Source organism: Mobula birostris, chromosome 13, assembly GCF_030028105.1.
Source record: "Mobula birostris isolate sMobBir1 chromosome 13, sMobBir1.hap1, whole genome shotgun sequence".
In the NCBI taxonomy this organism is placed as follows: domain Eukaryota; kingdom Metazoa; phylum Chordata; class Chondrichthyes; order Myliobatiformes; family Myliobatidae; genus Mobula; species Mobula birostris.
The window spans coordinates 40,324,304-40,468,482 of NC_092382.1; the positions used below are offsets into that span (position 1 = coordinate 40,324,304).

At 47.0% G+C, this 144,179-nt stretch overlaps 2 protein-coding genes across 6 annotated transcripts in view; both read right to left on the reverse strand.

The window, feature by feature from the left end:
- Nucleotides 1-55,476: 55,476 nt before the first annotated feature.
- LOC140207555 (uncharacterized) lies at nt 55,477-93,942 on the reverse strand. 2 transcript variants are annotated; one of them, XM_072276093.1, is made up of 3 exons: nt 93,601-93,942; nt 92,722-92,937; nt 55,477-57,529 (listed from the first exon to the last, which is right to left on the reverse strand). In XM_072276093.1, exon 3 carries the CDS (start codon nt 57,110-57,112, stop codon nt 55,559-55,561), a length of 1,554 nt encoding a protein of 517 aa, XP_072132194.1. In that variant the 5' UTR covers nt 57,113-57,529; nt 92,722-92,937; nt 93,601-93,942; the 3' UTR covers nt 55,477-55,558. The 2 variants fall into 2 exon arrangements, with proteins under 2 accessions (XP_072132194.1, XP_072132193.1); XM_072276092.1 differs by having other exon boundaries at nt 92,722-92,940.
- A 40,700-nt stretch (nt 93,943-134,642) lies between these two features.
- The window catches only part of LOC140207556 (uncharacterized), a 10,438-nt gene continuing 901 nt past the window's right edge, over nt 134,643-144,179 (reverse strand). Inside the window, exons 2-4 of one of the 4 annotated variants that reach the window (XM_072276096.1) lie at nt 142,650-142,822; nt 141,744-141,906; nt 134,643-137,396 (exon numbers count right to left, since the gene is read on the reverse strand). In XM_072276096.1, the coding sequence (XP_072132197.1) occupies nt 135,516-136,988 (1,473 nt within the window). In that variant the 5' untranslated portion in view covers nt 136,989-137,396; nt 141,744-141,906; nt 142,650-142,822 and the 3' untranslated portion in view covers nt 134,643-135,515. Of the gene's footprint in view, nt 137,397-141,743; nt 141,911-142,649; nt 142,823-144,179 lie in introns of all 4 variants that reach the window. The other 3 variants (XM_072276095.1, XM_072276097.1, XM_072276094.1) reach the window with 3 other exon arrangements.

Sequence of the window (144,179 nt, forward strand, 5' to 3'; positions counted from 1 at the left end):
CCCTCCACACCACCCTACCTCACACTCCCCGGATCGGACACAGGGTGAATCTCCTTCCACAACACTATAGGGGCCAGAAACAAAGCGTAGATCGCTCCACAACGTCCCATCGCAAACTGTTGGGATCAGAAACAGAATGAAGCTCGCTCAATGCAGTCCCATTACACGCTCCTCGGATCAGACACAGAGTGAAGCTCCCTCCACAGCGTCCAATCATACACCTCCCAGATCGGACACAGACTGAAGGTCCATCGCATCGCCCTATCACACACTCCCCGGATCGGCCAGAGATTGTAGCTCCGTCCACTCCATCCCATTACACAGTCCACGGATCGAGCACAGAGCGAAGCTCCCTTTAACACGTCCCATCACAGACACACAGTGTCAGACACATAGAGTGAAGCTCCCTCTCCATCGTCTCATCACCCACTCCAAGGATCAGACACAACTTGCAGCTCCTTCCACATTGTCGGATCACACATTCACAGGGTCAGACGCAGAGAATTCCCTCCACACCAACCTATGATACACTCTCAGGGTCAGACACAGAGAATATCTCACTCCGGCCAGTGCCATTACAAAATTCCTGTGTCAGACACAGAGCGAGCCTTCTTCCACAACGTCACATCACACAGTCGCAGGGTCAGACACTGAGCGAATCTCACTCCGGCCTGACCCATTACAAAATGTCTGTGTCAGACATAGACTGTAGCTCCATCCACATCATCCTATTACAGAGTCCCCCGATTATACACGGAGAGAATCTCCTTTCACACCACCCAAACTCCACTCCCCGGATCAGACACAATATTAAGCTCCCTCGGCACCATCCCATCAAACACTCCCTGGATCAGACACAGAGTGAAGAACCCTACACACCGTCCCATCACGACTTTACTGTGTCGGAAACAGAGTGAGTTTCCCTCCACATCGTCAGATTACACACTCACAGGGTCATACCGTCTCATGCAGTTCCCTTCACACACAACTGATCACACAATCACAGGGTCAAATGTTGAGGAAATCTGCTTCCTCACCACACTACCTCGCACTCTCCGGATCAGACGCAGATAAAGCTCCCTCCACGCGGTTCGATTACACAAACCCAGGATCAGACACAGAGTGAATCTCCCTCTACACCGTCCCATCACACACTCCCAATGGCAAACACACAGTGCAGCTCCCTCTGCACCATTGCATCACCCACACTTAGGGGCAGACACAGTGCGAAGCTCCTTCCACACTATGCCATCACTCAAATGGTCAGACACAGAGTGAAGCTTCCTCCACACCATCCTTTCACACAATCATTCTCCGCATCACCCTACCTTATACTCCCCGGAGCAGATAGAGGATAATGCCCCCTCCTCATCTTCCCATTAAGCACTACAGGTGTCAGACACAGAGTTAATATCCCTCCAGGACAACCCATTACACATTCCCTGGATCAGACCCAGAATGTAGCTTTCTCCAAACCTTGTCATCACACACAGCCCGACTCAAACGCAAAGCGTAGCACCTTCCACAGCATCCCATCACATAATTCCTAGATCAGACAAATAAATCTCCCTCCACACCGTCACATCACACAGTCCAGGGATCAGACATAGTCAATCTCCCTCCACACCGTCCCATCACACACTCCAGGGATCAGACACAGAGTGAATATCCCTCCACACTATCTCATCAATCACTCCCGTGTTCAGACAGAGTGAATCTCCCTCCACACTATCCCATCACACACTCCCTGGGTCATACACAAAGTGAAGCACCCTCCACCCCATCCCATCACACACTCCCGGGTTCAGCAACAGAGTGAATTTCTCTCTACTCTCTCCCATTACACAATCGTCGGATCAGACACAATGATGCCCCCTCGACACCGTCCCATCACTGAATCCCTGGATCGGACACAGAATGAAGCTCCCTCCACACCGTCTCATCACACATTTCCAGGGTCAAACACACAGTGAAGCTCCCTGTGCACCATCCCGTCACTCACTCACAGGGTCAGACACAGAGCGAAGCTCCCTCCACAGTGTCCCATCACACAGTCCCCAGATCTGATATATAATGTAGCTCCCTCCACACCATCCCATCACACACTGCCGGATCAGACATAGAGTGGAGTTCCCATCACACTATCCCATCAATCCCTCCCCTGGTCAGATACAGTGTGAAGATCTGTTCACACCGTCGCATCACCCACTGCCCGGATAAGACACAGAGTGGAGCTCCATCGCATCGTCCCATCGCACACTTTCCAGATCAGACACAGAGTGAGGCTCCCTCCACACCGTCCCATCACTCACTCACAGCGGCAAACAGAAAACGAAACTCCTTCCACACTGTCTCATCACACACTTCCCAGATATGACAGAAAATGTAGTTCAGATATAGATTGAAGCTCTCCACACCATCCCATCACACACTCACAGGGAAAAGAAATAGAGTGAAGCTCCCTTCACACTGTCGGAACACACAGTCACAGGGTCAGATACAGAAAATTCCCTCCAAACCATCCGATGATACACTCCCAGGTTCAGACATTGAGAATATCTCACTCCGGTCACAGAACTAATCCCGATGGAGCATCACTAATCATAGAGCTCCAGCTACAAATGGTCCCTTTAACCACTACCCTCTGTCTCCAATGGGCAAGCCAGTTCTGATTTCAAACTGCCAATTCACAATTGATCCTAATATTCATGGGATCTTGTGAAATGCCTTTCTGAAATGTGTTAAAATGGCAGCCATAGCTCTGCCTGCATCAATCATCCTCGTCACGTTATTAATAAAATCAATCAATGTAGTAAGGCACAATTTACCCCACAGAAGGCCATGCTGGCTATGATTTTCCAAATACTCATAAATCCTGTCTCTCAGAATTCTCCTCAGTACCTTTCGTGCCGCTGACGTGAGACTTACCAGTTTGTGGTTTCCAGGATTATCCCGGGTTTCCTTCTTGAACAATGGAGCAACATGAGCTTCTTACCAATCCTCCAGGACCTCGCCTGTGGTTATGGAGGTCACAAAAATACTGGTCAAGACCTCAGCAATCTCTTCACTTCCCCCTCAATTACCTGGGGTATATCCCATCAGGCACGAGGGACTTATCCAAATTTTGCTATTTAAGATACCCGGCACTACCTCCTCCTACACTTCAAAATCCCTGAGCACATTAATACTTTTGGTACGGATCTCCACATCTTCCACGTCCTTCTCCTTGGTAAATATTGATGCAAAGTACTCGTTATGGACCTCACCCACGTACTTCACAACCAGGCAAATGCGCCCCCCCACACCTTATCCTTGTGTGGTCCCACCCTCACCTTCTTATCCTCTTGCCCATGATGTATGCACATAATACCTTGGGGTCCTCTTTAATCCTACTTACGAAGCGCTTTTCGTGGCCTCTCCTGACTTTCTTAATTACGCTCCTAAATTATTTTCTGGCTTCTTTATAATCCACCAAGACCCCATTTTATTCTAACTTCCAAAGCCTTACCTATTTTTTCCTTTATATTCGGGACTACAGCAGAACCTCCCTCGACATCCACGATTCTCTTTGTCCTTCCTTCTGACTGGAACATACCTGTTCTGTACTCTGTGAAGTTAAAGTTTAAGCACTTTACACATGTTGGATGTGGACTTGCCCAAAAGAGCTGTTCCCAATTATCTCCCCCTAAGTCCTGCACGATGCTCTCGTAATGTTACCTGCTCCATTTTAATAGCCTTTCACAAGCTCGATGCTTGTCCTTCTCTGTAGCTACTTTAAACCTTAAGGAATTGTGGTTAGCTACTTTAAACCTTAAGGAATTGTGGTAACTGTTTGCTCTAAAGAATCGGTCAGCTGGCCAGGTTCATTACCCAACGCCAGGTCCAGTACAGCTTCTGCTCTTGGACAACATGCATATTAATTTAAGAAACCCACCTGGATGTCCCATCTAACAAATTTGCACTGAAACGGTCCCAGGTTATATTCCTTTGTTTGCTCTGTGCCGGGTCGCATGATATGGTGATCATGATCTTCCAATGACCATGATTGTTCGGCATTTTTTTCTACAGAAGTACTTTTTTATTGCCTTCTTCCAGACAGTGTCTGTACAAGACAGCTGACTACAGCCATTATCAATACTCTTTAGCGATTGGCTGCCTGGTGTCAGTGGTCAAATAAGGAGAACATGTGACCGGCATCGGCTGCTCATACGACAATCCACCACCTGCTCCCATGGCTTCAGGTGACCCCGATTTCTGGGTTGGAAATGCATTTGCTACATCTTGCCCTAGGTTGACGGGCAGGCTAGTGAAGGGAAGACACGCTTCAGGTCGGAGGAGGCGCGGTAGGTGAAGCTAATTAAACAAATTATCAGCTAATATAAGCAAAGTTTTCTGTAAGGGAGAGGCCTGTCGGGGAGCGGCCTTGCCGAGGGAAGTGCCTTGTGAGAAAACTGCGAGTCTTTGACTCGAGAGTCTTCGGCGAGGAGGCTGAACGAGGAGACTACGCCACAGTTGGAGAGGGTAAGAAGAGGTGAAGAGATGACCGCTACGCTGAGTCAGTGTGCTGCGTGCATGGTGTGGGAGGTCAGGGACACTGATAGTGCCTCTGGATCCTACAGCTGCGGAAAATGTGTCCAGATTCAACTTCTGAAGGACCGTGTTGCTGCACTGGAGAGGAAACTGGAAGACCTTAGGTTCGTCCGGGAAAACGAGAGTTTTCTGGACAGGACCTACAGTGAGGTCGTTACACCCAGGATACAGGAAGAGAAAAGGAGGACGACGATGAGCAAGGAAAAGATGCTTGAAGTACAGGAGACCCCGGGAGATGTGCCTCTCGTAAACAGGTTCTCCCTCTTGGAAGCTGTCGGGACAGAAGACAGTGCCAGTCTGAGAGGCGGACGGGTCCGCGAGTCAACAATTGGCGCTGAGGCAAACCCGAGGAGACAGACGTCAGGTAGAGCCGCGGTAGTATGGGACTCCATAGTGAGACGTACAGAAAGGGTTTCTGTGGCAGCAGGTGAGATTTAAGGATGGTGTGTTGCCTCCCTGGAGCCGGGATATAAGAATTAAAGTGGATGTGCTTGAGGCACAGTTGGAAATTGGTAAGTATGATGTGGGAATAACAGAGACATGGTTTCAAGTGGGCAGGCCCTGGGAAATGAATATTCAAGGGTATACGTCCTATTGAAAGGACAGACTGATGGGAAGAGGGGGTGGGGTGGCAATAATGGTGAGGAATGATATTCAGTCCCTTGCGAGGGGGGGTGGGGGCATAGAATCAGGAGACGTAGAGTCAGTATGGATAGAACTGAGAAATTCTAAGGGTAGAAAGACCCTAATAAGAGTTGTCTACAGGCCCCCAAACAGTCTGGATGCAGGGTGTACGTTGAATCAATAGTTAAAATTGGCATGTCCCAAAGGTAATGTTACAGTTGTTATGGGGGATTTCAACATGCAGGTAGACTGGAAGAATCAGGTTGGTACTGGACCCCAAGAAAGGGAGCTTGTGGAGTCCCTCCGAGATAGATTCTTAGAACAGCTTGTACTGGAGCTTAACAGAGAGAAGGCAATTGTAGATTTAGTGTTGTGCAATGAACCGGATTTGATCAGGGATCTCGAGGTAAAGGAGCCATTAGGAGGTAGTGACCATAATATGATGTTTTAATCTACAAATTGAGAGGGAGAAGGGAAAATTAGAAGTATCAGTATTACAGTTGAACAAAGGGAAATATGGTTCTATGAGGGAGGAGCTGGCCAAAGTTCAATGGAACAATACCCTAGCAGGGATGACAGTGGAACAGCAATGGCAAGTGTTTCTGGGAATAATGCAGAAGGTGCAGGATCAGTTCATTCTAAAGAGGAAGAAAGATCCTAAGGGGAGTAAGGGGAGGCCGTGGGTGCCAAGGGTAGTAAAGGACAGTATAAAAATAAAAGAGAAGAGGTAAAACATAGCAAAGATGAGTGGGAAGCAGGAGGATTGGGAAACTTTTAAAGAGTAACAGAAGGTAACTTAAAAGGCAATACACGGAGAAAAAAAAATGAGGTTCGAAGGTAAACTAGCCAAGAATATATAAGAGGAGAGTAAAAACATCTTTAGGTATGTGAAAAGAAAAAAACTGGTTAAGACCAAAATTGGGCCCTTCAAGACAGAAGCGGGTGAATTTATTATGGGGAATAAGGAAATGGCAAACGGGTTGGACAGGTACTTTGGATCTGTCTTCACTAGGGAAGACACAAACAATCTCCCAGATATAATTGTGGCCAAAGGATCTAGAGTAATGGATGAACAGAACGAAATTTATATTAGGCAAGAAATGCTGTTGGATAGACTGCAGGGTATGAAGGCTGATAAGTCCCCGGGTCCTGATCGTCTGAATCCCAAGGTACTGATGGAGGTGGCTTTAGAAATCGTGGACGCATTGGTAATCATTTTCCAATGTTCTCTAGATTCAGGATCAGCTCCTGTGGATAGGAGGGTGGCTAATGTTGTCCCACTTTTCAAGAAAGGAGGGAGAGAGAAAACAGGGAATTATAGAACGGTTAGCCTGACGACAGTGGTGGAATAGATGCTCGAGTCAATTATAAAAGATGAAATTACGACACATTTGGATAGCAGTAACAGGATCGGTCCGAGTCAGCATGGATTTACGAAGGGGAAATCGTGCTTGACTAGTCTTCTGGAATTTTTTTGAGGATGTAACTATGAAAATGGACAAGGGAGAGCCAGTGGATGTAGAGTACCTGGACTTACAGAAAGCCTTTGATAATAGGAGATTAGTGGGCTTAATTAGGGCACATGCTATTGAGGACAGAGTACTGACACGGATTGAAAATTGGCTGACTGACATGAAGCAAAGAGTAGCGATTAACGGGTCCCTTTCGGAATGGCTGGCGGTGACCACTGGGGTACCGCAGGGTTCAGTGCTGGACGCAGCTGTTTACAATATACATTAATGATTTAGATGAAGGGACTAAAAGTAACGTTAGCAAATTTGCTGGTGACACAAAGCTGGGTGGCAGTGTGAAAAGTGAGGAGCATGTTATGAGAATGCAGGGTGACTTGGACAGGCTGGGTGAGTGACGGACGCATGGCAGATGCAGTTTAATGTGGATAAATGTGAGGATATCCACTTTGGTGGTCAGAACAGGAAGGCAGATTATTATTATCTAAATGGAGTCAAGTTAGGGAACGGGGAAGTACAACGAGATCTAGGTGTTCTTGTACATCAGTCACTGAAAGCAAGCATGCAGATACAGCAGGCAATGAAGAAAGCTAATGGCATGCTGGCCTTCATAACAAAGGGAATTGAGTATAGGAGCAAAGAGGTCCTTCTGCAGTTGTACGGGGCCCTGTTGAGACCACACCTGGCGTATTGTGTGCAGTTTTGGTCTCCAAATTTGAGGAAGGACATTCTTGCTATTGAGGGAGTGCAGCGTAGGTTCACAAGGTTAATTCCCGGGATGGGGGGACTGTCATATGTTGAAAGATTGGAGAGACTGGGCTTGTTTCCACTGGAATTTGGAAGGACAAGAGGGGATCTGATTGAAATATATAAGATTATTAAGGGATTGGACACGCTGGAGGCAGGAAGCATGTTCCCGCTGATGGGTGAGTCCAGAAACAGAGGCCAAAGTTTGAGAATAAGTAGTAGGCCATTTAGAACAGAGTTGTCGAAAAGCTTTTTTCTCCCAGGGAGTGGTGGATATGTGGAATGCACTGCCCCAGAAGCCAGTGGTGGACAAGTCTCTGGATGCTTTCAAGAAAGAGATGGGTACAGCTCTTCAAGATAGCGGAATCAAAGGTTATGGGGATAAGGGAGGAACTGGATACTGATTGTGGGTGATCAGCCATGATCACAGTGAATGGCGGTGCTGGCTCGAAGGGCTGAAAGGCCTACTCTTGCACCTATTGTCTGTTGTCTATTGTCTATAGAGTAACCCTTGTGAATGAACCTATTAGCAACAGGCACGATGCTGGCGGAACTTTTCATGTCAAGCAGCATCTGCGGACGAATAGGGACAGTTTTTTTTTTTCTGGTCGAGACAGCTTATGTTGATCCTTCATGGAATACAGATGCTCGACACAATTAACCATATTAAACATTGTGTTCTCATGAGCACACAATGTCGGGAATTAGTGCCAAAATGCTCCCTGATATGCTATTAATCCCCTTTCCCCGAGAGGCAGATATTTGAGCAGCTGTAATTTTAAGCCACTGCACAGCCAAAAGCTCAGTTATTGATGCTGGTTTCAGAATGCTGCGTTCTTCCAAATGTGTCTCTCTTCGGACCTTCACTGTGTTCCCAGTGTCTGGAATTGACGAAGAATTCCTGTTGTAATCTGATGTTTCATGAAATGTCAAACAACCCAGGTCCCCTACTCCTGCATGTTTCCCTATCTAAACCCGAGAACAGCGAGTTTCAGGAGCAGCTCGCTTTATATATCCTGATGCTTCGCTGTGCACGTGTAGTGATGTTCCACAGCGCAGTTCATCTCTGTTTAATAAGCACCTTTTCTCTGAATCAATTTATTTCTGAAATCCAACTTTGAAAATCCTCTGGTGACTCTGTAATATCGTTACTAGTACTTATTTTCATTTAAACTGGTGTTGATACAATGCTTTCTATTTTACTCTGTCTCTGGTGCAGCAGCCGATAAAGGGAAGGTTATCCCTGTGGCGCGAGGGAGCGAGGGTCAGGTCGGAGGGAAGAGAAGGTGTCGTGGAGAGGGAAAGAAGTGCAGGGGAAGGATGTGAACGGCTTTGTCAGACCAATTGCGACAATGTGGCAGGTGCGCATGCGGCTGTTTGACAGCGCGGTGTGTATCGATTGGACCTCTCGCGCGTATGAGGCGCTGTCTCCGCGCGGTCTTTCCAGTGTCCATGTTTTTTTTGTCTCAGTGGGTTGGGTTCGGTCCCACACTGTAAATTTCACTGAGTGTCCCATTAGTAACATGACTCAGTATAAGTCTTTCATCATACTATGTTTGTACTTTGCGTGCTCTCAACAGGAGCCAACGATGTGGTCACAGAGACAAGGAGGAAAGGTGAAGATCGCGAAGACCGGTTGAGGAATGGGAGATCGCGGATACGGTGTGGGAAGGACTGCGTCAAACAGGCGGGGTGGGAGAGGTCAGCGAGGTGGCACGGGTTGCTCGTCTCAGAGGGACTTTGGAATGGAACCGCTGTAATCCCAGAATGCCCTACTGGAAGGGAATTCCTCTAATCGCTCAGTGCATTCCTGGGCAGTGTTCCATGACTCACTCTTCCCTACCTCATCCCTCTCTCTCTCTCTCTCTCTCTCTCTCTCTCTGTCTCTCTCTCTCTCTCTCTCTCTCTCTCTCTCTCTCAACCCACAGTTTCTATTTCCCTCCCTAAGTCACTTACTCCCGTCTCTCTGTATCCACCCGTCTCCCCAATCCCTCCGGCCACAGTGTATCTGAACCTGCCTCTCTCTCCCTTGTTTCACTCCCCAATCCCGGTCTCTCCCTCCCACCTCTTCCTCACACGAGTTTCTCTCCCTACCCTCTGTCACTCCAACCCTAACCCCCACAACCCCAACCCCCGTCCCGGGGTCTCTCCTTCCGAGTTCTCTTCCAATCTCCCTCTTCACACCGATCTCTCTCCCGTTCCCTCCTCACCCCAGATCTCTCACTAACCCTCGGTCTCTCTCTACTTCACGGGTCTCTCGTCCAAGTCTCTTCTCCACCTCTATACCCTAACTCTGTCATACAATTCTCCCTCTACCCTGCCCCACTCTGCCTCCCTCCGTTTCCCTCTCCCTCTGCCGTTTATCCTCTCCTAGAATCTCGGCTGCGTCTCTCTCTCCTTTCTCAGACTCCCGCCGCTCTCTCTCTTCATTTCCCAATCTCTTTCTCCTCTCACCCGTCTCTCACAGTCTCTCTACCCCATCTCTCCGTAACCCCGGCCTCTCTTTCCTTGTCTCTCTCTCTACCTACCCCAACTTCTCGCACTCCTCCGGACTTACCCTCCGCGATTCTGTTTCTCAGCCAGTCACTCTCTCGGCCCCCGGTCTCCGCATAGTCTCCTTCTCTCTCCGCGTTTCTCTCTCTCCCGTCTATCCCTCTCCGGCTTTCCACAGACACCAAACTCCCGACTCTGCTCTCTCTACCCATCTAAAATCTTTCCCCAAACCCCGATCTCTCTCCGCACCAGATCTCTCAAATTCCTGGGCCTCCCTTCCCATGGTCTTTCTCTGCCCTCCTCTTCTCTAGCTACCTCACCAGTCTCTGTCCCCGTTCCTTTATCCCTAGCGCCTCTCTCCCGTCTCTCTGGCCAGAGTCGACTCCTTTCCCGGGTAATAACTTTTCTCTTCACTGACTGTTCATGGAGCGTCATGGAGTGAAGATGGCGTGTGAACCTACGTGCTTTTTGAGCTGAAATAATAAAAGTTACTTCTTGTTAAATACAGATTCACTGTTCCTCACTGACCTTTATTAGAAGGCGTGATTCTTGTAAAGTTCCCACCAACGGGGCACGCCCTCTGCACAGTGTTACCATCGGGAAGCCTGAAAGCTCACGCTCGGTGATTCAGGAACAGCTTCTTTCCCTCCGCCACCTGTAACTCAGCTTTTTTTTCTCTATATTTATTTATCCTGTATTTCATTACACTGTTACGGGTTAACACATTTCACGTCGTACGCCTGTAATATTAAATCTGGGTCTGATTCTGATTCAGATGCCGGAGGGCTGTGTTAATTTGAGTTTAAATTAGTTGAAAGGCTAACAGAACCACATGAGATGATGGGTTGTACTGTGCTGTAATATTCCATGCTCTATGCTATATCTAGGCGACTGTATCTTACTATTTAAGTCCAATCGATTAACTATTTAAATCTTCGACGCCTTCCTTTCCCAGATTACTCTCAATGCGTCTGAAATTACTGCAGGAGAGTTTAACAACAATAGGCCATAAATGTGAGTGCCGGCTGCTGTATGATATCGATAGTTTTGCTTGGAAAGGACTCGTCAAAAATTACGTAATGAGGAATTGACCTCGGTGTTCAGACAACGCTAGTCATGGAGTATGAAGGGAGGAATATGGACAAGCAGGAACATTAGCGATAGTCAGTCTGGGCCAGACCGTAGTAGGTCATGTCTAACCAATCTCACAGAGCTTTCTGAGTAGTTACCAGGAATGGTGTGGAAGGAAGGGCAGTGGACGCCGTCTACAGGGACTAAATCAAGGAGTTTGCAAGTTCCTGTATGGGAGCATGCCCGGGAAGGTTCAGTCGCTTGGCTTTCACGATGAGGTAGTGAACTGGATTTGAGATTGGCTATGTTGGGGAACCTAGAGCGTGATAATGGATGATTGTCTCTCTGACCAGGACCTGTGACGAGTGGAGTGCCGCAGGGATCGTTGCTGTGTCCGTTGTTGTTTGTCATTTACATCAACGATCTGGATAATAATGTCGTTAACCTGATCAGCAAATTTGCCGATTACAACAGCATTACGGGTGTAGTTAACAGCAAGGAAAAATACCAGAGCACGGTACCAGAAACGGGATCTGGACCAGCTAGCAAAATGGGCTGAAAGATAACGGATCAGAATTAACGCAGATAAGTGTTAGATGTTGCACTTTGGCAGGACCGCCAGGGTTGGTCTGGCACAATGAGAAATAGGGCATTGAGGAGTACGATAGAGCAAACGAATCTGGGAATGCAGATTCAGAATTCAATGGAAGTTGTAGCTGAGTTAGACAGGGTCGTAAAAAAAAAAAGCTTTTCGCACGTTGGCCTTCATAGAGACCAAAGTACTGAGTTCAGGAGTTGGGATGTTATCTTGATCTTGCTTAAGACTTTGTTGAAGCCTAATTTCAAATTTTGTTGCAGTTTAGCTCAACTACCTGCAGGACAGATGTAACAAAGTTTGAAAGAACTCAGAAAAAAATTACACGGCTGTTGCCGGGTCTGAATGTTTTGAATTAAAAGGAAAGATTACGCATGTTAGCTCTTGATTCCCGAGCAGGTAGAAGACTGAGGGGAGATTTGACTGAGGTATACAACATTATGAGGCCTATAGAGAATGTACATGCAAGCGGACTTTCTCCACTGATATCGGGCGAGAATACAACTAGAGATCATGGGTGAAGGGTGAAATGTGAGATGTTTAAGGGAAACATGAGGGGAAACCTCTTCATCCAGAAGGTCATCAGAGCGTAGACAGTGCTGCCGACGCAACCGGTAATTGAGATTCCGATTTCAACGTTTAAGAGATGATTGGATAAGTACTGGGATATGGATGGCCACGGTCCGTGTGCAGTCGATGGGAATAGGCAGCTTAAATAATTCCTCACCAACCTGACGGGCTGAAGACCGCTGCTACTGTGCAGTGGTTCCCTGTGGATGTCTCACTGTATGTCTGGGTTAGAACTTCAGTGTCTCACAGCACCGACCAATCTAGAAAGTCGGTGATACTGTTCTGTCTCTCTGTCCTTGCACACACTGAAGCATGGAAACTCAGTGAAATGGATGGTTACAGCATGAGAAGATGGTAGCTTTGGAAATAGTTTATTCTGCATTCTCCACTTGCCTGCGATAGTTTTGAAGGAAGACAAGTGTGAGCCCGGATATTTGCTTTGCCTTCGCTGCGTTTTTAGTTTGTGTAGTTTCGTATGTTTCATTTATTATTTATTTCAGAGGGAGACACGGATTCCACACCGGCCATGTGGATTCAGGGTTAAAGGGATCGAAATATGAGCGTATCTACACCTGATACGATAAAACTACAATTCAGAGGTAAGTTGGCATTGGGATTAATTGGTGTGTACTTGAATTGGGAATTTGGAATTGGCATTTTGGAAGGCTGGTTCTTTTAATAAGCGCCAGAAGCTGCTGCTGAACACTTTGACGTGCTGGTTTTAAGTTGTGGGGCTCTTTTGGAAAAGATGTTTCAAAGTCATTGTAGCATTTGCGCTGTAACATGTAAATGACAGGTCAGTTTAGAAAACGCGCTGGTGCAGCCAATCGCTCAGTGATTTGTTGACATCGTCAGCCCTAATTCCATCAATTATCCAAGTGCTGCTGTGTGGTCAGATTAAATCTGTCATTTCCAGAGCCCTATCTCTCGGAGCACTGTAACTGCAGACTCGAAATAGAGTTATAAAGTGCACCGAAATTTCGACTGTCCATGCGGAACACAACTGTCCGCAGTCTTCCAGTCAGAAATTCACTGTAATCATCTGCCTTCTGTTAGGAAGCCAACTCTGAATCAACGCAGCCAGGATTCCCCAGATCCCATGCCTCCTGACTTTCTGAATGAGTCTACTATGGGGAACTGATCAAGCGCCTGACCAAAATTAACATACCCACATCGACTGCTCTGATTCTTATTTTTATTTTATTTTCACTTTTTCAAATAATTCAATCTGGCTCAGAAAGGACAGTATGTCATGTTGTCTCTCCGTAGTCAGACTACGTTCCTCAAAATACTCATTAATTCCTTCTTCAATAATCCTCTCCAGTAGTTTACCCACTACTGATGTAAGACTCCCTGGTCTATAATTCCAAGAAATCTCCTTATTATCTTTAGTCAACAAATAAATAGCATTTTCCACCCTCCAGTCACCTAGTTCTACTTCCGTGGCCAGCGAAGACACAAATATCCTGTACAAAAGCTCTGCAGTAACTTCCCTCGCCTTGCAAAATTACCTGGACTATATCCCTTCCAAGTTTCCAGCGCATCCTCTTTCTCAGCGTCGGCATGATCTGGCGTATTTGCCTTTTTATGCTGTGTTCACATTCAGCAATGTATTCAGTGTGGAGCGTCACTGCCTCCTTGAACTCCAGACACAAGTTTTCCTCTGATCTGCCCACACTATCTCCAGTCTCCTCCTGTTCTTCACAGTGCATCTCGCCAAGGCCGTCTCAAGCCCCCTTCTAACTCTTTTAAGTCCATTGTTAAATTCTTTCCTGTCTACATTGTATATCGCCATAACCCTACCAGATCCTTTCTCCCTAAATCTTAAGTACTTTTTTTTTTCTTCCTCTTGACGAGTTGTTCCAACTTTCTTGTTATCCAGGGTTACTTTACGCTATCATCCTTGCCCTGCGTCAATGAGAGAAGCCTATACTGAACTCCATGTCAGTGCTCCCTAAACAATCTCAACATTTATGTTGCGCATTTCCCTGAGTACATCATTTCCCTATTTACGTTCCCAAGCTCAGGCCAGGCAGCACCGTACATCGCATACACCCAATTAAAGGCATTCCATGCTCCCTGGTCCTATCCCTGTGCAAGGTAAATTTCGGGGAGTTCTGCCCTATCGTTCTGACATGCTGACCCGCAGAGAGATCCGTCACCTGACCCGTTTCCTTTTCTAATATTAGATCCGGTGTGGACTGTTCGCTAGTCCACCTTTCTTCTTATAGTGACATGAATCCTTCCTGGTCACAACTGAGAAATTATGTCATTCCTAAATCTTTTACCCTGGAGAGATGCCAAAGAATATTGTGGAAGTTTCAGTTGCTCGTGCCAATAACATGACACAGGTTCCGGTTCCGCTCCCAATTGGTTCCCCAATGTTCATGTTGCGTTTTTTTTTTTTTTTGTTAATCTGGTGGGCGGCTGCATGGAATACAGTATTCCAAATGAGAATACAACACTCGAAATGGGGAGATCGCGCCCTCCATGTTTCATGTTTCTGTGTTCGACTCACAGTCAATTAACAAACGAACGCTCCACGTTGTCCTCCCTTTCTGCATCTGCGATTCTATCGCTGGTTTGCCTGACACTCTGTTACCCGACCCTCTCCATCTTTCAACATCTAAAACACGGCAAGTCCTGAAGCCATTCCTGCCCTTTTGACAGTTGAGTGTCTGTGATAGTTTGGAACATAACTCAACCATTGTAACAATCACGCCAGCAGCATTGAGCGTTTGTATTGCTACCTATCTGAACTGTATGAAGTCAGCAATCTTCCGCCAATTCTACAATTTCAGTATGACCAGGCATATGATTGTTTGAGTTTATGACATATTTGCCAATCCTGTTCATTGTAAAACGGCTTTATTTGAAAATTCGCTGAATTGCCATTGGATGCGGGCCTTACCTACACAGATGGCTATTTAATGTAAACACATACATCATTCCATTCCTCAGCCCTTCTCTGAATTTCCTCTGTGTCAGTGTATAGATACAAGTATTGGTGCACATGCTGAGTACTTGCAAAATTAACCCGAATTGCTGCAGGATGTATACCGGAGAACTCAAATATCTGTCCTGGTAAAAATAGTTTTGAGTTGCCATTTCAGGGAATGGGCTACATAGGGCATCCAAAATAATATGAAATTATCTGAAATAGAAAACAGCAAAATCATCGATTTTCTGCGGTTTTCCACCTCGGCATCTTTCTGATTTTCGCTGCTGTGCCGAAGCCTTCTGCGGACTCTATTTGCCACAACGATAATTCTTACGGTTAACCCGTTAAACACCAGGATTAAGCCGATTGGTAGCAATGGTTTTAAAATACTGTTCAGTAATTCGTATCCTCTCCACACGGGTGAAGTAACGAATTCGTATCTGCCGGTGCACCGCCACGGCGTGTTGTCAATGATGACGTAAGGTTCAATGACAAAGTAAACCGGAGCACATCTCCCGCAGCTCACTATAACCACGGTCACGATAACCACCGTTGCTGTTCTCTCAGTGCAGTATCGTTCCGCAGCTTTCGACAACATATTGCGATGAAGCGATCGAAAGTAAAACTGACTGTAAACCAAACAGAACAGTCCGTCGTTACAGTCCGAAATACAAGTGTCAGAGCGCATACAGGAGTGATGAGCAGGGATCTGGAATAAATGTAGACATTGTTGGTCTGTTCCACTAAAGCAACAACGATAACCACCATCAGATCCGCTGTTGCCATTCCAACCAGGTAACGGGTGATGCATTTGGAGAGTCCGCATTTTCCCCGAGAAAGGATCACAATCGCCGTTAAGTTAACTACAAAATTTGGAAACAAAATCGAAATATGGTCAGCTGCCTGAATGCCCCGATTCTACCGATGCTATGGAGGATATGGTCTGTTTGGAAGTGGAAAGCGGGAATCCAGTGTGTGCGGTCTCGGTCGCTGCGCTCCGGCTGGAGGACAATGACGGATGTGAGTGTCAGCGGATTGGCGACATTCCCACAGTTTAGACCGCGGCATCCGAGTTCCACGACTCACGTACCGGTGAGCAGTCGATCACTCCTGTAAAAAAACAGCATTTCCATTATTAGAGGTGAAATAGCTGAAGGGATTGTTGCGGTGACAAAGTGGAGTCAAGGAGATATAAAGGACACGTTCTGATTCACTAACATACAGAAGAACAGACCTGCGTGTGGAAAATAGACTGGGAAATCATTTAAATAAGCTGCCACGTTGTTATCAGGTCGAACTGTCTGCACTGATAGAAACTGGAACCTAGAAAAGGAGAGTCCAGCATCACTTCAGAAAGCCGAGCGAGGTGAAAGTACGAAACAACGACAACATCGACACCAACTTCATTGACCAAAGAAGAAAACACTGCGATCTAAGTACGGAAAATGAAAATAAAACAATCAGACAATATCCCATATTCCGTCAGAAGCAGCGTTCAGTTGTACGGAACGTTTCAGCTGCTCAGATGGACTGGTGATCGGTTTAGCAGATTGAGGAGAGAGCAATTCCACTGAGGCAATTAGCGTGGCTGTCACGTCAGGGACATTAGTGACGACCAACTACACATATACCTACGTTAAACTATGTTTTCAAACCCTGTCCCCGTGTCATGAATTTGACTCCTCATGGGAGTCTATTACTTTAAAACAAAATATGATGTGCTTTTTTCAACGTTATTTTCCATGATACTCTACCTGCTTTCAGCTATTTACAAAGAATGTTTTTATATCTGTGTTGCTCTCAAACAGGCATTCATCTTGAAGTCGGTTAATTTTGTAATATTTGACCGAGCATATTTGCTTCTAAAATTGAGGGATGGAGTTTGTTCTGGCAAGTGAAATGGAGAACACTTCTTTATTAAAGGGGAACATTCGCTCATTCTTTTCTTTCTTTCGTTCCAGTAATTTCTGTGGTTTGAGTTATGGAATTGACAGTGACAGCTGACATGTGCTACAATAAAATACACTGCACTGAAGTTCCTCCAAACAGTTTTAAAGATCCACAGCGTTATTCCAGAAACCTGTGGCCATAAAAGGAACGTGTCTTCGGGAGATTAGCAAGGGCTGTGGACAGTTTGAAGAACAATGTTTTCCAGCACACATGGGCCGTTTGGCAGGAACCTGACCTCTACCGGTCAATTACATGACCACCCCATTCCAGTGACGTGCGATGCAGTCCATTTAACTTTAAAGTTATTCTCAAAATTGCCACAATTCTACCGCTATTTCTCCATCCATTCTCTGTTTGGACAAAAGTAGGAAGCGAAATCTGTGAACTATTCCAGGCTGTTCTCTTATTTGCTATTAAGTTTTTTTTTTTTCTCTCCTGATTTACTTTCAGGTATTTTACCTTTCGAGCGTCACTATAAGTATGTGCAGAACAGCGAATGGGTTCAATCTCACCGGTCAATCACACTTCTTCCTGCTCCTGCAGTCCACCGCTTCCGTGCCTATTGTGATTATCGTAGGGATGAGCGGCCCTTGCTTTATTGGAGAGAGTCTCATCACTCTGTTTCCATTGCGAAACTCGTACTATTGTGCGGCCCTCGGTTGACTCGAGAAAGTATCACCTCTGCCTTCAAGTTCACCCTTCCAAAGCGAATCACTCCGTAACGTTCCGGGTTGAACTCCATCTGTAACTTCTCAGCGCTGCTCTGCGTCCTGTCACCGTCCTGTTGTAATCTGTGACAACCTTCTACACTATCCATAATTTCACCAACCTCCACATCATTGCAAATACAATAAACCACCCTTCCACCTCCTTATCCAAATCATTCACAAAAACACAAAAAGCCGGGGGTCTCAGAACAGATCTCTGCAGGACTCCACTGTTCACCGACATCCAGGGAGAAAACACTCCATCCACAACTATCCTCTCCCTTCTGTGAGCGTCAGTTCTGAATCCAGCAGCCAACTTTCCCTGGATAACAAGCTTTCTGACGTTATGAATGGTCCTACCATGGATAACAATAAGGCCTGATAAAAATCCATTTGTATCAGATCAATTATCCGCCACTTTATTTCCAGAGGACCACATAATAAACACGTTCTCTCATCTGTTTCTCTCTTCCATTGTCTCCGCATTGGTTCGGGCGAGTGCAAAGATATGAACTATCCTTATCCTCCGGGAACAAACGGGATGTGTTTGCCCAACTCACTGAGGGACCAACTGCTCCTTCATCCTCATCACCGTCGATTGCCTGAAACATAAACCTAAGAGGATCATCTCATTTCGGTCCACAGCATCCCATTGACAATATGTTTTCTGGAACTCAGCTACTAGAGGATATTCACTATCTCCAAGGGGTATGAGTTGGTTAATATGATATCAACCCAACTTATATGGAGTAGTCTGGATTTGATATACTGATGGACTGGCTCGGTCTCGACAAATCGCGAAGGTGTAAAGGGTCTCGGCTGATGTAGTAACATCATAACCATCTGTCCTATTTCAAACGCCCGCGGTTTTGCTCGCACCTCGAAACAAGCTTCGCTCTGCCGTTTCTTCCGTCACGTATTATGGACGGCATCGTAATGGGACTCCTTAATAGAGTCAATTAATTGCTGCTTGCCATTGCCCTTTCCAATGATATCATACTCGGTCTATGATAAATCTAGCCAAGCAGGAATGCTAACCCTTTCATTTTCCTCCCGATCGTCAACTTAAAACGTTTAAATGCAGGAGAGGATGCTTCTGTGGTGAGGACCATCATAAGAACATTGGGTAAGACAGTGACCCATGAGCCACTTGTCATTTTAGCCAACATTGTCTTTAACGTCCAGTTCATCAGTTCAAAAATCGCACTATCGTGGTAGGTAAAGGATGTAGAACCTTTGTTTCACCCTAAACAGTTTCATTGGATTTTGTGTCACCTGTGCCGTGTAGCGGGATTCTGTTTCTAGATTCCTTGGCAATCCTTAAAGGGTAAAGACTCTCTCGGACAAAACCCTGGCTGTAACGTCAGCGGTTTCCATTATCTATCCACTTGGTGAACACATTCACTATCTGGAGGATTTATTTCAGTCCTCCAGGGGATAGAGGTGAAGATCCAACAAAATAAACCTGCAAGTTAACACATGGTCCTTCTACTGGGCGGATCTTAAAACTGATTCTCTAGCCGATTTATCTGGGTTATTACTGGGCACAAATCAAGTAATTATGACCATAATGTGATACATCTCCTCGCAATTTCGGCCACCAACACAGATTCTTCAACTTTTCCATTGTTCTATCTGATCCTTGATGTCTACAAATGTCATAGAAACCATAGAAACCATAGAAACGACAGCACAGAAACAGGCCTGTTGGCCCTTCTTGGCTGTGCCGAACCATTTTCTGCCTAATCCCACTGACCTGCAGACGGACCATATCCCTCCATACACCTCCCATCCATGCATCTGTCCAATTTATTCTTAAATGTTAAAAAAAAGAACCCGCATTTACCACCTCATCTAGCAGCTCATTCCATACTCCCACCACTCTCTGTGTAAAGAAGCCCCCCCCCAATGTTCCCTTTAAACTTTTCCCCCCTCACCCTTAACCCATGTCCTCTGGTATTTTTCTCCCCTTGCCTCAGTGGAAAAAGCCTGCTTGCATTCACTCTATCTATACCCATCATAATTTTATATACCTCTATCAAATCTCCCCTCATTCTTCTACGCTCCAGGGAATAAAGTCCTAACCCTATTCAACCTTTCTCTGTAACTGAGTTTCTCAAGTCCTGGCAACATGCTTGTAGACCTTCTCTGCACTCTTTCAACCTTATTTATATCCTTCCTGTAATTTGGTGACCAAAACTGAACACAATACTCAAAATTCGACCTCACCAATGCCTTATACAATCTCATCATAACATTCCAGCTCTTATACTCAACACTTTGACTAATAAAGGCCAATGTACCAAAAGCTGTCTTTACGACCCTATCTACCTGTGACGCCACTTTTAGGGAATTTTGTATCTGTATTCCCTGATCCCTCTGTTCCACTGCACTCCTCAGTGCCTTACCATTAACCCTGTATTTTCTAACTTGGTTTGTCCTTCCAACATGCAATACCTCACACTTGTCTGAGTTAAACTCCATCTGCCAATTTTCAGCCCATTTTTTCCAGCTGGTCCAAATCCCTCTGCAGGCTCTGAAAACCTTCCTCACTGTCTACTACACCTCCAATCTTTGTATCATCAGCAAATTTGCTGATCCAATTTACCACATTATCATCCAGATCATTGATATAGATGACAAACAACAATGGACCCAGCACTGATCCCTGTGGCACACCACTAGTCACAGGCCTTCATTCGGAGAAGCAATTCTCTACTACCACTCTTTGGTTTCTTCCCTTGAGCCAATGTCTAATCCAATTTACCACCTCTCCATATATACCTAGCGACTGAATTTTCCTAACTAACCTCCCATGCGGGACCTTGTCAAAGGCCTTACTGAAGTCCACGTAGACAACATCCTATGCCTTTCCTTCATCCATTTTCCTGGTAACCACCTCGAAAAACTCCAATAGATTTGTCAAACTTGACCTACCACGCACAAAGTCATGTTGACTCTCCCTAATAAGTCCCTGTCTATTCAAAGGCTTGTGGATTCTGTCTCTTAGTACTCCCTCCAATAACTTACCTACTACCGACGTTAAACTCACCGGCCTATAATTTCCCGGATTACTTTTCGATCCTTTTTTAAACAACAGAACAACATGAGCCACTCTCCAATTCTCCGGCACCTCACCTGTAGACAGCGACATTTTAAATATTTCTGCCAGGGCCCCTGCAATTTCAACAGTAGTCTCCTTCAAGGTCCGAGGGAACACCCTGTCAGGTCCCGGGGATTTATCCACTTTAATTTTCCTCAAGTCAGCAAGCACCTCCTCCTTTTCAATTTGTACAGTTTCCATGATCTCACTACTTGTTTCCCTTAATTCCATAGATTTCATGCCAGTTTCCTTAGTAAATACAGACGCAAAAAAAAACATTTAAGATCTCCCCCATTTCTTTTGGTTCCGCACATAGCCGACCACCCTGATCTTCAAGAGGACCAATTTTATCTCTTACAATCCTTTTACTCTTAATATACCTGTAAAATCTCTTTGGATTACCCTTCACTTTGACTGCTAAGGCAACCTCATGGCTTCTTTTAGCCCTCCTGATTTCCTTCTTAAGTATGTTCTTGCACTTTTTATAATCCTCAAGCACCTTATTTACTCCCTGTTTCCTATACATGTCAGACAACTCCCTCTTCTTCTTTATCAGAGTTGCAATATCCCTTGAGAACCAAGGTTCCTTATCGCTATTCACTTTGCCTTTAATCCTGACAGGAACATACAAACTCTGCACTCTCAAAATTTCTCCTTTGAAGGTTTCCCACCTACCAATCATATCTTTGCCAGAGAACAACCTGTCCCAATCCACGCTTTTTAGATCCTTTCTCATTTCTTCAAATTTGGCCTTCTTCCAGTTCAGAACCTCAACCCTAGGACCAGATCTATCCTTGTCCATGATCAAGTTGAAACTAATGGAGTTATGATCACTGGAACCAAAGTACTTCCCTACACACACTTCCGTCACTTGTCCTAACTCGTTTCCTAATAGGAGATCCAATATTGCATCCCCTCTAGTTGGTCCCTGTATATATTGATTTAGGAAACTTTCCTGAACACATTTTACAAACTCTAAACCATCTAGACCCCTAACAGCATGGGAGTCCCAATCAATATGTGGAAAATTAAAATCCCCTAACACCACAACTTTATGTTTCCTGCAGTTGCCTGCTATCTCTCTGCAGATTTACTCCTCCAATTCTCGCTGATTATTGGGTGGTCTATAATACAACCCACTAATATCGGTTTATAGTCCTCAAATCCATTCATCTATCCGTGTCTCCTAAATATTGCAATTAAATCTGCATCCACCACTTGCTCTGGCAACTCTTTCCACACTCTTACTGCCCCCTGAGAGAAGAAGTTCCCTCCGATGCACCCTTAAATATTCCAAATTTTACCTTTAAATAGTACTCTGCTCAATTCTTATCCATCCTGAGGGATGAAAGCCTCAGTTGGGCTGAGATGAATCTTTCCCTTTAAAGAAGTCCTGGAAGCATCAAGCAACATTTTCCCTGTAATGTTTCAAACACTCCGAATGTGTTTGCACAGGGGGATCCATTAGTATCTATGGCGGAGGTCCACCTTTTCGTTAGTAGTCTAGGCACTGAGTTGCAGTCTCTGGTAGTTATGCTGCATTTTATAATTTTATAATATTAGTGTAATCTCATCTGAAGTTAAAATTCTATTAAGGGAAAATGTAGAATTTTGGTCTGTGAGTAGCAAAGATTTACTATGATGCTGCCTGGACAAGTAGAAGTTGGGTAAACTGTGGATTTTATTTTTTTCCGGAATGGCAGCTGCCAAAGGAAGGCTGACAGGTGTTTATCAGAATATAAGAGGCTCACAGTGGACAACCGGTAGTTTTTGCTCAAAGAAAGAAATGGCTAACACCACAGAGTATCCATTTAAGGTGAAAAGGGGGAACTTTACCTCATTGTTTTTTTTCCCCTCACAATATATGCACTTTGTAATTTAGTATAATTTTGTATCATTGCCCTACACGCCAGCTGTTTTTAAAAAAAAAACAACTTATAGAAGAATATGGTGTTAAACCTGACTCAGAGGGTTTAACAGACATGTGCGCTCTTTGTTTTTTTTCTCTCATTCTATTAGTTGTGGGTGTCCGGCATGATTGTCTCCGGAAGTGGTGGAGGCTGATGCGATGGAGACTATCAGACACCACATTAACCTGGAGCTTCTGCAGGCAGAAGGTTGCGGTTTAGTTTGGTAAGCAACGACCTGTTCAATTGGTTCAGAACAACACACTGAGCATAAGGGCTGTTTTCCTTATTTAATGTTCTATGATCCTGGGACAACTGAATTACAGTGTACATCTCTCATCGGCCGTTTGAAGAAGTTCTTGGTTAAGCTATAACGGCGCAGTAAGGATTCATGGTTTTCCTTGACGGAACTGGAAGACCCGAGTCAGAAAGAGAATGGATAGTGCCTGTGCACTGATCCCAAAACTGAGGGAGATGCAACTCTGATTCTCACCTCCGCCACGGTGGGCCCTCACAGCCACGATGCAATTGTAGAATAATATAAAGGATGACAAATGACACAAATTGTTCATAAACTGTTGGGCATAATTCATAAGCTCCCGCTTTGCATAGGAACAACAACTCCCATCAGAACCACGCTCAGTCAGCGGCAGCTAGCAAACATTCGGGGATGCGGGGACATTCAAAATGCTCGCCTCTTTGCTCGACCTGTGCTTCAACGCTTCCTCAGGCACCACAAGCATCACCGCAATGGAATCACCGAGACCTGGAAGAAAAACATTGTGCCGGTCGAGGTCGGCTAGCGGTAACTGGCTAAGCTCCGCCATGGCGATGGTGCAGAAGCGGTGGAGCTGAGCATATGACGTAGTTCCATCCGGCCTGCCGTAGCTCAGAGACACCTCTGTCACTGGCTGCTCAAAGGAGAATTTATGCGACGATTAGTTAATAGGACTGTCAGTCAGCCTTGTAAAAAGTTACGCGAATGTTGACAAAGTGCACCCCGTCATAGAACTCAGCTAATATATGTCGGCATCACAGTTCATTTACAGAAGATAACGTAATGGTGGATAAAATGAAGTTATGTGATGTTCATAACGTATCTGCTGAATAGTACTGCTCAGAGGTCTTCATCTAACTGGTGTTACGTGGGAAGCTACAAAAGAAGCTCTATGGGATGAGTTCTCTGTATCACAGTCTACTTGGGATTAAAAAGTATTTAAGTAGAATGCGAAAAGCCTGATTCCTCATGTACATGCCTATAAAATGTTATATATGATTTGTAAGATCCTCCCGATGTTACATGTACTCAGGAAACCTGGTTGTGAGCACTTTAATAGGACATTAATAGGAGAAAGAAACATAAAAACATAGAAACATAGAAAATAGGTGCAGGAGTAGGCCATTCGGACCTTCGAGCCTGCACCGCCATTCAGTATGATCATGGCTGCTCATTCAACTCAGAACCCTGTACCTGCCTTCCCTCCATACCCCCTGACCCCCGTAGCCACAAGGGCCATATCTAACTCCCTCTTAAATATAGCCAATAAACTGGCCTCAAATGTTTCCTGTGGCAGAGAATTCCACAGATTCACCACTCTCGGTCCTAAAAGGCTTCTCCTGCATCCTCAAACTGTGACTCCTCGTTCTGGACTTCCCCAACATCGGGAACAATCTTCCTGCATCTAGCCTGTCTAATCCCTTTAGAATTTTATACGTTTCAATCATACGAAAGTCCTGTCATCCCAGGAATCAATCTGGTGAAACTTCTTTGTACTCCCTTTATCGCAAGAATGTCTTTCCTCAGATTAGGGGACCAAAACTGCACACAATCCTCCAGGTGTGGTCTCACCAAGGCCTTGTACAACTGCAGTAGTACCTCCCAGCTCCTGTACTCGAATCCTCTTGCTATGAATGCCAGCATACCATTCGCCTTTTTCACAGCCTCCGGTACTTGCATGCCCAGTTTCAATGACTAGTGTATATTGACACCCAGGTCTCGTTGTACCTCCCCTTTTCCTAATCGGCCACCATTCAGATAATAATCGGCTTTCCTGTTCTTGCCACCAAAGTGGATCACCTCACATTTATCCACATTAAATTGCATCTGCCATGAATTTGCCCACTCACGTAACCTATCCAAGTCATCCTGCATCCTGTTAGCATCCTTCTCACAGCTAACACTGCCGCCGAGCTTCGTGTCATCCGCAAACTTGGAGATGCTGCATTTAATTCCCTCAACCAAGTCATTAATATATATTGTAAACAACTGGGGTCCCAGCAATGAGCCTTGCGGTACCCCACTAGTCACTGCCTGCCATTCTGAAATGTCCCGTTTATTCCCACTCTTTGCTTCCTGTCTGCCAACCAATTCTCTATCCACAACAATACCTTACCCCCAATACCGTGTGCTTTAAGTTTGCACACTAATCTCCTGTGTGGGACCTTGTCAAAAGCTTTTTGAAAATCCAAATATACCACATCCACTGGTTCTCCCCTATCCACTCTACTAGTTACATCCTCAGAAAATTCTACGAGATTCGTCAGACATGATTTTCCTTTCACAAATCCATGCTGACTTTGTCCGATCATTTCACCGCTTTCCAAATGTGCTGTTATCACATCTTTGATAACTGACTCTAGCATTTTCCTCACCACCGATGTCAGGCTTACCGGTCTATAATTCCCCGGTTTCTTTCTCCCTCCTTTTTTTAAAAAGCGCGGTTACATTAGCCACCCTCCAATCCTCAGGAGCTTATCAAGAAAGGCTCTACCATAGTGGACTGAGGAGTGCGCAGGGACAATCAGGAAGAGAAATGAAGTGTTTAGGAAAGTGAAGAAGCATCAGTCTCCCAGTGACCTTATTAAGTAAGCAAAGAGCACAGGACCTGGTGAGGAAAGTGCTGAAGGTTGAGAAAAAGGGTTAACTGGAGATCATGTTTGACAATATTGTAAGGGATATTAAACTTAAGTATGGTTGTGGAATGATTGAGGAAACGGGTGTTCGTAGGGATCATAATATTCTAGAATTGATTGATGAGTGTGAAATTATGTTATTGAAACGCAGAAGGTTCGTTTTCTGGCTGGGTAACTTGCTGCGATTCATAATCAAGATAATTCAAATGAAGAGGTTAAACAGTGTTGCAATGAGGTTCCTCAGTGAATAAGCTGATATGTTTGATGTTAGCTGCAGCAATGATAGTATCATGGAGAGAGAAGATACCAAAACGTAGAGGTCGTAGACACCAGGAAGGAGTGGACATGGAGCGGGACCGGTAGTCGACGAAGCCCCGGGAAATCCATGGAGGATCACCGGAGGGGGAACCGCGCACATTAGGCCGTTTCATTAAAATGGGCCGAAAAGACACAGAACCCCTTTTCCACTTCTGCAGCAACATGCAAGCACCAGTGAAGGCGTCTGGTGTGACGGGAATCTCAATGGAGCTCATGCCGGGGTTTCGGAACTCGTGTCAGGATAAGGGTGAGAAGCTTTTATCCTACATCTTTCGGCAAGAGAGGCAGCTAAATTGCCTGTGGCGCAGAGGGGCCATTCAGGTGGCTGAGGTGGATCAGTTAAGGAAGGACCAAATAGTGAAAAGCGCCCAGTCGCAGAATCCGATCCCTTGCGGTCTCCGAGTGTCTCATAACGCACGACCCTCTTGGCCGTTTGTTGAGCTGACCAGAGAAGTACTAAAGGGATGAATACTTCAGAGGCGCGAGTGGCCTCCGTCAGCAGGGTACAGTCATCGGTATAGGTCCCCTGCGGTGATGTGACCACCGATAGCCTGCCCCGGGGAGTGATAGAGGAGATTGTGGTAGAGTTCAGTACTAAGGTGTCCTGGTTGTTATCAGTCGGTGTGCCCCCCCCCCCCCACATATGATGGAGCTGATGGACCTTCTGAGGCAACGGACTAGGCGGAGGACTGCTAGCAGCCTGTGTCATGCGAGAAAGGATCCGTCCGGGGGTGTCTGTTATAGCAATAATGAAGAGGGCCACTTCAGGGGAGTATGATCGACGATACCCACGGATCGTGAACCCCCTGGTCTCTCAGTCCCTAAGCAGCGAGTCGTTGGAAAAACCTAAGGGAGACCCAGTGAGCGTATGGCCTGGAGCATCGAGGGGAACATATTCTCAGCAATAGATCAGAAATTCCTGAAGGCTTAGTGAACAAGCTCCAGTGTATCGCCATAGATAGAGGGTACTTATGCTAGGGCCATACTTGACGAGTTCCGGGCTCAGTTGGCTCCGGCTGACAGTACCCGTTATGGGCCCCTATCCACTGTTACTGATTCTTCTGCCCTGTGGGCATCTTTGGGAGAAGAGACGGTTAAGGAGGAAACCCTACACAAATCCGGAGTGGAGCCCCTAAATCGGTTGGATGACGTATCACGTCACCTACCGGCAGCTCCTGCAGCCGAGCTGATGCATTCCTTTGGACCACATCCGCAAGGCCGAGAGGGGGATCTTGATGTCTGGGCAGCCCAGAATCTCCATATTCATCGCCCAGGTCTGCGCCCCGGAGAACCGGGAGCATCCATTGTCTACTTAGACAGACGGAGCCATTATTATATTATTATTATACTTGACCACAGGTCACTTTGTTGCACCTTACATTTTACAACCAGTATTTGACGCATTTATCATTGGCGCCGTTCAGTACACTAGAGATCTGGGGCCTAAGTGCTGGTGCTTATCGGTATGATGATTAGTTTTCGGCAAAGCTCGTGTTTTCGGAGTGTCTGCGGTCCTTGACACATTAACGCTGGTTTGTCTGGATCCCGTTGAGAAAGGAGGCTCTTCAATTCTTGTGGTGACCAACACCCCTTATTGACATGAGAGAGACTAATGGGAGCCTGCCAGGAGAAAGCTGGAGAGGGCTTCCTGAGAACATTAGATTATGAAGACACGCAGTCCTCTTTCGTTGTCATTTAGTAAGGCATGCATTAAGAGATGATACAATATTCCTCCGGTGTGGTATCACAAAACACAGGACAGACCAAGACTGAAAATACTACCAAAACCACATAATTATAACATATAGTTAAAACAGTGCAACAATACTGTAACTTAATGACGAACAGTCCATGAGCACAGTCCATGAGCACAGTCCATGAACAGTCCATGAGCACGGTAAAACGTTCAAGGTCTCTCAAATGTTCCACATCTCACCCAGACGAGAGAAGGAAGAAAAACTCTCCCTGCCATGCCCGACCACAATCAAACTCTGAGTAGTCCGAAAACTTCGAACCTTCAATCAGCTCTCCGTCACCGAATACCGAGCACCATCTCTATCCGAGCGATTCGACCTCAATGTCGGTCGCCAACAGCAGGAAAAGCTGGGGATTTTGAGGCCTTCCCTCCGGAAGATTCACGAACGCGCAGTAACGACAGCAGCGAACGAGAGTTTCAGAAATTTCTCCAGATATTCCTCTGTGCTTTCACGTCTGTCTCTATCAAATCAAAATTATCCACGGCCCCTATTTAACGGACACGATATCATTTTTCACCGGAGGGCTGCGCACGCGCGGCGCGCTGCACTCTCTCCTCCCGCATTCCACATTGTCCGTTCACCCGGTGTTTAGAGCTGGTTTGCGGGAGTGCGTGGCTGCATTGGTGCCGGATAACGAGTTTAGACAAAGGACTGTGTGGTTCACCCAGACCAACCCCAATCCTGTTAAGGCCGGGGAAGTAAAGAGAATGATGGGAAACTCCAAATTTCCGGGAATGCCCGAGGACGAGGACCCCTTGTTGGATGCTCCCGAAGACAACGAAGAGCATTCCAGAATGCCTGCAGAAGCTGTCGGTTGTAGAGGCGAACAGGATGGTAGTGATTGTCAGGAACACTACGAAGAGGGAGGTCACCTTCAAGCGGGGGTTACCCCTGGAGCATCTTTTCCAGTTGACGGTAATGTCTAGTGTCCCTGTGATACGTGCCGGAGAGAAACTAGTGGAAAATGGGGTAAAGTTGACTGCTGTGTGTTTGAACTTCGGGAAATCCGACTCCCCGATACCTGCAGGTTGGAGGAGGAGGTTGATAGAGAATATGTTGAAGGTGGAAGGTATCATTTCCACTGCCGAGTTTGATGCGGATGCTTCCAAACCACGCGTCACACTATTTGGGTGACCGACGATACCCCGTTCAGAGAAAGGTCGCGGCGACTGGCCCCTGCAGACATGGATGACGTTCGGCAGCAATATGTATAAGTTGACGGAAACTGGAATAATCACCGAGCCCCGAAGCCCCTTTGCGTCTCAAATATTAGTGGCCCGAAAGAAGAATGGGGAGATACTGATGTGTGTGCATTATAGGACTCTGAACAGGCGCACCGTCCCCGACCAGTATACGGTATCAAAGATCGAAGACGCGCTGGCCTATCAGCGTGGTGCGAAGTGGTTCAGTGTACTGGACTTGAGAAGTGGATATTACCAGATCCCCATGAGTGAGGCTTACAAACAAAAGACGGCATTTATCTGTCCACTGGGTTTCTTCCAATTCGAAGGGGTGCCCCAGGGCATATCGGGAGCCCCTGCAAACTTCCAGCGTGTCATGGAGAAAATGGTGGGGGATATGAACTTGATTGAGGTATTGGTGTGTCTGGATGACCTCATAGTGTTTGGGTCCACCTTAGAAGAACGTGAAGCGAGGTTACTGAAGGTGTTGGGCCACCTGAAAGCTGAAGGGTTGGAACTTTCCTTGGACAAGTGCCATTTCTGCAAGACGTCTGCCAGCTACGTTGGGCACATCGTCTCGTGGAATTGGAGTGCCTATCGCTCCGTCTAAAATAAAGACTGTGAACAGCTGACCAGGGCCTCGGACTGTGAGCGCATTGTGGTCGTTCCTTGTGTTCTCTGTTTACTATCGGAAGTTCGTTAGGGGCTACGCAAAAGTGAGTCACCCGTTGAATTAGCTTCAGTGTGGTTACCCTCCTTTGGGGAAGAAAGAGAGGAGGACGCCATATGTGATGAGGAGTCAGTTGGCAAACATACCAGTTTTCCGGCTGAAACCAAAGGATGGGATTGCGCCTGTAAAGATTCTCCATCATAACCTCCTTCTGCCTCTGGGGCAAGAGATGCAGGCTGACCCAGAGACAGACCTGGCGCTTACACCTCGTAAGTGTATAGGACGCTGCGGCGACGCGGGCGATTCTGTGGCCAACAGCAGGAGAGATTAGACCGGCCCCCACCCCTGAGTGAGATACTGATTCGGAGGATAAGGACATGGCAGTGTGATGTACGCTGCCTTTCGCTAACTCCCCACTGATTGAGGAACAGACTCCCAACCCTTCTCACGTTGAATCAGGTGACATCTGGTGGGGCGGGGGGAGTACGATATATCTGGACAGCCTGGGTTGCAGCGGGACCCTGCAGGAGATGAGGCGGAGCTTAGCCAAGGGATAGAGGGGTCCGAGTTGCAGGTGGGCACGTGGTAAGCCGGGGGAGGCCTCGCCTGTAGATCAGGGTATCTCCAGTAGTGTCGAAGCATTAAGAGGCAGATGAAGGGGTACGGACGTCTCACAGAATCAGGACACCACCTGATAGGCCGGTATGTTTAACTGAGTGTGGCTCCTACCGCTTTGGGGAGCTATATCACTGCCTTTTACACCTGAGTTGGACTTTATTGTTTTACAGGAAGTGTCGGTAAATTATCTCAAAGACATGAGCACACGAATAACTTTGGTGGGGGTAGAGTGAAACACCCTAGGAAATGTTTCACTGCTAATGCAATGATTTCTCTGTAGCAGCAGTGTTTGGGTGATGACTACAGATAAGTGTGCTTTGGAACGTGCGGTGTCCAATGAGGAGAGTGTTTTCTTTGTTGTGTGCCCGACAGCGAGGATACACGGCCTTTTGTTCGGCGGAACATGGAAAGAAAATATGCCAGACCGAAGAGTTCGTAGACTGCAGGACGGAGTGGACGTGGAATGGGGTTTGCAATCGACGCCCGGGGGAAATCAATGGAGAACGAACTGACTGGAAGATCGTGAGCTCCAACGTGCACATTAGACTGCTTAATTAAAAAGAGCCTTTTTTTTCTGTTTGTTTTCTCTCCGAACCCTATAGTCAAATTAAGAAATATAAAGCTCAATCTTTTAATTGCATATTTCATACTGTCGGTTAGTTCATGGTACTGGTTTGTACAGGGGGAAATCACACAGCATCCGCACAAACGAGATTTCACAAGCTTGGCGAGGCTTGAGACTGTTTTCCCCTAGTATAACGCCGCCGTCCGAACCTGAGGGTTACTATGATATCAAAATATACAACCACTAAATTTTTCTATATGGTATTCCACCTGGTACTTCTTTGTCCATAGTCCAAACCTGTCCAAGTACTTCTGCAGAATCCAGTCTTCCTCAGCCCTACCTGCCCTTTCAACTTGTGTCAGCAAACTTGGCCACCAAATCCCTCACCCAAATCATTGACATAAAACTTGGAAATAAAGCCGTCCCATTCGACCCCTATGGAACAACGAGTAACCAACGGACGCCAAACAGAAATGGTTTAATTTATTCTCATTTTTTTTTGCCCTCCTGCTATGATCTTTCATATGTAATCACAGGCCATCATCGAGTTTAGCAGCCTTATACGCTCACCATGCAAATGCCTTCTGAATATCCAAGTAATCAACTACCAATGACTGTCTTCTGTCTCTCCTGTCTGCGTTTTCCTCAAAAGCTGCAAGTAGCTATTCTCTTAAAGGACCCTGTTGTATCCGCCTCCACGGCGGTCGCCGGCAGCCAATTCCACCTACTCACCATTCTCTGTGTAAAATACTTACCTCTGATATCTCTGTATCTACTTACAAGCACCTGAAAACTGTGCCCTCTCGTGATAGCCATTTCAGCTTTGGGAGAAAGCCTCTGACGATCCATGCAATCATTGTCTCTCATCATCTTGTACACCTGCATCAGTTCACCTCTCATCCTCCATCGCTCCAAGGAGAAAACGGCAAGTTCACTGAATCTATTCTCATAAGGCTTTCTCTACAATCCAGGAAACAAACATGTAAATCTCTTCTGCATCCTTTCTATGGTTTCCACATCCTTCCTGTAGTGAGGTAACCAGAACAAACCCTATGGAGAAAAATGTCACCAGTACTGAACACATGTATGTCGCTAATAATTTTTAAACTTCTGTATGAAACACCTCTTCTTCCTCAGTTTCAAGAAGGGAATGATAGACTATCCGCTGATATCTGAAATGCTTCTTGTTCGGCAAGTTGCTGGTGAAACCTTTTGCATCGGCTCCACTGTAATCACATCCCAACGTTGAGGTATTCTAATCAGACCATAATTATATGCCATTGCTCATGACCTTCCCCGTCAATGAAGGCGGTAATCGGAACATATTGAACTGCACACTATCCACCCTTCATTCATGTCTGAAACCCTATTTCCTTGGCCGTCTCTACATCAGCACTCGAGAACCCCGTCACCCTTTGTAAGTTTCCCGATACTACTCGTCCAAGGAAGGTATCACCCAAAATTGACTCCTGTCGGCCCTTCGATGAATGTTGACAGGTTGATAAATTTATCTCATAACCGAAGATCCATTGGCTTATTACCGCCAGCAGAATCTGGTACTTGAAAGTTTTTTTTCTTGTCTTTTAAGCAGTTTACAAAAATGCATCGAAGTAGCATGTCACGGCAAAAAAAAAACAAGAATATGCAATGTCGTATTATATGCAGAGCGAAAGCGCAGTTGAGATCTGTCAAATAGGTAAATCTGACTATCTACTTGACTATCAGCAACGCAACCAACTTAGTCCATGTACAGACAGTCATTGTTGGTACAAACGTAAGGAATGCCGATGCTCTGTGGTTTAAATATTTGCAGCAATTCGTTGGTGATGTATACGCTAATTGAAATACTGGTGCGAACTTTGAAGGGAGCTGGTTTACTATGAGAGAGACTGCACCAATTTGATGCGCCCACAAAATGCAGGGTGAACTCAGCAAGTTAAGTAGCATCTATGGAAATGAAAAAAAAACAACAGTTGACCTTTCGGGTCGTGACCTTTCGAGTGGAAAGGGAAGGGGAAGATACCCGTGTAAGAAGGTTGGGGGAGGAGAGGAGGATAATCTACAAGGTGTTACATGGAGCCAGGTGGATGCAGTAGGGGAACCAAATAAATGTCTGGGGTGATGTGAAAACGCAAAGCGATGTAGAAGAAAGAGTCCAATAGGAGAGAGGCTCATGGGAGAAAGGGGAGGAGGATGGGCAGCAAATAGAGGTGATAGATAGGTAAGGAGAAGAGAATAAGGCCAGAGTGGGGGAATGAAGAAGAGGGAAAGCAGAGGGGAAAAATTCCGGAAGATAACCCATGTTCATGCCTTAATATTCGATGTTACCAAGACGGAAGGTATTTTACCTCCAGCGACATGTCAGGTCTAGACTGGGGATCGAAATTGAAATGACTGGCTCCTGGCAAGTTCCGTTTTTTTGTTGATAGAGCTGAGGTGATCGATGAAGCGTTAATTTTGAAGATGTCTCGGACAGAAACGTCGACAGTTTGTTCATATTCATATATGTTGCTTGATCTGTTGAGTTCTTACAGCATTTTGTTCGTGTTACAATTAATTTGATTAACATTTTGCATGCCTTCAATATCTTCGTCAGCCTGGACGCTATCTTAGTTTAAGGCTCCCCTGTAGGTTACTGTAGCGTACAAACCACATTTATATATATATACAATCGTATATACACATACTTCTATTGCAAGATCTACAACCGACACAATTTTGAAAGAAACAGAGCGGCCCAATGACAGTATGACAACGGTCTATGATGACAAAGTCCATGGAGCTGAGGAATGGACAAGAAATCAGTAACGATCATGAAACCGAGAGGTGAGCGTGAGTGTTTCGCAACAACATTCATTGAGTTCTCAAATTGTCATTTCTTTGCCTTTGAGTTTTTGCAATTTCGTGTCAAGCTGGGAATTTACAGTCATTACATCATGTTTATTTTTAAACCAGCTGCGGGAAGACACGTCAGCTGTGTGTACTAATGGATATTCAATGCGCTGGAGCGAGTATAAACGAATAACCGTGGAGACTCATCAGCTCAGAGTTTCTTCAGAGAGATCGCGGCAGCCGAAAGACCGGCTGAATCTCACACAGCATGCTTGAAACATTCTACATTGTGAGAAAGATATATTACATGATCATTGCCGTTATTGGTGTTCCTGGTAAGAACACAGGAGATCCAGCATTTACAATTCTGCGTCCGCGGTCTTTGGAATCATTCAGTTGGCGACAGCGAATGCGGTACAGAGGTTGTGACAGAAATCTGTGTTCGTTCAGACGAACGAACAAACCTGTGTTCCCTGTAGTTTAGTCCGTGATTTCGGCTGAAAGTACTCCGGAAGTTTAAACAGAAGTTGAGTGTGAGATCGCGGAGATGGAATCATTTTGTGGATTCTTGGCAGGCAGTTTCAAAGTAAACACTGATAATCCAGTGCTCTCGGCATCTTTACCGGTTGCTTGGCGTTATTCCGTATCAACAGTGGAAAATGTTTTAAATTCAAATATCAAGGTATTGTGCTGTGTTTAAGAAATTTATCCAAGTTTGAAGAGAATGCGGGAAGCGAAACCCCGGTGAGATTCAAACGGGAGTGGTGGACATCACTCGTGAGTTAGACTCCAAACCATCGGTAATTTTGAAACGTCAAATAGATGTCTGTTTTTTTTTTTTTTTAGCGTACTAGTGTTTGTTTCCACGTCCCTGTTTTCTGTGAAGTGAAGTGCGAGTTGAGAACCCAGCTATTGGTGTCCGCTGGAGGTCAGATGGGGCGAGGTTCATGCAATTCTCCTCTTTGGAACAATCAGCATCGAAGCATTTAGAATTATGCTGCAGTAATTTGGAGCAATCCCTAAAAGATTCAGATATTTCGAAGTACCTAAATTGTCTTTCCTTTGGAATTTGGATGCTTTTAGCTCCAACGTACACAATACCTGAAACATTCAGTGAGTCAGACAGAACCTTTAACACCGAAAGTAAGATCTTTCTGATCGGAGACCTTGACATAGTGTAAAACAAATCGTCGAAAAGTATTTGGAAAATTTAAAAGAAGCCAGCCAGCGGGGCCTGTGTGGTCGGCTGACATAAGGGGAGTCGAGGAGGAGACGAGGACAAGTGAGCGGGGAAAATAACTTTGTTTTGAAATTGGAACTTTGTTAATGGATGGGGCGGAGGGAGCGGGTCCTCGCTGTATGCGGAGAGTGCCAGAACGTAGATGACGGGGGACGCGGCAATCACTATTGCTGAGGAGGTTGCCGAGATATCTAAGCTTTACACATCAGTGAAAATCCTGACAGTGGGAGATTTATATTCATTTCTCCCAAGCGCCCTCGCTGACCAGTTGACACTGCTTCCTTCCCAAACACTGTTCCGTTTTCAGTCCTGTGTGTCGTACAATTTCACTCAACATGCACACATTTAGCGCTTTGCGACTCGCGCTTTACACATTTTAAATCTCCAGAAATGAGTTGTCCGCACAGTTTCATAGTGCTCCATTTATTCAGCCCTGAGACATAGAGAGGGGCGAGTCAGTACTTAACATTTTTTTTTTTGCTGTTCCCCCAGTGGATTTAGTGGCAATTGTGATCCTGTCCAGGGGAAAGTGCGGCCTCTCTGTCTGTACCACTCGCTACCTGGTGGTGATGGCAACGGCGGATCTACTAACCATCATATTTCAGGTCGTACTGTGGCGGATCCGTTATAACATCTTCCCCGGAACATTCTTGGACATTACATCCGTATGCAGTGCGATCAATGCCGTGGGATTAGCAGCTATGGAGTGTTCTGTCTGGTTCACTGTCACTTTTACCTTTGATCGGTTTGTCGCCATCTGTTGCCAAAAGCTAAAAGCAAAATATTGCACCGGGAAAACTGCGGCTGTGGTTCTGACAACAACCGGCGTGCTCCAATGCTTTAGAAGTTTGCCCTACTTCTTTATATTTCATCCAGTGAGAGTGATTGACGATGTACCCATGGACTGTATAATAAAGTCTGCTTACTATACAGACCCCGGATGGGTGGGATTTAGATGGTTTTCTGCCGTTCTAACTCCATTACTCCCGTACGTGTTAATACTACTGTTCAATGGTCTGACAGTCAGACACGTTTTAGTGACCAGTCGCGTCCGTAAAGGGCTGAGGGGTCAGAGCAAGGCGGAGAACCGCAGTGACCCGGAGATGGAGAGCAGGAGGAGGTCTGTGATCTTACTTCTCACCATCTCCGGCAGCTTCATCATCCTGTGGTCGGTGATGGTCGCCGAATTCCTTTATAACGTCACTGTTGGATTTGATATAATTGATTACAACGATTCGGAATACATAGCTGATCAATCCGGATTCATGCTGATGATATTAAGTTGCTGCACAAACACGTTTATTTATGCGATAACTCAGTCCAGGTTCAGAGAGCAGTTCATCAGCGCAGCGAAATATCCGCTCATATCAATTATTAAACTGGTTAAAAAAAAACGAAATAGCTAAGTTCTTCTCAGAGCTGGTCGCAGTGTTATTATTTTTGACACTACAGAACTGGCGGTCCTCAGGTAACGTAGCAGCGGGGGAATTAAAAACACGTCACAGCACAGGAACAGACTGTTCGGTGCCCACTAAACGCGACACCCACCTCCTACCGATTATTAACCTGACTGTTGCTTGTTTTCACCATATTTCCGCTCTCGTCACCGCCACGGCCGTTTCGACTATGATAGAGCGGATCCGAATCTGAGGAGGTTCGAGACCAAATCGGCGGAGATGCCTATCATTCGTTACTTAATATTTGCATAAGAATGACATGAAATGAAAAAGAAATCAGCAGTCTGCCGTACTTTCAGTAAACCTTGCATTTGTCTTTCACATTAGATAAACCTGTTATGGAGAAATGCTTAACACTACAGAACGCATACATTCTGTTCATGAATGAGCAAATTTCTATGACCCACCGTCCACCACCGGGATGTTTACTGTTCTCTATGGGAGGAATGTCATCTCACTTACTGATTGCTAATAATTTCCCATCTGAATAATCTGCCTATTGAAGCTCTTGCATTCACTCTAGGACAATCGCATGATTGTTATGCAAGCAACAGGAATTCTGCAGATGCTGGAAATTCAAGCAAGACACATCAAATTTGCTGGTGAACGCAGCAGGCCAGGCAGCATCTCTAGGAAGAGGTGCAGTCGACGTTTCAGGCCGAGACCCTTCGTCAGGACTTCTCTAGGAAGCGGTACAGTCGACGTTTCAGGCTGAGACCCTGACCCTCTCGGCCTGAAACGTCGACTGTACCTCTTCCTAGAGATGCTGCCTGGCCTGCTGCGTTCACCAGCAACTTTGATGTGTGTCACATGATTGTTATTATTTTTTTTTATTTCTCAGTTAAAACTGGTCAAACTTGCCGTGTGGAGATAGACAAGCCGACACTTTTCTCATTGCAAGGCGTTTTCAGACAGTTCTAGTGCTGTTTCGTTTAGTGGCATTCTGGAGATTAAAATGAATACTGTCGTGCAGATCTAATTGTTTAATGTTATTGTGTCGTCACTTTGGAATGAAACACATTATAGATATTAAAAATGGGACAATTTATACGCTGTTCATGTACCACAGCCTTTTAATTTCCTTTCACACGTCAGCATATTTTCGATGTTTTTCAGGGAATGATTGCAGAATGTTGTGTGTGTTTGGAATGGCGAGATCTATTAAGTAATTTGTTCTTTCTTGTTCACCCTGTAATATTATATCGGAACAGGTGTTATTTATTGCACAAGCTGTAATATTAGATCAGTCAGTTAGGAATCCGACTCTACAAATGGATCAGGTCTGCATTTATGGTAATATACGTTCTGGATGAGCTCATGATTTAGAGCAAGATTTTAATGAATGATGCCTCTCACTTGAATCTGCCCGTGTAAGTCATCAGATTGAGTTAAACTGTTGCAGGATCCAGTAATAAGTTGCATTGTTACTTGCTTCTGATGGAATTTTCTGCATTTATCATCATTAATCGTTTATCTTTATTATGAATTTTTGACTTTTTTTGTTTGCGTTAACCACGTGGTCATGTATTACCAACAGAAAGCCCGCTAGTTTTGTGATGTGGTGTTCAACCTTCAGCCAGGCTTCAAAGCTTCATTGGGAACATCGCTTTTGCTCAGTTAGTGGGATGTCTTCCATGAAGTCTCTCTAGGAAGAGGTGCAGTCGACGTTTCGGGCCAGAGTCTCGGCCCGAAACGTCGACTGTACCTCTTCCCAGAGATGCTGCCTGGCCTGCTGCGTTCACCAGCAACTTTCATGTGTGTTGCGTGAATTTCCAGCATCTGCAGAATTCCTGTTGTTTATGTCTTCCATGAAGATTCATTTTCTTTCATCGGTTAATGTTTTCTCCTGCAGTTATAATTTCTTCATAGTTCTGGATTGTATATTCCTTCAAGTTGGTGGTGTGGACTTCTTACAGGATTCGCATATTCTCGCATCGAGTGTTGTACCCTGTTTTCGCCGATCGAATTATATCTGCAGATGGTTTACTGTGAGTGGGGCAGAGGAATGGAATTACCCAACACCCTGTCTGTGTGTGAATCTCCCTCACTATCTTTATCCTCTTCTCTCCACCTTGCGCTCACCGTTCCCCGTCGGCCCCTTCATTCCCACCACTCATCACCTTCTCAGCCCTCTCCAACTCCTCAGCTCAACACTCTCTCTCAGCCTCGTTCCTCCGTGTTCCTTTACTCTCCCATCCCTATGCTTCTTCTTCATTCTCTACCCACCCTCTCACCCCACCCCCTTCCTGAAATCCGTCTCTCACACACCTCACCTTCACTTTATCTCACTCATCCCTCTCGTGACAGCGCGGGGAATAAAATTGGTTTGGAGCTCATGAGAGACTCAGCCCAAGAACAGACGCTTCGCACCCGCAGCCTGCGACCTCCAACTCCCACCAATTAGTGAACTCATCCCAACTTTTTAGTCAAGATATTCTCTTTACAGCCACACCCCTTTCGGTAATTAATCCCGCACCCCAGTGTAAATACTTATCGGCCAAGTGACCTTCAAAGTCGTTGCTTCGCTGTTACGGAGAGAAAAACGGAGCACCGAGCGAGGCTACTGCCGTTTCACGGTGAACGGGAATAATTCTCAGGGAGCGCAGCGGAAATCAGATCGGACCTGGTCAATGCTCGAGTAGGTGCAGCCGCAGCGAGATTTAGGTGTTTGCAGCCAACGTCCCTCATAACGTCTCTCGAGGGGGTGGACATAACTTCAGAGGGCAGAAATGTAGTTGGATTCCGAGCGACGTTTTATCACACAGAAGTTGGTCTGTGCATTGAAGTGGTTGATATAAGGTCATTGACAATATTTGAAATGCACTTTGACAGTTTCATTAATGTGAAAGGTTTAGAGAGATGTGATCCAAACGCGGACAAACGGGACCAGCTCAGACGGCCATGTCGGTCGGCATGAAGATATTGGGCCGAAGGACCCGTTTCTGTGCTCTATCATTCTCGGACTCTACTCATAGCTGCTGCATCCGTGAACGTGAAGAGTTTAATGTGAGCATGTGCTGCTGCGAAGCGCTTTATGTTGCGGTCAGGTATTCAATGAAACCGCATAAACCCATGTATAAGTTTTCTTTCACTGATAAAGTCCAGTAGAGATGAACGATGGAATTTAATTCAAGTGATCAAAAGATGGTTGTGTTTCTGCACAAAATGCGCTTTGATTTTTTTTTTTAATGTTTGCTTTTGGTCTTTTTTGTCACACTGCAGTTAACCTTGTGACAATCCTCATTCTCTGCCGATGAAACTACGGTATTAATAAATGTTTCACGCGCTACCTGCTGGCGATGGCTAAGGCGGATCTAATGGTGGTGATTATCGAAGTCCTGTTCTACCAGATGGGTCAAGCAAACGGACTTCACAGATTCCTGGACAACGCTCCGTTCTGCCTTGTCCACTACGTCATGTGTCACGTGGTCGTTGATTGCTCCGTGTGGTTTACTGTCGCTTTCACTTTCGACCGCTTTGTGGTCATTTGCTCCACTAAGTTTAAAACAAAGTACTGCATCCTCAAGATTGCGACTTTGGGAATTGGTATCGGTTTCTTTTAAAACAAAAATCCCATTTTATTTCCTGCATATGGAAAAAGCAACGTTTTTCGTGAGGGGTAATTGGGTCTGTTTCAGTAGACCCGTACTTCCTTTCTCGCCATCGTTTGAGGGGTTTTATTGGGTGGACCGTCTGTTGAATCCGCTACTTCCTTTCTTCCTCATTTTGACCTGCAATGCTCTGACCGTCGGACAGATACTGGCGGCGAGCAGAGTCCGCAGGGAGCTGAAGGGACAGTGAAATTGCGGGAAACAGCGAGATCCGGAGATGGAGAGTCGGAGACAATCCATCATTCTGCTCTTCAGCCTGTCGGCGAGTTTCCTTCTCTGTTGGGCGCCAAGCACTCTGGTCTTCATTCTCATGCGATGCCTCTATACAGACCTGGAAATATCTATTCGGCTTTTTCAGATCCAATTTTGAGGTTCTGTGATTCAGAATTTCAGCAGCTACACGAATACATTTATCTACGGAATGACCCTGACTAGATTCAGATAACAGTTAAAAGTTGTTCTGCTCTCCCCGGCTACTATAGTATTGAAATGTTTTATAACTCTGCACTGCTCAGATGAAAGGGTTAAATAATTCTCCAATTTCGAAAATAAATCCATACCTGCTGAACAAACATATTAATGAATTGAACTTGCTGAAAACGTTGCTGTTTCCGGCACTGTTGCCTTTCCGTTATTTCAGAAAAAAATATCTATTATTGATGAGATTGCTTCATGTATTTTACCTTGCACATTATATCACCCTAATATCCGGTATTGAAATCACACAGATCCATTGTCGAGGTGCCCGTTATCTAAACCTTCGGAGTGACCCGGCCATGTCTGCCAATCCCGACATCCATTCTCTTTCTCTGCTGTTCGGAGTTTTCCCTTTAGTTAAAGTTCCGGTTTGACGACTATGCCAGCATGTTGCTGGGAGATTTATTGCCTTCTCCCTGTGTAATGGTCTTTGCCCCCACTGACTCCCGTGGCCTAGGGCGAATGGCCGTCGACCCGGCCAAGCAGTGCAAATGTTTTGGTGCGGATACGGTGTGAGGCGCCCAATGATCAGCCACGCCACAAATATGAAACAATATACCAAGGGCGAGTAAAGAATTATACATTTTAGCAAATTTTGGTGATGGGTTAGTGGCAACAACTGAAAGAAAAGGCGCCACATAAGTTACTTATCAGTCTTGTGCACATAATATTTTAATACTTTGGAGCTCACGCCTCCGATTCCATCCACAACATCCTTCCGAGACTCCGGCCACCATCCGAACTCTCGAGGTCCGGTATCTGCCGCCCTGGAACAGCTGTCCATTCCCTGACACGTCTGTCCTCTCTGCACGCCTCCTGAAAACGCCCGCGCTCCTCAACTCAGCATACATATGCAAGATAACAGAACATGACTTCCATTGGCTAACAAAAGAATACAATTTATTTTATCACATGGTATAACCCAAACATCGCTGTTACAGAGAACCCCTTGCTCAGCAGTTAACCGTAGGAGAAGCCATTTTAATATAACACCTCAGAGAAGCCATTTTGGTAAGAAGAGATTAACAGTTATCAGTCCGTCTATTATTTCTGAGAGCCCTACATTCGTCCCCTACCGAAATAAGTCATGCCCTCATGACGTTTAGATGATTCGCCATCCCTTCCTTCAGAACACACAGCCCAATCCACGTGCAGAAAGCAGTGTCATAACTCCCTAAAACAGTAGTGATTACACCTTGTTCCCCGGTGCTACATAGGCCAACCTCTCTCGGGGTTTCCGACTTCTCCGAGGCCTACGCACCACCTCGTCTAACCCTTCTACTTCTGACACTACAGGGGACCCTTTGAAAATACGAGACGAGCCCTCCCCTGAGCGGTCACCCAAGCCTCTCTGCACCTCGGAACGCTCTATCTCTGTTTCAGGCCCTACACTCTCTCCCTCAGCGCCCTGTGGTACCACGGACTTCCCCTTACTAGCCCCCTCTAACCCAGTGGGTGAAAGGACAGGTGTCTCTTCCTCCATTCCGTGAGCATCAGCGAACGGCAGAATGTACCAATCATCCCAGTCATCACCTTCCGAATCGGTATCCCTCACAGGGGCTAAACCCGGTCCCGTCCCTCCCTGCGGGGACGCAGAGTCCTGGCACGGAGTGCAGCCACCGTTTCAGGCGCCTGCTCCACCTGCACATCTTGCCCCAGGGGCAACAGGTGATTCCGATGGAGAATCTTTACAGGCCCCTTTCCATCCTCGGGCCGCACCCGGAAAACAGGAAGGTTTGGCATCTGACGCTCTACCACATAGGGCGTGGCTGCACAGCGATCAGCCAATTTGTATATTCCCGGTAATCCCAGATTCCTGATGAGGACTCGGTCTCCCGGTAGGAGTTGAGAGAACTTTATTTTCTGGTCATACTTCCTCCTATTTCCCCGATTCTGCCCGGCGGCCGCATCCCCGGCCCTCTCCTACGCTCTTTTGAGCTCTTTCCTCATATCAGACACATACTTCAGATCAGGCTTCAGCGAAACTTCACCCGCATCAGTCCCAAAACTAAGGTCAATGGGCAACTTTGCCTCGCGCCCAAACATCAGATAATAGGGCGAGTAACCAGTAGCTTCATTGCGTGTGCAGTTGTAACAGTGAAACAGATGTCCAATATGTCAACTCCAACGATTCTTTTTGCTGATCTCCAGAGTCCCGAGCATGTCTAGTAGTGTCCGATTGAACCTTCCCGGCTGGGGATCACCTTGTGGATAATAGGGCGTGGTCCTCGATTTCTCAACCCCCAGCATGCCCAGTAACTCATAGATGAGCGTACTCTCAAAGTACCGTCCTTGGCCACTATGTATCCGCCGAGGAAGACCATAATGCAGAAAATACTTCCACATAGCACTTTCACCACTGTAGTCGCCCTCTGATTCTTAGTAGGAAAAGGTTGCACATACCTGGCGTAGTGGTCCGTGATGACCAGGACATTTGCCGTGTTGCTGGCATCGGGTCCTATGGACAGGAAATCCATACACACCAGGTCCAAAGGCCCCGCACTCTGCAGGTGGGACAAAGGGGCAGCCTGCCCGGGCAGCGTCTTCCCTCGTATGCAGCGAATGCAGGACTTGCAGTACTCTTCAACCTCCGTCCTCATTCGGGGGCAGTAAAACCGATTCTTGAGTTATCCATAAGTCTTTCCACCCCCAATTGTCCAGAGTCATCATGCAGGGACTGCAAAACAACCTTCCGATACTTCTCTGGCAGGACCAGCTGCCAACACCGAGCTCGGTCGGGGCTGACGTTACCCAGTATAACGTTTGATTCTTCAACCTCAACCGAAGCCATTTTCTCAGTAACAGGGACACGATGTAGCACGATCAGGAATATTAATGAGTAGCTGAGTGTGTTGCCACCCATGTGCCAGCGTACGAAATGTCTCGGACTGGGTGCAGAGTATTCTGAAAGGAGAGGAAACTAAGAAGGTCGTTAGGAAGGAAAAGATGAATTATGAAAGTAACCTCGCGACTAATATCAAAGAAGATACTAAAACCTTTTTAATTATATAAAGAGGAAAAGAGAATTGAGGGTAGACAGAGGACGAATAGAAAATGACGCTGGTGGCGCAATGACATGGGCGCCGGACCCGGGAGCGGAGGTTCCCGGGTTCGAAACCAGTGGGGTCCGCCCCCAAGTACGCTTTCCATCCGTGCTGGGTTCAGTGTCGAGATCGCAGCTCGACCTAGTAAAATCAAGGGAAAATACTGCGAAAATGTCTGTGTGAGGAGTGGTGCACCACACAGTCTCTCTCTCGCTCAGCGCCTTGTAAAAGCCATGAAAAAGAGATCATCACGGAAGCACGCACGGACACGCAGACGCACACGCACAGACGCGCACGCACAGACTCGCACACACGCAGGCACACGCCAGAAAAACACAAAACAAATAAAAAATGACGCTGGAGATATTGTAATGCGAGACGCAGAGATGGCAGAGGAAGTGAATGCGAATTTTGCATCAGGAAACACAGTGGAAGCCATCTGCAGTACATCGGGCATTCAAGAGTATCATGGAAATGAAGTGTGTGCAGTGGAAATTACGACTGAGAAGGTGCTCAGGGAGCATAATGGTCTGACGCTGGATAAATCTCCTGGGTCTGATGGAATGCACCCTCGGGTTCCGATGGGAATAGCTGGAGAGATTTCGGAGGCAGTAGCAATGATCTTTCAAAAATCGGATAACTGGAAAATTGCAAATGTTACTCCGCTATTGACGAATGGTGGGAGGGAGCAAAAATGAAACTATAGACCTGTTAGCCTGACATCAGTGGTTGGGAAATTGTTAAGGATGAGATTATGTAGTACCTGGGGGCACATGACAAGACAGGCCAAAGCCCGCTTGGTTTCCAGAAAGAAAAATTCTGCCTGACAAACCAACTGCAATTCTTTGAGTAAATTGCAAAAGGTGATGCAGTAAACGTGGTGTACTTGGATTTTCACAAGACCTTTGACAAGGTGCCGCACATGAGGCTGCTTAGCAAGATAAGAGCTCATGGAATTACAGGGGAGTTAGTAGCATGGGTGGAGCATTGGCTGGTTGACAGAAAGCAGAGAGTGGGAATAAAGGGATCCTATTCTGGCTGGCAGCCAGTTACCAGTGGTGCTCCGCAGGGGTTGGTGTTGGGACAGTTACTTTTTACTATATATGTCAATGATTTGGACCACGTTAGTAATGGATTTGTGGCTAAATTTGCCGATGATACAAAGATAGGTAGAGGTGCGTGCAGTGTTGAGGAAACAGAGAGACTGCAGAGAGACTTAAATAATTTAGGGGAATGGGCAAAGAAGTGGCAAATGAAATACAATGTTGGAAAATGTATGGTCAAGCACTTTGGTGGAAGAAATAAATGGTCAGACTATTATTTAGGTGGGGAAAGAATTCAAAATGCAGAGATGCAAAGAGACTTGGGAGTACTTGTGCAAGATACACTAAAGGTTCACCTCCAGGTTGAGTCGGTTGTGAAGCAGGCGAATACAATGTATGAAGAAAGTCTGGCAGCTCTTGGGCTGTATTCCCTGGAGTTCAGGAGAATGATAGAGGATCTCATCGACACATTCCAAATCTTAAAAGGTCTGAAGAGATTAGATGTGGCAAAGTTTTCCCATGGTAAGGGAGTCTAGGAGAAGAGGGAACAACTTCAGGATGGAAGGGCGTCCATTTTGAACTGAGGCGCGGAAAAATTACTTTAGTCAGCGCGTGGTAAATCTACGGAATTTGTTGCCACGAGCGGCTGTGGAGTCCATGTCACTGTGTGTATTTAAGATGCAGGAGGAATTCACCAGGTCAGGTAGCATGCATCAAAATGAATAAAGAGTTGACTTTTCGGGCTGCAACCCAGTTTCGGGATGGAGTAAAACGGGAAAGATGCCAAAATAAGGAAGTTCCGAGGAGCTGGAGAGAGCACAAGCTGGAAGGCAGTAGGTGAAGCCAGATGCATTAGATAGGGGGACGAAATGTGGCTGGCGTGATAATGGGAAAAAGCGAAGAGCTAGAGAAGAGGGAATCTCATAGGAGAGAGTGGAGCATGGGAGAAAGGGAAGTAGGAGAGGACCGGAGAGAGGTGACTGGTAGGTGAGGAGAAGAGTACGAGGCCAGAGTGGTGAAATGAAGAAGAGGATAAACACCGGAAGTTTCAGATATCTGTGTTCATGTCATATGATTGGAGGCTCCATAAAGAGAATATGTTTGCAGGTTACTCCTCCAACCTGAGAGTGGGCTCATGTTGCAGAAAAGGGGACAATAGGCCGAACATTTCGGACTGGGAATGGGGATTAGAGTTGAGATAGTTGGCCACTGGGAAATTCTGTTTTTGTTGTTGCTGCTAAGGTGCTCGTCGAATTGTGAATTAATTTGAAGAAGACGTCTCGGCATGAAACGTCGACTCTTTATTCATCTCCAAAGACGCTGCCGTGTTGAGTTCTTCCAGTTTTTTGTATGTGTTGTGATTATTGTGATTAACGGATTGTGTGCGTTCCCTACCTCGTAAGCCTGGATACGATATCAGCTTATGGCTGCTCACTATATTACAGGAACGTACAAACAACATATGCTTTTTCTTATATTTCTATTGAAAGATCTATAACAGAGTCAGCTTTCAGAGTGAAACAGAGTAGCCCAGTGACAGTATCGAATTGGTCTATGATGACAAAACCTATGGAGTCTGGGAATGGACAAGATCAACAATAAGATTCATGAAACGGAGAGCTGACCTTGAGAGTGTTTCAAAACAACATTTACTGACTTCTCGAATCGTCATTTCTTCATCTGTGAGATTCTTCAATTTGAAGCTGTGAAGCTCTCCATACCTCATCACATTTGGGATTTTATTTGAATGAAGTCATGTTTATTTTTATCCCAGCTGTTGGAAGACACGTCAGCCTTGTGTAGTAATGGATATTCAGTGTGCTGGAGCGAGTATAAATGAATGACCGTGGAGATTCATCAGCTCAGAATTTCTTCAGCGAGATCGCGGGAAGCTGGAAGACAGGCTGAATCTCACACAGAATGCTGAAACTATTTACCGCGTGAGAAAGATATATTACTTGATCATTAGCTTTATGTGTGCCCCTGGTAAGAACAGACGCGAACTAACATTTCCTGTTCAATATGCGCGGGTTTTGGACTCGTTCAGTGACCGACAGCGTTGTCATGCCGGTGTATCAGTGAGGGCAGTGCGAATATTGTGACAAAAATCTTGTGTTCGGTCAGAAGTTTCCTTGCAGTTTAATCAGTAGATTCGGCTGAAAAGAAAAAAAGAACGAATTGAAACAGATGCAGAGTGGAAGATGGGGGAGATGGATTATATTGTGGATCCATGGCAAGCAGTTTTGATTTATCAATACATAGACGATGTCAAAGTGAACTCCGATAATACAGCGCGTTCGCCACCTTTATGGGCTACTTAGTGGGTTTTTTTCTGCATTAATAGATCAAGATGCTTTAATTTCAAATTTAAGGGAATTGTTTGAAAAAAATACTGCGAGTTTGAAGGGAAATCCCGATGAGATTAATTTGCGTGTTCGATCTCGGACCATTGTGAGTTTCAGATAAGTGTCGGTGTACGTTTTGGTTCACAAGGGTTTGTTTCCACGTCATATTATCCGTGGAGAAGGGGTTATCCAACCCACAGGTGTCCGTTAGATGCCTGACGGTGTAAAGTACAGGGGGTACTCCTCTCTGGAACAATAAACATCGATCCATTTGGAATAATACTTTTGTAAATTGGAGCAGGTCAGGAAGAATGTACAAGACAAAAATTGTAAATGGGAACTTCCAGATCCGATCCCATCACATAATGTGAAGGAACCACGGCCAAGGGTAGCTGCAGATTTTAAAAGCAGCGAGCCCAACTGAGCCCGTGTGAACGGGTGACGAACGGGAAGTCGAGGAGGAGATGAATACTTGCGAACAGGGGAAGTAAATCTGCTTCGAACTTTGAACATAAAAATGGACAAAGTCAGAGGCAGCGGGGCTGGGCGACATGCGAAGAGAGACAGAAGATAGGTGATGGGATCGCGGGAATCACTATAGCAGTGAAACTTGCCGAGGTATTCAAACTTTGCACATCGGCCGAAAGGTGTCCTTTGCGATCAGTTCACAACGCCTCCTTCCCAAATCCCGCTCCCCTTTTAGTATCGAGTGCCGTAACCTTCCTCCCTGCTTGTGCACCTTTGAGGCGTCTGCGAACCCCGATTTACACGTTTTAAACCTCCAGTAATGAGAGCCCGCAAAGTTTGATTGTTCGCTCTTTACAGCTGATCTTGGCACAGAGACCCACAGAGAGGTGAGAGAGTAATTCATTCATTCATTCTGCCGTCCCCCCCCCCCCCCCAAGTGAACTTAGTGGCGATGGTGATCCTGTCCCGGAAAGTGCGGCCTCTCCATCCGCACCACTCGCTACCTGGTGGGCACGGCAGCGGCGGATCGACTGACCATCGTGTTTGCGCTGATATTGTGGCAGGTCAGTTATTATTACTTCCCCGGGACTTTCCTGGACATCACCCCCGTGTGTACTGTGATCTCTGCCCTGGGAGAGGCAGCCACAGACTGCTCTGTTTGATTCACTTTCAGCTTTATGTTTGATCTGTTTGTCTCCTTATGTTGTCAGAAATGGAGAGCAAATATTACACCGGGAAAACTGCGTCTGTGGTTCTGACAACAACCGGCGTTGTGTTCTGTTTCAATAATGTGTCTTACTGCTTCATATTGCACTTGTGAAAGTGGTTGACAATATACCCCGGGACTGTATTGAAATTCCGGGCTACTATACGGATCCCGGGTGGGTGGGATATGACTGTCTTACTACCGTCCTAACGCCATTATTCCCGTTCGTGTTAATACTACTATTCAACGCTCTGACAGTCAGACGCATTTTGGTGACTAGTCGCGTCCGTAAGGGGCTGAGGGGTCAGAGCAAGGCGGAGAACCGCAGTGACCCGGAGATGGAGAGCAGGAGGAGGTCTGTGATCTTACTTCTCACCATCTCCGGAAGCTTCATCGTCCTGCGGTCGGTGGATGTTGCCGAATTCCTTTATAACACCATTGCCGGACTGAATCAGAATTATTAGAACGATTCGGCTTACATTTTTCAACACACTGGATACATGCTGATGATATTAAGTTGCTGCACAATCACGATTATTAATGGTAACTCGGGCCAGGTTCAGAGAGCAGTTCGTCAGCGCAGTGAAATATCCGCTCACGACAATTATTCAACTAATTAACAAACAAAATATCTAACCTCTTCTCAGAGGCGGTTTTAGTGATTTCCATCCGGACACTGCAGAACGGACAGTAATCGGAGAACATGGTAGCGGGGAGAATAAAACTGGTTTAGACCCCGAGAGAGACACAACACAGGCAAACACGCATTGCCACCCTCAGCCCGCGACATCCACCTCCTATCAATTATTAAACTCGCCCTACATTTTCTGTTTATTTCCCACCATATTCCAGCCCCTGTCAACGCCACAACCCTTTCGGTAATGATAAAGGGGGAGAGGATCCGCGGACATTCAAGTCCTAATCAGCAAAATTGCATCTTATTTGTTACTTTAGTCTTTTTCATCAGAATGAAATGAAAAAGCGAGTCAACAGTCTACACGAACTCACAGTAAACCACGCACTTATCGTCGGTATTAGATAAACCTGATATGGAGAAATGATTAGCACTAGAGAGCTCCTGGATTTGGTTCGGAATTGTGCAAATTTCCATGGAACACCAAAATTCCTACTCTGCTTCAAGGACAAATGTCATTTCGCTTCCTGATTTATCAAAAATTTCCTTCCGAGCAAACTGCACGATGAATCTCCCCTGTATTTACCGCAGTACAATCGCGTGTTTAATATTACTTGCTTTTTTCTCAGGTAAAACCGGTAAAACTTGAGGAACAGACATGGACAAAGAACTGATTTCTGAACTACGACGAATTTTCGGGCTATTGCAGTGATCTTAATTATTGCCCTGCAGGTTTAACTGTTTAATGTTATCGTGTAGTCACTTTGGGATGATAGCAGCCGTATATATTACAATTGGGACAATGTATACCCAGTTCATGTATCGCAGACTTTTATTTTCCTCTTCCACGTCAGTATATTTCAGGTGTTTTTCACTTTTTGACTTCTGCGTGCTGCGTGCGTCGGAATGCCCATATCTAGTCAGTAAATCTAATTTGCATGTTTATCCTGTGATATTATATCCGGACGCGAATCTTGTATCACCCTATCTCTAATAACGGATCGGTCGTCATGTAATTGTTTGACTCCGACTCTAAAACTGGATCCGGCTTGTATTTATTGTAATCCGCAGTATCTTTCATGATTGTATCTTAAAGCAAGATTTTGGTGAATGGTTATTTCCACTTGATGGCGCCTGTGTAAGCATTCAAATGGCATATTCTGTTTTAGAGCCTGAGAGAGGCATAACACTTCGTATTGAATTTGTTACTCTTTTAATGTGCATTTATGTTATTTTTGTGTCAACCACCTGGTCCTGTATTGACACAAGGAACCTCTCAATATCTAGGAAGAGATCTCGAACCTTTAGTCTGGCGTCGGACGCTTTATGTTGACACCTCTCTATTCAGATCGTGGGGATCCCATCCATGGACAATTATGCTGATCCAGTGGTTAACTCTTTCTTCTACAGCAGAGTTTCCCAACCTATTTTAGCCCTTTTAGTGCCGCGAGTCAGGCTGAAATGCCGAGCACCCTGGTTGCTCATTTATGCATCCCCAACAACGTCTGTTACGTTGGTATGGTCGGACGAGATTGCCGAGTGTCAGACGCGTTGTGATGACGAATGCACAAAGCCTGCAGAGCGTTGGTTCTTCCTGTGTTTCAGTGCCACACCCTTTTCTGGAAGTGCCTGCTCTATTAACGGTCGGTCAGGTCTGGTGCCTCAAGTTACCGCCCCACCAAGAATCTTGACCGCCCCCTGGTGAGTGTCATTTGCTCCTAAAACCATCTTAGGACTCGTAAGGCCAGTGATGCTGTAGGGATGGATCTGGACTCTCTCACGGTTGCGTCTGAAACGAGGATGCTGTCTAAGTTGCATGCCATCTTGGACAATGTCTCCCATCCACTACATAATGTACTGGGTGGGCACAGGAGTACATTCAGCCAGAGACTCATTCCACCGAGATGCAGCACTGAGCGTCATAGGAAGTCATTCCTGCCTGTGGCCATCAAACTTTATAACTCCTCCCTTGGAGGGTCAGACAGCCTGAGCCAATAGGCTTGTCCTGGATTTATTTCATAATTTACTGGCATAATTTACATATTACTACTTAACTATTTATGGTTCTATTACTATTTATTATTTATGGAGCAACTGTAACGAAAACCAATATCCCCGGGGATTAATAAAGTATGACTAAGAACCTAAGACTAAGTAACCGCCCCCAGAGGGAATAACTCTTCTATTGTGATAATTTCTTCACCTTTCTGGGTTGAACATTCTTTTCAGCTCGGAATAGTATACGGTCACAACGTGTTGAATCCTGTTTTCGTTGATGCAAATACATCCTTAGAAGAGTTACTGTGAGTGGGACAGAGGGAATGGACCTCCCTCAACACTGTGAGTGTGTGCAACTTCCTCAACATCTTGCTCCCTCCTCTCTCCACAGTGCACTCACTTTATCTGTCACTCCATTTCTCCCCACTCTTCACCCTCCTCACTCCTCAACTCTCATAATGGAGGCATTGGGAACGGACCCAAATGCAAGACACAGACACTGAAGTACTAAGAACAGGACAAGGTTTATCAAGAAAGCAAGGGGAGTCAGGAAGATACGACGCTGGACATGGACACAGGCCCTGGATGAGACAAGGACACCGAGCCTGGGCTAGGACTAAGACTAGGAAAGCGGGAACTGGACAAGGAACTTGGAACTACGAGCCTGGGCTAGGACTCCGAGCTAGAGGCTGGACAGTGACCCGGAACTCGGGTTTTGACTCGGGCTCGGAACCCGGATCTAGGCGAGGACCAGACGTGGCTACAGGACTGGACGTGGCTAGGCTACAGGACTGGACGTGGCTAGGCTACAGGACTGGACGTGGCTAGGCTACAGGACTGGACGTGGAACTCCTGCACAGGACGAGAACAAAAAGCCTTGATTTTGACAGGACTAGGTTCTTGGACTAGGATTGGCTCGGCTCTTGGACTCGGCTTGGTTAAGATCTTGGGTACGGAGCCGGGACTCCTCCTTGGAGCGCAGGGCTGGGACCCTTTCTAGGACGCAGGGCCGGGAAGACTGCTGAGCTAAACTGCCGAGGATTCGGATGGGGACGATCCAGCGCAGGATGAAGAATCTCCAGCACAGGGTTGGACGAGGGGATCCTGGGCTGGGCGAGGAACTCCTGGGCTGGGCGAGGCACATGGACAGGACTAGAACACGAAGCCTTGACTTGGACAGGACTGGAAGACAGCGCCTGGAACTTGGAACACAAGAACACAGAACACAGAACCGGGACCCCTCCTTGGGAAAAGGACTTAGGTCTGGGACATGACATAGAGGCAGGACCCCTCCTTGGGAACAGGACCTAGGACAGGGACTAATCTTTGACACGGACTCTAAACACTGGGACACAAAGAGATAGTTCCAAATTCAATAGTAGATAGTTCCTTATCTTGGCGTGGCGAGGTTCCTGTTTGACTCCGGCGGTTGAACTTGACGGGGTTCAGGTGAGGCTTCATGCGGAAGGGGAAGGGAAGAGTCCTGTAGGCAATCCTTGGTTTCAAGGGTTATTTATGTGCCAGCCCAAAACTAGAATCAGGTGCCTCAATTAAGGCACCCAATGGAACAAGAGAAAACAGGAAAACCTGGAATAAGGAGTCGACGGACCAGACTGTGAACCGGAATGTGGATTTCGTGGACCGGTCCATGACATCAATTTCCTCTCTATTTCTTCCTCCATTTTCTCTTTCTCTCCTTTTCCTCCTCTTCTCCTCTCTGCTCTTAACCTAATACACACCCTCCTACTGCCTCACCTCCCTCTCTTAATCCGCTCACTCCAACTTTCTCTCACTCTCACTTCTCTTCTCCCGTTTCTGTCTAGAAACCATACCCCCCACGCCGACACTGAATCTCCGTCCGTGTTCATTCCAGGAGAGCACCCCGTCCCTTTCAATGTGCGATGATGACATCCGCAAGATAAGTAGCCTTGGTGTTTTGTTTGGACATCTGATCTTACTGGCATTTGGAGTCGGATGAAGCAGAGGAGGGACAGAAGGAGACAGAGGTAGAGGAAGATGGATAAGGAGAGAAGGAGAAGTGGGAGAGGGAGGGAGGAAGGAGAGGGGAGGGAGGAGGGAGAGGGGAGGGAGAGAGAGAATGGGGGGTGGGAGAGAGAGACAGAGAGAACAGGCTGAGTGGTGGTAGTGAAAGAGAGGGAGAGAGAAACTGAGTTAGAGAAAGCAAGAAGAGGCTGTTGGAGTGTTAGCGAGACAGACTGAGGAGAGATGGGAGGTAAGCAACGGAGGCGTGAAACAGAGGGGAGAGAGACGGGGACAACAACCAGTGAGAGGAGAAAAGGGCCCTGACGAAGGGTCTCGGCCCGAAGCGTCGACTGTGCCTCTTCCTGTGGATACTGCCTGACCTGCTGCGTTCACCAGCAAATTTGATGTGTGTTGCTTGAGAGGAGAAAATGGCGGGAAATGAGATGGACTTGGGTGAGAAATAAACGGGAGCGAGTGAGGGGGAAGAAAGAGGAGTGGGAGAGAATGACCGAGGAGAGAGATTGGAGGGAATAGGGGAGGGACAATATATGGGGAGTTAAACTGGGATAGAAACCAGGGATTTCGGCGGGAAGATAAACGAGGGTAAGGGACGGATAAACGAGAGAACCGGACACGGATCGTAAAAGGCAACTTATTTTAAATACTGTAGAGTCGTATGGAAATTTCTGGAATTCTAAATCTTACATGTAAATTAATTTAGGATCAGTGAAGTGTTTATCTGTCTGTCTAACTGAGTGTACATTTGTTTTTAGGTTCGCTGCCCCGAGGGCGTGAAGGCGGATGGATGGATACATTTGACGTGGAGATAGAGGGGGCTGGGCACTAAAGCATAGATCAGACACGGACGTGTTGAATAAACATAATATCATAAGATTTCCTCCTCATCTCTCTTCTAAATTGATTTCCCTGTAGTCTGATGGTGTGCCTCCGGTCATGGGCTCTACACTGTGGGAAACATCCTCTCTGTCTCGGGTTTTCAGTTTACGGAAATTCCCCTCCCCACCACATCCCCCCACTCCACATCATTCTACTCTCCAGTGGGAACAGGCACAGAGACATAAAATACCATGAGCTGTGGTCTTGAGCGCCTTGCTAAAGACCATCTGAAAATCCAAACGAACAACATCCACTGCCTCTCCTTTGTCTATTCTGCCTGTTATTTCATCAAAGAATTCCAACAGATTTGTCAGGCAAGGTTTCTCCTGAGGAAAACCATGCCGACTTTGGCCGTACTTTATCATGCGCTCCAAGTACCCTGAAAACACATCGTTAATGGACTCCAACATCTTCCCAACTACTGAGGTCAGACTAACTGTCCTATAATTTCCTTTCTTACGCTGCTCTCCTCTCTTAAAGAATGCAGTGGCATTTGCAACTTTCTAGTAAACATTCCCAAATCTAGTGATACTTGAAAGAGGATTACTCAATTGGCAAATATCATACACCAAAATTGTTTTAAAATACTACCTCATGAATGACCACTGTAACTTCATAAAGAGAGCATAAATTTAAGCCTGATCCAGTTTTACAGTCAAGATCTTACAAATTATATGATAATCAATACATTAGAAAAATTAGAAAAATATGTTGGCGCGTCACCAAATGGTTAAGGCGTTCGTCTAGTGATTTGAAGGTCGCTAGTTCGATCCTTGGCTGAGGCAGTGTATGTGACCTTGAGCAAGGCACTTAAACACATATTGCTCTGCGACGACACTGGTGCCAAGCTGTATGGGTCCTAATGCCCCTCCTTTGAACAACATCGGTGGCGTGGAGACAGGAGACTTGCACCATGGGCAACCGCTGGTCTACCATACAACCTTGCCCATGTCTGCGTCCTGGAAACTTTCCAAGGCGCACATCCATAGTCACATGAGACTAATGGATGCCTATATAAAAATACATTACTACTAAAAGGACAATCCATAATAACCATCCGGATATAATATTACAGGATAAACAAGCAGGAACAGCTCCCTCAACAGATATACCTATTCCCAACACAACAGGCATTGTTTGTTTGTCATCTGTCAGGCAACCGAATTCTTTTCTCTGTCAATTAGCAACCGAATGTTGCTACTCTGTCATCCGTTGTCACGCCCTGCTGCTGATTCCCTTCTCCTCATCATACGTTTTTACCCTGACCACCGTCCAGAGCCCCAAACTCTGCCCTGTGAGGACCCGCCTGTGGTTTCTGACCCAGCTCCGTTGAACATCCAACTAATGGTTTCCTATTCTGCTTTCAGTCTTCAGAGGATAGTGATGTTTTCTTACAACCATTTAGAAGCAGGGGAAATGATCAATAATGTGGAAATGAACCCTGAATAAAGAGGTTAACTACCAATGTCATTCTTCCTCAGCCCAGAGATTTGAGGAGCGAAGAACATGTCAGACAGAACTGCAGTCAGCTCGTCTTCTTCTGTCTGCAGTAAATTCGAGGGATACCTCTTCACCCACAGAGTGGTGACTGTTTGGAACCCATCACCACAGGGAGAGCGAGAGATGAACAACAGGGGAGGGTTTAAGAGGACTGTTGTAGAACAGAATCACTGGCAGGGTCCAGGCGGCCTGAGTTGACTGTCGACTATACATTAATTGTGTTATAAATTCACTAAGTATCTGAGACGGTTTAAAATAGAACTGATTTATTTGTCTCAGATCCATAATATTAAACTCCAGTCCCATTAAAGGTGAATATGCAGCAGGAGAAACTCCTCCCATGCCCAGTGACCAGGGTGCAGAACTGGGTGTGGTGAGCAGCAGCAATAATTGCAGAGTTCAGCACTGACAGTCACTCTCAAAATTGCATTCAGCAACGGTGATGGACAAATATCCAGCATGCAGCTTATTTAAAATTTCTCCCCAGTGTGAACCCGGTAGGTTAGTTGTCTGAGTGAATCCCTTCCCACATTCTCAGCAGGTGAACGGCCTCTCCCCATTGTCAACTCGCTGATGCACATTCAGTTGATTTGGCTGAGAATCTCTTCCCACTGTTTGAGCAGATGATCGGCCTCCCCCAGTATGAACTGACTGGTGTGCCAGTAGGGTGGATGACCGAGTGAATCCCTTCCCACAGGCTGAGCAGGTGAACGGCTTCTTCCCAGTGTGAACTCGCTGGTGTGCCAGCAGTTCGGATGACCGAATGAAACCTGTTCCACAGTCTGAGCAAGTGAACGACTTCTCCCCAGTGTGAATTCTCTGGTGTCTCAGTAGGTTGGATGACTGAGTGAATCTCTTCCCACAGACTGAGCAGGTAAACGGCCTCTCACCAGTGTGAACTGACTGGTGTGTCAGTAGGTGAGATGACAAAGTGAATCCTTTCCCACAGACTGAGCAGGTGAATGGCCTCTCCCCAGTGTGAATTCGCTGGTGTCTCCGAAGGTCGGATGATCGATGGAATTCCTTCCCACAGACTGAGCAGCTGAACGGCCTCTCCCCTGTGTGAATTCGCTGGTGCATCTGTAAGTGGTATAATCGATTAAATCCTTTGCCACAGTCGGAACAGGTGAACAGCCTCTCCCCACTGTGAACTAGCTTGTGTCTCTGCAGGTATGATGATTGAGTAAATCCCTTCCCACATTCTGAGCAGGTGAACGGCTTCTCCCCAGTGTGAATTCTCTGATGTTCCTTCAGATGAGATGATCGAGTGAATCCCTTCCCACAGTCTGAGCAGGTAAACGGCCTCTCCCCTGTGTGAACTGACATGTGTGCTTTTAGGTTAGATAACCGAGTGAATCCCTTCCCACACAACAAACAGATGAATGGTCTCTCCCCAGTGTGAATTCTCTGATGTGCCTTCAGCTGAAAGGACCCAGTGAATCCCTTCCCACAGTCTGAGCAGGTGAACGGCCTCTTTCCAGTGTGAACTGACTGGTGTTTCAGTAGGTGGGATGACTGAGTGAATTCCTTCCCACAGTCTGAGCAGGTGAACAACTTCTTGGTGTGAACTCTCTGATGTACCTTCAGTTGAGATGATCGAGTGAATCTCTTCCCACAGTCTGAGCAGGTGAATAACTTCCCCTTGGTGTGAACTCTCTGAAGTACCTTCAGTTGAGATGATCGAGTGAATCTCTTCCCATAGTCTGAACAGGTGAAAGGCCTCTCCCTGGTGTGAACTGACTTGTGTGCTATTAGGTTAGATAACTGAGTGAATCCCTTCCCACACAACAAACAGATGAATAACCTTTCCCCAGTGTGAAGTCTCTGATGTGCTTTCAGCTGAAAGAACGAAGTGAATCCCTTCCCACAGTGTGAGCAGGTGAACCGTCTCTCCCCAGTGTGAACTCTCTGATGTTCCTTCATTTGAGATGATCGAGTGAATCCCTTCCCACAGCCTGAGCAGGCGAATGGCCACATTCCATTGTGAAGTGACTGGTGTCTCTGTAGGCTGGAAGAGTAAGTGAATCTCTTCCCACAGTCTGAGCAGGTGAGTGGCCTCTCCCCAGTGTGAACTCGCTGATGTGCCATTAGGTCGGATGAGCTGCCCCACAAATTGAGCAGAGTGACTGGACTCTCCTTACTGGTGTGTCCATAAGTGGGATGACCGAGTGAATCCCTTCCCACACACAGAACAGGTGAATGGCCTTGTCCCCGTGTGAACTCGCTGATGTACCTTCAGTTGAGATGACCAAGTGAATCTGTCCCCACAGTCGGAGCAGATGAACCCTGTGTAAAATGACAAGTATGCCAGTAGGTCAGATGACCGAGCGTGTCCCTTCCCAGTCTAAACAAGAAGGATCGACAAATAAATCCCTCCTCACAGTCTGAGCAGGAAGGACGAATGCATGAAAACAACGTTCCACTTTTTAAATATCTGGGCAGACACAGCAAAACTGGCGTGTTGTGTTCGAGATTCCCGTAGACAAATTGCTTGTCGTTTTTAACCTGGAAAAAAAATTACAAAGTCCGTCAATGGGTGAAGGATAACATTTCAGATGCGATCACTTTAATCGCCAAAGTCTGATCTGACATCGCACTGTTACAGCGAGGGTCAACCCAAGTTGGAGAGAAAAATTATCTTCTAACTGGACATAGTGCTGGTATCTGGAATGGACATCAAATTCTCTGATGCTTTTCCTGTCTCTGTAAGAATGGGTGCAGAGGAGGTATCAGGGGTAAGTTTTTTTTTTTTTTTAACGCAGAGTGGTGAGTGCGTGGAATGGGCTACCGGTGATATTGGTGGAGGTGTATACGATCGGATATTTTAAGAGGCTCCTGGGCAGGTATATGGAGCTCAGAAAATTAGACGGCTATGGGTAACCCCAGGTAATTTCTCAGGTAAGAACATGTTCGGCACAGCTTTATGGGCCGAGGGGCCTGTTTGTGCTGTAGGATACTTTTCTATGTTTCTGCCGTCTCCAATCTGTGACCTGGCTCAGTTTGACTCTCTTCATTGGTATTATTCCCTGTCCCCACTAAGATGCATGGATGTCTGGCCCCACGGTAACTGAAACACTCTCACACAAATAGCCTTTGTTAATCTACAGCTGGGATTTTCTTTTATATACTGTTCATTTAAAATGCCACATATTAAAGCCATGTAAAGATTTCCTGCTGAGATGAATGGTTGGTCCGCATAGCTGTTAAAAGGAAATAGAATAAATATTTCTATTATTTCAGGTTCTTGTCACAGAATTTGTCCCGTCTAGTTTGTGCTGAACTATTTAAACTGTCCACTGCCAGACCCCTACCATCCAGGTACCGATACATACCCTTAACATTGAAATCGAGCTTGCATGCATCACATGATCTGGCTGCTCATTCCACACCCGCACGACCGTCTGTGTGATGAAGCTTCCCCTCACGTTCCCCTCACGTTCCCCTCAACGTTTTACCTTTCATTCTTAACCCATAGTCTCTGTTTGTAGTCCCATCCCATCTCTGTGGTAAAAGCCAGCTTGCATTTACCTCATCTATAACCCTTTTAATTTTGGTACACCTCTATCAAATCTCCCCTCAATCTTTTACGTCTGAGGAATAAAGTCCAGTTCAATCTCTCCTTATAACTCAAGTCCTCCAGACCTGGCAAAATCCTTGCAAATCTTTTTCTGAACTCTTTCAACCTCTTTTACATCTTTCCTGTAGGTTCGTGACCAAAACTGCACACGATACTCCAAATTAGGCCTCAGCAATGTCTTGTACAACGTCAACATAACATCCATCTCCTTTACTCAGTATTCTGGTTTATGAAGGCCAATGTGCCAAAATCTTTCTGTCCGTCCCTATCAAACTGTGACACTACTTTGAGTGAATTATAGACATGTATTACCAGATCTCTTTCTTCAACAACACTCCTCAGTGCCCTATCAGTCACCGAGTTAGGCTTACATTGGTAGGTCCTAGCAATGTGCAAAACCTCGAACTTGTCTGCTTTAAATTCCATCTTCCATTTCTCAGGCCATTTTACCAGCTGGTCCAGATCACACTGCAAGCCATGATAGTCGTCCTCACTGTCCACTACACCCCAAATCTTGGTGTCATCCACAAGTGTGCTGATCCAGTTAACCATGTTATCATCCAGATATCTGACACAGATGACAAACAGCAACAGATCTAGTCACAGGCCTCCAGTCAGACAGGCAACCACTGACTTCTCCCAAAAACTGTGACTCATCCAATTTACTATCTCATTTTGAATGCTGAGTGACTGAACCTTCTTGACCTCCCATATGAGACTTTGTCTAGTGCCTTGCTGAAGTCCTTGTAGACAACATCCATTGACTTGCCTTCATCCACTTTCCTGATAACATGCTCGTGAGACTCGATAAGTTTGGTTAGACATGACCTACCACGCACAAGCCCATGCTGCCAACTTAATCAGTCCACATCTATCTAAATACTTATGTAGGGTTATTAACAGTAATGTTAACGGTTAAGGCTGACAAAATGGCGTCTCTGTAGCGTTGTGATGAAATAGCTTCTTTGTAATGTTACCTAGTGATGTAATGGGTCACTGCAACTGAAATGTTTGCATTATAACTGCAGATAAGGGGGATACTAACCAATGGAGTGTTTGTTATATTATCTTGTATGTGTGAGCTGAGCTAGTTCGTGGTCTTTTCGGGAGGCGAGCAAAGAGGACGGATGTATGCACAGCGGCCGGCATCCCAGGACGGCGGCTATCGGGGTTCGGCGTTTCAGATGGTGGCTGGAGGCTCGGATGGTCATTGTGGATGGAACCGGTGGTGTGAGCTCCACCATATTAAAATCTTTTGGGCACAAAATGGATAAATGTACTGATTTGGCACCTTTATTTTATCTGTTTCTACTAACCTACCACTAAGAAATAACTATAGAGTCCAATCATTTACTCGCACATTGTGCATTGTTTGATATTTTGTGTTGTGGGCTTGTACTGGGGTGCATCACTCCATATCCACACCAAAGCAAAATTCTTGTGAATTTTCTCTGAACTCTTTCAACTGCTTTTACATCTTTCTGTTGGTTGGTGACCAAAACTGCACCCAATACTACAAATTAGGCCTCACAAGTGTTTTGTACAATGTCAACATAAATCCATCTCCTGTACTCAGTACTTTGGTTTATGAAGGCCAATGTGCCAAAATCTTTCTTCCCATCTCTATCTACCTGTGATACCACTTTGAGTGAAATATAGACCTGTATTCCCAGACGTAAACATGAGGAATTCTGCAGATGCTGCAATTCAAGCAACACACATCAAAGTTACTGGGTAACGCAGCAGGCCAGGGAGCATCTCTAGGAAGAGATAGAGTCGACGTTTTGGGCCGAGACCCTTCGTCAGGTCTGTATTCCCAGATCCCTTCCTTCAACAACACTCCTCAGTGCCCTACCAATCACTGTGTAAGACCTACACTAGTAGGTCCTACCAAAGTTCAACAACTCGCACTAGTGTGCATTAAATTCCATTTTCCATTTCTCAAGCCATTTTTCCAGCTGGTCCAGTTCGCACTGCAAGTTAAGATAGTCTTCTCGCAGTCCGCTAAACCCCCATTCTTGGTTTCATCCACAAATTTGCTGATCCAGTTAACCATGTTATCAACCAGATTACTGACATAGATGACAAACAACAACAGATACAGCACTGATCCCTATGTCACATCATTAGTCACAGGCCTCCAGTCAGAGAGGCAACCATCTGCAACCATACTCCAGCTTCTCACAAATTCAGTGTCTCACCCAATTTAATATCTCATCTTGAATGCTGAATGACTGAACCTTCTTGACCCACCTTCCATATGAGACTTTGCCAAGTGCCTTGCTAAAGTCCATGAAGAAAACATCAACTGCCTTGCCTTCATCCAATTTCCTGATAACTTCCTCGAGAACCTCTATAAAATTGGTTAGACATGACCTACCATGCACAAAGACATGTTGCCTATCCTTAATCAGTCCACATCTATCCAAATACTTACATATCCGGTTCCTGCTCATATGTTCCAATAACTGTCCAACTACTGATGTCAAGCTCACCGATGTACTATTTCGTAGTTTATTTTTAGAACGTTTCTTGAACAACGGAACAACATTGGCTATCCTCCAATCCTCCAGTCCCTCGCCTGTCACAAAGTTTGATTTAAATATCTGTGCTTGATCTCCATAAATTTCTGCACTTGTCTTCTGCAGGGTCCCAGGGAACAACTTGTCAGGCCCTGGGGATTTATCCATGTTAATTTGCCTTAAGACAGCAAACACCTCCACCTCTGTAATCTGTACAGGGTCCATGAAGTTGATGGTGCTTTGCCTCACTTCTATAGACTCTGTAACCGTCTCCTGAGTAAATACAGGTGCAAAAGTAATATTTAAAATCTCTCCCATCTCTCTTGTCTCCTCGTATAGATTACCATTTTGATCTTCCAGAGTGGGCATATTTCTGTAATGACCTTCTCCATATTTCTATTACAGAGAAGCTGCCCAAAACTTGATTGGAAGGGGAAACGAATACAATGAAGCAGCAATGGCTGGAGTTTCTGGGAACAATGCGGGAAGTGAGTGATAGATACATCCCAAAGGGGTGGAAGATTTGGAAAGGCAGAAGGACACAGCTGTGGCTAAAATGAGAAGCCAAAGCCAACATAAAAGCTAAAGAGAGGGCAAATAAAAGAGCAAAAAACATCTGGAAGCTTTTCGGAACAAATGGAAGACGACTAAAAATGTCGGATGAGCTCAAGCTTAGAAATATGATATTGTAGTCATTAATGTGTCTTGGTTGCACCCAACAGACTGAGGCATTTTCTCATAGTCCAGTCCATAAAGTCGGTGTTCCGGTTCATGGTCTGGTCTATGGTTCCTTGTTCCGGGGTTTCCGGTTTTCCCCAGTTCCTGCTGTGGGCACATGATTCTCATTTTGGGAGTGAGACATAAATACCTCTGCAAAACAGGAATTCCCTGCTGGACTGTTCTGTTCCCCTCCTTGACTTTCCCTCCTCGCCTGACTCTCTGCCTGGATACCTCACCTGACTCTCTGCCTGGATAACTCGCCTGACTCTCTGCCTGCTCACCAAGCCTGGAGACCCCGCCTGTATCGCTGAAGTTTTACCGCCGGAACAAGACCAGAGCCTTGTTAAGTCAAGATAAGGAACTTTATTTCGTTGTGTGGAAATGTTTCTCTGTGTCCACGCCTTCGCTAGGTAGGTCGGTCGTTTGCCGCTACTTAGTGTTGACAACGGTCTCTGTGTCCTCGCCTTTGCTAGGTGGGTCCGGCTGTTTGCTGCCCATTTGTGTGGGAATCTGTTTTCAGTGTTCAGTGTTCTGTGTATGAGTTCCGGCCCTGCGTCCTGTACCCAAGGAGGGGTCCCGACTATGTGTTATGTGTATGAGTCCCAGCCCTTTGTCCTGTTCCCAAGGAGGGATCCCGGCTCTGTGTTCCATGCTCTCGTCTCCCCTAGTCCAAGGCTCCATGCTCCCATCTCTTTTAGTCCAAGGCTCCATGCTCCTGAATGTCCTCGTCCAGTGCATGCCTAGTCCAGTCCTATCCGAGTCCTGTCCATGTGCCTTTACCTGTCCTTGTGTCTCGCCCTAACCAGGAGTTCCTCACCCAAGCCATGTCCAGTCCTGTAGCCTCGTCTTGTCTTCACCTAGTTATGGAGTCCGAGCCTGAGTCAAATCCCAGGTTCTGGGTCCTTGCTCAGTCTCCGGCTCGGAGTTGATACACAAGCCTCGAAGTACCCTTGCCTCAAGAGCAAGACCCCAGCCTCAAGGCTCAAGAGCAAGACCCCAGCCTCAAGCCTCAGGTCCAAGACCCCAGCCTCAAGCCTCAGGTCCAAGACCCCAGCCTCAAGCCTCAAGACCAAGACTCCAGCCTCATGCCTCAAGACCCCAGCCTGTCTCGAAGCTCAAGCCTCAAGACCCCAGTCTGTCTCAAACTCAAGCCTCAAGGCACTAGCCTCAAGCCTCAAGACCCCAGTCTGTCTCAAACTCAAGCCTCAAGACCCCACTCTGTCTCAAACTCAAGCCTCAAGACCCCAGCCTGTCTCCCAGCTCAAGCCTCAAGACCCCAGCCTGTCTCAAACTCAAGCCTCAAGACCCCAGTCTGTCTCCAAACTCAAGCCTCAAGACCCCAGTCTGTCTCCAAGCTCAAACCTCAAGACCCCAGTCTGTCTCCAAACTCAAGCCTCAAGACCCCAGTCTGTCTCCAGACTCAAGCCTCAAGACACCAGCCTCAAGCCTCAAGACCCCAATCTGTCTCCCAGCTCAAGCCTCAAGACCCCAGTCTGCCTCCCAGCTCAAGCCTCAAGACTCCAGTCTGACTCCAAACTCAAGCCTCAAGATCCCAGTCTGTATCAAACTCAAGCCTCAAGACACCAGCCTCAAGCCACAAGACCCCAGTCTGCCTCCCAGCTCAAGCCTCAAAACCCCAGCCTGTCTCAAACTCAAGCCTCAAGACACCAGCCTCAAGCCTCAAGACCCCAGCCTGTCTCCCAGCTCAAGCCTCAAGACCCCAGTCTGTCTCAAACTCAAGCCTCAAGACCACAGTCTGTCTCCAAACTCAAGCCTCAAAACCCCAGTCTGTCTCCAAACTCAAGCCTCAAAACCCCAGTCTGTCTCCAAACTCAAGCCTCAAGACCCCAGTCTGTCTCAAACTCAAGCCTCAAGACCCCAGCCTGTCTCCCAGCTCAAGCCTCAAGACACCAGTCTGTCCCCCAGCTCAAGCCTCAAGACCCCAGTCTGTCTCAAACTCAAGCCTCAAGACACCAGCCTCAAGCCTCAAGACCCCAGTCTGTCTCCCAGCTCAAGCCTCAAGACCCCAGTCTGTCTCAAACTCAAGCCTCTAGACACCAGCCTGAAGCCTCAAAACCCCAGCCTGTCTCAAACTCAAGCCTCAAGGCCCCAGTCTGTCTCCCAGCTCAAGCCTCAAGACCCCAGTCTGTCTCCCAGCTCAAGCCTCAAGACCCCAGTCTGTCTCAAACTCAAGCCTCAAGACCCCAGTCTGTCTCCAAACTCAAGCCTCAAGACCCCAGTCTGTCTCCCAGCACAAGCCTCAAGACCCCAGTCTGTCGCAAACTCAAGCCTCAAGACCCCAGCCTCTCTCCCAGCTCAAGCCTCAAGACCCCAGTCTGTCTCCCAGCTCAAGCCTCAAGACCCCAGTCTGTCTCCAACTCAAGCCTCAAGACCCCAGCCTCTCTCCCAGCTCAAGCCTCAAGACCCCAGTCTGTCTCCCAGCTCAAGCCTCAAGACCCCAGTCTGTCTCAAACTCAAGCCTCAAGACCCCAGTCTGTCTCCCAGCTCAAGCCTCAAGACCCCAGTCTGTCTCCCAGCTCAAGCCTCAAGACCCCAGTCTGTCTCAAACTCAAGCCTCAAGACCCCAGTCTGTCTCCAAACTCAAGCCTCCAGACCCCAGTCTGTCTCCCAGCTCAAGACTCAAGACCCCAGCCTGTCTCCCAGCTCAAGCCTCAAGACCCCAGTCTGTCTGAAACTCAAGCCTCAAGACCCCAGTCTGTCTGAAACTCAAGCCTCAAGACCCCAGTCTGTCTCCAAACTCAAGCCTCAAGACCCCAGTCTGTCTCCAAGCTCAAACCTCAAGACCCCAGTCTGACTCCAAACTCAAGCCTCAAGACCCCAGTCTGTCTCCAAACTCAAGCCTCAAGACCCCAGTCTGTCTCCAAGCTCAAACCTCAAGACCCCAGTCTGTCTCCAGACTCAAGCCTCAAGACACGAGCCTCAAGCCTCAAGACCCCAGTCTGTCTCCCAGCTCAAGCCTCAAGACCCCAGTCTGTCTCCCAGCTCAAGCCTCAAGACTCCAGTCTGACTCCAAACTCAAGCCTCAAGATCCCAGTCTGTCTCCAAACTCAAGCCTCAAGACCCCAGTCTGTCTCCAGACTCAAGCCTCAAGACACCAGCCTCAAGCCTCAAGACCCCCGTCTGTCTCCCAGCTCAAGCCTCAAGACTCCAGTCTGACTCCAAACTCAAGCCTCAAGATCCCAGTCTGTCTCAAACTCAAGCCTCAAGACACCAGCCTCAAGCCTCAAGACCCCAGTCTGCCTCCCAGGTCAAGCCTCAAAACCCCAGCCTGTCTCCAAACTCAAGCATCAAGACCCCAGCCTCAAGCCACAAGACCCCAGCCTGTCTCCCAGCTCAAGCCTCAAGACCCCAGTCTGTCTCAAACTCAAGCCTCAAGACCACAGTCTGTCTCCAAACTCAAGCCTCAAGACCCCAGTCTGTCTCCAAACTCAAGCCTCAAAACCCCAGTCTGTCTCCAAACTCAAGCCTCAAGACCCCAGTCTGTCTCAAACTCAAGCCTCAAGACCCCAGTCTGTCTCCCAGCTCAAGCCTCAAGACACCAGTCTGTCCCCCAGCTCAAGCCTCAAGACCCCAGTCTGTCTCAAACTCAAGCCTCAAGACACCAGCCTCAAGCCTCAAGACCCCAGTCTGTCTCCCAGCTCAAGCCTCAGGACCCCAGTCTGTCTCAAACTCAAGCCTCTAGACACCAGCCTCAAGCCTCAAGACCCCAGCCTGTCTCAAACTCAAGCCTCAAGGCCCCAGTCTGTCTCCCAGCTCAAGCCTCAAGACCCCAGTCTGTCTCCCAGCTCAAGCCTCAAGACCCCAGTCTGTCTCAAACTCAAGCCTCAAGACCCCAGTCTGTCTCCAAACTCAAGCCTCAAGACCCCAGTCTGTCTCCCAGCTCAAGCCTCAAGACCCCAGTCTGTCTCAAACTCAAGCCTCAAGACCCCAGCCTCTCTCCCAGCTCAAGCCTCAAGACCCCAGTCTGTCTCCCAGCTCAAGCCTCAAGACCCCAGTCTGTCTCCAACTCAAGCCTCAAGACCCCAGCCTCTCTCCCAGCTCAAGCCTCAAGACCCCAGTCTGTCTCCCAGCTCAAGCCTCAAGACCCCAGTCTGTCTCAAACTCAAGCCTCAAGACCCCAGTCTGTCTCCCAGCTCAAGCCTCAAGACCCCAGTCTGTCTCCCAGCTCAAGCCTCAAGACCCCGGTCTGTCTCAAACTCAAGCCTCAAGACCCCAGTCTGTCTCCAAACTCAAGCCTCCAGACCCCAGTCTGTCTCCCAGCTCAAGACTCAAGACCCCAGCCTGTCTCCAAGCTCAAACCTCAAGACCCCAGTCTGTCTCAAACTCAAGCCTCAAGACCCCAGCCTGTCTCCCAGCTCAAGCCTCAAGACCCCAGTCTGTCTGAAACTCAAGCCTCAAGACCCCAGTCTGTCTGAAACTCAAGCCTCAAGACCCCAGTCTGTCTCAAACTCAAGCCTCAAGACCCCAGATTGCCTCAAACTCAAGCCTCAAGACTCCAGTTTGTCTCCAAACTCAAGCCTCAAAACCCCAGTATGTCTCCAAACTCAAGCCTCAAGACCCCAGTCTGTCTCAAACTCAAGCCTCAAGACCCCAGTCTGTCTCCCAGCTCAAGCCAGCCTCAAGACCCTAGTCTGTTTCCCAGCTCAAGCCTCAAGACCCCAGTCTGTCTCAAACTCAAGCCTCAAGACCCCAGTCTGTCTCCCAGCTCAAGCCTCAAGACCCCAGTCTGTCTCCAAACTCAAGCCTCAAGACCCCAGCCTGTCTCAAACTCAAGCCTCAAGACCCCAGCCTGTCTCAAACTCAAGCCTCAAGACCCCAGTCTGTCTCAAACTCAAGCCTCAAGACCCCAGTCTGTCTCAAACTCAAGCCTCAAGACCCCAGTCTGTCTCCCAGCTCAAGCCTCAAGACCCCAGTCTGTCTCAAACTCAAGCCTCAAGACCCCAGATTGTCTCAAACTCCAGCCTCAAGACCCCAGTCTGTCTCCAAACTCAAGCCTCAAGACCCCAGCCTGTCTCCAAACTCAAGGGTCAAGACCCCAGTCTGTCTCCCAGCTCAAGCCTCAAGACCCCAGTCTGTTTCCCAGCTCAAGCCTCAAGACCCCAGTCTGTCTCAAACTCAAGCCTCAAGACCCCAGTCTGTCTCCAAACTAAAGCATCAAGACCCCAGTCTGTCTCTAAACTCAAGCCTCAAGACACCAGCCTGTCTCAAACTCAAGCCTCAAGACCCCAGTCTGTCTCCCAGCTCAAGCCTCAAGACCCCAGTCTGTCTCCCAGCTCAAGCCTCAAGACCCCAGTATGTCTCAAACTCAAGCCTTAAGACCCCAGTCTGTCTCAAACTCAAGCCTCAAGACCCCAGTCTGTCTCAAACTCAAGCCTCAAGACCCCAGTCTGTCTCAAACTCAAGCCTCAAGACCCCAGTCTGTCTCCAAACTCAAGCCTCAAGATCCCAGTCTGTCTCCAAACTCAAGCCTCAAGACACCAGTCTGTCTCAAACTCAAGCCTCAAGACCCCAGTCTGTCTCCCAGTTCAAGCCTCATGACCCTACTCTGTCTCAAACTCAAGCCTCAAGACCCCAGCCTGTCTCCCAGCTCAATCCTCAAGACCCCAGTCTGTCTCCCAGCTCAAGCCTCAAGACCCCAGTCTGTCTCAAACTCAAGCCTCAAGACCCCAGTCTGTCTCCCAGCTCAAGCCTCAAGACCCCAGTCTGTCTCCCAGCTCACGCCTCAAAACCCCAGTCTGTCTCCCAGCTCAAGCCTCAAGACCCCAGTCTGTCTCCCAGCTCAAGCCTCATGACCCTACTCTGTCTCAAACTCAAGCCTCAAGACCCCAGCCTGTCTCAAACTCAAGCCTCAAGACCCCAGTCTGTCTCAAACTCAAGCCTCAAGACCCCAGTCTGTCTCAAACTGAAGCCTCAAGACCCCAGTCTGTCTCCCAGCTCAAGCCTCAAGACCCCAGTCTGTCTCAAACTCAAGCCTCAAGACCCCAGATTGTCTCAAACTCCAGCCTCAAGACCCCAGTCTGTCTCCAAACTCAAGCCTCAAGACCCCAGCCTGTCTCCAAACTCAAGGGTCAAGACCCCAGTCTGTCTCCCAGCTCAAGCCTCAAGACCCCAGTCTGTCTCCCAGCTCAAGCCTCAAGACCCCAGTCTGTCTCAAACTCAAGCCTCAAGACCCCAGTCTGTCTCCAAACTCAAGCATCAAGATCCCAGTCTGTCTCTAAACTCAAGCCTCAAGACACCAGCCTGTCTCAAACTCAAGCCTCAAGACCCCAGTCTGTCTCAAACTCAAGCCTCAAGACCCCAGTCTGTCTCCAAACTCAAGCCTCCAGACCCCAGTCTGTCTCCCAGCTCAAGACTCAAGACCCCAGCCTGTCTCCAAGCTCAAACCTCAAGACCCCAGTCTGTCTCAAACTCAAGCCTCAAGACCCCAGCCTGTCTCCCAGCTCAAGCCTCAAGACCCCAGTCTGTCTGAAACTCAAGCCCCAAGACCCCAGTCTGTCTGAAACTCAAGCCTCAAGACCCCAGTCTGTCTCAAACTCAAGCCTCAAGACCCCAGATTGCCTCAAACTCAAGCCTCAAGACTCCAGTTTGTCTCCAAACTCAAGCCTCAAAACCCCAGTATGTCTCCAAACTCAAGCCTCAAGACCCCAGTCTGTCTCAAACTCAAGCCTCAAGACCCCAGTCTGTCTCCCAGCTCAAGCCAGCCTCAAGACCCTAGTCTGTTTCCCAGCTCAAGCCTCAAGACCCCAGTCTGTCTCAAACTCAAGCCTCAAGACCCCAGTCTGTCTCCCAGCTCAAGCCTCAAGACCCCAGTCTGTCTCCAAACTCAAGCCTCAAGACCCCAGCCTGTCTCAAACTCAAGCCTCAAGACCCCAGCCTGTCTCAAACTCAAGCCTCAAGACCCCAGTCTGTCTCAAACTCAAGCCTCAAGACCCCAGTCTGTCTCAAACTCAAGCCTCAAGACCCCAGTCTGTCTCCCAGCTCAAGCCTCAAGACCCCAGTCTGTCTCAAACTCAAGCCTCAAGACCCCAGATTGTCTCAAACTCCAGCCTCAAGACCCCAGTCTGTCTCCAAACTCAAGCCTCAAGACCCCAGCCTGTCTCCAAACTCAAGGGTCAAGACCCCAGTCTGTCTCCCAGCTCAAGCCTCAAGACCCCAGTCTGTCTCCCAGCTCAAGCCTCAAGACCCCAGTCTGTCTCAAACTCAAGCCTCAAGACCCCAGTCTGTCTCCAAACTAAAGCATCAAGACCCCAGTCTGTCTCTAAACTCAAGCCTCAAGACACCAGCCTGTCTCAAACTCAAGCCTCAAGACCCCAGTCTGTCTCCCAGCTCAAGCCTCAAGACCCCAGTCTGTCTCCCAGCTCAAGCCTCAAGACCCCAGTATGTCTCAAACTCAAGCCTTAAGACCCCAGTCTGTCTCAAACTCAAGCCTCAAGACCCCAGTCTGTCTCAAATTCAAGCCTCAAGACCCCAGTCTGTCTCAAACTCAAGCCTCAAGACCCCAGTCTGTCTCCAAACTCAAGCCTCAAGACCCCAGTCTGTCTCCAAACTCAAGCCTCAAGACACCAGTCTGTCTCAAACTCAAGCCTCAAGACCCCAGTCTGTCTCCCAGTTCAAGCCTCATGACCCTACTCTGTCTCAAACTCAAGCCTCAAGACCCCAGCCTGTCTCCCAGCTCAATCCTCAAGACCCCAGTCTGTCTCCCAGCTCAAGCCTCAAGACCCCAGTCTGTCTCAAACTCAAGCCTCAAGACCCCAGTCTGTCTCCCAGCTCAAGCCTCAAGACCCCAGTCTGTCTCCTAGCTCACGCCTCAAAACCCCAGTCTGTCTCCCAGCTCAAGCCTCAAGACCCCAGCCTCTCTCCCAGCTCAAGCCTCAAGACCCCAGTCTGTCTCCCAGCTCAAGCCTCAAGACCCCAGTCTGTCTCAAACTCAAGCCTCAAGACCCCAGTCTGTCTCCCAGCTCAAGCCTCAAGACCCCAGTCTGTCTCCCAGCTCAAGCCTCAAGACCCCAGTCTGTCTCAAACTCAAGCCTCAAGACCCCAGTCTGTCTCCAAACTCAAGCCTCCAGACCCCAGTCTGTCTCCCAGCTCAAGACTCAAGACCCCAGCCTGTCTCCCAGCTCAAGCCTCAAGACCCCAGTCTGTCTGAAACTCAAGCCTCAAGACCCCAGTCTGTCTGAAACTCAAGCCTCAAGACCCCAGTCTGTCTCCAAACTCAAGCCTCAAGACCCCAGTCTGTCTCCAAGCTCAAACCTCAAGACCCCAGTCTGACTCCAAACTCAAGCCTCAAGACCCCAGTCTGTCTCCAAACTCAAGCCTCAAGACCCCAGTCTGTCTCCAAGCTCAAACCTCAAGACCCCAGTCTGTCTCCAGACTCAAGCCTCAAGACACGAGCCTCAAGCCTCAAGACCCCAGTCTGTCTCCCAGCTCAAGCCTCAAGACCCCAGTCTGTCTCCCAGCTCAAGCCTCAAGACTCCAGTCTGACTCCAAACTCAAGCCTCAAGATCCCAGTCTGTCTCCAAACTCAAGCCTCAAGACCCCAGTCTGTCTCCAGACTCAAGCCTCAAGACACCAGCCTCAAGCCTCAAGACCCCCGTCTGTCTCCCAGCTCAAGCCTCAAGACTCCAGTCTGACTCCAAACTCAAGCCTCAAGATCCCAGTCTGTCTCAAACTCAAGCCTCAAGACACCAGCCTCAAGCCTCAAGACCCCAGTCTGCCTCCCAGGTCAAGCCTCAAAACCCCAGCCTGTCTCCAAACTCAAGCATCAAGACCCCAGCCTCAAGCCACAAGACCCCAGCCTGTCTCCCAGCTCAAGCCTCAAGACCCCAGTCTGTCTCAAACTCAAGCCTCAAGACCACAGTCTGTCTCCAAACTCAAGCCTCAAGACCCCAGTCTGTCTCCAAACTCAAGCCTCAAAACCCCAGTCTGTCTCCAAACTCAAGCCTCAAGACCCCAGTCTGTCTCAAACTCAAGCCTCAAGACCCCAGTCTGTCTCCCAGCTCAAGCCTCAAGACACCAGTCTGTCCCCCAGCTCAAGCCTCAAGACCCCAGTCTGTCTCAAACTCAAGCCTCAAGACACCAGCCTCAAGCCTCAAGACCCCAGTCTGTCTCCCAGCTCAAGCCTCAGGACCCCAGTCTGTCTCAAACTCAAGCCTCTAGACACCAGCCTCAAGCCTCAAGACCCCAGCCTGTCTCAAACTCAAGCCTCAAGGCCCCAGTCTGTCTCCCAGCTCAAGCCTCAAGACCCCAGTCTGTCTCCCAGCTCAAGCCTCAAGACCCCAGTCTGTCTCAAACTCAAGCCTCAAGACCCCAGTCTGTCTCCAAACTCAAGCCTCAAGACCCCAGTCTGTCTCCCAGCTCAAGCCTCAAGACCCCAGTCTGTCTCAAACTCAAGCCTCAAGACCCCAGCCTCTCTCCCAGCTCAAGCCTCAAGACCCCAGTCTGTCTCCCAGCTCAAGCCTCAAGACCCCAGTCTGTCTCCAACTCAAGCCTCAAGACCCCAGCCTCTCTCCCAGCTCAAGCCTCAAGACCCCAGTCTGTCTCCCAGCTCAAGCCTCAAGACCCCAGTCTGTCTCAAACTCAAGCCTCAAGACCCCAGTCTGTCTCCCAGCTCAAGCCTCAAGACCCCAGTCTGTCTCCCAGCTCAAGCCTCAAGACCCCGGTCTGTCTCAAACTCAAGCCTCAAGACCCCAGTCTGTCTCCAAACTCAAGCCTCCAGACCCCAGTCTGTCTCCCAGCTCAAGACTCAAGACCCCAGCCTGTCTCCAAGCTCAAACCTCAAGACCCCAGTCTGTCTCAAACTCAAGCCTCAAGACCCCAGCCTGTCTCCCAGCTCAAGCCTCAAGACCCCAGTCTGTCTGAAACTCAAGCCTCAAGACCCCAGTCTGTCTGAAACTCAAGCCTCAAGACCCCAGTCTGTCTCAAACTCAAGCCTCAAGACCCCAGATTGCCTCAAACTCAAGCCTCAAGACTCCAGTTTGTCTCCAAACTCAAGCCTCAAAACCCCAGTATGTCTCCAAACTCAAGCCTCAAGACCCCAGTCTGTCTCAAACTCAAGCCTCAAGACCCCAGTCTGTCTCCCAGCTCAAGCCAGCCTCAAGACCCTAGTCTGTTTCCCAGCTCAAGCCTCAAGACCCCAGTCTGTCTCAAACTCAAGCCTCAAGACCCCAGTCTGTCTCCCAGCTCAAGCCTCAAGACCCCAGTCTGTCTCCAAACTCAAGCCTCAAGACCCCAGCCTGTCTCAAACTCAAGCCTCAAGACCCCAGCCTGTCTCAAACTCAAGCCTCAAGACCCCAGTCTGTCTCAAACTCAAGCCTCAAGACCCCAGTCTGTCTCAAACTCAAGCCTCAAGACCCCAGTCTGTCTCCCAGCTCAAGCCTCAAGACCCCAGTCTGTCTCAAACTCAAGCCTCAAGACCCCAGATTGTCTCAAACTCCAGCCTCAAGACCCCAGTCTGTCTCCAAACTCAAGCCTCAAGACCCCAGCCTGTCTCCAAACTCAAGGGTCAAGACCCCAGTCTGTCTCCCAGCTCAAGCCTCAAGACCCCAGTCTGTTTCCCAGCTCAAGCCTCAAGACCCCAGTCTGTCTCAAACTCAAGCCTCAAGACCCCAGTCTGTCTCCAAACTAAAGCATCAAGACCCCAGTCTGTCTCTAAACTCAAGCCTCAAGACACCAGCCTGTCTCAAACTCAAGCCTCAAGACCCCAGTCTGTCTCCCAGCTCAAGCCTCAAGACCCCAGTCTGTCTCCCAGCTCAAGCCTCAAGACCCCAGTATGTCTCAAACTCAAGCCTTAAGACCCCAGTCTGTCTCAAACTCAAGCCTCAAGACCCCAGTCTGTCTCAAACTCAAGCCTCAAGACCCCAGTCTGTCTCAAACTCAAGCCTCAAGACCCCAGTCTGTCTCCAAACTCAAGCCTCAAGATCCCAGTCTGTCTCCAAACTCAAGCCTCAAGACACCAGTCTGTCTCAAACTCAAGCCTCAAGACCCCAGTCTGTCTCCCAGTTCAAGCCTCATGACCCTACTCTGTCTCAAACTCAAGCCTCAAGACCCCAGCCTGTCTCCCAGCTCAATCCTCAAGACCCCAGTCTGTCTCCCAGCTCAAGCCTCAAGACCCCAGTCTGTCTCAAACTCAAGCCTCAAGACCCCAGTCTGTCTCCCAGCTCAAGCCTCAAGACCCCAGTCTGTCTCCCAGCTCACGCCTCAAAACCCCAGTCTGTCTCCCAGCTCAAGCCTCAAGACCCCAGTCTGTCTCCCAGCTCAAGCCTCATGACCCTACTCTGTCTCAAACTCAAGCCTCAAGACCCCAGCCTGTCTCAAACTCAAGCCTCAAGACCCCAGTCTGTCTCAAACTCAAGCCTCAAGACCCCAGTCTGTCTCAAACTGAAGCCTCAAGACCCCAGTCTGTCTCCCAGCTCAAGCCTCAAGACCCCAGTCTGTCTCAAACTCAAGCCTCAAGACCCCAGATTGTCTCAAACTCCAGCCTCAAGACCCCAGTCTGTCTCCAAACTCAAGCCTCAAGACCCCAGCCTGTCTCCAAACTCAAGGGTCAAGACCCCAGTCTGTCTCCCAGCTCAAGCCTCAAGACCCCAGTCTGTCTCCCAGCTCAAGCCTCAAGACCCCAGTCTGTCTCAAACTCAAGCCTCAAGACCCCAGTCTGTCTCCAAACTCAAGCATCAAGATCCCAGTCTGTCTCTAAACTCAAGCCTCAAGACACCAGCCTGTCTCAAACTCAAGCCTCAAGACCCCAGTCTGTCTCAAACTCAAGCCTCAAGACCCCAGTCTGTCTCCAAACTCAAGCCTCCAGACCCCAGTCTGTCTCCCAGCTCAAGACTCAAGACCCCAGCCTGTCTCCAAGCTCAAACCTCAAGACCCCAGTCTGTCTCAAACTCAAGCCTCAAGACCCCAGCCTGTCTCCCAGCTCAAGCCTCAAGACCCCAGTCTGTCTGAAACTCAAGCCCCAAGACCCCAGTCTGTCTGAAACTCAAGCCTCAAGACCCCAGTCTGTCTCAAACTCAAGCCTCAAGACCCCAGATTGCCTCAAACTCAAGCCTCAAGACTCCAGTTTGTCTCCAAACTCAAGCCTCAAAACCCCAGTATGTCTCCAAACTCAAGCCTCAAGACCCCAGTCTGTCTCAAACTCAAGCCTCAAGACCCCAGTCTGTCTCCCAGCTCAAGCCAGCCTCAAGACCCTAGTCTGTTTCCCAGCTCAAGCCTCAAGACCCCAGTCTGTCTCAAACTCAAGCCTCAAGACCCCAGTCTGTCTCCCAGCTCAAGCCTCAAGACCCCAGTCTGTCTCCAAACTCAAGCCTCAAGACCCCAGCCTGTCTCAAACTCAAGCCTCAAGACCCCAGCCTGTCTCAAACTCAAGCCTCAAGACCCCAGTCTGTCTCAAACTCAAGCCTCAAGACCCCAGTCTGTCTCAAACTCAAGCCTCAAGACCCCAGTCTGTCTCCCAGCTCAAGCCTCAAGACCCCAGTCTGTCTCAAACTCAAGCCTCAAGACCCCAGATTGTCTCAAACTCCAGCCTCAAGACCCCAGTCTGTCTCCAAACTCAAGCCTCAAGACCCCAGCCTGTCTCCAAACTCAAGGGTCAAGACCCCAGTCTGTCTCCCAGCTCAAGCCTCAAGACCCCAGTCTGTCTCCCAGCTCAAGCCTCAAGACCCCAGTCTGTCTCAAACTCAAGCCTCAAGACCCCAGTCTGTCTCCAAACTAAAGCATCAAGACCCCAGTCTGTCTCTAAACTCAAGCCTCAAGACACCAGCCTGTCTCAAACTCAAGCCTCAAGACCCCAGTCTGTCTCCCAGCTCAAGCCTCAAGACCCCAGTCTGTCTCCCAGCTCAAGCCTCAAGACCCCAGTATGTCTCAAACTCAAGCCTTAAGACCCCAGTCTGTCTCAAACTCAAGCCTCAAGACCCCAGTCTGTCTCAAATTCAAGCCTCAAGACCCCAGTCTGTCTCAAACTCAAGCCTCAAGACCCCAGTCTGTCTCCAAACTCAAGCCTCAAGACCCCAGTCTGTCTCCAAACTCAAGCCTCAAGACACCAGTCTGTCTCAAACTCAAGCCTCAAGACCCCAGTCTGTCTCCCAGTTCAAGCCTCATGACCCTACTCTGTCTCAAACTCAAGCCTCAAGACCCCAGCCTGTCTCCCAGCTCAATCCTCAAGACCCCAGTCTGTCTCCCAGCTCAAGCCTCAAGACCCCAGTCTGTCTCAAACTCAAGCCTCAAGACCCCAGTCTGTCTCCCAGCTCAAGCCTCAAGACCCCAGTCTGTCTCCTAGCTCACGCCTCAAAACCCCAGTCTGTCTCCCAGCTCAAGCCTCAAGACCCCAGTCTGTCTCCCAGCTCAAGCCTCATGACCCTACTCTGTCTCAAACTCAAGCCTCAAGACCCCAGCCTGTCTCAAACTCAAGCCTCAAGACCCCAGTCTGTCTCAAACTCAAGCCTCAAGACCCCAGTCTGTCTCAAACTGAAGCCTCAAGACCCCAGTCTGTCTCCCAGCTCAAGCCTCAAGACCCCAGTCTGTCTCAAACTCAAGCCTCAAGACCCCAGATTGTCTCAAACTCCAGCCTCAAGACCCCAGTCTGTCTCCAAACTCAAGCCTCAAGACCCCAGCCTGTCTCCAAACTCAAGGGTCAAGACCCCAGTCTGTCTCCCAGCTCAAGCCTCAAGACCCCAGTCTGTCTCCCAGCTCAAGCCTCAAGACCCCAGTCTGTCTCAAACTCAAGCCTCAAGACCCCAGTCTGTCTCCAAACTCAAGCATCAAGATCCCAGTCTGTCTCTAAACTCAAGCCTCAAGACACCAGCCTGTCTCAAACTCAAGCCTCAAGACCCCAGTCTGTCTCCCAGCTCAAGCCTCAAGACCCCATTCTGTCTCCCAGCTCAAGCCTCAAGGCCCCAGTCTGTCTCAAACTCAAGCCTCAAGACCCCAGTCTGTCTCAAACTCAAGCCTCAAGACCCCAGTCTGTCTCAAACTCAAGCCTCAAGACCCCAGTCTGTCTCAAACTCAAGCCTCAAGACCCCAGTCTGTCTCCAAACTCAAGCCTCAAGACCCCAGTCTGTCTCCAAACTCAAGCCTCAAGACACCAGTCTGTCTCAAACTCAAGCCTCAAGACCCCAGTCTGTCTCCCAGCTCAAGCCTCATGACCCTACTCTGTCTCAAACTCAAGCCTCAAGACCCCAGCCTGTCTCCCAGCTCAATCCTCAAGACCCCAGTCTGTCTCCCAGCTCAAGCCTCAAGACCCCAGTCTGTCTCAAACTCAAGCCTCAAGACCCCAGTCTGTCTCCCAGCTCAAGCCTCAAGACCCCAGTCTGTCTCCCAGCTCACGCCTCAAGACCCCAGTCTGTCTCCCAGCTCAAGCCTCAAGACCCCAGTCTGTCTCCCAGCTCAAGCCTCAAGACCCCAGTCTGCCTTCAAACTCAAGCCTCAAGACCCCAGTCTGTCTCAAACTCAAGCCTCAAGACCCCAGTCTGTCTGAAACTCAGTCCTCAAGACACCAGTCTGTCTCCAAGCTCAAGCCTCAAGACCCCAGTCTGTCTCAAACTCAAACCTCAAGACCCCAGCCTGTCTCCCAGCTCAAGCCTCAAGACCCCAGTCTGTCTCAAACTCAAGCCTCAAGACCCCAGTCTGCCTCAAACTCAAGCCTCAGGACCCCAGTCTGTCTCCCAGCTCAAGCGTCAAGACCCTAGCCTGTCTCAAACTCAAGCCTCAAGACCCCAGCCTGTCTCAAACTCAAGCCTCAAGACCCCAGTCTGTCTCTCAGCTCAAGCCTCAAGACCCCAGTCTGTCTCCCAGCTCAAGCCTCAAGACCCCAGTCTGTCTCAAACTCAAGCCTCAAGACCCCAGTCTGTCTCCAAACTCAAGCCTCAAGACCCCAGCCTGTCTCCCAGCTCAAGCCTCAAGACCCCAGTCTGTCTCAAACTCAAGCCTCAAGACCCCAGTCTGCCTCAAACTCAAGCCTCAAGACCCCAGTCTGTCTCCCAGCTCAAGCGTCAAGACCCTAGTCTGTCTCAAACTCAAGCCTCAAGACCCCAGCCTGTCTCAAACTCAAGCCTCAAGACCCCAGTCTGTCTCCCAGCTCAAGCCGCAAGACCCCAGTCTGTCTCAAACTCAAGCCTCAAGACCCGAGTCTGTCTCCCAGCTCAAGCCTCAAGACCACAGTCTGTCTCCAAACTCAAGCCTCAAGACCCCAGCCTGTCTCAAACTCAAGCCTCAAGACCCCAGTCTGTCTCAAACTCAAGCCTCAAGACACAAGTCTGTCTCCAAGCTCAAGCCTCAAGACCCCAGTCTGTCTCCCAGCTCAAGCCTCAAGACCCCAGTCTGTCTCAAACTCAAGCCTCAAGACCCCAGATTGTCTTAAACTCAAGCCTCAAGACCCCAGTCTGTCTCCAAACTCAAGGCTCAAGACCCCAGTCTGACTCCAAACTCAAGCCTCAAGACCCCAGTCTGCCTCAAACTCAAGCCTCAAGACCCCAGTCTGTCTCAAACTCAAGCCTCAAGACCCCAGTCTGTTTCCCAGCTCAAGCCTCAAGACCCCAGTCTGTCTCAAACTCAAGCCTCAAGACCCCAGATTGTCTGAAACTCAAGCCTCAAGACCCCAGTCTGTCTCCAAACTCAGGCCTCAAGACCCCAGCCTGTCTCAAACTCAAGCTTTAAGTCCCCAGTCTGTCTCAAACTCAAGCCTCAAGACACCAGTCTGTCTCCAAGCTCAAGCCTCAAGACCCCAGTCTGTCTCAAACTCAAGCCTCAAGACCCCAGTCTGTCTCCCAGCTCAATACTCAAGACCCCAGTCTGTCTCCCAGCTCAAGACCCCAGTCTGTCTCAAACTCAAGCCTCAAGACCCCAATCTGTCTGCAAACTCAAGCCTCAAGACCCCAGTCTGTCTCCCAGCTCAAGCCTCAAGACCCCAGTCTGTCTCAAACTCAAGCCTCAAGACCCCAGCCTCTCTCCCAGCTCAAGCCTCAAGACCCCAGTCTGTCTCCCAGCTCAAGCCTCAAGACCCCAGTCTGTCTCCAACTCAAGCCTCAAGATCCCAGCCTCTCTCCCAGCTCAAGCCTCAAGACCCCAGTCTGTCTCCCAGCTCAAGCCTCAAGACCCCAGTCTGTCTCCAAACTCAAGCCTCAAGACCCCAGCCTGTCTCCCAGCTCAAGCCTCAAGACCCCAGTCTGTATCCCAGCTGAAGCCTCAAGACCCCAGTCTGTCTCAAACTCAAGCCTCAAGACCCCAGTCTGTCTCCCAGCTCAAGCCTCAAGATCCCAGTCTGTCTCCAAACTCAAGCCTCCAGACCCCAGTCTGTCTCCCAGCTGAAGACTCAAGACCCCAGCCTGTCTCCAAGCTCAAACCTCAAGACCCCAGTCTGTCTCAAACTCAAGCCTCAAGACCCCAGCCTGTCTCCCAGCTCAAGCCTCAAGACCCCAGTCTGTCTGAAACTCAAACCTCAAGACCCCAGCCTGTCTCCCAGCTCAAGCCTCAAGACCCCAGTCTGTCTCAAACTCAAGCCTCAAGACCCCAGTCTGCCTCAAACTCAAGCCTCAAGACCCCAGTCTGTCTCCCAGCTCAAGCGTCAAGACCCTAGTCTGTCTCAAACTCAAGCCTCAAGACCCCAGCCTGTCTCAAACTCAAGCCTGAAGACCCCAGTCTGTCTCCCAGCTCAAACCTCAAGACCCCAGTCTGTCTCAAACTCAAGCCTCAAGACCCCAGTCTGTCTCCCAGCTCAAGCCTCAAGACCCCAGTCTGTCTCCCAGCTCAAGCCTCAAGACCCCAGTCTGTCTCCAAACTCAAGCCTCAAGACCCCAGCCTGTCTCAAACTCAAGCCTCAAGACCCCAGTCTGTCTCAAACTCAAGCCTCAAGACACCAGTCTGTCTCCAAGCTCAAGCCTCAAGACCCCAGTCTGTCTCCCAGCTCAAGCCTCAAGACCCCAGTCTGTCTCAAACTCAAGCCTCAAGACCCCAGATTGTCTTAAACTCAAGCCTCAAGACCCCAGTCTGTCTCCAAACTCAAGGCTCAAGACCCCAGTCTGACTCCAAACTCAAGTCTCAAGACCCCAGTCTGTCTCAAACTCAAGCCTCAAGACCCCAGTCTGTCTCAAACTCAAGCCTCAAGACCCCAGTCTGTTTCCCAGTTCAAGCCTCAAGACCCCAGTCTGTCTCAAACTCAAGCCTCAAGACCCCAGATTGTCTGAAACTCAAGCGTCAAGACCCCAGTCTGTCTCAAACTCAAGCCTCAAGACACCAGTCTGTCTCCAAGCTCAAGCCTCAAGACCCCAGTCTGTCTCCCAGCTCAAGCCTCAAGACCCCAGTCTGTCTCAAACTCAAGCCTCAAGACCCCAGATTGTCTTAAACTCAAGCCTCAAGACCCCAGTCTGTCTCCAAACTCAAGGCTCAAGACCCCAGTCTGACTCCAAACTCAAGCCTCAAGACCCCAGTCTGTCTCAAACTCAAGCCTCAAGACCCCAGTCTGTCTCAAACTCAAGCCTCAAGACCCCAGTCTGTTTCCCAGCTCAAGCCTCAAGACCCCAGTCTGTCTCAAACTCAAGCCTCAAGACCCCAGATTGTCTGAAACTCAAGCCTCAAGACCCCAGTCTGTCTCCAAACTCAAGCCTCAAGACCCCAGCCTGTCTCAAACTCAAGCTTTAAGTCCCCAGTCTGTCTCAAACTCAAGCCTCAAGACACCAGTCTGTCTCCAAGCTCAAGCCTCAAGACCCCAGTCTGTCTCAAACTCAAGCCTCAAGACCCCAGTCTGTCTCCCAGCTCAAGCCTCAAGACCCCAGTCTGTCTCCCAGCTCAAGCCTCAAGACCCCAGTCTGTCTCAAACTCAAGCCTCAAGACCCCAGTCTGTCTCCAAACTCAAGCCTCAAGACCCCAGTCTGTCTCCCAGCTCAAGCCTCAAGACCCCAGTCTGTCTCAAACTCAAGCCTCAAGACCCCAGCCTCTCTCCCAGCTCAAGCCTCAAGACCCCAGTCTGTCTCCCAGCTCAAGCCTCAAGACCCCAGTCTGTCTCCAACTCAAGCCTCAAGATCCCAGCCTCTCTCCCAGCTCAAGCCTCAAGACCCCAGTCTGTCTCCCAGCTCAAGCCTCAAGACCCCAGTCTGTCTCCAAACTCAAGCCTCAAGACCCCAGCCTGTCTCCCAGCTCAAGCCTCAAGACCCCAGTCTGTCTCCCAGCTCAAGCCTCAAGACCCCAGTCTGTCTCAAACTCAAGCCTCAAGACCCCAGTCTGTCTCCCAGCTCAAGCCTCAAGATCCCAGTCTGTCTCCAAACTCAAGCCTCCAGACCCCAGTCTGTCTCCCAGCTCAAGACTCAAGACCCCAGCCTGTCTCCAAGCTCAAACCTCAAGACCCCAGTCTGTCTCAAACTCAAGCCTCAAGACCCCAGCCTGTCTCCCAGCTCAAGCCTCAAGACCCCAGTCTGTCTGAAACTCAAGCCTCAAGACCCCAGTCTGTCTCAAACTCAAGCCTCCAGACCCCAGTCTGTCTCAAACTCAAGCCTCAAGACCCCAGATTGCCTCAAACTCAAGCCTCAAGACCCCAGTTTGTCTCCAAACTCAAGCCTCAAAACCCCAGTCTGTCTCCAAACTCAAGCCTCAAGACCCCAGTCTGTCTCAAACTCAAGCCTCAAGACCCCAGTCTGTCTCCCAGCTCAAGCCAGCCTCAAGGCCCTAGTCTGTCTCCCAGCTCAAGCCTCAAGACCCCAGTCTGTCTCAAACTCAAGCCTCAAGACCCCAGTCTGTCTCCCAGCTCAAGCCTCAAGACCCCAGTCTGTCTCCAAACTCAAGCCTCAAGACCCCAGCCTGTCTCAAACTCAAGCCTCAAGACCCCAGTCTGTCTCCAAACTCAAGCCTCAAGACCCCAGCCTGTCTCCAAACTCAAGGGTCAAGACCCCAGTCTGTCTCCCAGCTCAAGCCTCAAGACCCCAGTCTGTCTCCCAACTCAAGCCTCAAGACCCCAGTCTGTCTCAAACTCAAGCCTCAAGACCCCAGTCTGTCTCAAACTCAAGCCTCAAGACCCCAGTCTGTCTCAAACTCAAGCCTCAAGACCCCAGTCTGTCTCAAACTCAAGCCTCAAGACCCCAGTCTGTCTCCAAACTCAAGCCTCAAGACCCCAGTCTGTCTCCAAACTCAAGCCTCAAGACACCAGTCTGTCTCAAACTCAAGCCTCAAGACCCCAGTCTGTCTCCCAGCTCAAGCCTCATGACCCTACTCTGTCTCAAACTCAAGCCTCAAGACCCCAGCCTGTCTCCCAGCTCAATCCTCATGACCCCAGTCTGTCTCCCAGCTCAAGCCTCAAGACCCCAGTCTGTCTCAAACTCAAGCCTCAAGACCCCAGTCTGTCTCCCAGCTCAAGCCTCAAGACCCCAGTCTGTCTCCCAGCTCACGCCTCAAGACCCCAGTCTGTCTCCCAGCTCAAGCCTCAAGACCCCAGTCTGTCTCCCAGCTCAAGCCACAAGACCCCAGTCTGTCTTCAAACTCAAGCCTCAAGATCCCAGTCTGTCTCAAACTCAAGCCTCAAGACCCAAGCCTGTCTCAAACTCAAGCCTCAAGACCCCAGTCTGTCTGAAACTCAGTCCTCAAGACACCAGTCTGTCTCCAAGCTCAAGCCTCAAGACCCCAGTCTGTCTCAAACTCAAACCTCAAGACCCCAGCCTGTCTCCCAGCTCAAGCCTCAAGACCCCAGTCTGTCTCAATCTCAAGCCTCAAGACCCCAGTCTGCCTCAAACTCAAGCCTCAAGACCCCAGCCTGTCTCAAACTCAAGCCTCAAGACCCCAGTCTGTCTCAAACTCAAGCCTCAAGACACCAGTCTGTCTCCAAGCTCAAGCCTCAAGACCCCAGTCTGTCTCCCAGCTCAAGCCTCAAGACCCCAGTCTGTCTCAAACTCAAGCCTCAAGACCCCAGATTGTCTTAAACTCAAGCCTCAAGACCCCAGTCTGTCTCCAAACTCAAGGCTCAAGACCCCAGTCTGACTCCAAACTAAAGCCTCAAGACCCCAGTCTGTCTCAAACTCAAGCCTCAAGACCCCAGTCTGTCTCAAACTCAAGCCTCAAGACCCCAGTCTGTTTCCCAGCTCAAGCCTCAAGACCCCAGTCTGTCTCAAACTCAAGCCTCAAGACCCCAGATTGTCTGAAACTCAAGCCTCAAGTCCCCAGTCTGTCTCCAAACTCAAGCCTCAAGACCCCAGCCTGTCTCAAACTCAAGCTTTAAGTCCCCAGTCTGTCTCAAACTCAAGCCTCAAGACACCAGTCTGTCTCCAAGCTCAAGCCTCAAGACCCCAGTCTGTCTCAAACTCAAGCCTCAAGACCCCAGTCTGTCTCCCAGCTCAAGCCTCAAGACCCCAGTCTGTCTCCCAGCTCAAGCCTCAAGACCCCAGTCTGTCTCAAACTCAAGCCTCAAGACCCCAGTCTGTCTCCAAACTCAAGCCTCCAGACCCCAGTCTGTCTCCCAGCTCAAGCCTCAAGACCCCAGTCTGTCTCAAACTCAAGCCTCAAGACCCCAGCCTCTCTCCCAGCTCAAGCCTCAAGACCCCAGTCTGTCTCCCAGCTCAAGCCTCAAGACCCCAGTCTGTCTCCAACTCAAGCCTCAAGATCCCAGCCTCTCTCCCAGCTCAAGCCTCAAGACCCCAGTCTGTCTCCCAGCTCAAGCCTCAAGACCCCAGTCTGTCTCCAAACTCATGCCTCAAGACCCCAGCCTGTCTCCCAGCTCAAGCCTCAAGACCCCAGTCTGTCTCCCAGCTCAAGCCTCAAGACCCCAGTCTGTCTCAAACTCAAGCCTCAAGACCCCAGCCTCTCTCCCAGCTCAAGCCTCAAGACCCCAGTCTGTCTCCCAGCTCAAGCCTCAAGACCCCAGTCTGTCTCCAACTCAAGCCTCAAGATCCCAGCCTCTCTCCCAGCTCAAGCCTCAAGACCCCAGTCTGTCTCCCAGCTCAAGCCTCAAGACCCCAGTCTGTCTCCAAACTCAAGCCTCAAGACCCCAGCCTGTCTCCCAGCTCAAGCCTCAAGACCCCAGTCTGTCTCCCAGCTGAAGCCTCAAGACCCCAGTCTGTCTCAAACTCAAGCCTCAAGACCCCAGTCTGTCTCCAAGCTCAAGCCTCAAGACCCCAGTCTGTCTCAAACTCAAGCCTCAAGACACCAGTCTGTCTCCCAGCTCAAGCCTCAAGACCCCAGTCTGTCTCCCAGCTCAAGCCTCAAGACCCCAGTCTGTCTTCAAACTCAAGCCTCAAGACCCCAGCCTGTCTCAAACTCAAGCCTCAAGACCCCAGTCTGTCTCAAACTCAAGCCTCAAGACCCCAGTCTGTCTCCCAGCTCAAGCCTCAAGTCCCCAGTCTGTCTCCCAGCTCAAGCCTCAAGACCCCAGCCTGTCTCCAAACTCAAGCCTCAAGACCTCAGCCTGTCTCCAAACTCAAGCCTCAAGTCCCCAGCCTGTCTCAAACTCAAGCCTCAAGACCCCAGTCTGTCTCCAAACTCAAGCCTCCAGACCCCAGTCTGTCTCAAACTCAAGCCTCAAGACCCCAGTCTGTCTCCAAGCTCAAACCTCAAGACACCAGCCTGTCTCCCAGCTCAAGCCTCAAGTCCCCAAGCCTGTATCCAAGCCTCAAGCCTCTAGACCCCAAGCCTGTCTCTAAGCCTCAGGTCTCAAGACCCCAGCCTCCAGTCCTGCAGTCATATCATGTCCATGCCTGGTTCTGGGGCCCGAGCCCGAGGCAGGACCTAGGTTCTGGGTCCTTGTACAGTCTCTGGCTCGGGGTCCAAACCCAAGTCTGCATTCTTGTCCCTGCTCCTTGTCTGTATCCTGTCACATCCCTACTCTTGTCAAGTGCTGTTCCTTGTACTTCAACGTCTGTGTCTTGCATTTGGGTCTGTTCCCAACTGTGACACATTTAGAGGAACAAAATATCCGGGGCCTCAATATCAATTGAAAACCAATGTTCCCTGCACCAGTTAGCTTTCAACTTTTATTTGGGCAGGCACATACAAACTCTTCACACTCAAAATTTCACTTCTGAAGGCCTCCCGCTTACCAAGTACTCCTTTGCCAGAAAACAGCCTGTCCCAATCCACACTTGTCAGATGCTTTCTGATACCATCAAATTGACCTTTTTCCAATTTAGAATCTCACCCCGTGGTCCAGAGCTCTCCTTTTCCATATTTATTTGTAATCTCATTGCATTATGCACATTTGGATAGCGGTAACAGGATCGATCCGAGTCGGCAGGGATTTATGAAGGGGAAATTATACTTCACTAGTCTTCTGGAATTTTTTGACGATGTAACTGTGAAAATGGACACGGGAGAGCCAGTGGACGTAAAGTACCTGGACTTTCAGAAAGCCTTTGATAAGGTCCCACATAGGGGATTAGTGGGCAAAATTAGAGCACATGGTATTGGGTGTAGACTACTGACATGGATAGAAAATTGGTTGGCTAACTGGAAACAAAGAGTAGGGATTAACAGGTCCCTTTCAGAATGGCAGGCGGTGACTAGTGGGGTACTGCAAGTCTCGGTGCTGGGACCGCAGCTATTTACAATATATATTAATGATTTAGATGAAGGGATTAAAAGTAACATTAGCAAATTTGCAGATAACACAAATCTGGGTGGCAGTGTGGAATGTGCGGGGGAGGTTATGATAGGTTAAGTGAGTGGGCAGGTGTAAGGCAGATGCACTTTAATATGGATAAATGTGAGGTTATCCACTTTGGTAGCAAGAACAGGAAGGCAGATTACTATCTGAATGGTGTCAAGTTAGAAAAAGGGGAAGCATAACGAGATCTAGGTGTCCTTGTTCATCAGTCACTGAAAGTAAGCATGCAGATACAGCTTACTGTGAAAAATGCTAATGGCATCTTGGCCTTCATAACGAGGGGAGTTGAGTGTAGGAGCGAAGAGATCCTCTTGTTGTTGTACAGCGCCCTGGTGAGACCACACCTGGAGTACTGTGTACAGTTTCGGTCTCCGAATTTGAGGAAGGACATTCTTGTTACTGAGGGACTGCAGCGTAGGTTATCAAGTGTAATTCCCTGGATGGCGGGACTTTCATATGTTGAAAGATTGGATCGACTGGGCTTGTATACACTGGAATGTAGAAGGATAAGAGGGGATCTGATTGAAACATGTAAGATTATTAAGGGATTTGGACACGCTGGAGGCAGGAAGCATGTTCCCGATGTTGCGGGAGTCCAGAACCAAATGGCACAGTTTGAGAATAAGGAGTAGACAATTTAGAACGGAGTTGAGGAAAACTTTTTTTTTCACCCAGAGATCTGTGGATCTGTGGAATGCTCTGCCTCAGAAAGCAGTGGAGGCCAATTCTCTGGATGCTTTCAAGAAAGAGTTAGATGGAGCTGTTAATGATAGTGGAGTCAAGGGATTTGGCGAGAAGGCAGGGGCGGGGTACTGATTGTGGATGATCAGCCATGATCACGGTGAATGGCAGTGCTGGCTCGAAGGGCCGAATGGCCTACTCCTGCACCTATTGTCTATTGATGCTTACCAAAAGCTCCAACACATCCTCTTTCTTAATATCTACATGCTCAAGCTTTTCAGTCTGCTGCAAGTCATCACTGCAGTCACAAAGCTCCTTTTCCATAGTGAATACTGAAGGTATTCATAAAGTACCTTTGCTATTTCTTCCGGTTCCATACATACTTTCCCACTGTCACAGTTGATAGGTCCTATTCTTTCATGTCTTGTCCTCTTGCTCTTCACATACTTGTAGAATGCCTTTCGGTTTTCTTTAATCCTGCCCACCAAGGCCTTCTCATGGCCCCTTCTGGCTCTCTAATTTCCTTCTTAAGCTCCTTCCTGTTAGCCTTATAATCTTCTAGATCCCTAACAGTACATAGGTCTCTGAACCTTTTGTCAGCTTTTCTTTTCTTCTTGACTAGATTTATTACAGCCTTTGTACACCACGGTTCCTGTACCCTAACATAACTTCCCTGTCTCATTGGAGCGTACCTGTGCAGAATTCCACACAACTACTGTATCCCCTGAACATTTGCCACATTTCTTCCGCACTTTTCCCTGAGAACATCTGTTCCCAATTTAAGCTTCCAATTTCCTGCCTGATAGCCTCACAATTCTCCTTACTCCAATTAAACGCCTTTATAACTTGTCTGTTCCTATCTCTCTCCAATGCTATTGTAAAGGAGATAGAATTATGATCACTATCTCCAAAATGCTCTCCCACTGAGAGATCTGACACCTGACCAGGTTCATTTCCCAATACCAAATCAAGTACAGTCTCTCCTCTTGTAGGCTTTTCTACATATTGTGTCACGAAACCTTCCTGGATACACCTAACAAACTCTACCCCATCTAAACCCCTTGCTCTAGGGAGATGCCAATGGGTATTTGGAAAATTATACTCTCCCATCACGACAACTCTGTTATTATTACACGTTTCCAAGATCTGCTTCCCTATCTGCTCCTCGATATCCCTGTTACTATTGGGCGGTTTATTAAAAACACCCAGTCAAGTTATTGACCTCTTCCTGTTCCTAACCTCCACCAACAGAGACTCCGTAGACAATCCCTCTTTTACCAACTTCTCCACCTTTTCTGCAGCCGTGACACTATCTCTAATCAACAGTCCCACGTCCCCACCTCTTTTGCCTCCTTCCCTGTCCTTTCTGAAACATCTAAAACCCGGCACTTGAAGTAACCATTCCTGTCCCTGAGCCATCCAAGTCTCTGTAATGGTCACCACGTCATATTTCCAAGTACTGATCCACGCGCTAAGCTCATCCGTTTTGTTCACAATTCTCCTTGCGTTAAAATAGATACATCTCAAACCATCGGTCTGAGCACGTCCCTTCTCTATCACCTGCCTATCCTCCCTCACACACTGTCTCCAAGCTTTCTCCATTTGTGAGCCAACCGCCTCTTCCCCAGTCTCTTCAGTTCGGTCTCGCCCCCCCCCCAACAATTCTAGTTTAAACTCTCCTCAGTATCCTTAGCAAACCTCCCCTCCAGGATATTGGACCACTGGAATTAAAGTGCAACCCATTCTTTTTGTACAGGTCACAGCTGCCCCAAAAGAGGTCCCAATGATCCAGAAATCTGAAACCCTGCCCCCTGCTCCAATCCCTCAGCCAGGATTTATCCTCCACCTCATGCTATACCCATACTCCCCGTACTCCACTTAAACGCTTTTCTAACTTGTCTGTTCCTATCTCTGCTAATGTTGAGAGATAGGAACATGTCATCTAATCCAGGCAATATCCTGGTAAACCTCTTCTGCACCCTCTCCAAAGCCTCAAAATGCTTCCCAGAATGGGTCGACCAGAACTGTATGATATACTCCAGATGTGGTCTAACTAGAATTTTATAAATTTGCAACACAACTTCCTGACTTCTGAACTCAATGCCTCGAATAATAAAATTAAGCATGCGTAGTAAATAATAAAGTCAATATGTGTAGTCACTTCCAGGGAACAATGAACTGGGGCTCCAAGATCCCCGTGCTCATCGACACTCCAAAGGGTCTTGCATTTTTTTCAAACTACCGAGGTCCCAAGATGATCATCACTACTCAGATCTCACTGAGATGTGTGGAATGGGCTGCCGGCGGCGGTGGTGGAGGCGGAAACGATAGGGTCCTTTAAGAGACTCCTGGATGGCTGCATGGAGCTGAGGAAAATAGAGGGCTATGTGTAAAGTCTAGGTACTTCTAAGATAGGAACATGATTGGCACAGCTTTGTGGGCCGAAGGGCCTGTATTGTGCTGTATGCTTTTCTATGTTTCTATGTATCCACGTTTTCTCAGGTCCTGTTGAATTTATTGCCAAGTGCACAAGTACGGGAAGGTACAGGTACAGAGAAACACTGACTTGCAGCAGCATCACAGACACGTGCATTCAGATAACACATGGAACATCAATTATAAAATTCTCTGTCAGCAACAATATTAAAATATCGGTTTTGTGTCATTAACGATACATAATTCTACATTATTTGTCGATAACAGACTTGGATATGTTGAATTTGCCCTCTCAGCTAAATTGATGACCATTTGGGAACAATTGGCCTCAAACACCGATGGTTACAACACCCGCTGGGAAATCCTGCAGGCCGAAGAAGGGGCCCGTTATTCCTCTTCTTTAAACACACAGATAACAGGAACAGGAGCAGGCCACTCGGCCCCTCCAGCCGGTCCTGTCATTGAATATTAGATAGCCCAGGAAATTACAAACCAGTGAGTCTTACTCCAGTAGTTGGTAAGTTGATGGAACCGATCCTGAGAAGTAGGACTTAGAACATTTGGAAAGGCATAATATGATTAGGAATAGTCAGCATGGTTTTGTGAAAGGCAGGTCGTGCCTTAGGGCCTGATTGATTTTTTTTTTTGAGGATGTGACTAAACACATTGATGAAGGTAGAGAAGTAGATATAGTGTAAATGGATTTCAGCAAGGCATCAGATAAGGTACCCCATGCAAGTCTTATTGAGAAAGTAAGGAGGCATGGAATCCAAGAGGATATTGTTTTGTGGATTCAGAACTAGCTTTCCCACAGAAGGCAAAGAGTGGTTGCAAACGTGTCATATTCTGCATGGAGGTCCGTGACCAGTGGTGTGCCTCATCAATCTGTTCTGGGTCCCAGCTCTTCGTGATATTTATAAATGACCTGGATGAGGACGTGGAGGCCCGGACGCACATCGGGATTTGACGTCACTAGTCCGGTATTTTACGTCATAAACGCGCTGCCCGGCCCGCGCTCAGACGGGTTTAACGGTTTGTACTACTGTACTCAATTTAGCTCAGTCCCTCCGCCGCTGTCAACAGAGTATTTACGAGCTACGTTATTCCCAGTGATGCAAATAGAAGTCAATCACTTCTTTACCCCTAATAGCGGAGGTGGGCCAGTCGAGAGGGCGTTACCACCACTGACGATGTCTCCCGCTTCGGCTCCAAAATCCCCCTTAAAGCGGAACAAAACACAGAGCAAATGTCACGGTATTTGATTTATTTCAATTTCCCCTGAGAGAAATTAGGGGCGTTTGTGATGAGTCTCTGTGGCCGGAGAATGATGTATAGCTGAGAGGTAGGAGGAGACCGCTCCGCCCGTTGGATTGATGCCAGTTTCCCGGGGAGGGAGGATTCCCAGCAGAGGGGGGTGGGGTGGATTTTATTGAAAGGATAACGGTGATGTGAGAGGGAGCGGACAGGATGTTTCTCACGGTGGGAACAGGAGGGGCTCATTTGTGGAAATGTCTGAGCCCACGGTGGTGGCGAGCAGAGGGATTCACCACATTGGGGGCAAACACCGATAGACTGTTGAGCTGGAGATGGGGTCAATGGTCCAGACAAATTGAGGATAGGTGTGGTGTTGGGGGGGGGGGGCAAGAATGGACCAGTCCGGGGTCTTATTAGATAAATCTCTCTGAACTTCCACACTGCCAAGAGTCTTACCATTAATACTATATTCTGCCATCATATTTCACCTACCAAAATGAAGTACCTCACACTTCTCTGGGTTGAACGCCATCTGCCACTTCTCAGCCCAGTTTTGCAACCTATCGATGACCCACTGTAACCTCTGATAGCCCTCCACACTATCCACAACATCCCCAACCTTTGTGTCAACAGCAAATTTACCGGCTCTAGGCTCTAGGCTCCGGCCTCTCCGGTTCAGAGGCCGGTTTTAACTTTGCAACGGAGCCCGAGCTGTGGGATCGGTTACTTGCGGTTCCCAGAGCTGGGTGGTGGTTTGGGGTGAAGGGGATCTGCCTGTGTGTGGGTAGAAGTTATGGGTGGATTTCTGGGTGTTAGGTAAGTTGGGGGAAGGGCGTGGGACTGTAGACTTTGGTGGGGAGAATGTGAGTTGATTGGTAGTTCCATCACCTAGGGAAAATTAAGTTGTAAACTAGGGAGGATCTAGTCCATTGGATCAGACGGGATATGTGTCCTTTCAGGAACCAACAATTCACTTTTCACCTTAATTACTGTCGCATCTTGTTATTAACATTGTGTTTGTTACAGAGCCCCAGAATCTCAGGTCTCGAAACAGCTGTAACCGTCATGGGCTGCGACTGCAGATTAGGAAGTGGGGTGGGGTATAAGTGACCTCTGCATTAGAGTGGGACAGGGATTTGAACAGCGTCCTGTGAGATGTAAATGTCCTCACAGTGGGTTCGGATCTGGCGGAATATCTGGAGTTGGCAAAGTGAACGTGAGCAGGGTAGTGTCATGGTCCGGTCCAAGAAGTCTGCATTCCGGTTCACGGTCCGGTCTTTCGATTCCTTATTCTGGGTTTCCCTGTGTTCTCTTGTTCCTTTGGGTGCCTTAATTGAGGCACCTGATTCCCGTTTTGGGCTGGCACATAAATACCTCTCAAACCAAGTTTCCCTGCTGGACTGTTCCCTTCCTCTTCCTTCTGCAGCCTCGCCTGCATGCCTGTCAAGTTCAACTGCCGGAGTGAGACAGGAGCCTTGCCACGCCAAGATAAGAAACTATCTACCGTTGAGTTTGGAACTATCTCTTTGTGTCCCCGTTTTCAGTGTCCATGTCAAAGAAGAGTCCTAGCCCTAGGTCCTGTTCCTAAGGAGGGATCCTGACACTGTGTAAGGCCCTGGCCCTAAGTCCTGTTTCCAAGGAGGGGTCCCGGCTCTGTGTTCTGTGTTCCTGTGTTCCACGTCCCAGGTGCCATGTTCCAGTCCTGTCCAAGTCAAGGCTTTGTGTTCTCGTCCAGTCCAGGAGTCTCTCGTCCAGTCCAGGAGTACCTCAGCAGTTCCCTGGGCAAGTGGCCTCGGCCGTCATCCTGGCCTCGCGTCCTAGAAAGCATCCCGGCCCTACGTCCTAGAAAGAGTCCCGGCCTTGCGCTCCAAGGAGGAGTCCCGGCTCTGCACCCAACAAGCCGAATCCAAGAACCGAGCCAAACCTAGTCCAAGATCCACGTCCTTCCCTGGAGTACCTCGGCCTGCCCAAAAATACCTCGTCCAGTACACATCCAAGGCTCTGAGTGTCCAGTCCACATCCAAGGCTCTGAGCGTTCAGTTTAAGACTAAGGCTCTGTGTTCCTGTGTTCCAAGATCAATTCCAGACGTCGTGTTCCAACCCTGTCCAAATCTGAGGTTCGTGTCCTCATCTAGTTCCGCTTCCTCGCCCCACCCAGGAGTTCCTCGCCCAGCCCGCTGCTGTGGTAACTCGTCCTGTGCTGGAGTACCACGTCCTGTCCTGTAGCCACGTCCTGTCATTTCCAAGATCCTAGTCCCGAGTCCTAGCCTGGACCCGGGTTCCGGTTCTGAGTCAAGACCCAGATTCCATGTCCTTGTCCATGCTCTGGTTTCGGAGTTCCGTGTTCCTATGCCAGGCTCCTCGTTCTTATTTTCCCATCCGGGTCCCATGTTTCTAGTCCACGTCCTAGCCCAGGGCCCGAATCCTAGTCTCGTCCAGCGCCTGTGTCAATGTCCAGCGTCGTTTCTTCCTGACTCACCTTGCTATCTCGATTAACCTAGTCCTGTTACTTCATTGTTTGTGTCTTGCATTTATCTCCGCTTCCGCCATCAACGTCCCCCTTTTAACAGGTAGGGAATAAGAAGAGAGTGTTTTAACTGGGAAAACATAGTCACCAGTACTGGAACTCTTTAGCAGATCATTTCAGTTGTTTATTTTATGATCTTGCAGATACTGACTGAAGAAAGAGGGCTGTTCAGGAAGAGCGTGAGCCCGGAGGGTACGCGGATGTGAGTAAGTCAGACAGGGACAGCGTCTGTGTTGTGGTTTCCTATGCAATGGTGATAAGCCATTTTCTCAAGTGAGGAGTTCGTTGCTTAAGTTAAAGGTCAGGAGCTCCAGGGTTGTGACCTCGGGATTTCTACCCGTGCCACGTGACAGTGAGGCCAGGAGTAGGAAGATTATACAGTTTAATACATGGCAAAGGAGTTCGTGTGGGAGGGAGGGCATAAGATGATTCGATCATTGGGCTCTCTTCCAGGAAAGGTGGGACCGGTACAGAATATATCCACGTACTTGGCCTCCACCGCAGTAGACTCGCTACTCTCTGGCTCAATAAAAATCATCCTTACCTCTGCTCTAAAAAGTCACTCCTCAATTTTGCGGGTGTGCCTGCTAGTTCTGGATACCCCACCATAAGAGACATCCACCCTGTCTAGTCCTTTCAACATTTGGTGGGTTTCAATAAGATTCTCCACGCGTTGCTATAAACTCCAGTGACTACAAGTGCATAGCTGCCAAACGCTGCTTAAATGTTAACAGCGCCATTGCAGGAATCATCCTCGTCAACCCTCTCCAATGACAAAACATCCTTTCTAATATATTCGGCCCAAAACTGTTGACATTACTCCAAGTGCGGCCAGCCTAGTGTCTTATAAAGGCTCAGTTTTAACTCCTTGCTTTTATATTCTATTCCCCCTGAAATAAATGCCAACATTGCATTTCCCTTCTTTACTCGACCTGGAAATTAATGTTTTGGGAGTCCTGCACGAGGACTCCTAATTCCGTCTGCTACTCTACTGTTTGAACATATTCCTCCATGTATCGAAGCCTTGAACAGAATCAAAGACTTTGCTTCTACATGGCATTGATTAGATCAGCTCGATACACCTACAATAAACAGTTTCAAAGAGAATACAACATAAATTCATTTGAAATGACAAGTTTTGGAAACGGAACTCGTGTTGGCTAAACAGCTTTTCACACGCTTGCTTTGAAATTGTAACCGCTGGTTGCAGAAGAGTTTTTAATCTTGATATAAACTGTGGAAAATCTGACACGTACAGACGGAAAACTGCAGGATCACTAACACCGCCACCACCAGAGGAGCGTTACAATGGATCTGATGACTTCTTATTCACTGATCCGAAACACAGATAACGTGCTGATCGGAAATAAAGATCAGAAGCTGAATTAGTCTCACCTCAATTCACCAAGAATGTTCTGTCTCCGTCTGGATATATTTTTCTTCCAATTTCTTACCAGAAAACCAAGCGAAGGATATTTAGTAGCTGTGGGGGAGGGGCCGGTGTTGCTGTTCTGTGAGACTGACAGCGCGATTTCTCTGTTTGCCAACTGCTCCCTATCCGCAGGGCGGATTCCGTCACGCAGACATTCCTCGGAGCAGGGAGCGGCTTCTCTGCTGAAACCAAACAAACCAGTTCTACATTCCACTTCAACTGTGCACAAAACTCGTTTAATATTGTATTTAAGCATTTCTGTTACAGAAAAAAAATGATCTCCCTATGATATAGAAAAGAAAGTTCCCCAATGTCTACAATCTGAATGACTACTTGTTACAACTGCTAGCAGACTTTGTGAGATTCCAGTACTTAATTTTACTTCAAACTCCCATATTTGCAGTTTAAATATCATTGTTAGGATTTAATTAAATAAATCGATCAGCGGCATTCTCCACTGCGACGTCTCGATCAGTAAAACAGTAAAATGTCACGGTCCCTCTGGTATTCTGAGTCCCCTTCAGCTCTTCTGTTGTAGTTGTCATCGGGTCCTACTGTGTGTGTGTGTGTGTGTGTGAGAGAGAGAGAGAGAGAGAGAGGGGGGGGGGGTGGGGGGAGAGGGAGAGGGAGAAATAGGAGAAGGGATCCTGCCCTGGCCCGTGGGACATTTTAGATATCACTATCCGTGCGCGAGTTTCTTTTAACGCAGTTGGTCAACAATTAATTGGCTGAAGGTGTCAGAGCTCCCTTCTCCCCTTGTATTCCCTCCCGCTCCCGACAAAAGCCGAACCCCGCTGTACACGCTCACGGATTTGCAGAATCGGAGACAACATTTGCAGTACCTCTGATGTTGAAACCGGAGGGAGTTCAGTGCGGTCCCGGATGAGAAATGCGCCGACCCTGCGCCGGAATTCAGTCTGCGCTGCTGCTCCCGACCCTATTCGGTTATAGAGTGTCCGTCGCTCATTACAGACAGACAGGTCCGGATGAGCCGTGGTTAATGAGGCAGTCCGCAGTTCTGGTCCCACACCTCCTCCCCAGCCTGGTACAGGTCGGTCAGCGGGAGAGAGGAGAGAGGACTAAGACAAATGCAGCAAACACAGACTGAATTACAGAGGCTGTATGAATGTTCCCTCGCGTTCCCAAATAGTTTCTGTCTGGATTTCCGTGTAGATCTCACTTTTCCTCCTTATTTTTCTGACGCAACCAGCGGGGCGAAGCTTCTCCGTTTTATTCAGCCAGTCCCAGGCTGTGAATTTGATCCAGCCGGGTTGAGGGCTCCACCCTGTGTATGAACGGGGCTGTCCGGCTCAGGGCGAGTTTCAGCTCAAACACTTTGATCAAATAAGCTACACCTACTTCGGGATCAAATTATTTAAGACGTGACAGATCGGGAGGGGTTAATATAGGAGGGGCAGCGTTACCAGTACGAGAAAATGTCATGGCAGTGCTCCGCCAGGACAGACTGTAGAACTTCACTAGTGAGGCGTTGTAAGACCATAAGACCATAAGACAAAGGAGCAGAAGTCGGTCATTCGGTCCATCGAGTCTGCTTCGCCATTTTGTCATGAGCTGATCCATTCTCCCATTTGGTCCCACTCCTCCGCCTTCTCACCATAACCGTTGATGCCCTGGCTACTCAGATACCTATCAATCTCTGCCTTAAATACACCCAATGACTTGGCCTCCACTGCCGCCCGTGGCAACAAATTCCATAGATTCACCACCCTCTGGCTAAAATAATTTCTTCGCATTTCTGTTCTGAATGGGCGCCCTTCAATCCTTAAGTCATGCCCTCTCGTACTAGACTCCCCCATCATGGGAAACAACTTTGCCACATCCACTCTGTCCATGCCTTTCAACATTCGAAATGTTTCTCTGAGGTCTCCCCTCATTCCTCTAAACTCCAAGGAATACAGTCCAAGAGCGGACAAACGTTCCTCATATGTTAACCCTCTCATTCCCGGAATCATTCTAGTGAATCTTCTCTGTACCCTCTCCAACGTCAGCACATCCTTTCTTAAATAAGGAGACCAAAACTGCCCACAGTACTCCAAGTGAGGTCTCACCAGCGCCTTATAGAGCCTCAACATCACATCCCTGCTGCTATACTCTATTCCTCTAGAAATGAAGCCAACATTGCATTCGCCTTCTTCACCAGCGACTCAGCCTGGAGGTTATGTGTGGAACTCAGTAATAAGAAAGGTGGTCATGTTAACAGGGCTCTAATACAAACGTCCCAACAGTCTTAGGGATTTAGAGGAACACATTTGTAAGATTGCAGACCTTTGCAAGAAACTTAAATTTGTTATAGTAGGTGATTTTAACTTCCAAATAATTACTGGGAATCCCACACTGTAAATGGACTAGGTGGGATAGAGTTTGTCAAGCGCGTCGAAGAACGTTTCCTTCATCAGTACACAGAGGTTCCAATAAGCGAGCCTGCGATATTGAATCTGCTATTAAAGAATGAGGCAGCGCAGGGGACAGAAGATTGTGTATAGGAACACTCTGCAGCCAGTGACAATGATGCCCATAATTTCAAAGTAAGTATGTAAAATGTTAGATCCGACAGGTGGCTTGAGATTCTAAATTGAAAAAAAAAAACAATTTTGATGGTATCGGAAAGGATCTGGCAGGTATGGATTGCGACAGGTGGCTTTCTGGCAAAAATATAATTGGAAGCTGTGAGACCTTCGAAAACGACATGTTTACACTACAAACATGCAAGTGCAGATCAGAATAAAAGGTAAGGATAACATGTGCAGGAACCCTGATTTTCAAGAGATATTGAGGCGCAGGTTAAAAGAAGAAAGCAGATAATGGCAAGTAGGATCACATGCGGTCCTTATGTAGTGCAAGAGAAAGCACAAGTGCAAGAGAAAGCTCAAGAAAGAAATCCGGGAGGCTGCAAGAAGGCAGAAGTTCCTCTAGTAGATAAGATGAAGGAGAATCACTGAGGAATCGACAGGCATGTTCAGAGCAAACGGATCGCAAGGGATAAAATTGGACCTCTTGAAGACCAGAGTGATAATCCATCTGTGGAGCCAAAAGAGTTGTCGAACACCTAAAATGAATTATTTGCATCTGCATTTCATCGGGGCACGGAAGCAGAGCCTATGGAAGCGAGGCAAAGCGGTATCAATTTCATGAACCATGAACAGATTACAGAGGAGGAAGCGTTTGCCACCTTGAGGCAAATCAGAAAGGATAAATCTCCAGGATCAAACAAGATGTTTCCTCGGACCCTGCGGAAGACAAGTGCAGAAATTGATGGGGCCCTTGCGGAGATATTCAAAACATCCTTAACGACAGGTGAGGTACCGGGAGATTGGAGGATATTGTTCTACTGTTTACAAAGTGCTGTAAACACAAACCAGAAAATTACTGGTCGGTGAGTCTGACATCAGTGTGTGAAAATTATTGGAAGCTATTCTACGGGACTGGATATATATGTATTTGGACAAACTTGCACTGTCCAGTCCCGATGAAGTGTCTCGGCACGAAACGCCGATTGTCCTCTTTTGTACAGATGCTCTCCGATATTTTGAGTTTCTCCAGCATTTTGTATGTGTTGTTTGGATTTCCAATATCTGCTGATTGTATCTTCATAAGGATGGCTTCGTGCGTGGTAGGTTATGTCTAACTAATCTTACAGGGTTTTTCCAGGAAGCTACCAGGAAAGTGAATGAAAGAAATGTTGCCGACAAGACTTTGACAAAGTCCAGCATGGGCGGCTGGTCGAGAACGTTCAGTCGCTCGGTATTCAGGATTCCGCTTTGGAAGAGTGCTAGTGGAGGGTTGACTCTCTGCCCGGAGGCCTGTGACTAGTGGTGTGCCTCAGTAATCAGTGCTTGGCATTTGTTGTTTGTCATCTATATCAATGAGTTGGAATGATGTGCTTAACTGATCGGCAGATTTGCGGATAGCCCCAAATTTGAGGGTATAGTGGACAACGTGGCTTGTAGAAGAATCTGCATCAGCTGTAAAGATGGGCTGAAAAATGACCGATCGAATTTAATGCAGACAAGTGCAATGATTTGCACTTCTGTCCGACCAATCAGGAAAGCTCTTAGTGAACGGTAGGGCACTAAGGACTGTCATGGAACAAAGGGATCTGGGAGGTCAGGTCCATAATCTATTGAAAGTTGTGCCACAGGAAGAGAGGATCGTAAAGAAAGTTTTTGGTACGTTGGTATTTAATAAATCGACGTACTGAGTCCAGGAGATGGGATATTATGTTGAAGTTGAATAACACAGTGGCGAAGTAAAATTTGGAGAATTGTGTGTAGTTTTGGTCACCTACCCACAGAAAAGCTGTAAACAAGGTTGAAAGAAAACAGAAAAAAAAAAAAAAAACAAGAATGTTGTCGGGTCTGGGGGTCCTGAGTTATAGGGAAAGATTGAGCAGGGTAAAATTGTATTCTTTAGAACGTGGAAGATTGAGAGAGGATTAATAGTGGTATACAAAATTATGAGGGGTATAGCTGCGGGTAAATGCAAGCAGGCTCTTTCTATTGAGGTTGGATAGACTACAATCAGAAGGCATGGGTTGAAGCTGAAAAATGAAAAGTTTACGGGGAACCAGGGGTTGGGGTGCTTTTTCACTTAGAGGGTCGTGACAGCAAGTGGTGCATGCGAGCTCAATTTCAACGTTCAATCGAAGCTTAGGTAGGTACATGGATAGCAGGGATATGGAGGATTATGGTCACGGTGCAGGTCGGTGAGAGTAGGCAGTTTAACTGTTTTCGGGTTTGACTAGACGGGCCGAAGGGCCTGTTTTTTTTTTTTGCTGTAGTTTCATATGACTCTCTGTTCTGAGGCACGTAATTTCATCTTGAAAACAAACCAAACCCATTCGCCCATGTACGATTCAGAGAGGTTTATAACTATTCATTTATTGACATTAGCATCAACTGAATATTGTATTTCCATCCGGGCAATTCTTGCAACAAGAAACCCCTTCGCCATTGGTTAATCAGCGGGTTGTTGATTAACACGGCGCCTGAAATATTTGTGAAATGCATCTTTCTGAAAAGACGCCCATTCCAAATGGCGAGAAATTGTACCCATGTGGGGAGTGATAGGTTGTTTGGAAATGGGCGCTATCGAAGGACTGACGCGCGAACTTGAGATGCACTGTTGTTGGAATGGCCGTCGGGGAGGGGCAGACGCAGAAACTTATATATTACACCGCGGTTAACTTGGCTGACAGGGAGGGAGTGACGTATTGATTGAAAATTATAACCAGCCAGGGAGTTGTGTGGTAGTGAAAATGGGAGCCAGGAAGGGAATGATTCCCAATTTTAATATGTTCACAGGAGTACAGACCAGCACGCAGATCACATTCACAAACTGACAGGCTATAGTCTACCAGAGAGAGAGAGAGAGAGAGAGAGAGAGAGAGAGAGAGAGAGAGAGAGAGACAGAGAGACAGAGAGACAGAGAGAGACAGAGAGAAAGGAGAGAGAGAGAGAGAGAGAGAGAGAGAGAGAGAGAGAGAGAGAGAGAGAGAGAAAGAAAGAAACATTTCACGTTCAGTTCAGATGAAGAGTCTCGACCCGAAATGTCGACTGTTTACACTTTTCTATAGATGCTCTCTGGCCTCCTGAGTTCCTCCAGCGTTGTGTGTGTGTGTTGCTCCGTAGAAAAAGCCTGCGTGCATTTACCCTATATGTACTCCTCATTATTTATTATGCCTCTGTCAAATCCCCCTCCATCTTCTACGCTCCAAGTAATAAAGTGTGAACCGGTCCAATCTTTCATTTTAACTCAGGTTCTCCAGATCCGAGAAGATCCCTGTAAATTTCCTCCGGACTGCTTCAACCCTATTCATAGTTTTCTTCCTAGTAGATGACTAAACCTGTACACAATACTCCCAGTTAGGCCTCAACAGCGTCTTTTACAACTTCAACACTACATTCTACCTCCTGTGATCACTACTTTGATTTATGAAAACCAGCCTGCCAAATGCTTTCATTTCAACCCCTATATACCTGTGCGCCACTTTAAATGAATTATGCGTCTGTATTCACAGATCCTTTTGTTCTACAGCACACCCCAGTGTACCATTCACTGTGTAAATCTTACCCTGGTTGGTCCTTCTGAAGTGCAGCACCTCGCACTTGTCTGTATTAAAATCCTTCTACCATTTTTACAGCTGATTCAGATCCTGCAGGAATCCAGTAGACTTCCTCGATTTCCACTGTGCTCCCAATCATGGTGTCATCCGCAAATGTGCGGATCGAGTTCACCACATTATTACTTAGATCAATGGTGGAGATGGCAAACAACGGAGGATCCATTTGGCACTCCACCAGTCAGAGGTCTCCAGTCAGACAGGCAATTGCTACCACGCTTCTCTCGCAAAGCCAATACTTAATACAATTTACTACCGCTCATTGAATGCCAAGTGTCTGAACTTTCTTGACCAGCATCCGATGCGGGACCTTGTCAAATATCTTGCTAATGTCTGTACACACAACATCCATTTCCTTGCCTTCATCAACGTTCTCAGCAAATTCCCCTTGAACCCCTATCATATTCGTTGGACACGACCTGTAAAGATTATCCCCAATCAGTCCCTGCCCGTCCAAATACTCAGAGACCCTGTCCCTTACTGTCCAATATTCTTCCCACGACTGACGTCAGCAGAGAGCCTTTCCTAAACAGCGGAACAACAGTACACATTACCCATGCACTTGATGGGGCAAGTGACCTAATTCTGATCCTTTATTTTATGGTTGTGTGAACTCGCTCAGAGAGGGAAATTAGATGACCCAGAATGAAATGGCGGAGCCGACTCACTGGTCCAATTTCCCCAATTCTGCTCCTATATCTTAAGGTCTCATTCGCCATCCTCCAATTCACCGGTGCCTCGCCGGTTGCTAAGGATGATTTAAGTATCTCTGCTGGAATCCGAGCAATGTCTGCACTTGCCACCTACAAGTTCGGAAGGAACACCTCGGCAGGCCCTGGGAGTCTCTCCACCGAGTTTACCTCAATGCAGCAACATGTCCGCCTCTTTAATACCTATGTGGTCCATGATCTGCTTCGCCCCACTTCTATACATTCTGTGCAGGTTCTGCATCCGTCTCCCTAATATATACAGATGCAGAACAAAACCTGTATGATTTCCCCCACCTCAACTGGCTTCACGCATTGATTAACATTCTGGTCTTCCAGAGGACCAATTTTGTCCCTTGCAATTCTTTTTCTCTTTGCATTTCTGTAGAATCTCCTTGGGATCCCAGATCACATTGTCTCCTTGGGAAACCTCATGTCTTCTTTAACGTTCCTGATCTTGTCTTAAGCATTCTCTTGCATCTCCCGTATCACAGAAGTACCTCAGTTCTCCCTACCTGCCGACACCTGCTAACCAACTCCATTTTTTTTCTTAATTAATGCCTTAATATCTCTGGGAATCCAAAATTCTCTAAACCTGTTATATTTACCTTTCATTCTGACAGGCACATACAAGCTTGCTACTCTCAAAATTACACCTTTGCCTGACAATAGCGTGTCCCAATGAACAATTCTCATATCCTTTCAGATATCATCGAAATTGGCCTTTCTCCAATTTAGAATTTCAGTCCGCGGGGCAGACCGTACCTGGTCTATACTTACTTTTAAACTAATGTCGTTGTGATCGCTGGATGTAAAGAATTCGCAGACACAATCATCTGTCACCAGCCGTGTCTCAGTATCTAACAGGGAATCAAGTATCGCGCTCTCTCTCATTGGGAGCTCCATGTACCGATGAAGGAAACTTTTCTGAACACACTTAACAAACACTATCGAATCTAGGCCTTTTGAGTATGGAAGACCCAGTCAATGTGTGACGCTGTGTCAACTGGTCTTAGACTCTCCCACCATAGGAAATATCCTCGTCACATCCACTCTATCAAGAATTTCACCCCTTATTGTTCTGAATTCCAGTGAATACTGGCCCAGAGCCACGAAACGCTCCTCTTAAGACAAGCCTTTCAAACCAAGAATAATTTTTGTGAACCTCCTTTGAACCCTCTCCAGTTTCAGCGCATCCTTTCTACGACAAGGGAGACGAATCTGCTCCCAATGCTCCAAGTGAGGTCTCGCCATCACCTGTTAAATCATTCCATCACGTGGCATAGGCAGCAATCCAGAGATTACTACCCTGGAAGTGTTGTTTCTCAACTCTTTAACTATCTCCCTAAAACCTCTTTTCAGGATCTTATCACCTTGTCTACCGATGTCATTGCTGCCAATGCTCACCAGACTTCGGGCTGCTCACCCTCGCCCTTGAGAATACCACGGACCCGATCCGAGATACCCATGATCCTGGCCCCAGGGAGGCAACATACCATGTGAATCTCTCTATCGCCCCCACAGAACATCGTCGCTTTCCCTCTGACTGAGGAATCTCCTATCAACACTGCAATTGTCTTCATCTCTCGGTTATTCTGAGCCACAACACCCGACTCAGTGCCGGACAGCCGGTCACTGCGGCTCCTCCCGGGTACGTCGTCGCCCTCAATAGCATCTAAACTTGTGTACTATTCATGAGGGAACGGTCACAGTGGCTGTGCATTTCCCCACCTTCTCCTGACAGCCACCCAGTTACCTGTCTCCTGCAACCTAAGAGTCCTACCCCACTTTAGCTCCTGTCTGTCACCTCCTCATTATCCCGTGTGAGTCGAAGGTCATCGAGCTGCAGCTCCAGTTCCTTAACACCTTCTCTCGGGAGGCGCTACTCGGTGTACCTGGCGCAGATGTGTTGATCTGGAGGTCTGCCAGACTTCCCACATCCCACACATAGTACAGAACCCTGCCCAGGAGCCATTCACACTAATCTGCTCTGCCATAACAAATGAGGAATGAACAAGTGAGGACAGAGAGAGAGTAACTTACAAGACAATGTATCACCCAAACCTGATCTCCCCTAAGCCCGATGAGCCAAAGCCAGTCTAAACAGTGACACAAGCAAAAAGAATGGCCGTCCCGCTTGTACTTGAATTATTCTTATTGGACCTTATTACTGCGTGAAGTAGCCGTTTTCGGGGGCTGAATGGCCTACGTATGCACATTGCTCTGTTCACAAGAGAATCGTTTGCAACTGATTTGGAGTAAACCAATCGAATGAGTGTTTGCGAAGGCATGTGTGAACTTTTAGTTTCCCGTACATAACATTAATATTGCTCTAAATATGAATTTATATTCCATTTTCAGTGAGAATTCCGGACCCCAGCAGGGGTTGCGGAATCAAACGGTTGCAAGGCAGCACGGTCCGGAAGAGAAGACGAGCTTCCCGTTCCCTTTCACTCATCCTGCAGACTCCCCATCGCTCTCTTGCGCCATTACACGGTCCCGGCCACTGCACCACGCGCCCTCTCACGGAGCTTCGTCAGCACCGCGGTCCGGGGCTCGAGCTGGCAACCCGTGCTCCTGTCATCTCCCAGACAACAAGAACCTGTCGTAATATGACGCGCAATATTTTGTTTCCATTGGTAGCAGATAAATGTCAATCTAGAGCACCAACCAATAGAGATACGGGACTGTTCAAGAGGGCGTTCCACCCGCGGACATCATCACCCCCCCCATCACGCTCACTCCCGCTTAAACTCGATTATATCACAGAGCAAACCTCCCGCTATTTAATTTATTTTAATTTATCTGCAACTGTTTTGTCGATCTTTTTTTTTGCTAGTCCCGTTCAATAAAGTATAAGCGATGTGAATATGCATTTGTGTCATGTGCACGTTCAAGTCCAAATACAGAGATCCTGGAGATGCTGGAAATCCGGCGTAACAATCAAAATGCTGGGTAAACTCATCAGGACAGTGACCCTCTCCGAGGAGGAGTAAAGCGTCGACGTTTCGGGCCGAGACTGTCACACATCTGTCACCTGTTACCTGTCAGAAAGGGTGGGGATAAAGGGAGCCTTGTCTGATTGGCTGTCGGTGATTCGTGTTGCTCCACAGGAGTCTGTGTTGGTAACGTTTCTATTCGCGTTCTAAGTGAATGCATCGGATGACAGCATTGATGGCCGTGTGGCCAAATTTATGAGTGCTATCGAATATTGAAAGGCCTGGATAGAGTGGCCGTGGTTGGCTACAGTATTTAGTTATCACGATGCCATGAATTGCACTGCAATTATACAAACGATAGGCCTGCTCCGCGGCCCGAGTTGCTAAGTTGGAGAGTGGCGCTTTATTCACAAAATCCTGATAGCCACAGTGACTTTGCCCTGATCCCAGTAATGGGACCCCGCCAGTGCAGCACCACAGTGCACTATGAACTGATTGCAAAGCTACGAAATTGCATGTGAATAGCCTCCCCTCCCCCAGCTCCACTCTCTCTGCGTCATCAATAGACTGGGACATTTCACGTCTCGCTGCTTCCGTCAGGCCATAAAACAGTGAACAACTGTGGTCCGGTCCAGACACACACTACCGCCGGTTTATCAATCTCCAATGAGAAAGCCTAATCACCTACTCCTGAGATTCAATAACATTGCTGACTCTGAATTCAATGCCAGGATGGACGGAGAGTTTCCAGAAGCAGCCGCGTAAATAAAATGTGATCTTAGTAGGTGTGGCGCATGCTCAGAACGTGAAGGAGAGAGAGAAACTGAGCCAAGTCACAGACTGATGAAGGCCAGAAATGATCCATTCTGATACAGATAGGAAAGCAGAGAGTTTGATATTGTGCCTGAATGCCTGAACTGTGGCCAGTTAGAAAATGAGGTTTTGTTCCTTTAAACTAAATTGAGTCTCGCTGTAACAATCCCGACGTCACCATGGAGACTAAAATTAACTAATTTGAAATGCTGTCCATCAAGCGTGTTTTGCAAACTTTTAACAGAAAAGGGCAAGGATTTGTGTACGCGAATCTCAAGCACGTTAGTTCCGCTGTTTCTGTCAGTTCACCAGCGCTTGAATGCCGCCGATCCTTGAATGTGGAGGCGGAGATGCTGGAGAAGACAGCGCCCCACTCGCTACAAGGAGAGCCCGATCACGTGTCCATGTCCGTCATCTGATTGGATACATTGCCATGACGTTGATAGCAGTGTGACGTCATTCACGGGCTCTCATTTTGGAAGGGATTCAGTCGGCCATCGCAGATACACCAACAGCTTCGCACTGGGAAGCGGCCGTTCACTTGCTCCGTGTGTGCGAAGAGAGTCATTCAGTTAACCCACCTTGTGATGCTCCAGTGAGTTCACAATAAATAGAGGTCACATTTCTGTCCGGAGTGAGCAAAGAGTTTTACACAATCATCCCAGCTGCTGCAGCTCCAGCAACTTCACATCAGAGAGGAAGTTCAAATAAGCTTTATGTTTAATGCTTAAACATCACGGTGACTGAAGGCAGCTGCAGGTTCATGAGGGACTATTACTGTCAGATTCTGCAGTTCTTGCGGCTGCTCATCGCACCCAGGACTGAACCCTAGTCACTGAGCATTGGAGCAGTCTGTTCTGCTGATGTTAGCCTTAAACTAGACTGGTGTTTAATATTGTGGGTCTGTGAAAGGTAAATCAGTTCTGTATCAAATCCCGTGTCTCGGGTACTCCCTGTCTCTACCACACTCATAATGTAAACCAGAGAGGCCACTCGGCCCATCTGGTCCCTGCCCATGGTTGTGTTCCATATCAGTATTTTACGATCTATCGCTGCCGTTCACCTCTCTCTCTCTCTCTCTCTCTCTCTCTCTCTCTCTCCCTGTGATAACAGGTTGCAACTAATCATCACTTCGTGGGAGAAGAGATGTCCCTTCAATTTCACAGAATCACAGAAATCTACAGCACATTACAGGCCCTTCCTTCGGCCCACAGTGTTGTGCCGCCCATTTATCCTATAATTACCCTACTTCAGAACCCTCTAATTTTCTAAGCTCCATGTGCCTATCTAAGATTCTCTTAAAAAGGCCCTATTGTATCTGCCTCTACCACCGTTGCTGGCAGTGCATTCCACACAGCCACCACTCTCTATGTAAAAAAAATACCTCTGACATCTCCCTTGAACTACTTCCAAGCACCTTAAACTCTGCCCCTTCGTGTTAGCCATCTCAGTCCTGGGAAAAAGCCTCTGACTATTCACACGATCAATACCTCTCATCATCTTATACACCTGCATGATTGTCTCCAGACGGAAGAAGACGATGAGCTCACTGAGTACTTGAGCTTCCCCAGAGCTGGACTAAGTTGGTTCAGCTCCTTCGTCCCTGCTATTTTCAACATTTTGGGTCATTTTCACTCATTTAAATGACTGTGCCTCAGACAGCTGGTTTGGTGCGATGCACCTCTAACGTCTGACAGCAGACTGGCGAGTGAATATTCGATGGAGCAGAGTCAGAAACAAACGAGTTGCCAGCATGAATCAGGGCTTTGGGGCTCCAGAAAGAGATGGGGTCTGGAGGTTACGAGCAGGAGGAGGAAGAGGAGCCAGACCAGCAGGATGTGGCCATGAATGAAAAATGAGAAACATTAGGAACCTGGTTAATTGAAAAACAAAATGGTTAATTTCTACAAAATATTGCAGGTAATCAGCAGATCAGACAGCAAATGTGGAGAGGAATAAGTAGACAGCATTTAAGCCGACCCCCTTCAGCATGCCTAGACCGTGTACTCCTCTTCTTATTTGCTGCCTGAACTGCAGAGCTCGTTCAGCATTGTGTGTGTGCGTCACTGTGTTTCCAGCAACAGCAGAATCTCTTGTGTTTCATATCTGCATTTGTAAGAGGACTGTACTTTGGCACTAGATACACGAAATGCCTGTTGATATTTAGTGTATTGTTTATGGGAGCCGCTTTCTGCGTTAAAACAGCTGCTGAGTTTTCTACACACAAAAAAAACTGAGGTATGGACATGGAACCAGTGTTTGCAGAAACCTTTAATGGCAGCTTGATTACCCATAAAGCCTTGCGTTTAAAATTTCGCTGTCGCTTGCAGCACCGATCAAATGCGCAGGCGTCATGGTTGCCGCAGTCTCCGATAATTGCGCATGCGCGCAGTACTCATTCGGCCTCAGCACCATCGGAACAGGTAAGGGCCGTTTCGACTCTAATTGAGTGCAATTGCTGTGAGCTCCGGACACCGTGGCCGCAAACTCGGGACAGGGCAGGTCTTTTTCCTCTCTCTCAGTCCCACGATTCGTACACGGGCCCCGAGGAGCTTCCTGCACGTCAGGGAATGGGAGCAGATAGATCTCACAGACAGAGCTGAGCTCCAGCTATCTAAATGCAAGGATTAGGAACTCGGAGAAAGAGAACAAAATCTTTCTATCAGCTGTTGAGAAAATCACCTTCGTTCAACCTGTAACCGCAGCAAGAGAAATTCTGCAGATGCTGAAAATCCAAGCAACACACACGAATTGCTGGAGGAACTCAGCATTAGTACTCTTTTCTATAGATGCTGCCTGGCCTGCTGAGTTCCTCCAGCATTTTGTGTGCGTTGCTTGTTCTGCCTGCTCTTGTTCTGGAGTTTTTTTTTCCGGTGAGAACATGTTTTGACCCATTCTCTCTGGGTACATAATAATATCAAACACCTCTGCCCTGGGCGACAAGTAGTTTTCTCATCATAAATGTGCCAGACTCCAATGAGACAGACTACTGCCCTTCCCTTCATATTCATTGGCATTGCCATCACTGAGTTCATCATACCGTCAGTCACCTGGGGGAGTGTTCACGGGAAGAATTTATGTGAAATACAAAAACTGGTGTTACCTGTGTGTATTGTGGTGATGCAAAAGTTGCTGGAGAATTTGCAAGTGGGAAGAAGGGGAGTGATGTTTGGAAATCCGACTTTTTAAAGCGTCATTTAGCAAGAAAATCACATACAATGACATGCAAAAGTTTGGGCATCCCTGGTCAAATTTTCTGTTACTGTGAATAGCTAAGCGAGTAAAAGATGACTTGATTTCCAAACGGCATAAAGTTAAAGATTACACATTCTTTAATATTTTATGCAAGATTACATTTTTTCCATCGTTTACAGTTTCAAAATAACAAAAAAAGGAAAAGGGCCTGAAGCAAAAGTTTGGGCACCCTGCATGGTCAGTACTTAGTAACAACCCATTTGGCAAGTATCACAGCTTGTAAACGCTTTCTGCAGCCAGCTAAGAGACTTGCAATTCTTGTTTGGGGATTTTTGCCCATTCTTCCTTGCAAAAGGCTTCTAGTTCTGTAAGATTCTTGGGCCGTCTTGATGCACTGCTGTTTTGAGGTCTATGCACAGATTTTCAATGATGTTTAGGTCGGGGGTCTGTGAGGGCCATGGCAAAACCTTCAGCTTGCGACTCCTGAGGTAGTCCATTGTGGATTTTGAGGTGTGTTTAGGATCATTATCCTGTTGTAGAAGCCATTCTGTTTTCATCTTCAGCTTTTTTTGCAGACGGTGTGATGTTTACTTCCAGAATTTGCTGGTAGTTAATTGAATTTTTTCCTCCCTCTACCAGTAAATGTTCCCCGTGCCACTGGCTGCAACACAAGCCCAAAGCATGATCAATCCACACCCGTGCTTAACAGTTGGAGAGGTGTTCTTTTCATGAAATTCTGTCCCCTTTTTTCTCCAAACATACCTTTGGTCATTGCGGCCAAAAAGTTTTATTTTAACTTCATCAGTCACAGGACTTGATTCCAAAATGCATGAGGCTTGTATAGATGTTCCTTTGCAAACTTCTGATGCTGTATTTGGTGGTGAGGATGCAGGGAAAGTTTTCTTCTGATGACTCTTCCATGAAGGTCATATTTGCGCAGGCCCCACTGCAAAGTAGAACAGTGCACCACCACTCCAGAGTCTGCTAAATCTTCCTGAAGGTCTTTTGCAGTCAAACGGGGATTTTGATTTGCCTTTCTAGCAATCCTATGAGCAGTTCTCTCTGAAAGATTTCTTGGCCTTCTAGACCTCAACTTGACCTCAACCATTCCTGTTAACTGCCATTTCGTAGTTACTGTACGAACTGAGGAAACAGCTACCTGAAAATGCTTTGCTGTCTTCTTATAGCCTTCACCTGCTTTGTGGGCATCATGTATTTTAATTTTCAGAGTGCTAGGCAGGGGCTTAGAGGCAGCAGTCCATGGCTGCTGATTGTTGGGACTAGGTTTGAGGAGTCAGGGTATTTATAAAGCTTTGAAACTTGTAACACCTGGCCTTTCCTAGCGAAGATTGTGAACAAGCCATGGCCCTAACAAGCTAATCAAGGTCTGAGATGTTGGTAAAAATTATCTGAGAGCTCAAAACTCTTGGGGTGCCCAAACTTTTGCATGGTGCTCCTTTCCTTTTTTTCACTTTGAAATTGTACAAAACAAAAATACTACACTAATCTTGCTTAAAATGTTGAAAAGAATGTTTCATCTTTAACTTTATGACTTTTGGAGATCAGTGCATCTTCCACTTGCTTAACTATTCAGAGTAACAGAAATTTTGACCGGGCTGCCCAAACTTTTGCCTGCCAATGTATATACAGTGTGCAAAAGCACTGGTGAGAAAATCCTTCAGTACCGCTACAGGCCTGTTACATAGGTTGTGTGAGAGAGCAGATGAACTTGATCAAACCCAGAGGAGATCCAAGTTCTTATTGACAGTCATTTGCTGGCTGTTGAAATGAATACCTCTCTACATAAAATTCAGTGTTCACATGTTGTCACTGGGCAAAAAATTGCACAGCACAAGATTTTTGTGCACACTGGTCATTACAAATTACAGGGGATATTGGTGGGAAGGCAGGGAGACCTCCAGTGTCCGACAGCCTCACATACAAGATGTGCATCCAGCTGCAGCTTGTAACACTGCCCATTACGGAGTTGGAACTTCAAATGGATGAATTCCGGATCATTCAGCAGTTGGAGGGGGTGATAGATATGACATAAAGAGAGGTGTGTTACACCGAGGTGCAGGACGCAGGAAACTGGGTGAGAGTCAGGAAAGGGAATGAGGTTCAATGGCCATCGCAGAGTACTCTTGTGGCCATCCCACACAATAACAGGTAGACCACTTTAGAAACTGTTAGGGGGATTACCTGGCAGAGGAAAGTCAAAGGGGTGATACGGGATTCGATAGTTAGAGGAACAAAACTAGAAGGGGACTAATATCCAGTGGTAAGGCTTGCTAGTGCTAGTGGGGGAGTTATACTGAAGTTGCAGGGAGGGTGAGAGCCAGAATGACAGAACAGATAAAGGAGAGGGTGAATTGAATTGAATTGACTTCATATACATGAGGAGCAGAAATATTTATATTACGTCTCTAAATGTGCAATGTGCAATTTATGGTAATTTATAATAAACAGTATGTGCAACAGACAGTCAACATAACATAGAAATACAATTGTATCAGCATGAATTAATCAGTTTGACGGCCTGGTGGAAGAAGTTGTCCCAGAGCCTGCTGGTCCTGGCGTTTATGCTGTGGTACCATTTCCCAGATAGTAGCAGCTGAAACAGTTGGTGGTTTGGTTGACTGGGATCCCCAGTGATCCTTCAGGACCTCTTTACAGCCCTGAATAGTGGGAAGTTCACGTGTACAGATGTGCTGGGCTGTCCGCACCACTCTCTGCAGATTCCTGCGATTGAAGGAAGTACAGTTCCCATACCAGGCTGTGACACAGCCAGTCAGGATACTCTCAATTGTGACCCTGTAGAAAGTTCTTTGGATTTAGGTCCCCATTTCAAACTTTTCAATGGTCTGAGGTGAAAGAAGCACTGTTGTGCTTTTTTGACCACACAGCCAGTATGTATGGACCACGTGAGATCTTCGGTGATGTGTATGCCACAAACTTAAAGCTGTTCATGCTCTTAACCCCAGATCCATTGATGTCCATAGGGGTTAGCCTGTCTCCATTCCTCCTGCCGTCCACAATCAGCTCCTTTGTTTTTTGTGACAATGAGGGAGAAATTGTTATCTAGACACAACACAGATGTTGTTCAAACTTCAGGGAGAGGAATTATGATATTATAGCCATGACTGGGACTGTTACACCCAACAGTCTGAAGCATTTAGAAGAACAAATTTTTCTCTAGTGATCGCAGATGATGCCAAGAAACAAAGGTTGATATATTAAGTGATTTTAATTTTCCATATATTGACCCAACTACCATACTGTAAAAGGACTAGATGGGGTAGAGTTTGTCAAATGTGCCCTTAATCAGCACATAGAAGTGTACAATAAGCTGTGAGGAAATGATCCAGGGCTGGTGACAGAAATTAGTGATCATAATGCTATGACATTCCAAGTAAACACAGAAAAAGAGAGGTCTGGACCACAGGTTGAGATTCTAAATTGGAGAAAGGTCAATTTTGATGCCATCAGAAAGGATCTGACAAGTGTGGATTGGGACAGGCTGTTTTCTGGCAAATGAGTACTTGGTGAGTGGGAGGCCTTCAGAAGTGAAATTTTGAGGATGTAGATTTTGAATGTGCCCACCAAAATAAAAGTTGAAAGGTAACTGGGGCAGGGAACCTTGGTTTTCAAGAGCTATCGAGGCCCCGGATATTTTGTTCCTCTAAATGCCTCAGACTGTTGGGTGCTACCAAGACTCATTAATGACTACAATATCATAATTCCATGCCCTTAGCTCATCCAACAATTTTTTTCAGTTGTCTTGTCTTCATTTCTAGAAGCTTCCCAATAGTTTTTGCTCTTTTGTTTGCCCTCTCTTTGGCTTTTATGTTGGCTTTGGCTTCTCATTTCAGCCATGGCTGTGTCCTGCCTTTACAATGCTTCCAGTTCTTTGGGATGTATCTACCATGCACGTCCGGAATTGCTCCCAGAAACTCCAGCCATTACTGCTCTGTCGTCATTCCTGCCAGTTTCCGATTCTAATCAAGTTTGGCCAACTTCTCTGTCACAGAAACATGGAGAAGGTCAGTACAGAAATATGCTCACTCTGGAAGATCAGAATGGTAATCTATATGAGGAGACAAAGTAGACGGGGGAGATTTTAAGTAGTATGTTTGTATCTGTATTCACACAGGAGATGGACACAGAATCTATAGAAGTGAGGCAAAGCAGCATCAAGTTAATGGACCCTGTACAGATTACAGAGGTGGAGGTGTTTGCTGTCTTAGGGCAAATTACCATGGATAAATCCCCAGGGCCTGACAAGTTTCTCCCTAGGAATCTGCGGAAGACAAGTACAGAAATTGCCGGGGCCCAAGCACAGATATTTAAATCATCCTTAGTGACAGGTGAGGTACTGGAGGGTTGGAGGACAGCCAATGTTGTTACGCTGTTCAAGAAAGGCTTTAAAAATAAGCTAAGAAATTATACACTGGTGAGCTTGACATCAGTCGTGGGAAAGTTATTAGAATGTATGTGCAGGAGCCAGATATATAAGTATTTGGATAGATGTGGACTGATTAAGGATAGGCAGCATGGGTTTGTGCATGTTAGGTCATGTCTAACCAATCTTAAAGAGTTTTTTGTTGATGTTACCAGAAAAGTGGATGAAGGCAATACAGTGGGTGTTGTCTACACGGACTTGAACAAGGCACATATGGGAGGTTGGTCAAGAAGGTTTAGTCACTCAGCATTCAAGATGAGATAGTAAATTTGATGAGTAGCCAGACTGTGGTAGCAGATGGTTGCCTCTCTGACTGGAGGCCTGTGACTAGTGGTGTGCCACAGGGATCAGTGCTGAATCTGTTGTTGTTTGTCATCTATATCAGTGTTACGTACCCCGTAACTGGGTTGCCAAACCAGCAGAAATGGACCACTTAGTTGGAGTCTGGATTACTGGAACTAAGAAAGTTCTATTAAAGAAATAAGTAACACAGTACTATAATAGTAAGGCTATAAATGCAACAGGTTAGCAATGACAAAACACACATGAACACAGAACTAGGATAATAGGATCAATCAAGTTCTATCGCAGTCTAGGGTTAAAATGATCAGTCTCAAGTGATGCAGAGTTCAGTTCAGTTTAGTTCAGTTGGCAGTAATCGCTGTTGTGCCATTGGGGAGGGAGAGAGAGAGAGAGAGAGAGAGAGAGAATGATGATATTCAAATGGGATTCAAACAGACCTTTGATATTCCTCGCAGTTAGCTTTCGGGCGAGCCCTTTGTAATGTCTTCTGAGGTCACCGACTGTGACCCCTCCGTTCTGGATACGATCATTCTTCTGCGGTGAACCCGGCACCCAGGCAAGGGCGGACACACACACCAGGTTCCCGCCAATTGTACCTTTCCATCCTGTGCGTCTATGGTCGGTCCCTCGACCAGACTTCCAAAACTTCCACCAACTTGTGTGGGGGGGGCACAATGCACTTCCAGGGTCTCGTTATCTCGTGGTGTCGTGGTGTGTGTCGTGCCTGAGCGAACCTGTTCCTTTTATCCCCCTGCTGGGATATCACCTGTCCATCAAACTTCAAACAGTTCAGGTGTCACACCCCTACCCTTCAAAGGATTTTTACTGGGGTAAAAATTATAGGCATGAATACACTATTAGATACACACAAATATACATGTCCATCAGCTATTTGGCTAATACAGAGAACTTTAAGTTGTCAACCCTTGACAGACAGTCAGCAATCACATTTTTCGTTCCTCTTATATGTGTTATTTTAATAATCCTCTAAGACCAGGCTCCAACTTAGCATATTTCATAGTGGCCAAAAACACTAATGAGTTGTGATCAGTGTAACTTCTCAGTGGTTTTCATCCCGGACACAGATAACAAGGGTCGTCCCACACCAACTTAGCATTCTTTGGCAAGGGCTTAGTAAGAGGGTGGGTAATATCCACGAAGTTTTTTTTTGCAAAACTTCCAATAGTACCTCACCATCTCCAAGAACCTTCTCAGGGCTCCCTTGTTTGTTGGGGTGGGGACTTCAGAGATAGCCCGTACCTTAGCTTGCATCGGAGCCAGCTGCCCCTGTCCTACCACAAATCCCAGATAAGTGACCTTCGCGTGGCCGAGTTCACTTTTTGCAAGGTTTACTGTCAGGCTGGCTTCAAACAGCCATTTAAACAGTGCCACACTGTGCTCCTCCCATGTGTCACTCCAGCCCACTACATCGCCAATATACGCTTCTGTGTTCTTTAGCCCTTTTGTCACTGAATTAATCATCCTATAGGGGTGATGCTCACTACGCTGACCTGATGTGACGACAACACCATGTCCCGGCTCTTTGCGTCGCCTCGGGACATCTGGACATATGTGTGCATGCCGTTTAATTAGCTCTCTTAGCGGGTCGCTTTGTTCGGGAATTAATGGAGAGACCTTATTAGCATAGCTGGCCAAAACAATAGACTTCTCCCATCTGGTCGGCACCATACTTATCTTTTCAAAATGGGTTTTCCCCTTATCAGGTGGCACACTAGCCTCATTAATTTTCATGATAGCACTGACTAGGTTTGTTCGCCATCGTGGCAAGCTGTTAGCATATCAAAACTTCCTCCTGTGTGGCCAGTAGAACTCTTTCATGATTCCGCCAACTGTTTTCCTCCCCCCAAAATGTCCACCGAGGGGTATCCGGTGGGCCAGGTTAAGAATCTCATCCCCATAAATTTTTGGCACCACCCCCCATTCCTCATCTGCGGGCACGGTACTTGGTCTCCATTTCTTCCTTCGTACTTCCTCCTCCACACAATAGCCCACTGGCTCCCTTTTTAATTCTGCTTCGGAGAGAGCTGTCTCCGCCAAAACCATCAGCTCCTCGTCTCGCTCCTGTGCCTGTACAAATTCCTTCCTTGCTAATGATAAATCTACCTTAATTTCCGTTTCACTACGCTGCTCCTCACTTTCTAACCCCTTCTGATACAAGGCTGGTAAAAATGTCTCAGCCAATTCTATATTTACTTCGGCAGCCTTTCTAGACATGCCCCGAGTCACTGCGCAAACGGGATAAACCTGTGAGTCCATGGGCCGGGCCTCAATGCTGGCAGGCTGGCTTGTCACTCTTACTGCTGGGTACACCTCTCCGCCGGCGAGGTCATTACCGAGTAAGACCTCCACGTCTTTCATCAGTAATTTGGGCCTCACCCCGATCGTGACTGGTCCAGAGACCAAGTCGCTTTTTAGGTGTATCTGGTGCAAAGGTACTGCTTCAGTCCCTTTCCCAATGCCTTTTATGACCCTGACCTCCCCAGTCTGGGTCTCTGAACTAAAGTCTAACACACTCTTTAATATCAATGACTGACAAGCTCCAGTGTCTCTCCAGATCTGTACTGGAACTGGGTTTAACCCTTCCTTCATTGACACAAATCCGGCCGAGATAAACCTCTGGCGCCCTTCCTGAACTTTATCAGACCTCTTCTCTCCTAGCGGTTTGCTTACCAGCTCAATACAGCCAGTCGGAACCGTTGTTTGCCCTTTTCTCATCTCCTTTGGGGCAAAGCACCTGGACGCAAAGTGTCCGACTTTCCCACAATTATAGCATACGACCCCTGGAGACTTCCTACCAAACTGCTCCCGGTCTACCTTATCCTTCTCACTAGTCCCTGGCTTACTTTCTGACTTTTCTGGCGGACTCTCCCCGCCGTCCCGAATACCCTTCTGGTAGCCTTTACTCGGGGCAAACTTCATTTTATGTGTCAACGCGTACTCATCCGCTAACTTAGCAGTTGCGGCTAAAGTGTCTGCCTCTTTCTCATCTAGGTAGGGTCTCATACCCTCAGGGACACACCTTTAAACTGCTCAATCAGGATCAGTTGTAGCAGTCTGTCATAATCCCCCTCTACCCCCTTCGAGGCGCACCAACGCTCACAATATGTCTGCATCTCACGGGCAAACTCACTGCTTCCTCGCATTCCGGAACCTCTGCCGGTATGCCTCCGGGACCAACTCATAAATCCTGAGTATGGTCTCTTTCACCACCTCATACCTCTGGGCATCTTCTGCGGACAAAGCCGAGTAAGCTTGTTGGGCTTTTCCTTTAAGTACGCTCTGAAGCAAAACAGCCCACTTATCCCTCTGCCAGTCTTGACTTGTAGCAACTTTTTCAAAATGGAGAAAGTACCGATCAACATCGGTCTCGTCAAATGGGGGAACCAGCCTAACCTCCTGGGTCGCCCTGAACCCTCCACCTTGGTTCGGCATGGGCCCCTGCACTGCCGTCATCTTTAACCTCTCCAGCTCAAATTCCCTTTCCCTCTGTTTCTCCAACTGCCTCTCTTCTCGCTCCAACTGCCTCTCTCTCTCTTGCCATTCTAACTGTTTCTCTCTCTCTTGCCATTCTAATTGTTTCTCTTCGTGTTCTAGCTGCCTTACCTGGAACTCGTGCTCGAGTCTCAATTTTTCAATCTGCACCTGTACTGCATCTCCACCAGGTTTTCCAATGGATATCATCTGCAGCTCCCCTTGGGGAAACACACCTTTAGACACATAATACTCTATGATAGCTCTGTGCATCTCCTCTCTCCTCATTGTCGACTTCCCCTTAAAAAGATTCAACCATTTGGCCACAGCTGCCAATTCTGCTTTCCTGGCATCCTCTAATGCCTCCAAGGTTGGCGCCTTTAGAAATTCCTCAATCTCTATTTCTGCTGTTTGCCTTTTCTTTCTTTCGGGAATTTTAACCCAATCAATTTACCCCGTCCCAAATTTAGCGTTCAAAATCCCGGACGAGAACCCCACTTATGTTATGTACCCCGTAACTGGGTTGCCAAACCAGCTGAAATGGACCACTTAGTTGGAGTCTGGATTACTGGAACTAAGAAAGTTTTATTAAAGAAATAAGTAGCATAGTACTCTAATAGTAAGGATATAAATGCAACAGGTTAGCAATGATAAAACACACATGTACACAGAACTAGGATAATAGGATCAATCAAGCTCTATCGCAGTCTAGGGGTAAAATGATCAGTCTCATGTGACGCAGAGTTCAGTTCAGTTTAGTTCAGTTGGCAGTAATCGCTGTTGTGCCATTGGGGAGAGAGAGAGAGAGAGCGAATGATGATATTCAAATCAGTTTCAAACAGACCTTTGATATTCCTCGCAGTTAGCTTTCGGGCGAGCCCTTTGTAATGTCTTCTGAGGTCACCGACTGTGACCCCTCCGTTCCAGATACGATCGTTCTTCTGCGGTGAACCCGGCACTCAGGCAAGGACGGAGACACACACCAGGTTCCCGCCGACCGTACCTTTCCACCCTGTGTGTCTATGGTCGGTCCCGCAACCAGACCTCCAAAACTCCCACCAACATGTGAGTGGGCACACTGCACTTCCAGGGTCTCGTTATCACGTGGTTTCGTGGTGTGTGTCGTGCCTTAGGGAACCTGTTCCTTTTATCCCCCTGCTGGGGTATCACCTGTCCATCAAACTTCAAACAGTTCAGGTTCAAAGCAACCGGTCTGACAATACTCGGAACTGTGTCTCTTTTTGTTAATCTCTGTCCTCTCTCTTATTAACATTTGGAATGTTTCTCTCTTTGTCTCTCTTATCAGCATCAATCTTCTGATAACTTGGTCTTTTGTCACACAGTAATCTGGATGATAATGTGGTTGGCTGAATCAGCAAATTTGTGGATGAAACCAAGACTCGGGGTTTAGCAGACTGCGAGAAGACTGTCATGGCTTGCAGTGCGAACTGGACCAGCTGGAAAAATAGTTTGAGAAGTGGAAAATGGAATTTAATGTGGACAAGTGAAAGGTGTTGCATTTTGGTCTTACACAGTGACTGGTAGGGCACGGAGGAGTGCTGTTGAAGAAAGGGATCGGGGAACACAAGCCTATATTTCGCTGAAAGTGGTATCACAGTTAGATGGGGACAGAAAGAAAGATTTTGGCATATTGGCCTTCATGAACCAAGGAACTGAGTGCAGGAGATGGATGTTATGTTGACTTGCAGAAGACATTGGTGGTTGAAAGAGTTCAGAGAAAATTCACAAGTATGTTGTCAGGTCTGTAAGCCTTGGGTTATAAGCAGAAATTGAAGAGGTCAGGGCTTTATTCCTTGGAACGTAGAAGATTGATGGGAGATTTGATGGAGGTAAAACACAATTATGAGGGGTACAGACAAAGTAAATGCAAGCTGGCATTTACCACTGAGATGGGGTGGTAAAGGGTGAAAGGTGAGACGTTAAGGGAACATGAAGGGAAACTTCTTCACACAGACGGTCATCTGGGTGTGGAATGAGCAGGCAGCACAAGTGGTGAATGCGAGCTCAATTTCAACATGTTACAGGTTTGTATAGGTACCTGGAATATAGGGGTATGGGAGTAGAAAGTTTAATTAGCTCAGCACCAACTAGATGGGCCAAAGGGTCTGTTTCTGTGTTGTACTTTTAAATGACTGTGACAAGAACCTTAAATAATACTAATATTCACTCTAATTCCTTTTAACAGCTGTGCAGACCAACCAGACATCTGAGTTGGAGATATTTACATGGCGTTAAAACTGTGGCACTTTAAATTAACAGTATATAAAAGAAAATCCCAGTTGCATGTTAACAAAGGGTATTTGTGTGACAGTGTTTCTGCAGCTCAGTGGGAACAGGGAATAATACTAATGGAGAGAGTCAAACTGAGCCAGGTCACAGATTGGAGATGGCAGAAATGCCCCATTCTCATAGAGACAGGAAGAGCATCAGAGAGTTTGATGGTCATTCCAGATACCAGCACTGTGCCCAGTTAGAAGATGACCTCTCTCTCCAACTTGGGTTGACCCTCACTGTAGCAGTGTGATGGCAGATCACACCGTGGCAACTAAAGTGATCTCATCTGAAATGTTGTCCTTCCCCAATTGATGGATTTTGTAAATCTTTTTACAGGTTAAAAATGACAAGAAATTTGTCTACGGGAATCTTGACCATAACACACCAGTTTTGCTGTCTCTGTCTAGATACTTAAGAAGTGGAACAAGGGATTCAATCAACCATCCTTCCTGCACAGACTGTGGGGAGGGATTCACTCGATCATCTGGCTGGCATACCCATCTGGCACACCCATCATTTTACACAGGGGAGAGGCCAGTCACTTGCTCAGACAGTGGGAATGAATTCACTCAGTCATCTCAACAGAAGGTACATCAGCAAGTTCACACTGAGCAAGGCAATTCTTCTGTTCTGTGTGTGAGAAGAGATTCAGTCTGTCTTCCCACCTGTGGACACACCAGTCAGTTCACACTGGGCAGAGGCTGGTCACCTGCTGAATTTGTGGGGAAGGATTCACTCAGTCATCTGACCAAATGGCTCACCAGCGAGTTCACACCGGGGGGCAGCCGTTCACCTGCTCAGATTGTGGGAAGGGATTCACTCAGGCATCTCACCTACTAAAACACCAGTCTGTTCACACTGCAGAGAGGGATTTCACCAGCTCAGATTGTGGGAAGAAATTCCCTCACTCTTCCACCCTACAGAGACACCAGCGAGTTCACACTGGGGAGAAGCTGTTCACCTGCTCAGAATGTGGAAAGGAATTCACTCGATCATCCACCCTATTGGCACACCAGTCAGTTCACAGTAGGGAGAAGCCATTCACCTGTGAATGTGGGAAAGGATTCACCCAATCATCTCATCTACAGATACACCAGCGAGTTCACACTGGGGAGAGGCCATTTAAATGCTCAGACTGTGGGAAGGGCTTCGCTCAGTCATCTCATCTACAGACACACCAGCAGGTTCACACTGGGGAGAGGCCATTCAGCTGCTCAGACTGTGGGAAGGGATTCACTCGGTCATCTGATCTACTGAGACACCAGCAAGTTCACACTGGGGAGAGGCCGTTCACCTGCTCAGACTGTGGGAAAGGATTCACTCTGTCGTCCTCCCTATTGGCACACAAATCAGTTCACACTGGGGCGAGGATGTTCTCCTGCTCAGACTGTGGGAAGGGATTCACTCTGTCATCCTCCCTTATGCTACACCAGTCAGTTCACACTGGGGAGAGGCCGTTCACCTGCTCAGACTGTGGGAAGGGATTCACTCAGTCATCCAACCTACAGAGACACCAGCGAGTTCACACTGGGGAGAAGCCGTTCACCTGCTCAAACTGTGGGAAGGGATTCACTCAGTCATCCAACCTACAGAGACACCAGCGAGTTCACACTGGGGAGAAGCCGTTCACCTGCTCAGACTGTGGGAAGGGATTTACTCGATCATCTCATCTACTGAAACACCAGCGAGTTCACACTGGGTAGAGACTGATCACTTGCTCAGACATTTGGAAGAGATTCTCTCAGCCACCTGCACCAAATGTGCTTCATTGAGTTCACACTGGGGAGAGGTCGTTCACCTGTTTTGAATGTGGGAAGCCGACAGCGATAATGACCAGCACAGTCTGGCCCTTAACACCCAGAAGACCAAGGAGATTATTGTGGACTTCTGGCATGCTATGAGCCACACTCACATCCCCATCTACATCAACGGAGCTGTAGTGGAGCGTGTATCAAACTTCAAATTCCTTCGTGTCCACATTTCTGAGGATCCCACCTGGTCCCTGAACTCCTCCATCCTGATCAAAAAGGCACAAGCGCGCTTTTATTTCCTGTGGAGCATCAAAAAAGCTCACCTCTTCCTGCTATACCATTGAGAGCATACTCACCAACTGCATCTCAGTGTGGTATGGCAATTGTCCTGTATCGGATCGCAAAGCACTCCAGCATGTTGTGAAAACTACCCAGCGGATTATTGGCACCTGATCGCCCACCATTGGGAACATCTACCATAAAGGCTAACTGGGCAGAGCGAAAAGCATTATCAAGGATGCATCTCACCCTAACCATGGACTTTTTACTCTCCTCCCATCCAGTAGGCACTACAGGAGCCTCCGCTCCCGCACCAGCAGGCACAAGAAGAGCTTCTTCCCTGAGGCTGTGACACTGCTGAACCTCACATCACAGCGCTAAGCAGTATTGCATCCATATTGTACTGTCTCAGTACTTTTATATTTGTGTGCTGTAGCACTTACTTTTCATTCGCAGTTATTTTATAAATAACACTGTTCTTCGCATTTCTGGACAGATGCTAACTGCATTTCATTGGCTTTGTATCTGTATTCGGCACAATGACAATAAAGTTGAATCTAATCTACTCAGTAACCTAACCTTGTGACACACTACCGTTTTCACACTAGGAAGAAATTTCAATAAGCTGCTTGCTGGATATTTGTCCATCACCGTGCTGAATGCAATTCCGAGAGTGACTGTCGGTGCTGAACTCTGCAATTATTGCTGCTGCTCACCACACCCAGTTCTGCACCCTGGTCACTGGGCATGGGAGGAGTTTCTTCTGCTGCATGTTCGCCTTTAATGGGACTGGAGTTTAATATTCTGGATCTGTGACAAATAAATCAGTTCCGTTTTACACTCTGTCTCCAGTATTTAGTGAATTTATAACACACCTAGTGTGCAGTCAAGAGTCAAATCAGGCTGGCTGAACCCAGCCAGTGATTCAGTTGCACGACAGTCCTTTTAAATCCTCCCCTGTTGTTCCCCTCTCGGTCTCCCTGTGGTGATGGGTTCCAAACAGTCACATCTCTGTGGGTGAAGTGGTTTCCCTTGAATTTTCTGCAGACTGAAGAAGTTGAGCTGACTGCAGTTCTGACTGACATGTTCTTTGCCCCTCCAATCTCTGGGCTGAGGAAGAATGACATTGGTAGTTAACCTCCTTAATCATGATTCATTTCCACATTATGGGTCATTTTCCCTGCTTCTAAAGGGTTGTTAGAAAACACCACTGTCCTGTAAAGACTGAAAGCAGAATGAGAAACCATCAGTTGGGTGTTCAGTGAAGCAGGGTCAGAAACCAGAGGCAGGTCTGCACAGGGCAGAGTTTGGGGCTCTGGACGATGGTCAGGGTAAGAACATATGATGAGGAGAAGGGAATCAACAGCGGGGCATGGCAACGAATGACAGAGTAGCAACATTTGGAAGCTGATTGACAGAAAAAATCTTTCGGTTGTCTGACTGATGACACAAATAATACCTGTGGTGAGGTGCTCCACTGGTCGAGGAACATGTGTGTGTTGGGTTGGTTTTATCTATTGAGGGAGTTGTTCCTGCTTGTTTATCCTGTAATATTATTAATGGCTTCCTAGGTTCCTCCAGCATTTTGTGTATGTGTTGTTTGGATTTCCAGCATCCACAGATTTTCTCCTGTTTTTGATGAAAGCAAAAGTGGGGTCATATAATATAGCAAGAAACTGGTGGGATGTTCGAGGATTGGAAAGCTTTACATAACCAACAGGAGACAACTAAAGAAAAAAACACTCAGGAGAGACAAGATGAAAAATTAAAGTAATTGAGCCAATAATATCAACTATCAAAAGTTGGTCAGATATACAAAGAGTAAAAGAGAGACAAAAGTTGATATTGTACAGCTGGAAGATGATGCTGGTGAGTTAGTAAAGAAATAGCGGCCAAATGTAATAAATATTTTGTGTCAATTTTCACTGCGTAAGACACTAGCAGTATAAGACTATAAGACATAGGAGCAGAATTAGGCCATTCAGCCCCACTGAGTCTGCTCCGCCGTTCTATCACGGCTGATCCCGGTTCTCACTCAACCTCATGCATCTGCCTCCTCAGCATATCCTGTAATGCCGTGACTGATCAGCAAACTACTAGCTTCTGCTTTAAATGTACCCACAGATTTGGACCCCACTGCCATCTGTGTCAGAGAATTCCACAGATTCACTGCTCTCTGACTAAATAAAATCCTCCTTAACTACTATAAAAGGTCGCTCCTCAGTTTTGAGGCCATGCCCTCTGTCATGGCTACCCCCACCATACGAAAAGTTCTCTCCTCCTCCACACTATCTCGACCTTCCCACATTCGGTGGGTCTCAGTGAGATTTACCACCCATCATCTGCATTTATTAAACATAAGTCAGTGAAGGAACACAGGCCCAAGGCTGGCAAATGCTCCTCGTATCTTAACCCCTTCATTCCCGATATCATCTTCTTGAACATCCTCTGGTCTCTCTCCAACGACAGCACACCTTTTCTGAGATATGGGTCCCAAGTACTCTAACTGTGGCCTAAGTAGTGTTTTATAAAGTATCAGCATTATCTCCTTGCTTCTCAATTCCACTTCACTTTTAATAAATGCCAGCATTGCATTTGTCTTCTTTACCACAGGCTCAACCTGTAAACTAACCTACTGCGAGTCTTGCCCAAAGACCCATATTTCCTGCTATACTTCTGTTGTTTGAAACTTCTCCCTAATCAGATAATAGTTCACTGTTGTTACTTTTGCCCAAATGCATTATCGTACATTTCAAAATATTGTATTTCATCTGCCACTTTTTTGTCCATTCTTCAAAATTGTCTGTGTCCTGCTGCAATCGCATTGCTTCCTCAGTACTACCAATGTCTCCACCTATCTCTGTATCATCTGCAAACCTTGCCACAAAGCCATCAGTTCCATTATCCAAATTACTGACAAACAATGTGAAAAGTAGCGGACCGAATACTGACCCCTGAAGACCACTAGTCACTGCTAGCCTACCAGAAAAGGTTTCTTTCATTCCTACTCGCTGCCTCTTGGCTGTCAGCCATTCCTCTGTCCATGCCAGTGTTTCTTCTGATTTTTATCCTGTCAAGCAGTCTCATGTGTGACACCTTCTGAAAGTCCAACTAAATGATATCCACTGCCTCTCGTTAGTCCATCCTGCTTATGACTTCCTCGAAGAACTCTAACAGATTTGTCAGGCAAGATTTCCCTGTAGAGAAGCTTTGACTTATTTTATCTTTCGTCTCCTAGTAGCCCAAAACCTCATCTGTTATATTAGACTCAAACGCTTTCCCAGCCGCTGAGGTTGGGCTAACTGGACTATAATTTGCTTTTTTTTATACCTTCCTCCCTTCTCAAACGCTGGAGTGACATTTGCAATCTTCCTGTCCTACAGGACCATGCCAGAATCAAGTGATTCTGAACGGGCCACGACCATTGCATCTGTTATCTCTTCAGCAACCTCCCTCAGGACTCTGTGATGTAGTCCATCTGGTTCAGGTGACCTTTCAACTTTAAGAAACTGAGTGTGCCTAGCACGTTTTCCTTTGTAATAGCAATGGCACTCACTCCTGCTCCCTGACACTCACGGATCACTGGCACACTGCTAGTGTCTTCCACAGAGAAGACGATGCAAAGTCCCTATCAAGTTCATCTACCATCTCTTCCCCATTTCTACCTCATGAGCATCATTTTCCAGCGGGCCAATATCAACTCCTGCCTCCCTTTCGCATTTTTTATGATTGTTTATATTGTTGTCTAGTTGGCTCTCATATTTCACTTTTCCCTTTCATATAGTTTTTTTTAGTTGCCTGTTGTTCGATTTTAAAAGCTGCCCAATTATCTAATTTCCTGCTTACTTTTGCTACCTTATAAGCACTTTCCTTGACTTTTATACAGTCCTTAACTTCCTTTGCCAGCCACGGTAGCCTAGCCCCGCTGTTTGGGAACTACTTCTGCGGGACATATCTGTCCTGTACATTATGAACTATTCTCAGAAACGTCAGCCACCTGGGGAACCACCTATCTCCTGCCTCTGTAATTCCCTTTATTCCATTTCCATTGCAATACTGTGCATGTGACCTGTGCTTCCCCCTCACAAATTGAAGTAGAAATTCAATTCAATCATATTATGATCACTGCCTTCTAATGCTTTTTTTTTTTTTTTTTTTTTTTTTTTTTTACGTTACCTTCCCTAATAAGACCTGGGTTATTACAGAACACCAAATCTAAGATAGCAGTTCCCTGGGCAGCCTCAACCATCAGCTGCTCCAAGAAGCCATTTCGTATGCATTCAATACATTCCCTCTCTTGCAATCTCACAAAAAGCTGACTTTCCCAATTCTCCTGCAGATTGAAGTCACCCAGTACAATTGTGTCATTGAATTTATTACATAAATGCCAAACATTCAGGAGTATCTAGGTCAGAAGTGAGGTTACATGCTTTTACCAAGGAGGGAAGATGTTTTGGAAGTTGAAAATTTTGAAGGTAGATAAGGCTCCTGGACCAGAAGGTGAACACCCCACGATTCAGAAAGAGATAGCTGAAGAGATTGTGAAGGCATTAGAGTCATAGAACACTACAGCGCAGGAAAATGCCATTCGGCCAATCTAGTCCGTGCCAAAGCATTAATCTGCCGAGTTCCAACAACTTCCACCTGGACCATAGCCCTCCATATCCTTCTCATCCATGGACCTAAGCAAACTCCACTTAAAGATTGAAATCGTCCCTGCCACTTGCTCTGGCAGCTTGTTGCACACTCTCCCTGCCTGTGAGTGAAGAAAACCCCCCTTAGTTTTCTCTGAAAGTAATGAGTAATGACCTATCACGAATCACTGGATTTTGGAACAGTTCTGGCGGACTAGAAAGTTGCAAATGTCACTCCACTCTTTAACAAGAGAGGGAGGCAGAAGAAAGGAAATTATAGGACAGTTTGTCTGACCTCAGTGGTCAGGAAGATGTTAGAGTGTATTAAGAGTGAGTTTTTTTGGGTACTGTAATTGGCGACGCATGATGAAGTAGGCCATACTCAGCAGGACTCCTTTGGAGGAAATTATGTCTGACAAATCTCTTGGAATACGTTGAGGAAATAACAGGCGGGACAGATAAGCAGAGGCACTGGGTGTTGTCAGCTTGGATTTTAAGATGATCTTTAACAAGGTACCCCATGCAAGGCTTATTGAGAAAGTAAGGAGGCATGGGATTCAAGGGGACATTGCTTTGTGGATCCAGAACTGGCTTGCCCACAGAAGGCAAGGAGTGGTTGTAGATGGGTCATATTCCGCATGGAAGTCTGTGAGCAGTGGGGTGCCTCAGGGATCTGTTCTGGGACCCCTACGCTTCGTGATTTTATAAATGACCTGGATACGAAGTGGAAGGATAGGTTAGTAAATTTGCCGAAGGGCCTGTATTTTGTTGCAGGTTTTCTATGTTTCTCTGTTTCTGAGGCTGCTTAACAAGATCATAGCTCATGGAATTACAGGAAAGATACTTGCATGGATCGAAGATTGGCTGACTGACAAGGGAGAAAGAGTCAGAATAATGTGGGGAATTCTGTTTTGCTGACGGTAACTAATGGTATTCCATAGGGGTCAGTATTGTGTGACAATATCCTGAATGATCCCTTATGGACTGTACCTTTAAAAAGAGAGAGAGGGTGCAGCTGATTTAGAGAGAGAGAGCAGCGAGCAGCTCGTGAGTCGTCATGGTGACCGAGGGCGGTGTTACGTGATGGACAGCTGGTGTTCAGCATGCTGAGATAAACACAAGGTCAGCTGGTTGTTAGACACACACATGGTTCTGGACACTGGATGAGCTTTGTTGTCCCCACAGAAAGGTGGGTCTTTGGAGCATCGATCAGTGTGGAAAAGGGGTGACCGGTGGGAAGTTAGCAATGTGTCCAACCCTGGCCTCGGTTGATAACTTAAGCACAGAAGACGGTCTCCTTTTCGTGGTCACATTCAGGGATTTCGGAAGGGAATGGAGGATCGACGGCATTGGTTTACTCGAACAACCACCACACCTCTGTCTCTCCATCACTACTCAAATCAGTAACACAAACTGAACTGATTTCATTTACCCATCATCGTTAGACTGTATCCATTTACTTCCTAAGCTTGAAGAAGCTTGGCTTTTATATATTTCCACACTTATATATGCATAAACTTTGCTAACCTGTTTTATTTATCTGATTTTATGTTACTGTTTTGCATAGTTACTCATAAAAATAGAAATAGTTAACAGAAAAACCAGACTCCAGGTATGTTCCATTACTGCTGGTTCTTTAAACCCTTTATGGGGTTCGTAACAAAATTGGAGGCACCGCTGGGATCTCCAGTTTAGCAACTGGTTCTTTAAATTTCGATGTGATTGGGGAAGATTTGTTTGTGTGGGAAAACAGGAAAACAAAACAGCAGAAATGGAGGCTAGTATTGAAAGATTTATGGCAGAACAAACCCCTGAAGACTTGGATGATGCTAAGAGGGCTCTGCTGTTGGGAATTGCTGACATGTTAAACCTTATTGTGACCACTAGAATGAGGAAGGTGTTAATACAGGCGTTAATAGCACAGCATTATATATCCAAGGGAACCTTTGAAGAGGATATGTGGGAAATGTTTGTTGAAAGTAAACCTACTGAGGCTGAGGATCAGCTTCGGTTAGAAATATTAAAGAGGGAGGATGAGAAAGAGGCTGAGACCCTTTCAGAGTCTGCTAAGTCAGCGGCGAGGTTGTTTTAACCCAAGAGGTTGAGTTTACTCCGGATGAGAGTTTCCCAGAGAGTAGCTGGGAGGATCAGGGTAACCTGCAATGTGAAACTGGGACCAGTGATGAAGGCCTAGAAGAGGCAGCCGTCCCGATTGCCTGCATTCAGGTTGTTGAAGTACCTGTGGATTCACAGGTACTGAACCTTGTGTTGAAACTCAGTTAAGGTCTGAGGTGTCTGACTTGGTTGAAAAGGAATGCAGTCCTTTAGTGTAAGATGGACTTGGTTCCGTGAATAAGGGGTTAACCTTGGTACCAGTGGAAATTGAGGATTCTCGGTCACTTGTATTAGACAGTGTTCTAAAAGTTGGAGATGAGATGAAAATTGGTGAGATAAATGTTATTGAAGATAAAGAAAAAAGTGTTGTTTCTGAACCTTTGAATAAGGTAAATTTAAAGTCTGGATTGGTTTCAGGACCGTTGACCTTGCTGAAGGGATGGTGGTTTGGTAACAAGGTGCCTGCTAGTCTGTTACCGTTTGTTTTGGACTTTAGAAATAAACAAACTGAAGTTTGTGGTGTGGAGAGACAAAACTTGAAGTGTTGTTTTGACCAGGAGGGACCATCTGTGTGTGTTACTATGGAAACCTGTGGAACTAAATATGTTGGAGATAAAAGTAATTACTTGTTTGGAATTAACAACTTGTTTGGAAGTTCACCAAATGGGCTTAGTTTGGGAAACACTGGTGATAAGGTGTTACCTGTTCAGCATGAAGTTCAGGCAGTTATGCGAGCTGATCACGTGATGGTTAATTGTTCTGGTGAAGTGGAAAAGGGACAATGGGTGATGAAACGCCAGTTTGAATATACCAGGATCTGGTTCTGCAGGAATTTGACTTTTTTTGTAACAAAGCATGTGAAAGAGAAAGACGATATCATGGTAGATTAACTATCTGAATGTTAATTTTAAAAGTGAAATAGAAACTAGTATTTGTATATGATTCTGTCATGTGCTACATGATAATCACATCCGCATTGCTTTATATTTTGTAATGCACAGTTAAAAATTTTGCTCTTTGATCACAATTTTTCCAAAAGGTAAGTAGGTGTGACGATATCCTGAATGATCCCTTATGGACTGTACCATTAAAAAGAGAGAGAGAGTTCAGCTGATTTAGAGAGAGAGAGCAACGAGCAGCTCGTGAGTCGTCATGGTGACCGAGGGCGGCGTTATGTGATGGACAGCTGGTGTTCAGCATGCTGAGATAAACACAAGGTCAGCTGGTTGTTAGACATACACACATGGTTTAGCACACTGGATGAGCTTTGTAGTCCCCACAGAAAGGTGGGTTTTTGGAGGATTGATCAGTGGCTCTCACAGTGTGGAAAAGGGCTGACCGGTGGGAAGATATCAGTGTATCCAATCCTTGCCTGGGTTAATAACTACAGAAGTTGGTCTCCTTTATGTGGTCACATTCGGTGACTTAAAGGTCATTTCAGAGGACAACGGAGGGTCGACGGCATCGGCTTACTCATATAACCACCACACCCCTCTCTCTCCATCACTGCTCAACTCAATCACACGAACTGAGCTGATTTCATTTACCCAGCATCGTAAGACTGTATCCATTGTTACATACCTCGTGGGTATTTTCTGACTGCCTTATGACCATGATGTAATTGAGTATCTTGTGAGCATGATGTAATGGTCTTGTGATGGTGGGATGATGTAAATTTCCCGCCAGTGTGACGTCACGTGATGACATGTTCCCTACAGGTATATAAAAGTGGAAACCCCTATTGTGTTGCAGTTGATTCGTTGTTTAATTCGTCAGTTACTCCGATATGCTGCGTATTCGTCTCATGACGCAGTTCCGTTTTAAGGTGGAGTTATACCTTCTATTGTAAGGTAATATCGTTGTGCCAGCAGTTTCGCCAATCACTGCACGTTTTATGTGTTGCACCTCTGATTTACCTTTGCAGTCTAGTATAGGAGGGTGAAGACCTTACTGAAGTACGGGAACACGAAGGATTGAGTAAAGTTGGTGTCGTTCGGCGGTTTTATAAAGGATCGACCTTATTGAATCTTCGTTCAGGAATAATGGCCTGCATCTGAGATAGCCGCTGCAAGATCAGGAAAGTTTGTGCAGTGTTGAAAAGGTCAGTCCCTTTAAGCCATTTTATTTTCTTCGTCTTGAAGGAGCTCGATAGGTTTGGAGAACACGCAACAAAGTATGAGATGAAATACAGTGTATGTAAGTGTACGGTCACGTACAATTGGTAGAAGGAATAAGGGCAAAGAAAAAAAAAGGGAGAAAATTCAAAAATCAGAGGTTCATAGGTACTTGGGAGTCCTTGAGCAGAGGTCCCAAAAGGTTTGCTTGCAGATTGAGTTGATAAAGGATAACAACTGTAATGTTAGCTTTTCAGAGCAAGGATGTGATACTGTAGCTTTATAACACATTTGTCAGATCGCTCTTGGTGTAACACACATCAAAGTTGCTGGTGAACGCAGCAGGCCAGGCAGCATCTCTAGGAAAAAGTACAGTCGACGTTTCAGGCCGAGACCCTTCATCAGGAGACCTGACAAAGGGTCTGGCCAAAAACGTCGACTGTACCTCTTCCTAGAGATGCTGCCTGGCCTGCTGCGTTCACCAGCAACTTTTACGTGTGTTGCTTGAATTTCCAGCATCTGCAGATTTCCTTCTGTTCGCTCTTCTTGTATTGTGAGCAGTTTCCGACCTCCTATCTGAGAAAAGATGTGATCGTATTGGAACGGGTCCGGAGAAGGTTCATGAGAATGATTCCAGGAATGAAAGGGTTAACGTATGAGGAGCGATAGACGGCTTTGACCTGTACTCGCTGGTCCATAAGAAAGAGAGGGGATCTCATTGAAACTTATTAAATATTGAAAGACCTCAATAGACTGCCTATAAGGAAGATGCACCTTATACTGTGTGAGTTTGGGACCAGAGGCCACGGCCTCAATAATATAGGGCATCGATTGAAAGCAGAGATGAGGAGGAATTTCTTTAGCAGGGATTGGTAAATCTTTGGAATTCATTGCCATGGACAGAGTAGACGCCAAGTCAGTGAGTGTATTTTAAATGGATGTTCAAAGATTATGGGGAGAAGGCAGGAGAATGGGGTTGAGAGACATAACCAATTGGACACGAAGGAATGGTGGAGCAGACTTGATTGGCTGAGCAGCCCCTGTCTCATACCTCATGGCTCATGGCCTGAAGAACAGGCTAGTGAGGTTGCAGTAGGGTTAGGGTATTGCTCGGGTATCTGTGCCTGGATTACTGTATTCAGTTTTGGTCGTTCTGCTATAGGAGAGATGACGTGAAGCTACAATGAGTGCAGAGAAGATTTATGAGAATGGTGCCGGTACTCGAGGGACTGAGGTCTGGAGAGAGGTTGGGCAGGTTGGGACTTCATGCCTTGAAGTGCAGGAGATTGAGGCTGACCTTGTGCAGGATTTCCAAACCATGAGTGTACAGAGCAGTCCCTTTCCCCGCTTTTGTGGAATCAACAACCAGAGGGCACCAGTTTGAGGTGAGAGAGGATTGATGTAATAGGGATCCCAGGGGAAAATTATTAATCCACTCATTTCCGGTTCATTGTTTAACTAACACGGTGAGTGCACTCTCAGGCTGGAGGAGCAACATCTTGTATTACATTCCGCAGTTTACTACTGATGATATGAACATCGATGTATTCAACTTGAACCTCCACCTTTTCTTTTCATCAGCCCACATGCCCGTCTCCTCCATTCTGTCTCCCCACTTCTCCACTGCAGATTGTCTCCCTCTGGTTCCTCTTTTCCTTCCTTCTTTTTCCCATTTTCCGCTCTCCTATCCAATCAGATTCCCTCTTTTCAGCCCTTTGCATTTTCCACCTCCCACCTCAGACCGTCTCACTTCATCTCCCACCTCCCCCACCCACTCACCTTCACTCTTATCTGGCTTCACCTTGGACCAGACCAGCTTGGACTCTTTCCACTCCCCGCACCATCTTGTTCTGGCTTCTCCACACTTCCAGTCCCGATGAAGGGTCTCGGCAGGAAATCTCTGTTTTGCTTTATCCCCCTCTATAGAAGCTACCTGGTCTCTTGACTTCCTCCAGCATTTTGCGTATGTTACTCTGCATCTGCAACATCTGCAGAATCTCATCGGGACAGCGTGCAGAATGCAGACACTGCATCGGGTCTCACTAATGTCAAGGAGGCCATACCGGGAAAACTGGAAATAGTAGATGACCCCAACAGTCACGATGTTGAAGAGTTGCCTCATACGGAAGGACTGTTTGGGACCTTGACTGGTGGTGAGGAGAGCGGTTTGGAGCAGGTCTGGCAATTCTTCCACTTGCAGTTGGCTTCCAGCCCCCTGCACCTCTTGTTATCGCTGCAAACCTCTCCCTTTTGTGGACAACACTGCCACTTGGTGGTGAATTGCCATAACAGGACCCCCTGATTTGTGGACACTATTGTCACCAGGTGGCGCTCTGCCACAATAATGTTGAGAGACAGAAACGTGACGCTGCAACCTGCTGAAATGTTTATTCAAGATTCAAGGTTGTTTAGTTCCATTTCCAGCAGACAAGTGTAAATGAGGTCGAAGTAATTCTTACTCCGGCTCCAATGCAGCACAAAAACACAATAGTGAAAACATACATCCACAGCTTATATATTGTGTACAGATTGATTGTATGTCCTTAAAGTGACGCTTGGCATAGGATGTCTGCACATAAGATGACAGACAAGTAGAGGGGTCTGATGGTGTGGAAGGGTGGGTTAGTGGGTAGAGATATTTATCAGCCTTCCTGCTTGGGAAAAGTAGCCGTCCCAGAGGCTGGTAGTCCTGGTGAGGATGCTGCGTAGTCTATACCCCGATGGGAGTGGGACAAACAGTCCGTGAGCCAGATGGGTGGAGGGAGATTATGAGAATCAGGTTTGTGCTTGATCTCAAGAGAGGGAATTTGGAAAATACCAATGAGATGCCTTTTAGAACAGCTTGTAATTGTCCCCACTGGGGAAAAGTTAATTCTGGATTGGGTGTTGTGTAATGAACCAAATTTGATTAGGGAGCTTATGGTAAAGGAAGCATGTTGATGCAGTGATCATAACATGTTAGAATTCACCCTGCACTTTGAGTGGGGAAAGGTACAACAAGATGCATCATTATTAGTGGAGTGAGGGGAAATACGGAGGCACGGGAGAAGAGCTCACCAAAGTTGATAGGAAGGGAACACTAGCAGGGATGATGGCAGAATAGTAATGGCTGGAGTTGCTCAACTTGACAGCCTCAGGGTTGAAGAGAAACACATCATACTCCACCTGTGTAGCTCAAACCTGAATGCATCAGTATCGATTTCTCCTTCCAGTTGAAAAAAAAATCACTGCCCATCGTCTTTCCTTTTACTCTTCATTCTGGGCATTTACCATTAAAGTTATGTAAATATGATGCTACCATTCATTACGAGAGGACTATTCATAAGGATACTATGTTGAAACATTATCAGGCAATGGTTAAACCACGCGGACTATTATGAATAGTGTAGGGACTCATCTCGGGAAAAATGTGCTGGAATTGGACAGAGTCCAGAGGAGGTTCATGAAAATGATTCCGAGGCTGACAGGTTTAACGCATGAGGAGCATTTGATGTCTCTGGGCCTGTATCCTACAGCATTTAGAAAAAAATGAGGGAGGCTGTCGAATGCCGAAAAGCAGAGAAAGAGTGCATGTGGAGAGGATTTTTCCTGCAGTCGGGGACCAGGGGAACACACCCTCAGAATAGTGGGACCTCCATTTAGAACAGAGAAGAGGAAAAATTCTCCCGCTGTGTCTTATGATCTCATGATTATTCAACACAACTGTGTATGATCTAAGCTCCTGTGTCCATTCCCCTTGCTCCCCTTAATTAATTATATATGTTCACCTCAAAAATACCCAGCCAACCGGCCTTCACACCCTCAGGGCAGTGAATCCCAAAGAGTGTACACTCAAATAGATTGATAGCTCATTGATCACAAAGCGAAATTAAATAGAAAATATAAATTTCCAGGAATTTTCACACATCTCCATTTGAAATCAGCATCTCTCATCGACCCCTCTCTGTGGCTCTCTGACTGACGAGGAGAGATACTTCAAGATGCTTCACAAATAACCTATTGTTTGTAAATATGTTCTAAATTCAGGGCCAAATTATCTCACCTCTGCTGGTAAATCATCCCATTTATTACACTGGTAAAACTGCTCTGGCTGACTCCATAGCTACTCTTAAGATTTCTTTCTGCTTGGGGGTTAAAGCCGTGCATAGAATTCCAGATGTGGCTTCACTGACACCCTGTACAATGGTAGCTACACTGGCCCATTACATTAACTCCACTCCCTGTGCGGTGAAGGCCAAAATACAATCTGCCTTTTGAACTACTTGATGCAGAAACAGAGTGTCGTCATTAGATTTCCTTCCTTTGCTTCTGTGTTCTCAGCATAGTTAGATAACCAATTTAACCAATTTCCCCCTGGGATCAATAAAGCATGACTATGACTATTTCCCATCTCGTTTCCTCCTCCAGGTGATTAAGCAGTGAACATGTTTACTGAGCATATAAACGTGTACCAGAGCATGTCTGCAGGGTTAGGACTTTGCTCTGGGAGTAATATGTGGGAACCCCGAAAATCTTCCAGTATCCCATATGGCCATATCTGTGCCAGGTGCACCAAGGTGCAGCTTCTGAGAAACCGCGTTCGGGATCTGGAGCTGCGGCTTGATGACCTGCAGCTTGTAATGGAACGTGAGCAGGAGTTAGATAGGAGCTACAAGGAGTTAGTCACTGAGGCTGCAGGAGTTAGATAAGTGGGTGACTGTCAGGGAAGTGATGGGAAGAGCTCAGATAGTAGAGAGCACCCCTGTGGCCATCCCCCTCAGTAATCGTTATCTCATTTTGGATGCTGTTGAGCGGGATGACCTGACAGAGGACGACCATGGTGATCCGGTCTCTGGCACTGAGTCTGGTTCCATGGAGCAGGAGAGAAAGAGGAAGATGATCTCTGTTTTAAGTCGTCATAACCTGAATCCCGAATTTGGCTGTCATGGGTATCAGAATCATGCCGCACAGAACCGTCTGCGTTGGCAGACATTTAGCCATACTTCGAGTTACTGCGCAGGAAGGATAAATGTTAAAATCCATCTGTGGGTCGTCAGTGGTTGGCTTAGTTGTCAACTGCACCGCAGGAACAACTTTACCATCTGCCCGGTCATTCCCTAACAGCAAAGTAACATCTTCCACCGGTAAACTTGAGCATAATCTGAATTTAACAGGTCCCGAAACCAACCCTGACTGTAAAGTTACCCTGTGCAATGGCACAGAAACCATGCCACCCCCAATGCCTTTAATAAGATTTACCTCACCAATGTCAGACTCATCACCAAACTTTAGAATGCTGTCTAATATAAGTGACTGAGAAGCCCCAGTATCTCGAATAATTTTCACTGGTATCAGGGTTGACCCTTCCTTTACTAATACAAACCCATCTGACATAAAATGATCAAATCCCTTCTTCACTCGGTCAGACCTCTCAGTCCTTAACTGAGCCTCAACAAAATGTGGGTTTGTAGGTGCTTCAACAGACTGATCACAGGCATCTGGGACTGCCTCCTTTTCCTTTTTCTTCTTCAGGATGGAACAATTAGCCATCATATGACCAGCTTTCTTACAATAGTAACAAGTAAGACCAGAATATTTCTCCTTCAACTTCTTCCCTTCATCCTTACTCTTGTTAATAGTCCCAGTATTAATTTCTGGTTTACCCTAGTTATTCCTGCTACTCTTTTGGTAGCTGTTATTCAGGGAAAATTTAACCTTATGAGTTAAAGCAAACTGATCTGCTAATCTAGCAGACTTCTGCAAAGTGGCAGCATCCTTTTCATCTAAATATGTCTTTAAGTCATTAGGGACGCATCTTTTGAATTCTTCAACTAAAACTAACTCTTTCAAGCTGTTAAAGTCATCATTTACATTTTATATGTGTGCCAGCGGTCAAAACACACAAACTTCTCATAAGCAAATTCCATACAAGTCTGGTTCAGAGATCTCCTCAAATTTCTAAACTTTTGCCTGTATGCTTCTGGGACCAACTCATAAGCTTTGAGCACAGCCTGTTTCACAATGTCATAATCAGCTGTTTCATCAACTGTCGAAGCAGAATAGGCTTGCTGAGCCTTCCCCTTAATTACACTTTGTAAGAGAATAGGCCAACTCTCTTTTGGCCACTTTAAACTCTGAGCAAAATGCTGAAAGTATTTATCAACCTCTGCCTCATCAAATGGAGGTACCAATTTAACTTCCCGACTGGCCTCAAACTTATCACCAGAGTCTGATGCTAGACCACTTTGCTGCAATCTCTCTATCTTTCCAGCTCAAACAGCCTCTGTCTTTCTGCTTCCTCCTTCTGTTTTTCTGCCTCTCTAGCTTCAAACTGCCTCTGCCTTTCTGCAGCCTCCATCATTATTTTTTTTAACTTGTACGGGAGCTCAAGCTCACTCAGTTTACTTTCAGGAAACACCTCCAACTCCTCCACTTTAAACATACCCTTGGATACACAATGTTCAGTTATTATCCTCTGCCTCTGTGACCTCCTCATTGTCAATTTCACCTTTCCAAGTTTTAACCTTTTAGCAGTACTCAACAGCTCAGTCCTTCTGGCATCCTCTAATGCCTCAGAGGTTGGCGCTTGCAGAAATCTATCAACATCCATTGCTGCTGATTTTTCACCCACAAATAAATCAAAAGGGATTTCCCCAATGAAATTGATAATTAATCAATCAATACGCCCCCGAATTTGTTCATATCCTGGACGCAGGCCCCAATTTTGTTACAAACCATAACGCTTTAGAAATGAACTAGCAGCAGTAGACTACACCTGAAGTCTGGCTTTGATGCTAAAACAACTATCTTTATTAGTATCGACTCATAATATAGTAACTTAAGCAAGATAAACAAAAGTTAACAGAGTTATGTGTGTATATATGTGTGGGTAAATATAACTCCCAAACTATTGAGCTCGGGGGAAACAAGGCTTAGAGTCTTGAGATGGTAAAATATGAAAGTTCAGTTCATCCATGGAATAGGTGATGAGAGAGATATTTGTAATGCAGGGTGAATTTCCAGAGAAGGCAATTATGTCGAATTCCACAGGTCCCATGGTGGTAAAACGAGAGAACAGTCACTGTAGATTTTATCTGTCATCATTCCAAATACACATACGAATTATCACCGAAAGTGACTTGTCACAAGGGGTATCGTCTTCAAGTGAATTACCACACCACACCCAGGCAAGGGTTAACACATAAGTGGTCTTCACAGGATACCTCAAATCAGATCCACTCCTATGGATCAAACGAGGTGACAACCACACATTCGATGTACGCTGAATCGATAATTAACCCACCCTTGTGGGATAGGGAAGTTCTAAACAGTGACCCTTGGCCACTAGTTCCCTGGTTTCGATCCTTCCATTTTTCCTCCTTCGTCTCCGTCTGACTCTGAGTGTCCGTGTCCTCGGTTTAAACTAAACAAGCTGCGAGCGATGTAAAGAAGCGGCAAGTCAGACTGATTCGCCTTCTTAATCTCTCTCTCTCTCTCTCTCTCTTTAAATGACAGTCCACAGCAAACGAAACCTAGAGATTCATAACAACGGCCACTCCCCATTGTGAACTGACTGGTGTGCCAGTAGTTGGGATGACTGAGTGAATCCTTTCCCACATTCTGAGCAGGTAAACGGCTTCTCCCGAGTGTGAACTCGCTGATGACTCTGTAGGTTGGATGACCGAGTGAATCCTTTCCCACATTCTGAGCAGGTGAATGGTTTCTCCCCAGTGTGAACTTGCTGGTGTCTCTGTAGGCTGGATAAGTGAGTGAATCTATTCTCACAGACTGAACAGGTGAACGGCCTCTCCCCAGTGTGAACTCGCTGGTGACTCTGTAGGTTGGATGACTGAGTGAATCTCTTCCCACATTCTGAGCAGGTGAACAGCTTTTCCCCAGTGTGAACTCGCTGGTGTCTCTGTAGGGTGTAAGAGTAAGTGAATCTCTTCCCACATTCTGAGCAGATGAACGGCCTCTCCCCAGTGTGAACTCGCTGATGACTCTGCAGGTGGGATGACTGAGTGAATCTCTTCTCACAGACTGAGCAGGTGAATGGCTTCTCCCCGGTGTGAACTGACTGGTGTGCCAGTAGTTGTGATGACCGAGTGAATCCCTTCCCACATTCTGAGCAGGTGAATGGCCACTCCCCAGTGTGAACTGACTGGTGTGCCAATAGCTGGGTTGACTGAGTAAATCCTTTCCCACATTCTGAGCAGGTGAATGGCCACTCCCCACTGTGAACTGACTGGTGTGCCAATAATTCAGATGACTGAGTGTATCCCTTCCCACATTCTGAGCAGGTGAACAGCTTCTCTCCAGTGTGAACTCGCTGGTGTCTCTGTAGGTGGGATGACTGAGTGAATCCCTTCCCACATTCTGAGCAGGTGAACGGCCTCTCTCCAGTGTGAACTCGCTGATGACTCTGTAGGGTGGATGAGTGAGTGAATCTCTTCCAACAGACTGAGCAGGTGAATGGCTTCTCCCCAGTGTGAACTCGCTGGTGTCTCTGTAGGTTGGATGACTGAGTGAATCCCTTCCCACATTCTAAGCAGGTGAATGGCTTCTCCCCAGTGTGAACTCGCTGATGATTCTGTAGGGTGGATGACAGTGTGAATCTCTTCCCACATTCTGAGCAGGTGAACGGCCTCTCTCCAGTGTGAACTCGCTGATGACTCTGTAGGTGGGATGAATGACTGAATCCCTTTCTACAGACTGAACAGGTGAACGGCTTCTCCCCAGTGTGAACTTGCTGGTGACCCTGTAGGGTGGATGAATCAGTGAATCTTTTCCCACAGACTGAGCAGGTGAATAGCTTCTCCCCGGTGTGAAGTCGATGGTGTCTCTGTAGGGTGGAAGAGTGAGTGAATCTCTTCTCACAGACTGAGCAGGTGAATGGCCTCTCTCCAGTGTGAACTTGCTGATGTACCTTCAGTTTAGATGAGCAAGTGAATCCCTTCCCACAGTCTGAGCAGCTGAACGGCAGCTCCCCGGTGTGAACTCGCTTGTGAGCCATTAGGTCAGATGACTGAGTGAATCCTTCCCCACAAATTTAGCAGATGACCAGCCTTTGCCCAGTGTGAACTGACTGGTGTGTCCACAGGCGGGAAGACTGACTGAATCCTTTCTCACACCCAGAACAGATGAATGGCCTTGTCCCAGTGTGAACTTGCTGATATACCTTCAATTGAGATGACTGAGTGAATCCATTCCCACTGTCTGAGCAGATGAATGGCCTCTCCCCTATGTAAGATGACGGGTGTGCCATTCGATCAGATAACCAAGTGAATCCCTCCCCGCAGTCTGAGCAGGAAGGATGGTTGATTGAATCCCTTGCTCCACTTCTTAAATATCTAGACAGAGACAGCAACACTGGCGTGCCATGCTTGAGATTCCTGGAGACAAATTCCTTCTCATTTTTAACCTGTAAAAAGATTTACAAAATCCATCAGTGTGTGCAGGACAACATTTCAGATGAGATCATTTGATTTGCCAAGGTGTGATCTGACATCTCACTGTTAAAGTGAGTTTCAACCCAAGTTGGAGAGAGAAATCATCTTCTATCTGGGCACAGTGCTGGTATCTGGAATGACCATCTAATTCTCTGATGCTCTTCCTGTCTCAATAAGAATGGGCATTTCTACCATCTCCAATCTGTGACCTGGCTCAGTCTGACTCTCTCCATTGGTATTATTCCCTGTTCCCACTGAGCTGCATGGGTTCCTGGTCCCACAGTAACTGAAACACACTCACGCAAATAGGCTTTCTTGATTGCAGCTGGGATTTTCTTTTATGTATTATTAACTTAAAGTATCACAGTTTTAATGCCATGTAAAAAATTACTGCTGAGATGAATGTTTGGTTCGCCCACATAATTAAAACAAATAATATGGATTGGCCTGACTATGATTGAAATTGAATGCGACGAGCTTTGACATATTACTGGAACCCTGGGACCAGTGAACAACTGACAGCTTCCCCAGTTACTGACCCCCCCAATGGTGGTTACTTAAACAGGACTCCACTCCATTCGAAACCCCAATGCCAGCGGTCCACCCGCTGTGACTCTGTGCTATGACCCTATGGCGTACTCAACTGAGGAAAGCCAATATTATGCACCCCTCGAGGGACAGAAGTTCCCAGTTATGGTGATTGGAGAGGTGAAAGGAAGAGAGGGCAGAGCATTATTGGCCGAAGTTCCGGATTTCCTTTGGCAACAGACAGGACTGGTGGTTCCCCAGACCACCGTTAGGGTTTGCCCTGGGTTCAAGCCAAAGAACCTGGGTTCCTTGCCTACACCTCAATGAATCAAGCCTCCAGCACCCAGGAAGACTGGCAAGACTTGGCCATGGGCCAATTCAGATACTGGAAGGAGTCTGAGGTGAAGACGGGACATCTGGTAAGACATTCTTTTAATATTGACCGAACTCAAGATGTTGTACCCCATCTCTGGGCAACTTCAGGCCAAGAATTCGACCACACCAACTTCCCCCCTGTCTGGATCACCATGAAAGAAGGACAGACTCTCCCATCCATTCCGCAATACCCCCTGAAGCCCGAGGCAACGTCTTATGAGGATGGAAGCTCTTTTGTCAATCCAGCAGGAAAATGATATTCTGGCTATGCGATAGTGACGGACACTGAAATAGTTGAGCAGGCCTCTTTTGAAGCAGCTGTCTCCGCCCAGAAGGCTGAGCTGTTTGCTCTGACTCGTGCCTGTATCCTAGCAACAGATAAAAGTGCGAACGTTTACAGAGACTCCTGTTACGCATTTGGAGTTGTACATGACTACGGGGCTCTCTGGGAACATGGGGATTCCAGAATTCCTCTGGCCACCCCATTAGTAATGCCACCTTTGTAAACAACTTTACTCACAGTTCTACAGCTACCTTGAGTTTTGGCTATTGTTAAATGTGCGGCCCAGATACGCATGTCCGACCAGGTCACTAAAGGCAATGCTTTAGTGGATGAGACAGTGAAAAGTGCGGCACAATCCTCGGTAGTTGTGGTGCCCTCGGGTTCCCGTCAAGCAACGTTCTGTGACTTAAGCAGAACGAGTTTGCCAGACATGTGGGAGGTACGTACTTTTCAGGGGGACACCTCTGAGGAGGAGCGCAAACTGTGTTCCCAGATGGGTGCCAGAAAGACCCTGACCTAGGTTTTTGGATCACCCCAGTGGGGCAGATTTATTTTCCTGCAGAGTTTTTATCAATATTGGTCAATTAAATACATAATTGTACACACCTGGGAAAGGAGGGAATGGTTGGTAACCTGTACCCTGCACACTGGGTACTACTCCCTTGACAGGTGAACATTATTCATGTCTACAAGTTGATTTTATTGAATTGCCTGCACTACATTGCTATAGATATTGCTTAGTTATTATAGATGTGTTTAGTAGGTGGATTGAAGCTATTCCAACTACCAATAATACTACTGTGACTGTTGTGAAGGTATTATTACAGGGAATAACTCTCAGGTATGCTGAGCTCTGACAATGGCCCACACTTTGTGGCGAAAGTAAATGAAGGGCTATGTAATGAACTAGCTATGAAGCAACAATTCCACTGTGTACACCACCCACGGGCTGCTGGCATAGTGGAAACAGCCAATGGCACTCTGGAGAGTAAATTGGCTGAACTAACAGCAGAGACGGGACTCACTTGGTTGAAGGTCCCACCGTCACCCCTATTCCACATGAGGGTTACCCCACAGGGGAAAACAGTGTTGTCACCAGCTGAAATCATTTATGGACGGCCCATGAGGACACCCTGGGGACCAAGACCTTGTGTACCATTGCTCCCAGAAAGTCTACCAGCAAAATTGGATATGCATACTCTGGGGGAAGAGATGGGGAAATATATATGCCAACTAACCAAAATTTTCCAAGCATTACATTCACAGATACAACAGGCTTACAAGGAAGAGAACCACTCTGCAGAGAGGAGTGACTATCCCACCATAGAACCTGCTAATTTTGTCCTGATCAAGAACTGGGATCGAGGGAAACTTGGACCTCGGTGGAGAGGACCATATCTGGAGTTACTGACCACTCCCACGGCTGTGAAACTGAAGGGGCAATCTCGGTGGATACATCAAACAGACAACAAACGTGTTACTGAAGGAACTGAGTAGAAGGACTCTCTTGGACTAAAGGAAAATGTATTGGTTGATAGTGGTGTTCGTGTTTATGTCTTTGAGAGGGCTCACCCCAGCATCCGGGGGCCCCCATGTTAACACCTTTCTGTCACACCTATGCCAAACAGGTAGAAGTAGGGGCCTGCTGGGTTTGTACCGAAATTCCCCAGCATGGTAAAACTATGATTCCAACGTCAGTAATCACGCTCAACCAGACTGAGGAACTCCCAGCCTGGGCTTTCTCAAATATCACCCGGGGAAGTGAGGTGAGGAACTGTGGTCCAGTCAGAGATGACTGTGGCTGTCAGTGTCTTGAGGGATGGTATCTCAGGCCCCCACCAAACAGAACTTCCTGTACTGGGAAACATGCATCCTGGCCATACTTGCAGGTGCCCAACAGCGGAGAGGAATAACTGAGACTGAGCGATTTTGGGTGATCGCTTTTCTCTCCTATGGAGTAGCCAGGAATTCACGAGAGAGAATCAATTTGGCTACAGCACTTGAGGAGCTGGGCACAATACTGCAGAGGCCCTGACAGAAACACAGGCCCAAGTAACAGAAGTATCCACTGAAATGATTGCAATCCGGCAAACAGTCCCACAGAATCGTAAGGCTTTAGATTTTATTCTGGCTGAGAAAAGGGGGAACCTGTACTATTATTGACACAGAATGCTGCACCTATATCCCTGATGACTCTACTAACATTACATCCCTCTCCGAGCACACTGCCAAGGAGACTGACAGCATCAAGGGAGTAGGGCAGGATTTACACGGGTTCACCGAAGGGTCGAAATGGTGGTCTTCGAAGGCCTGTTTGGTAATATGTGGGGTGAGATATTGCATTATGGCCGAATAGTTGTACATATCATTGTTATAATTACTGATGTCTGCTGTTTTTACCCACTGATGAGTCAATGCTGTACTCGTTTGCTTTCTCTGTAAAAGATTACTGCTTTGTTGATCATGTAAAGTGGGAATGATAAAGTATGTAAAAGGGTTAACACTTCGTTAAACAATAGCAGCCTGCTTTTCTGAAAGAAACTGCTGATGATAAACAGATGTGCTGAGCCATGCTGAGCCATATTTCTTCTTGAGGGTAGCTAGCTAGGATTTCAGGATGCTTATCTCCTTGTGTACTCAGGTGTAGAGATAGGACAGCTTCAGTCTGCTCTGTGTGTGAAAACCGTTATGACTACTTTGTAATTTGTCTTTAGGGGCTGTCATGTAGTAAATAACTTTGGCTCCAGCCTGTCTTGTGTGGGGGGTATCTGGACAGATATATCTGTGGTGTAAGGGGAATTGTTAGTCAGTTAGTGGATTGGCCCGGAACAGTCATAGACTGTTCCTGTTTGAGCGAATAACGGAGTAAGCCCCAGGTGCTTGGAAAAACGAGTCTGTTCTTATACGGTCTCTGAGTGACTTTATCCGGATTCGACTTCCACAGAATGGGAGTGGTTTTAAAGGGCTGGGCTGCTGGAAGCACATTACCAGACCTGGAGTGATTGCAACTGGGTCTGACAGAGGCATAACTGCTTCTTCTGGGCACATTCAGTCTCACTCCAACTATTTCCTACCTTCCTTTGTACAGGTATGCAATGTCTAAAGGACCAGTGTTTGAGTAAATGAGACTCACCAAACTTTCTCCTGACTGAAACACTGGATTCTCAAAGTCAGATGGGTTCTCTTCAGTTAATGCTCTCGATCCTCAGGCTGGTTCACTTGTTGCTGTTCCCTCGTGTGAGTTGTGGTTTGCTTCCAGTTGGGGTTCTTCTTCCAATAAATCTCTCACCGTAGGTCTAACTTTAACATGAAAGATAATGAAGCACATTAACAATAAAATGGAGAACCAAACATTTCTGCTTAATATTACTAAGAACAAAACTCACTGAAATTTAAACGCTGAAGTCAAATATAATGATCTCAGTGAACAATCTTTTATTGTTCCTCACACATCACAAAACGATATGGGATAAGAAGGAGTCATCATTCAGTCATGGTAAGACATGAGATGTAGGAACAGAATTAGGTGATTCGATCCATTGAGTCTGCTCCACCACTCAACCATAACTGATTTTTATTCCAACACCATATTCCTGCCTTCCTCCTGTAACCCTAAAGCTACTAAGCAATCATGAATATATTAATCTTTGTCATAAATATACCCAAATGGCAGCCTCAACTGACCTCTGCGGCAACAACTTCCACAGATCAGACGACTTTAGGCCAAAATATTTTCCTCATCTCAGTTTTAAAGGGACGCATATCTATTCTGAGACTGTGCTGTCACATCAGACTCTCTGTCTAATGGGGACATCCTCTCCATATCCATTGTATCCAGGCTTTTCAGCATTCAGTAGGTTTACTTAACCATACATCCCTCCACCACCCCCACCGTCCCTCTGAACTCCATTGAGCACAGGTTCTGAACCATAAAATGCTCCTCATACATAAAACTGATCATTCCTTAGATTATTCTTGTAAACCTCATTAGCAACAACTGCACAAAACACATTTCCAGGAATAACAGACAGATTGGTACCTGTATAATTTACAGGGAAAAGTTGTGCTTTCTTTACTGTTCTACTGTCACAGAACAAGGCATTTGCATTCCCAGATTAAAACAGGTCCATTTCAGGAAATATAAACCAGTCCAGGGTGAATGTAACAAAAAGAAACTGGAATTACCAGAAACGCTCAGCAGGTAAGGAACAGCTGCGGGGAGAGGAACAAACATTACAATTCAGGTTAATAATATTTTGTCAGAATGACGTCAAACATTTTCTGTTTTTAGTGCAGATCTCCAGCAACTCGAGATTCTCTCAGATTTCCACCAAGTGACAGACAGGTGACAGTGAGGGGGGATATTTCCAAACACAGTTTGAACACCAGACTCACGGGTCTATTTCCACTGTTGTACACACAGACCAGCCCATTTACTCATAGCCTCTCCCTGTGAGGATGGAATGGGAACTCATCCTCTCCTCAGATTAGCAGTCATTGCTTCCAAAGGAACTCCAGAAACAAACATCTGATCCCAGACCAGAAATACTCACTCAAAACCTCATAAGCCCAAGCAGCTCGATCCCCGGGTCCATTTTACCTGGATCAAAAAGTGTGATATCCCAGGACCCAAACTCAGAGTCACACAGCTGAATCTGCCACTCACCAACACTGAGAGTCTCACACATCATCCCCACGTTTCACACTGGGTGGCGCAATCCGGGATTTCCCCACAACCAATGTCCAGCTGCTCGAAATTTCTGCTTCACTGCAGAAGGATGACCATCCAGCCCCATCAGTAGAAGCACTAACCAGTGTCAAAGCAAAAACACCGAGAGATTCATATGCCTGGAATGTAGATCACAGGATTATAGCCCAAGCACCAACTCTCCCAGTACGCTTTGCTGCCAGTAAAATGCTGCAGTGTGTCAGCCAGTCACAGTTCAAAAACTAGCACCTCCGCACCAATGCACAACAGAACCGGTACCTGATGACCCTCTGGCATTCTAGCTAATAAAAACTGATTCTGGAAATAACATAGCGAGGCCAAAGTTGTAAATGAACACTTCACAATAAAAACAAGGGTTAGAAGAAAGATTGCTGATATATAATATTGAGGTGGTGAGATACAGGGTGGACCAAGGTTGATCTAGATGGTTTATGTACATCACTGAAGCTGGGGGGTGGGGGGGGGGGGGTTGGGGATTAGGAGACTGGACAGAGGTTGAACAAGATGGGCAGGGGATGAGCAGATGGAACCAGGTGGGAGAAGGGATCAAGGACAATCACTGATGGTCCTCCAGCAATACACAGATACTGAATTAATAGTAGCGTAGTCATAGTCATACTTTATTGATCCCGGGAGAAATTGGTTTTCGCTACAGTTGCACCATAAATAATAAATAGTAATAGAACCATAAAAAGTTAAATAGTAATATGTAAATTATGCCAGTAAATTATGAAATAAGTCCAGGACCAGCCTATTGTCTCAGGGTGTCTGACCCTCCAAGGGAGGAGTTGTAAAGTTTGATGGCCACAGGCAGGAATGACTTCCTATGACGCTCTGTGT

Bases quoted from the DNA above. Each gene is read 5' to 3' on its own strand.
- LOC140207555 (XM_072276093.1), bottom strand. From the start codon at position 57,112: ATGGCACATCAGCGAGTTCACACTGGGGAGAGGCCACTCACCTGCTCA.